The 144,179-nt window shown below is 32.8% G+C and overlaps 8 protein-coding genes and 3 long non-coding RNA genes across 19 annotated transcripts; 4 read left to right on the top strand and 7 right to left on the bottom strand.

Annotated features, from left to right (window-relative positions):
• Positions 1–16,342: 16,342 nt before the first annotated feature.
• Positions 16,343–17,743, bottom strand: LOC122611351 (protein JINGUBANG-like). The gene has a single exon (XM_043784371.1). The coding sequence runs from the start codon at positions 17,684–17,686 to the stop codon at positions 16,445–16,447; it is 1,242 nt and encodes a 413-aa protein (XP_043640306.1). The 5' UTR covers positions 17,687–17,743; the 3' UTR covers positions 16,343–16,444.
• Positions 17,744–27,216: 9,473 nt separating this feature from the next.
• LOC122580375 lies at positions 27,217–28,947 on the top strand. The gene is made up of 3 exons (XR_006320781.1): positions 27,217–27,435; positions 28,054–28,126; positions 28,690–28,947. It is a non-coding gene; the product is annotated as an uncharacterized LOC122580375 (long non-coding RNA).
• Positions 28,948–40,788: 11,841 nt separating this feature from the next.
• Positions 40,789–46,328, bottom strand: LOC122579910. Its single transcript, XR_006320713.1, has 2 exons — positions 46,132–46,328; positions 40,789–41,324 (listed from the first exon to the last, which is right to left on the bottom strand). It is a non-coding gene; the product is annotated as an uncharacterized LOC122579910 (long non-coding RNA).
• LOC122579909 (formin-like protein 8) lies at positions 42,753–45,694 on the top strand. Its single transcript, XM_043752169.1, has 2 exons — positions 42,753–43,801; positions 44,242–45,694. The coding sequence occupies exons 1-2, from the start codon at positions 42,753–42,755 to the stop codon at positions 45,533–45,535; spliced, it is 2,343 nt and encodes a 780-aa protein (XP_043608104.1). The 3' UTR covers positions 45,536–45,694.
• Positions 46,329–53,265: 6,937 nt separating the features above from the next.
• LOC122578261 (probable galacturonosyltransferase-like 9) lies at positions 53,266–54,795 on the bottom strand. Its single transcript, XM_043750177.1, has one exon. The coding sequence runs from the start codon at positions 54,609–54,611 to the stop codon at positions 53,511–53,513; it is 1,101 nt and encodes a 366-aa protein (XP_043606112.1). The 5' UTR covers positions 54,612–54,795; the 3' UTR covers positions 53,266–53,510.
• A 14,498-nt stretch (positions 54,796–69,293) lies between these two features.
• On the bottom strand, positions 69,294–75,327 carry LOC122578224 (pyruvate dehydrogenase E1 component subunit alpha, mitochondrial-like). The gene is made up of 8 exons (XM_043750134.1): positions 74,508–75,327; positions 72,720–72,799; positions 71,437–71,514; positions 71,260–71,355; positions 71,114–71,185; positions 70,965–71,018; positions 70,680–70,745; positions 69,294–69,680 (listed from the first exon to the last, which is right to left on the bottom strand). The coding sequence occupies exons 1-8, from the start codon at positions 75,199–75,201 to the stop codon at positions 69,636–69,638; spliced, it is 1,185 nt and encodes a 394-aa protein (XP_043606069.1). The 5' UTR covers positions 75,202–75,327; the 3' UTR covers positions 69,294–69,635.
• Positions 75,328–80,944: 5,617 nt separating this feature from the next.
• Positions 80,945–81,649, top strand: LOC122610841. The gene has a single exon (XM_043783798.1). It carries the CDS (start codon positions 80,945–80,947, stop codon positions 81,647–81,649), a length of 705 nt encoding a protein of 234 aa, XP_043639733.1.
• Positions 81,650–84,077: 2,428 nt separating this feature from the next.
• On the bottom strand, positions 84,078–93,558 carry LOC122578176 (DExH-box ATP-dependent RNA helicase DExH15 chloroplastic). Its single transcript, XM_043750080.1, has 18 exons — positions 93,029–93,558; positions 91,834–92,009; positions 91,610–91,723; positions 91,395–91,503; positions 91,227–91,313; positions 90,474–90,592; positions 90,125–90,272; positions 89,454–90,053; positions 88,770–89,042; positions 88,451–88,657; positions 87,977–88,339; positions 87,229–87,465; positions 86,358–86,578; positions 86,157–86,256; positions 85,848–85,994; positions 85,671–85,774; positions 85,341–85,493; positions 84,078–84,317 (listed from the first exon to the last, which is right to left on the bottom strand). Exons 1-16 carry the CDS (start codon positions 93,536–93,538, stop codon positions 85,676–85,678), a joined length of 3,510 nt encoding a protein of 1,169 aa, XP_043606015.1. The 5' UTR covers positions 93,539–93,558; the 3' UTR covers positions 84,078–84,317; positions 85,341–85,493; positions 85,671–85,675.
• A 4,846-nt stretch (positions 93,559–98,404) lies between these two features.
• LOC122610086 (paired amphipathic helix protein Sin3-like 3) lies at positions 98,405–109,269 on the bottom strand. Of its 2 annotated transcripts, XM_043783075.1 has the most exons (21): positions 109,054–109,232; positions 108,865–108,940; positions 107,866–108,021; positions 107,594–107,780; positions 107,409–107,507; positions 107,174–107,299; positions 106,686–106,932; positions 106,472–106,608; positions 106,064–106,139; positions 105,641–105,762; positions 105,402–105,556; positions 105,085–105,209; positions 104,009–104,263; positions 102,980–103,920; positions 102,798–102,892; positions 102,545–102,683; positions 102,293–102,445; positions 101,736–101,911; positions 100,435–100,546; positions 99,717–99,900; positions 98,405–98,786 (listed from the first exon to the last, which is right to left on the bottom strand). In XM_043783075.1, exons 2-20 carry the CDS (start codon positions 108,936–108,938, stop codon positions 99,721–99,723), a joined length of 3,555 nt encoding a protein of 1,184 aa, XP_043639010.1. In that variant the 5' UTR covers positions 108,939–108,940; positions 109,054–109,232; the 3' UTR covers positions 98,405–98,786; positions 99,717–99,720. The 2 variants fall into 2 exon arrangements, with proteins under 2 accessions (XP_043639010.1, XP_043639011.1); XM_043783076.1 differs by lacking the exons at positions 98,405–98,786; positions 99,717–99,900; positions 101,736–101,911 and having other exon boundaries at positions 100,457–100,546; positions 109,054–109,269.
• Positions 109,270–123,298: 14,029 nt separating this feature from the next.
• Positions 123,299–125,783, top strand: LOC122580434 (glycosyltransferase family 92 protein RCOM_0530710-like). The gene is made up of 2 exons (XM_043752706.1): positions 123,299–123,469; positions 123,776–125,783. Exons 1-2 carry the CDS (start codon positions 123,401–123,403, stop codon positions 125,222–125,224), a joined length of 1,518 nt encoding a protein of 505 aa, XP_043608641.1. The 5' UTR covers positions 123,299–123,400; the 3' UTR covers positions 125,225–125,783.
• Positions 125,784–128,048: 2,265 nt separating this feature from the next.
• LOC122579755 lies at positions 128,049–138,675 on the bottom strand. 8 transcript variants are annotated; one of them, XR_006320695.1, is made up of 6 exons: positions 134,697–134,781; positions 132,984–133,093; positions 129,895–130,069; positions 129,653–129,782; positions 128,562–128,688; positions 128,049–128,432 (listed from the first exon to the last, which is right to left on the bottom strand). It is a non-coding gene; the product is annotated as an uncharacterized LOC122579755 (long non-coding RNA). The 8 variants fall into 8 exon arrangements; XR_006320694.1 differs by having other exon boundaries at positions 132,984–133,145; positions 134,697–134,770; XR_006320693.1 differs by having other exon boundaries at positions 132,984–133,298; positions 134,697–134,717.
• Positions 138,676–144,179: the final 5,504 nt, after the last annotated feature.

The following is a 144,179-nucleotide window of genomic DNA, read 5'->3' as shown; positions in this document are numbered from 1 at the left end:
TTAAACTGTGGTTTATCAGAATCTTTCATGTTCTTCCTTAACCAGAAATCTTTTCTGAGATTCTTACCAACAACATCAGCTAAGCCATCATCGCTTGGATTGATAATCCAGTTATTTCCAAGCTCATGTAAATCTTCTTCACATAAACTTCTGAAATGTCTCTCACACCACGCTAAGTACTGACAACCTTCTGGTCTTTTAAGCACAAACAGCTTCAATTCATCATCATAAAACCAACTCCAGATGATTGTCTTGTACTTTGCAGCATCTTTATCCGAGATATGAGTCCAATACAGATTTGGTTTCCACGTTTCCCTATGTACTATCCAATCATTCACTCTTTTCTCGGGAACACGTCGATCAACAATATGTAATGAATCATCATCTCTGAGAGGAACTGGAAAATCATTTGAATTGAATGGCCTTGTCACATTAACCTCATAGTCAGATGGAATCGATACATCACCATTCTTAGCATACACAACAAAATGTAAAACTTGAGTTAGGCTGCTGAATGGGACTTGAAGCATTCTTTCCCTAACATCTGATCTCTTCTGATCCAACACTCTATTCCCTTCAATCAACGGATCTTCAGGAATTGAGTCCCATACTTCATCAAACCCATAAGGCTTCTTGAATATATCTAGATTTGGTTCAGGGACAAATTCGCCTTCCTCGAGCTCATCACCATCAAAGAATAAATCTGTATAATCTGGATCATCTATTTAAATTTACACAAAATGAACACCAGAATAGAAAGAATAATCATGACAATTATAATAAAAATGAAATGTACTTGTATTGAAATAAGATAGATTACATTTTCATTACACAAAATGTCATAACTTATTACACATAATCAATTATACATTCTATCTAAAAATCTTTATCATAATCAAAATTAGAAACCTGAATCACGAGGAGCACCAGAAGGACCAGCACCAGAACCAGAAGCACCTTGCTGAGAAGTATCACCTCCTGTCTCCCCCTCGATCGCTGCACCCCTTCCTCTATCTTCAACTGGGCGAGAAACATTCCTTTCACCAGCATTATCAGCATCATCATCGTCATTCTGACGTCTTGGTTGAACTGCTGACAATCTGCAGACCTCTTCAGGAACTTCTCCCCCTTGATTCTTGACCCAGTTGATCAAAAAGGTTAAGGCAGCGCGAGTATCAGTGAGATCAGACTCCAAAGTGCGAACTCTGGTCTCCAAAAGATCAACACGACGACCAAGAACATGAGCAACAGCAGCAGTCGGTCTTGGAGGATCAGGCATTGCCACAGAAGAAGCTTCAACAACACGTCGACACTTAATTCTGGTATATTGAAGATCAATACTCCGTGCCTCTTCGCCGGACTAACCGAACTTGCTCTGTTTACAGGATCTTCCATATCCTCAAAAATCTCACATAATTCAGAATCATGCTGAGCTGCAACATCAGGATCAATCTCAGCAGCAGCAGCAGGAGTGGAGTTAGCTGAATCTGAAAGAGCAGGAATAGCATGACAAGTCTTGCTTCTACGTTCTCTATGGAACGCAACACCCTCTTGATCAAACGACTGATGCGAATGATCACTTGTAGAAGCAGCCGCGACGTCATGAATCATCTTAGTTCGACGTTCAGCAGCAGCAGAATCATCTGTGTCTGTCGCATTTGTAGCCGCAGAACCGTCGGAACTATCAACATCATCTCCATCATGTCCATCATCCGAACCAGCAGACTCATCCCCTGAATCATCATCAAAACCATCAACAGAACTCTCAGAAGAACCAGAATCAGAATCGGCATCAACATCATCCACAAACATATCATTCTCAAGACGAGATTGATAGTTTGGATTAATCAGGTGACCAAAAAGTGGTGGATCATGGAGACCAGCCACATTACTCGTATTGGCTTCAAGATCAGCAAAAAGACTCGAAGGCCAAGCATGAAGAACGTAGCGAGGACCTTGGTCATATTCTAAGTCCGGACAAAAATGTCTAACTATAGCCATCACAAAGCGAGGATACAAAAGAAATCGCTTTCTCCAAACTCTTGATAAAAATATTGGGAGAAAGGATAAGGTCGATTATATACCAAAGCAACCATCTGCGATGCAATCTGAGCAGACAGTTGATCAAATCCAGCCTTGCGATTGCTCAAACAGACGAGCAATGCATATGCTAGATAACGCCATCGTCCTTGAAACCCACTTTTGTCGAAAGGAAGCTTGACCTGTCCAACAAATCCCATCCTTTGAAAGCAACGAAGAAGAAGTGCGAACTCGTATGTCATCTCAACGTCTTCCTCTTCTTCGACGTCTGGTTCTACTCCTAGATGTAAAATAGTGCGGAGCGATTCAGCATTGAAATCAAAAGTTGTGCCTGCGACAGTAGCACGTACAAAACTCTGTCCTTCAACCATGACTTCATGAGCAGTGGACCAGAAGGAATCAATATACTGCCTAACCAGTCTTGGCGAATCACAAAAAGCAAAAGATAATCGCGAGCGAGCAATATAGTTGAACATGTCATGAAAATGCTCGCAATTGTGCTGATCGGGATCGAGATTCAGTGCAAGATTATACTTTTTCACAAACTGACGTGGAGCGAGAACCATATCTGCAAAACCAAGCACAATATCGAAACAAAGATAAATAATCACGATAGATGGATTGCAGAATTGAAAAACCCTAATTTGAAAACCCTAATCCTTAATTTCGCAAAATAAGACTGAACGAAGATAAACAATAAGTTCGTTAAGTATACAGAACGAAGATAGAAGTTAAATTCGTAAGCAATGTCCAAACGAAAATAGATCTTAAGTTCGTAAGAATTAAATCTAAATTTACACCTAACGAAGTTTAAGTTCGTAAAGTCTAAACTGTACAGGCAAGTTCGTAAGTTATAACTTATCTTCTAAGTTCGTAACTTATAAACGAAGTCTAAGTTCGTTTGAACAAACCGAAGGGTGTTAAACTTTGCTAAGTTTGTTCCTTATCAACTTAGGTCTAAGTTCGTAAGGCATCATCTAAAGTTAACTTCATTTCTACCCAAGTTAAATTCGTTCAATTCAAAATCTAAGTCCATGTGTACACATCTAAATTCGTTTTGAACTAAAGTCTAAATTCGTTCACACAAGTCTAAATTCGTTTGAGTAAACCAGGTGAATGATTACAAGAATTTATAAACATAATCAAAACAAATCAAATCGAAGATACATGGAAAACCTAAATCGTTTTCGTGAATGAAAAGAACATCAAACACTTACTTAGATCACAGTTGGCACAACGAATCAAGAAAACGAATTAAAGTGAGAGAAAAGAAAAGAGTTTGGGTTTTAGGGTTTTGCTTGAAAATAAAAGTAATTTTCGTTTGATGAAGTAACATCGAAGAAAAACCCGTTTATATAGTGAAATAACAATGGGCCAACAATGGGTCGGGCTTAACTTCACAAACGAAGTTAGCCAAACGAAGATATTCTTCGTTTGAACAAAATTGTTTCGAACGAAGATAGCAGTTATCTTCGTAAGAACAAATCTGAAAATATTCCAGATTTCAGCAAGTTTCTGAAAAATTTTCAGATTTTCATCCAAGCAATCTTCCAAAACACAACCCTTTATCACAATCTGTACATAGCAAAAAACTCGTTAGAAAGCAACCTGTTCATGCCTTGTACTAAAAACGTGCTTAGCACCCAAATTTATAATCATAATGTAAGTAGATAACCGAACATTATAATCTTGAATGAAAACCCATGGTTTAAACGCTATCCATAAACAAACCTGAAAATAATCAATTTAAATATGAACCTCATTACCAATTTGATTATGACACCGAGAACTTCCTTGGATCATAGATATGCATGACAGCAAACCATCTTGAAACACTTAAGTCCCATACTAGATGCCGTCTACAAAACTAACAATGAACAATCCAACACAAATTCACTGAAGAACTTAGGAAAATATCCAAAAGGTTGTCATAAATCACAACATGAAATTCAAAAGAAACTAATGTCAAAGTTGATTATTTTCATTAAATACATGAATCATAAATAAATAACTATTCCAAAAACAAAAACAAGTTCATGTATTCATCCTTCACATGCTCAAATCTGCATCACAAATATTATCACTACACACCAAGGATCTTATCGTAATGATATCATCTGTGTAAATAACAATGTAGTAACAGAAATCAGCATTCCAACGTTATCTTCTTAACATGAACACTGCACACTTACCACAGAACTCATCAACGCATTGAGAACAAACAGTATAATGCAGAAAATTCAAGTTACAATCACACTCAATCAGGGTTAACAAATATGAAATAACTAAAAAATCTAATAAAAGATCAAGGGAGGTCATTTCTTGTCAAACCCTAAAATGTCACCACATAAATTTAAACAAACCCGATTAATAATTTGGTGACAAGTGAAAATCATGAGATTTCAAATGACTTTGACATTTCACATTACACTTGAAAAGATCATTTTCTAAACTTTAAACAAATTAATGTCCATATTAGAAAATCTTCTTTGTAAACAATCTACACAACCTCATTAAAAATTCACATGAAGGAATTCAGCAAAACATACACTCAGAATTTGAATAGGATCTCTCGTGCAATAAGAACTTATAAAAATACTATTTTGACTCAATTAAAAAGAAAAATAACACAGAATAAAAATTGCAGAATAATAAACTAATCTAAGTTCTAATTAACTAGACTTTATACATTATTCACATTAAGCGTGATTACTGCTGATTAGATCAGGTTAGCATGTTACATAAGCCTGCGGGTGAGAAATAATTCTCTTATTATACGTTATGAACCGTGACCCAACAGCGATTACCGGTATGTTTGTCCTCTTAAACACTCGGTACGTCCAGTTTCCTTTGAGTTATGACACTTTCGACATACCCTGGCCAATGACAGTCACCATGTAACCCGAGTAGCCTAATATGTCACTTGAATAGTTTGCGAACTTATGTAACTCACATTCAGATATACTTTCGTAATCGATACAAGCACTAAAATAAAAAGTATTCAATATATTCAATAACATCCTTAACCAATCATGAAACACTTGTGGATTTTTGTATTGAATTACTTTGTGATGTCACATATTTGCTTCTGCATTTCATGATTTATAAGGAACCCGTGATTTTCTATGAGATCCATGTAGCGAACTTTCCGACAACCTATCCCAAGTTGGAAGCTTTAGGTAGGCTAGGTATACAAAGATACCCCGAGGACATACTTGTCCGAATCTCAAAGACCACATTAGCCCCTTAATTTGCATTTAATTGATTTGCATAACAATATCACATTTACTTTTATGCTCATGATTGGTAGAGGTTCGTGCCTATTCATTGAACAAATCTTATAGTAATGCTAGATCTTTCACAAAATTTAAGGACTAGATCAATTCATTACTGAAAAGCAAGCAATCTCAGCCATATATCTGAATATGTTTCCCACAAGAACATTATATAATTTAAGTTCAGATTGAAGGAAACCTTGGTATTTTGTGTCTACCGATATATCCCAAATTGTAATCACTGAACTAATCAGTTATATTACGATTAAGCAGGCTTAAAAGCTAAAGTATTGTCACTTCTCATCATTTAGCGCAGTAACCTTACTGTATTCATATTTTTGGATTTTCTATTTTTCAATGTTTTTGTATTTTTCTGACACTAGATATATACAAACTTATACTAAGACAACTCTTTTTGTATTTTTTATGACTCTATCTATGTACGACTTACACTACAAAGACACACAAAAATAATTTTAAGTTCTTTGAGAGAAACTACTCGGCATTCTTCATACCATTGAGTTGAAATAACAACTCAAGACGAGGTCCATCAAAAGCTTTAGTGTATAGATCAGCAAGATTATCATCAGTAATAACCTTTTCTAAATGAATAAGCTTTTTCTCAAAACAGTCACGTATGAAATGATACTTTATATCTATGTGCTTGGTGACTTTAAAGTTTTTCGGATTCTTGGTAATATCTATGGCAGATTTATTATCAATACAAATGGGAGTATTGGAGATATTCATACCATAATCGCGCAGTTGTTGCTGTATCCAAAGCACCTAAGAACAGCAATATCCAGCAGCAATGTACTCTGCTTCACAGGATGACTGTGCAACAGATGTCTGCTTTTTGCACTGCCACGATACAATTCTCCCCCCTAAAAGCTGACATCCACCTGACGTTGATTTCCTATCCGAGTTGTCACCACCATAATCCGAATCAGTATAAGCTACGAAGTCAAAAGAACCATACATGGGATACCAAAGACCTAGACGAGGCTTGGCTTTCACATTACGAAGGATTCTTTTTGCAGCTTTCAAGTGAGACTCTTTCGGATTAGCCTGATATCTAGCACACATAGAAACAGCAAAGGTAATATCTGGACGTGAGGCTGTCAGATACATCAAGGATCCAATGATAGCTCGATATTGAGTGGCATCGACGGATGGATCATTAGGCTTATCAGGACACAACCCATGATTAGTCTTAATGGGAGTAACAACATCCTTAGCATCAGACATGCGAAACCGAGTAAGCAGATCTTTGACGTACTTGGTCTGATGTATAAAGAAGCCATCCTGCAGTTGATCCACCTGTAGTCCAAGGAAGAAGGTTAATTCCCCCATAGCACTCATCTCAAACTTAGCCTTCATGCTCTGTTCAAATTCCTTGCACATTTTGTCATCAGATGAACCAAAAATGATGTCATCGACATAAACCTGTACAAGCAAGTAGTCCTTCCCTTTCCATTTAATAAACAACGTGCTGTCTATAGAACCTCTGGTAAAACCACTTTCCTTCAAATGTGTTGACAATTTTTCATACCACGATCAAGGAGCCTGATGTAAACCATATAAAGCCTTATCGAGACGATATACTTTATTAGGAAAGTCTGGATCCTCAAACCCGGCAGGTTTTTCTACATACACTTCTTCTTTAATATCTCCATACAAGAAGGCACTCTTTACATCAAGCTGATACACCTTAATACCTTTATAACTAGCATATGCCAGAAATAATCGAATAGCTTCAAGTCTAGCTACAGGTGCAAATGTCTCATCGTAATCAAAACCTTCTTGTTGCTCAAATCCTCTAACCACCAATCGAGCCTTATTTCGAGTGACTACACCTCTGTCATCTCGTTTACAATGAAAAACCCAACGCGTTGTTAAAGGAGATTCGCCCGGAGGTAAGTCAACTAACTTCTATACCTCAAGCTTTCGAAACTGAGCCAATTCTTCTTGCATCGCCTCAACCCATGACGGTTCCTTAAGAGCCATTCCAACATTCTTAGGCTCAACCTGAGAAATAAAGCAGTAATACAAGTACCAAGTAATTGCCCAAGTATCCTTAACTTCAGCAAACATACACGACGGTTTCTTAGATTGGTTCCTCGTGCAAACAGAGGCAGAAGCATCACCAATGGTTTGCTTGACTGGATGATCCTTGTTGACTCTGATACCACTTGTGAGTCCCTCGATAGCTACAGATCGCTCTCGAGATCGTCTATGATTATGTCGTGAGTGCGGAATCCTCACGAGATAACTAGTTTGATTAGTAAACGGGTATATCGCTAACTATCAAGTAAATAATCAGCCGTATGATGCTATATTCGTTTCTATAAGCTATAGAACGAACTTAGGTGTCTGGAGTACGTGTCTGTCGAATGTGATACCTTATTTTAGGGTATTCATTCGTATATATATGTTTCAGGTCGAACTGGGCTTGCTGGGCTTTGTTCTTACGAACTTAGCTGCCCAGCCCATATAACGAAGTTAATCTTCGTTTGTACCAAACGAAGTTTATCTTTGTTTGCCTCTAACGAAGATATACCTTATCTTCGTTAGATATAAGACTTAGTTATATTCCTAAGTGTTTCATATTAAGGAATCCTAACACATATTATGTTTGTACTTGTATATCACACAACAAACATCATACATAACACATATATATAACACCAAAACATGTAATCGATCATTACCAAAACATAAAGTCCATAATCTATCAATTACATATATAGATACGACATAAATTAACATAATGTCTCAATCTAAACGACATGTCAAATCTAAGTTGTTGTTGTCACATCAACGTGCATCAACAGCAACTCCATTTCGAAGACAATAAAAAAGCTTCTATTTCTTTATTTAATTCTCATTTGAGAGGAAAAAAAAACAAATTCAAAACAATAAAGAATTCAATACGCCTAAACATCCAGTGCGGTGGCCACCACTTCGGAGGAAAATGCCGACCAATACGCTGGCGGCTTTAACCCGCCACACCGGAATCTCGGCGTTTTGCACTGAATACACCGGGAACACTTCGAGCGTTAAAGATGGTCTAATTGTTATCTAATTATCATAGGACATGTGATTGAAAATAAAACTATGCGTGTTATGGGTCCGCATCATAATCAAATATATATACTTGAATATCAAGTATATTATCACAATTTAATTCTTAATTATCTTTCCTAATAATATCACATTATGATTACAGATGGTTTAAAAAAAAATTAGAATAGAGAAATTATTATAGCATATGCCTTGTAGAATGACTACGACAAACAACTACATCAATATGTCTCAGTAATAGTGACAGTGACGAACCTATGATTATTGTACTACAACTTGCAAAGTATAACACTTAGAACCGTATATCTTTAAAATTAAAAGTTTTTATGACTTAAATGTGTGAAGATCAAATATTGATAATATCGTAAAATCAATGTCTAGTGTTGGATACGGATCTAAAATCTAGTAAAAATACAAAAACTCTAATTAAAATCCTAAATATAGCTAAAAAAAACAATAAAAATTGCTTAAAAACCATAACAATTTAGCCGTTAATGTTATTTTGCATAAATATGAAAGTTGTTGTCAAAAGGTTTGTGCTACAAGTTACTCGCAATCTTGGTTCAGCTACTGATTTTGAAACAATGATGTTAATCATAGACGGCTATGATTAGAAATTTTTTTCTAAAAAGATGTTCACATATTGATATTAGAGTAGGAACTAGTTATGTTACCCGGGCTTCGCCCTGGGAGACATAACGTTGTTTTCGAAAACCTTATACACACGGAAGATAGACTCATTTGTTTTTTTGTTTAAACGCATGTCCGAAAATGTATGATAGCGTACAAATGTAAAATATATATGTTTAATTGAAAAAAAATGTGGCAAAACGGGAAAAAAAAAAGAGAATGAAAACATACTAAAACTATACTATTATATGTGAAATATGAAAAAAAAAATGGAATATATCATATAAATCAATGTAGAAATTGTACAAAATAGAAAAACAAATAAACGCGGATACCATATTAACTTTGTACAATATATTGTAAAAGGCCAAAAACAACTTAAAGAACGACAACTTTAGTTAAAAGTATAAAGCAAAAGTAAAAACGTAAAACAAATAAACAAACTCATTTGAGTAAAATGGGCATGATTTGCATTAACTTTTTGTAACTCTCATCTTACACTTAAATACCATCTAACGATCGTTAACACCCATTTGAGAAAAAAAGACTTAACTCATAGTTAGAAAAAAGGACCTAATTTTCATCCGTTATTGTTACCCGTTAGAAACTCAAACAGAAATTAATGGTCGTTAAAAAAGAGGACTACTATTGCAATATATTAAACAACAGAGACTAATAATGCTGAAAATTTTGTTAAAAACTCAAACAGAAGGTAACGATCGTTAAAAAAGAGGACTGTTATTGCAAACTATTAAACAACAGGAACTGATGTTGCTGAAAAACATGGATGCACGGATTTCAAGTAACGCTATTTTCTCCTCGGGAGACATTACGTAACATGTAAACATGTGCAAAATTATATAAAATGAAATTTTCGTGGCAAAAGTTAAAAAGTGAAAAGTTATGTGATAAAAAGTAAAGAAAATAAAACGTTGGTGGCTGAAGTTGAAAAAATAAAAGTATAAAAAGTAATATAAAACAAAACTTTTTTGTAGAAAGTAGAAGAAATAAAAGTGATGTGGCAAAAAGTAAAATGACCAAAAAGTAAAAGGACAAAACTTCGTAAATTTATGTGATAATAAGTAAAGAGAATGAAACTTTTGTGACAAAAGTTAGAAAAACGAAAGTTTAAAAAGTAAATAACACAAAAATTTCGTGCAAGAAATAAAAAAAATAAAAGTTATGTGACAAAAAGTAAAAGTTTAAAAGTTTCTGTGATAAAAAGTAAAAACAATGAATTTTCGTGACAGAAATTAGAAAAACAAAAGTTTAAAAACTAAATAAAACAAAACTTTCGTGCCAAAAGTAAAAGAAATTAAATTTATGTGACAAAAAAGTTAAAAGTTAAAAATTTCCATCATAAAAAGTTAAAAAAAGGAAACTTTCGTGTCAAAAGTTAGAAAAGCATATCTTTAAAAACTAAATAAAACAAAATTTTTGTGCTAAAAGTAAAAGAAACTAAAGTTATGTGACAAAAGTTGAAAGGTTAAAGTTATGTGGCAAAGATTAAGAAAGCTAAAATTAACCTTAATTTTAGCTGATAGGGACCATTGTTGTAACAAATGTAACGACAGGGACTATAATTGCAGGAAAAACTTAACATCCATTAGCTGATGAGGACCATTGCTGCAACAAATTTAACAACAGGGACTAAAAGTGTTGAAAATGTGTGGCGCACGCAAAAAGATGCATGGTTTTTAGTATATATAGTAACTAGGGGTGGTTTCCCGCGCGTTGCTGCGGGGTGAGGTGCTACTGCAGGATCGGTTTCGTGGAAAGCAGGACTCTAGTGTTGTATGGACAATTTCGAGATTGGTACAGAACCATATACATAATTCTTACTGTATTACTTAGCGTTATGCATACAAAGTGGTTTTGCTGTTTCAAAGGTCTACTATATTACAAAAGACAGTAAAACTGTAAAAGATGGTTATGTAAAGCTCAAATTCCACGATGTTTAGAAGTGGCTGTTTTTCTTGAGTCTTTATTGAGTCGTGGTTTACACATGTGAGACAACTGAAATACTAACAATAAAGCTGTTGTTCTTCCTTGCCCAAAAAAAATGCAAGAATGCTCTAACTCTATGATCCGTCAATCATCATGATCCTCGTGATGTCCATCTCTTAAGCTTGAGCAATCCAAACTTGTGCCTCCCTAATTCGTCTTTGTACAACATCGTTTCTTGAGCAAGTCTATGCTGAAAGAGATGACACAAGTTGTAACATCACTTCACAATTTATAATGTAGAATTCAACCATAGGCTAACAAATTCGACCATAAGACGTTCTCATGAGCAGCCATTAGACTGCTTTGTGAATTACTTATAATTGCATAAACATAAAGTAGTTGTTCCTTCTGTTTACAGAGCGAAAACATGAAGTAAAAGCAAGCTATTTTGTTATTAGGAAGACGTTGGAACTATAATAGTCTTCATGGAACGCTAGACAAGTGTACAATAATGAGCATTCGCATCAGTAGCAACCACAACCGATGAGAAAAGCCGTCAAGTAATTTTAGCACTTTTGGACTCAAGTCATACTTTTTGATGTTCATTCACTTTATTCTTCAAACTTTAATGCCATAATTCAGCTAGGGAAGTGAATAACAGTTGACATACTTGAAAATACCCATGCATTTCTCTAATTCGTCATATTGTCGGACCCAGGGTCAATCATTACTGCGATGATCTGCCATGAACTCGGCTGCCAAAATAGAATATTAGAGTTGTAAAACCAAGTAATAAGTATTTACGTTGGCCAAGTAATGAAGACTAATCTTTTCCATTAGATTTAACTTGGTTCAAAAACAATCTACGTGGAGCCTAACTTCTCGAAGTCGGTCCATGAAACACAAAAGTGACCGAAACCCTTACCAGCCAGTTCTTTGTTCTTTAAGACACCGATAGAACATTAAGCATAACTCGTGAATGAGTTGGAATTTGTCGTCAAATATAACATTTTATAGCTTTACTTCACCGAGTTAACCCACGATTGGTTAAACATGAAGCAGATAAAACAAATGAATACCTTAAACTGGGAAACGTGTTACATGGCTTAAGGGGTCAAACCTCCCACAGGGTAATTTCATTTCTAAAAAACTAGTAAATCATTGGCTTTTTTCGTTCATTACAATCCCATAATGTACCACAAACTAATGCTAAACAACACTTCCATATGAATTACGAAAAACATAATTACCCTACATATGCGTCTGCACTAATTAACTATATAGCGTTAATAACTAATATGGGTCTTCTTTTTTATGCAAAAAGAAAGGGGTAAACAGAGTATATAGGTGAAATGGGCAAATATTATGTTCCACCAAAAGGCACCTGTTGTTAAGTTGATATTGCTAACATTACCTTCTTCTTGGAAGTCTTTAAGCTTATTACCAGTCACTTTGGCTTGCAATTTCATTCCAAAACACACGATGTTAACTACAAAACATGAATATAAAACTTCACGCAATTACGCCATAAAAAATACATGGTAATGAAAAGTCAAATAAAGAGAAAAACCTTACATTGACATACGAGTACTATTTCCCCAAAGTTACAATTCAACTATGAATTTCCATTTATAATCTTATTTGCTCCATTCAACGACAACAAAGTTGTTGTCTTCGATGTTGAATTTGGTGATGGCTGGCAGGCTGAGGATCATTGTTAAAAAAAAAAAGGGTTTGGGACCTTGTAATAATCGGAATAAATGAGAAGATATCAGGAAAAAAATTTGATAGTGTTAAAAGATTGAGATTAAGTTATAAAGAGTAAAAAAAAAAGGGTAAATTAATTGTTACCTCTTAAGAGCTGCTCGAGTTTTGCCTGCAAATTATATTTTGGGAGAGATGAAGTAGTAAGTTGTTTGATGATGTATGTATAAGAAGAAAGAAGTTAGAGTCATTTGTATAACCACTTAAAATTAGACAGAAAAAAAAAATTACACGTGTGATATATGGAAAGGAGACAGATGTTGATAGGTTCCAGTCAAATTAAAATACACTTATAAAGCAACCAAACTGGTTAAAACCAAGCTGGTTAAAAGTCAATGAAGCCGGCCAATTATAAAGCTAACAAAGCCAATTAAATACACTTATAAAGCAACCAAGCTCGTTAGAAGCCAATGAAGCCAGCACTGTAGTAGTTAAAATTAGGATTGTTATATATATATATATATATATATATATATATATATATAATTCCTTCAAACCCGTCAAAGGGTATGGATTTAAAAATCATTTCCCTCTTGGGTCATTATATTGTATGCGTAAGGTTACTATTACTGCCCTTTCATGTTCTCTTACCACCAACATCGTTTTTTTGTCACCTCCAATTAATTTATAATTTCTTTCTTTCTTACATTAATCAGACGAAAAATGATCAATCCTCTTAAATATCATCCTAAAAATCTTCTTAAAACTTTCAAATTATGACATGTGTTATCCACTAATTCTTTTTCCTAATCTTGCCCCTTGATTTTCTCACATGTCATCATCCCGTGATTAGGAGGATCTTTAGGCTATTTAATTAGAAGGATTAATAATCTCCCTAATCAGACTTGATCTCGTTTTTTTATTAATTTGGACGATATAATAATTTATGATTCCTTCCAGTCAACTTGGAGTAGACAATGTCAACATCTTAGGCACCTCCATTCACAACCTAGCCCCCACCATGCCCCACAAGCCAAAACACCTAATTAAAGTTAAAAATGTCGCCTTAATCAAAGCTTTTATCGATCTAGTTAAGTATCAGGCTAGGCGGCTAGCTTCCCTACCGTAACTATAAATAAACGTAAGTTAATATTATTATTGTATCTAATATATATTTAGGGAAAATAACAAATCAACCAAACAAATAAATTACAAGATATAGTTATTGTGCATACAAAAAACATATCTTGGATGTTCAACAACTCTTTTACGTGAGACTATGGAATTAAGAATTAGTAGTCGAAGTGGTTGACCGATACCTATTCAATGACAGCTAGTCAGGACCCTTTTTCTTTTTAATTTTTGGGTCAATACTGTTAAAATAACTCCTATCGTATTAAGATTTGTCGGCTACTCGGCATGGGCAACACTTACTTTTTTTTTTTCTTTTTTTTCCCCGATATTAGAAGTACATTTTTATCTGAAAAATCTAGTGCGCCAATGGCAATACCTTTTTAAGATATCATTTTTATTATTTCTATTTTTAAGATATCATTTTTCTTAATAGGGTTTAGCTCTATTAGGCTAAACGGAGTGAGGCGTTTTCCCTCTCTTTTTCGCCCACACCTCACCCACAACACCACCCCGCCCAGGCGATTGGGCCAAAAAAAAACTCCAGGCGGAAAATTTCTATCGCCTCCGCCTTCTTACTTTTTCTTTGCTTTTTCTTTGATGTTCCAGCCACGTGTATATTTATATAATTTATGTATAGTATTTGTTGATTAAAAAAAAAAAGTTACCTGCTTTTTCTTTAAATTATTTATTTGTCTTTTCCCTGTTTTTTTGTTGCAGGTTGTAAGACTAGGAGGAGTAGCCCTTAAGGGAATGCCCCTCCTCCATGCATACGCTGACACGTGGCACTCTCCAATCATTTGGGGCATTTCCCTATTCCCTTGGGGTGGAGGAATGCCTTTTGAGGCATTCCCTATTTATTTTTTATTTTTATTTTTTTGGATTTAAAACTAAATTATATAAAACATACTACTTTTTATTAAAAAAAAAAACATCACACTAAAAAACATTACATAAAAAAATATAAAAACTAATCAGAGTCGTCATCGTCGGAGCTAACATAATCTCGAAGATCGGCGAAAGGATCGGCTGCAGGCTCGAAGTCATGTGGTGTGTTCGCCCAAAGAACGCGCATGTGCTTCAATGCGATTACGGTCAACTGGTACCTTTGGTGAATGATAAGGGCAGGTTGGTTAGCAAGCCGCCTTTGAACTAGTTCGGCAGCTCGAAAAATCACATTATGGACACGATCTTCGTAATCGTCGTGACCGTTAGAAGATCCAGATGAATCATCGGAATCCATATGGTGATTTTATAAGAGAATATGTGTATGTATTTTTTTGAAAGAAAAGTTGAAGAAGGAATGAAGATAGATAGATAGATAGAATTTGTTTAGTTATGTGAGAATATATGAACGTATACATATATATAAAGTGAAATGTAAAAAAAAAAAAAAATTAATTTTTTGTTTACTTCAAAGCTCCAACGGCCAAATCTCACTACAAAACAAACATTCCGGACGCGTTAGAAAAGGGAAGGGGCACGCATTTTCATCGAGTGGAACGCCCCCCGGGGCCAAAGTGAGGCGTTCCGGGGCGTTCCTCACGAAAATTAAGAGTGGGAACGGGCTACTCCCTTCAGTCTAAGAAGATGAGGGGAAGGGATGAAGTGGTAGGTGAGATATAATATTTTTTTACTTTGCCCCCTATACTATTATTATATATACATATTAGTTTATTAGTTTGGAAAAAAAAGACTTATATTAAATTTCAATTCACCCTCTTTAACTATTGTATTATGTTTAAGTTGTTAAGTTTTTATAGTTATTTGTATTTGTTAGTCAAATTTTGTATAATGTTTTTTGTTATTTAAAATGTATTACAGAAAGATTTTTTTTTTTTTTAAATAAATGGAGGTAAAAAAAATAAATAATAATCATTGAAATGTGACAAGTGTCACAAGTCTCCACCTCTGAATATGTCTCACTCCCTCATTTTCAACCAAAATTCTCTTACTTACATGGCGTCACATGACGAATATCCCCTCACCCTTAAATATGCCTCACTCCTTTTAGCCTTAATCGTAAAACATTCGTACGGATTAGTAAAGGGTTTTCTTACCATCGGGTATTTGAAATAAACATTTCTACTTCGAGGGAGCTCTTTAATGCGAACCTGGTTAAAACAACGTATGCTAGACCTCTCGTTGTCGAATCACAACACAAAATTTTCAGCGAAATTCACCTAAAAAAACAAAGCTATCTAAAATGGAAAAATATGTTTATCTAAAATGTCATAACTGTTCTTTTTAAGTCAGCAAATTGTAAAGCGATACATATGCCTCCTAGGTCCTAGCTTAATAAAGTAAAAAGCGATGGGGATATATTTTTAGAATTATACGTTGATGATCATTGACAATCAATTGTTGTTCCAAAAAAAAAAAAAAAATCGTGATTATCGCATACTATAAAAATCCTAGTGTTTTATTTCTTTTAATTACATCTCAAACAATTGGGCAATTGGCTAATCAATTATATATATAACTATTCTTTTAAACAATGACCAACAATTAAAACTAAAATCTCTCAAAAATAACCAAAAAAATATCTTTTTTTTTTCACTAATTCACATTTACATTTACAAAAAGACAACTTTCCAAATCGAAACAAATTCTTCACACTTGATTAGAAAATATCAAAGAAATGGCACCCATACTTTCCATACTTTCACGTCACAATCCAAACTCCCACTATAAATCATATAATTAGTACCACTAGCATCAGCATCCGTACAACTATCCACTGCAGCCGCCAAACATTTAATTGGACCATTATGCCCTTCCAATACACCTACTCGAATATATCTTTTTCCATCAATACCCTTTCTCCAAATTCTAACTGTTTTATCCGCTGACCCACTAACCATCAAGTCCCCCACAACCGCAATACACAATATAGCCATACTATGTCCTCTCAAAGCACCGGACACCACCATGTGCCGCCCATCTCCGCCATCATCACCACCACTTTCTTTTTCCCAAACAATTATCGACCTATCACAAGCACCCGAATACAAAACAGACCCATCCACGGTTAACGCCAGTGCATTAACCGCGGACTTATGTTTTTCCAAAGTATCTACCAAAAAATGTTTTTTCTCCCCTTCATTATTTTTCCACACTTTAATTTTGCGGTCAGCGGACCCGGTGTACACGAATCCGTCACGGGACACCACGATGGCGTTTATCGCGTCATCGTGCGCGTTCCAGACGGATTCCAAACACTTGAAATCCGATGCCCGCCACACCTTAAATGTCCGGTCCCACGAACCCGAATAAATAAAATTACCATCATGTGACATAGCCAATGCCGAAACAGCATCCACATGATTCACCCATGTACATGTTTTATGTCTACGTATTTTCACATAATTTTTCGCTAACAACATTTTCGTCACACGATCATTCAACGTTGGCAAAGTCGCCACACGTGTGGCGCCCACACAATTATTATTATTATAATTATTATTATTATCATGATCTAATTTCCACACCGATATTTTATTATCTTGGTGACCGGTAAATAATTTATCACCACAAACTATCATTGACTTAACCGGACTTTCTCCATAGCTTATTAAGTTATTTGGTGATGTTATAGATAACGGGTCACGAGGCCAGACCCGGATTTGGTTATCGGAGGATCCGGATAAGAGGTGTTTTCCTGAAAGTGTAACTGATGAGATTGAAGATGTGTGCGCTCTAAAAGTAGTGATGAGTTGGTGGTTTGTGGGGGCCGGTGGTGTTGTTGGTTGTAGTTGTTTTGATGTTAAAGATGACACTGAAGCTAAGCTTGTTTGTGAAGAAAGATGGTTGGAATTTTCCGGTTGGATTTCTTGATCTTTTGACCACCGGCGGTGACATTTTATAAGACCCATATTAATTGTTTGGATTTGAATTTAATAAAGTGTATGTGTGTGAGGAACAGAAGTTTGTGAATTCTTTTATATACAAAGTGAAGGTGGATGATGGACCCCGTTAATTAGTATTTAGATATGTAATGATGTATATATGGGGATGAGATTATTAGGTACTTAAACTTAGATGTTAGACACTTATATATTTATTTTTTAAACTATAAAAATTATGAGGTTCCACATCTAAACTTAGATGTCGGAGAGCATTATATCGGAAAAGTGAATATAAGGCTGTGCGACACCTAAACTTAGGTGTAGAACAATTCACATAATAATTCTTTAATATTTGTTGAATTTTAATTAAATCACATGGCTCCATAATTTTAATAGATTAAAAAAAATAATATGTGAGTGTTCTACATCTAAACTTAGGTACCTAACAACCTATATTCCCATCCCCCTATATATATAGATATCCATACATATATTGATATATATGTATAGAGTTTTTTATTTTGAGAACCTTTTTTTAAACTATGAGAATTCTTAAATAATATATATGTTCACATGTTTTATTTTTGTTCATTCACATGTGAAATAATATAAAAATGTATGTTGTATGATAAACTTTTTGAAAAAACCTTCAACCTTTTGGGAACTTGTGAATAAATTTGTTTACGTTTTCTGTTCTCATATGACAAACGGCTATATATAAGGTTTTGAAAAAAAATTTCTTCTGCAACATATATTTTTATAATGTTTCACGTGTGAATGAATAAAAAAAAACATGTGCTCCAAAATAAAATTTAGAATTTCTTACTATTTTTACAAAAAAAATTGTTTCTTAAATGTATATGTATATGTGTGAATGTATATCTAAGAATTTAAACGAGGGAAGTGAAGAGGGGGATGGATAGGGGTTGGCAATTTGGCATATGCAAGTTGTATATATAGCGCGTGGTCCGGGTTGGGTCCGGGTCCGGTTGCTGTTCCGGTGCGTTCGTAATTTAGTGTCTCCTTCTTTATATACAAACAAAAATGTCGTCATGGGTCAAGTGGGCATTTAATTATAAAAGTAGTAGTAGATTATACGGGAAGGCTTTCGTTTAGAATAATAAGGTAAGTAAAATTGTCTAGTACTCGTAACACGGACTACGGAGTATATAATTATTGGATGGATGAGCAATATTTAACTTAATTGTGAGATAATATAACCTAATAAAATGTTAAATCGGACCCAATGACTCTAAAGTAATACAACTAGATAGTTCAAGTTTTTTAGAGAATCACCATCCATAATTACGATACTTAATAGTTACTATAGTTGGTGACTTACTTCACAACATAGACCTATGGTTATATACATGAATTTATAGACGTATTCAAGTAATTTTGTGTAAGAACGTCGATTGCAAGTCAGAATCAGAAGTTAGTAAGTTACATAGATAATTAGAAGACATTTTGGTTAGCATACAATAACTTCGTAGAAAAAAAACTACATAGTATAAAATTTGAAAGTAATTTTATCAGTTACGGTCTAAAAATTAAAAATTGGCCGTCCATAAAATATATATTTCCACGTTGATATAATAACTTTGATTAGAAAATTCAATATCTATTATCAACTGTTTGTATATTCTATACGTCTTTAATAAGCTAGATATGATTGCAAGTTGCCAATTGGAAGTCTTTATTTAATATTGGATTTAGATGTGCCTATCAGCCAATGAACTTCGGTACCACTTTCTTCCTTACCCTCACTATGCCACTTGTACATCTATATATATATATATATATATATATATATAAAAGGTTTTTTACCCGGTTGTTAATTTAAATTTTATTAAAGTTTTAATATTATCAATTAAGTTTTGTAATTAAGTTTTGTATAGTTAGCATATTATTATATTGAGTAATATTTATGTTTATTTTTCTAAAAGTACATGAATACAAAGTAAAATACTTATTGCATAATTAACATATAATGATACGAAATTTTAGTGAGAATATGTTAGGTTACAAAATTCTTAAAATTCAGTTGAACAACCCAATTTATAAAGATCAACTATTAGTTCACGATAAACATATAATTAACATGGTAGTTTCGATCAATATTTGTTTGGCACGGTCAAAAACCAAAATAAACGTATATACCAACATGGTTGTTTTTTATCACTTTGCCTTTTGATTGACACAGTGAAAAGCCAAAGACATGTCGAGCTAAAATGAAGAGATGACAATGAAGCATTATTTAGTCTTTGATTTTAGATGACAATGACTAAATAGTTAGTTAATTATATTCGAGATTTGATTTAAATTTTATTTTATTTTATTTATGAATATCATACTTAATTTTTTTTATCTAATTATATATCCAATAGATTAAACCTTTCAAATAACAAATGATATGAAAGATTTAGATATTATATCTTATGCACTATTGATAGATATAAAATTAGTTAAGGTGTAATGAAAGTTAAGACTATAACATCTCATTGTTTTTGTAAATCAATATGTATCACCGCACTCATTCAAATAAAATATATATTAGTAAAAAATACATCATTTGACAACAAAATTTGTAGAATAACATTTAAGAAGTAAGCAAAATCACTTTTCAAAAACTTTTAAAAGCAACAATCACCTACGAAGGCACTTATATAACTATGGTAACACTATTAGAAGATAATAATATATGAAACAAAATTTGTAGAGTAACATTTAAGAAGTAAGTAAAATCACTTTTCAAAAACTTTTAAAAGCAACAATTACCTACGAAGGCACTTATATAACTATGGTAACACTATTAGAAAATAATAATATATTGAAAACAACAGCAAATAAAATATTATTATTATTATTATTATTTTATTATTATTTATAAACATATTATGGGAAACAAATATGGGGATGCCATTTAGGAAAAATCCTATTATTATTATTATTATTATTAATATTATTATTATTATTATTTTATTATTATTTATAAACATATTGTGGGAAACAAATATGGGGATGCCATGTAAGATAATCCTACGTGTCAATGTTTAAAAATAGGTTTAAGTTGAAGTGGATGCCTTTAAAATGTGAGGATAACTATTGTTTTATAATATATATATATATATATATATATATATGCACATACAAACATATTATGTAAAAGGTCTAAAATCAATAAGTTGGTTAGAAGCATTTTATCTTTAGGACAAGATAATTAAGATTGTTAATTGAAGTGAGCATTTATGATCGGTTTATAAGCAAATGATAAATCATCTTGATTCATCTTATCTAATGATGATTAATGATCTTCAGTTCCGGCCTCCTAATCAGGTTAAAATATTTTAACTGCATACATGAGACAAATTAACGACTATCCCTTTTGTATTCGTGGTTTTTGTTAATGATATGTGGAAACCGTACGTAAAACCCATATTTATGCATGAACTATGTTTGTGTGTTTAACCACACGAATCCTGGAGTGAATGATCGATATCTTGCGACATGGAAAAACATGGTGCATGTAGTTATGCATTAAAAGTCATAGCTAGGCTATATCTTGTCGGCTACTAATTAAATAGAAATTCAAAAACTTAACCATCAATGCTTGTCTATTCTTTTTGAAATTGTAAGTAAGGTTTCATTCACATTCGCTTAGTAAGTCGTCGGCGATGTTTATATGCAAAATTTACAACAAATTATATCCCAACTTAAATAATTACACCAATCTTGCCATGAAATACATGTATGCTTCGATCTATGCCTATACTATAAAAATCCGACCGATTTGATGCCTTGAATAATCCTCGTTACATTGATCTAAGCGATGGCAAACTTGATTTCGTCCCTGGCTTTCATAAATTAATGCACCCACAAGTTTGCAAGGAAAGGTGCACACTTGCACTAAACTTGTATATATAGCATGCCAGATGCATGCTCGCAACTACTCCGCATTCACAAAACGGATGCTCAATAGAATTTGTTTCTTCGCCACATAACACACATGACAACTCCCCGAATGAACAGTTTTGAGCCTGTATAGTAGTGCCTGCATCGTTGGGATGCGGTCCATATATTGCCGTACTCCAAATGAATAAATGGCACTTCCGAGGTATCCATTTGCACCAAACAAATTAAGATAAACCTATCACTGATCAATCATTCTAGCTAGCTTGCTTAATAGAAGTTCCTTAATTTACATTCCTTCCCACTAGTCTACACCCATTCGTTTTGTTCGTTTTTGCAAACAGCCCCCCATTAATTAAGCATCAACGCTTGTCTATTCGTTAACGATTGTTAATTATTATTGTTTATCCACTAAAAATAAATTATTTTTCAACATTAAATTCTACACTTCTCTAAGAAACACCATTACCGAGTTTAACCTTTCTCCCTACGAAGCAAAAAGCATCCTTATTAATCTTGCATTGACGAATAAAAATATAAAGAAATATATATTAAACTATGTCATATTAAAATATTATAATCCATTGAATGAGTGAAAATAAGTTTTAAGGGACACTTATCTAAAGTTGGTCCCTGAATATGCATGTGATCAACATTAGTCAGTTAACCAAGACTTTTTTGTTTCGTTGTATTAAATATGAATGAAAATGATCGGTAGTAGCGATGGACGACACCGACACTTTTCATGAGCGGAAATTAACCTTTTCAAGTTACCAAATATATGTACATATATATATTGCAATTCAAATATTCAATCATTCTTTAACTATAATGTACACTACTTTGGTACACAAGATGATTGTATATTAATGCATCTAGAAATGGTTTTGATCACATTGGGGCATTGGGCTAACTTAACTAAGCTTCTAGTTAGAACGTACTTAAAGGAGAAGTCTAAAATTGGTGCATAGAATTAATGAGAAGAAACAGTTACCAACGTGAGATAGATCATGTTACGGAGTATGATTTATTATTAAATGAACTAATCAAGACACGATTATAGTAAGATATACAAGTTTGGCCTTTATTTTTTATGACTGCTTTGAAAGGCTACACAAGCAATAATGGAGAGAAGCAAAAAAAAAAGGCAATATATGACGACAAAGCATTTTCCAATTCTGATGTCAAGGACCAGACTACTAGCTAAGCAAATTGCCATATATTGCGCTTACAATTAATAATACTTGAGATGTCGTTTCAAGAAGCAACAACGATCACCAACTTTAGGCTTTTAGCTATTGTCTACTCGATGATACACGTTGGTTCGAAATAAACCTTAAGAAAATAAAGTTTCCAGAATATAATACGGTGGAGGATATTTTCCTTTTACAAATAAGAAAAAGAAATGTACAATAAGACTACACATACATTTGTACATATATTGCAATTGTTGGTTGACAATGACCGTACATTACAAGAAGTCAAATTAACCAACTTCAATTCAAAAGGTTAATAAAACACATAGATAAGGTGAAGTATGGGAGTCTTAAAAGAAGTGCCCTATGACAATATATGGCTTTGTGAAAAGGTTAAAGTGTCATATGCATGACCTACGAAATTTATGAATGTAATGATCAGGTTCGAGATAGAATTATATATATCCACTTTAGTTCTTTGTGGTTAGCCATATGCCCATATCTATCCTTCTTTTATATATGGCTTGTAGTTGAGAGTTTGAGACCATTAAATATGAAGAAATTAAGCATCTTATAGTCACAGAATGGTGCTTAATATAATCCGTCAAATTCACATCAAATTATTGTTACTTAGTTGGGAATGGATTGCTAATTAATGTGAGGTTTGATCACTTGATAGAGATGTGAAAATTAATGATGTATTTTGTTTTTATATAATATATCCACATCATTTTGTTTTTTAATACTAGATATGAATATTTTATATTTTAGAGTGATAGATTAAAAGAAAGATTATGTGGATCCCAAAAGGGGTTACATAATTTAATTATAAGAGGTGGTCGATTTGTATTCAAGTAATGGTCTAAATGGATCCAAAAAAAAAAAAACATTTCTATGTGGAGCATGTCCATGGATCGGCGGCCTAGCTACTATGTTGGCTCTCCAATCCAGGAGCTGTAACTTCGAAAATACTGTTTGTGGCTTGTGTGAAACGCACGATGAATTTGTTGAGCACTTGTTTTGCTCGTGTGACATTGCTATGTCATTTGGTTTCGTACTAAATTTTAGACCCGTGTCAAATACACGGGTTTTAAAGTAAATAAGTATAAGAATGAATATATGGAAAAAAAAATATACTTATCTGTTAAATGTAAAAATATACTTATAAAAAATTGAGATATTCAAATATAAATACTGAATGGTAAATCTGGATGTTCTAGCAGAGTTCCTTTTATACAAATTTTTCCAAAGAAACAATATCTTAACTTTGATTATACAATTGACCAAGTTTTCATTGATATCTTGCAAAAAAGTAATTATATTATTGTTAGTCATGGTTGTTAAGAACTATAAAATTAGCAGCTGGTTCGTGGATTTTCAATTATTTTGTGTTTGTAAATTTACATTTAAGGTTCAGTTTATACACGAAAAATTTGTATCTTATATATAGTTTGACTCCAATCACATCTTTCAATATCTCATACTAATAATGTGTAAAACTCGTGTATTTGATACGGGTCTAAAATATAATACCGTGATATTTATAGTTTGATTCCAATCACAACTTTCAATATCTTATACTAATAATGTGTAAAACCCGTGTATTTGATACGGATCTAAAATATAATACCGTGATATTAATACCTAGATAAATAGTAATTGAATGGGAACAAAAATCAAATTGAATATATTAATCTAATAAATTACATTAGTCAAATCACATTATTTGTTCATGAGCTGTTTTTACGGCGATGGTGACAATGATAATATATATATATATATATATATAGGAAGTGTTATTTGAGAACTCACAAATAAAAAAGAACGCGAGAACAATTCTGGACCACTCATTTTCTTATATTTTCTCTCTCTTCCATTAAATAAGAAAATTCACCCAAATCATTTAAAATGCTTTATCTCACAAACCGTAAATCGTTAGACGAAACAAAAAGCATGGGTAGTCTTAAAATTTCGTCCTCTTTCATTAGAGATCCAATTCGATATAATTTTGACGACTTTTTAATTTTCGTTTTTTTTTCCATCGCGTTTATCCTACACATGTGTAGGTTCATCCTACACATGTGTAAGATCATTGTTTTCACATGTAAATTAGTAAATGAACATATGTACACAACAATGAAGGTCAAGGGTGGAGCTCGTCAATCCATGACAGAGCCATGGTAGCCAAGGACGGAGCCCGTCAGTCCATGGCAGAGGAATAGCGGCTAATCGTGTATAAATCTAATTGTGATTGATTTTTATAAATAATAAATTTAGTCACATGTTTAATAACTTAATTTGTAGAAATCGAAAGTTTTGATTGGTTAATTGAAGTTAGGTCAGTTGTCTTTTAGTATATATTAAGATTAAGATTAGCATGTGGTGCAACATCAACCCTTTATTTTTCTTTTCAACTAAAGACATCTTCAAGATTGACAAACACGTGGGACTGGGAAGGAATGCTAGAAAGGTGTTCAAAGGGATCATTTTGTCTTGTGTTGGTGTTTATGGAAAGCTAGCTAGAAACGAGAACCTATTTGAAGGCGTGAAAATTATTTGCATTGAGAAGGTTTTCCATGACATCAAGATCGATGATTAGTTACTTGTGGTTCAAATTTGCAAATTGAAGATTCGATTTCGTTCAAAGTTGTATAATGTATATACATAGTTTGTAGAAAATAGGATAATAGCTTACTAAACCTCTTGTAAGAGATAGTAGTAGCTGAGGCGCTTCTGTTCACGTTATGGAGTTCAAAATATCATTAGATGGGTTAAATTGATAATTAGGCTTGAAGTTGGGTATGTTTTTGTTGCACTTGAGACGATTTTGGTTAATACTGTTGAGATGCGTTTGGGCTAGCCATTTGTAAATGTTAATGGGCCGATGGGTTCTTTGATCAGGATTCAGGAAAAGCCTGTATGCATTACTAATAAAAAAAACACGACTACTAGACTAAGTGCATCCCGTAAAAAAAAAAAAAAAAAAAACAAAAACCTAGACTAAGTACACAATATGATAGGTAGGTCACTAAGGTCGATTTGTGGAATATAGGATGATTAATATTATTGATTATTGATGGGAATTGCTGGGGATTTATCGATCACACTGCAAACTAACAATTTACACTTTGACTGATGTTCTTTGATCCGAAACATAGTTTTCATACGAATAATAGGAAAATAAAGACGTACTTGTGTAAGTAATGACTAATGAAAACTACCAAAATGTCAAAACCTATTAAAAATCTGTAAAAATAGCTAAAAATCCCTGAAAATTGTTAAGATCGTAACAATTTAATCGATATTATTATTTTACATCAATATAAGAACAATAATAGAAAAAAAATTATGATACCCGTCCCTTTCAATCATGATTTCGCCACTGCATATGAGACACAGGTCAGCCAACAACTGTTTGAAAATTGTGAGAAGCTATCCCAGGTTTTTAATAAGTCTATTCGACTTTCTAGAGTGACAAGTTTATGAGGGTTTTTCATTGAATATTTTGCAATCAACATTCTACTCGGATTGCTTGTGATCCGACAAATTTAAATGTTTATATATATATATATATATATATATAAATAAATAAATGGTTGAGAACCCATTTTTTTTAAGAACCTTGAGAACTCTTAAATTATGTATTGGATCACATTTTTTTTTGTTTATTCGCATGTGAAATGTTATAAAAATATATGTTGCAAAAAAAGTGTTTTTCAAAACCTTATATATACCCATTTGATCGCATGTAAACGAAAACGTAAACATATTCATTCAGAAGTTCACAAAAGGCTATTTTGAAAGTTTTGAAAAAAAAACTTTTTTCTGCAACATATATATTTATAGGGGATAACTAATATGCTGTTAACAACATTTAGCTAGATGATGTTGCCCTCACATTCATGGGAGGGTGGGATGATTATTGAATTTATCATGTGATAAACAGGAGGATGTTTGTGAGATGAAGATGATTGCTATTAACAGCATGGTATATAAAATGTGACAACTCGTAATTAATTAACATCGGATTAGTCTTAATCTCGTTTAAGCTTAGTATTATCGTAATCTCGTCTAATTTAGACGGTCTTTGACGTGGAAATTGTTAGAATTTTGACTTAATCAAATTAGACGTATCTTGATGACGTGGACTATTAGCTATCTAGACGAATGCTGAGTCTTAAAAATAACTTTAAATGAATATTTAAAGGTTATATCTTGTATGAAATAAATAGACTGTCTAGACTTAGTATTATAAAGTTCACTTTGATGAAACTTTAGTGACTTGTCTTAATTTAAATAACATGAGGAAAAATACCTTTACTTTAAATTATAACTTTTTAGTCATACGGTATTTAATCGTAAGCATTTTACCAAAATAGAGGTATTAAAATATCAAATAGGCCACATGGGCCGAATTACTTGACTGTGTGGAAGAAAATAAGCCACCAAAACAACCCCCCTTTTTTGTTCTTGTTCTGTACGAAGTAACACACACAAATCACCACACTCAAAGCCTCCTATCCTTTTTCCTATTCCAATCGGTTTCAACAACAGATTTCAAAGGAAAACACTTGTAATTTTTGTAATAATAATCATTTAGCAAGGATATTCAAGCATCATCATCGTCATCTTTATCTTCTTGCTTTCATTTCAAGAACACCAAAAGAATTTGTAAGTAAACCATTTTCTTTAGGCTTTGACTTTTATAAATTCAATCATATGATTTAATTTCATTTATTATTGAATAGTTTAGTTAGTATTGAAGATCAAATGAATTTTTAATATATGTTGTCTAGATGGATTTTTATTAGACATAAGTATTTGAGATCAAAAATGGTGGAATTGTTTTTAGTAAGTGAAATGGATAGATTTCAGTTCCTTAGACATGTTTATACTAGTTATAATGAAAGGGTTTGATTTAGAAACGATTTGGTTTACGAAAAATGGTCTAAAAATGAGTTTTTGCTCGATTAGGTCAAACTCGCGTCGCGATGTGTGTATTTTACGAATAGAAATCTGCATTTTGAACTAAGACTCGTGCCGTGAGCCCTCGAGGTCGCGTTGCGAACTTCTGTACAGTTTGACATTTTCTTATTTTGATAACTTTAACACTTGAACTTTGTTTATATGGATTAGTACTTTAGGCTACCTTATAATGACAATGTCAACAACGCTAAAAACTAAAGTCAAGTAAAATGGACGTTTAAATCACACTCTTAGTCGTGACATTCTAGGGTCGATAGCTAGGGTCGTGAGATTTGATCCTCGTCATTTGTACTATTATCTTAGGTTTGGATAGACGTGGAGACTAGATTAATCATTGTCAAGTTTGCTCATCCATTTTAGCTCTTTGATCGCTAAGGTGAGTTTATGACACCCTTTTTCCTTTTTACTTTGGGCTTGAAAAGCATGTATTGTTGTATACACGACTACTTTATAAATGATTTGTCTTTGTCTTTGTCATGTGATTTGGCTACTTAAATCATTTGCCTTATGTTTGCCATGTTGACGGCTGTCTGAAAATGTGTATACATGTCTTATGAAATTTTGTTCTATGTGACTTAGACTTGCCATGTTGTCGGTTGACTAAATGTTTATGTGTTTGACAGACTAAAATGTTCCCCTTATGTAGTTATTACCATTATGAGATCCTAATGGTTGTCTTGTCAGATTTTGTTCCTGACTGTCATGGTTCTTGTCCGCACCCCACTTTAGACGGGAAATCTTGTGCGAGGCATATTAGTCATATTGTCGGACTTAGGTCTGGACTGTCATTATATATTGTCGGATTTTGTTCCTGGCTGTCTTGTCTTAAATAACTACATGTCATTGTGTATTCTCAATGACGACTAAACTTTGGTCAAACACACTGTAAACTCATCAACTATTTCGATAGTTGATCCTCTCAAATTTCATGTTTTTCAGGTAACCAACAGTAAGTCTTGGATCAGCTTGGCATTTTAGGGCCATTCTTTTGACTTTGGACGTACAATTAGCGTCAGACATATGAGAACTATCATCTTATTAGTTCTAATCGTACTAGACTGTCCAAATATTTATCTTGTATTCAGTGGGCAAAATTCCATATATGGATGACTTGTATCCGTATTTTGGGGTTCACATTTGAACGATTGTACTTGTATTAGACTTGTATTTGGTATTAAATGGATGTAATTTCTATTAGCCTTTGGTTAGTACGCAGTTATTTGCTAACCCTATATTTCCGCTACAACCGGGTGTGACAAAAATTGGTATCAAGAGTCAAGGTTATAGTTAATACAGAGTTTTTTCGGAGGAAAAACTCAATCTATAGCCATTGTCGTTTCAAAAGGAAATCTAAGTCTATTAAGGTTTAGGATACTTATTTCAAGAGTTATATTATTTGTCTATAATTAGACCTAACCTGATCAACTACGTCCCGATTATGTAAATTAATATAAGGCTCGAAATAAATATCCTAAATTTTGTATATACGTGATAATTTGGACTATATTAATAACATACTGTAGATGTGGTGGGAAGGCTGCGGGTGACCCTATATATAAACATGTTAGAAATAGAAACCCAAATCGTATGTGTATACATTTAGACGAAGATCTCTTTAAGAACTCATGTATTGCGTACTGTTTCAGTCATTTGACTCGTATTGTCTCATCCATTAGACTTATACGGATATGTTGTCTACCTTTTAGACTTATCATGTCGGACGGAGCTAGCTCTTATGCTGTTGTTCCTGGTACTCCTCGAGTTCCTGTGGTACTAACTCTATTCCCCGTGTTCCCAACTCTTCTGAAGAGGAACCAATGGAGGCTTCGGGCAATGAATCTCGCTCTATTAATCTGGTATCATCGTCCAGTGAATCTGGAAATGAGCATGTGTCTATCCATGTTCAACCACCTCTGTCACCGGTAGCTCCATATCAGAGGAGAACTACCGAGGGAGCTCGTCTGGCTTATGCTCCTCGAGATCCTAATGCTCCTGGTCCTTCTGCATCAGTCCAGGACAACCTTGGGTTTGGTCCTTCATTCTTCCTGGGCGATCCGTATGCCGCGGGTCCCTCCAGAGTGCCTGTTTACAACCCCAACCTTGTTATGCCTGTTGCAACTGAAGCTGATAGGTCGGAATATGCTCTCCGACAAATGTCAAGGATGAACAACTCTCTCATCCGTACTAGATAGGCTATTGAGAATCAAGCTCATGGATTGACTGGAGCTTATCAGCATGCTTCTGATGCTATGACTGTTGCTAGGGAGGGGAAGGAGAGTGCTTCTGATGCTATGACTGTTGCTAGGGAGGGGAAGGAGAGTGCTTCTGATGCTATGACTGTTGCTAGGGAGGGGAAGGAAACTATCTGGACTGCGATATGGATACTATCAATCTTGGTGGTTTTGGTCATGGCTTTGCTGATCGTCGTTCTTATCAAGATGTAATCTATAGTAGTTATGTATTGTAAGCCTAGAACATATAACAACTCATATTTTGTACCTAAGTTGCAGTCTATCATTGTGGATGTAGTTCCCACATGTCTTTTGAATCGTACTGGTCTGTCTATGTAAATTATCATTGTGGATGTAGTTCCCACATGTCTTTTGAGTCGTGCTGGTCCGACTATGTAAATTATCATTGTGGATGTAGTACCTACATGTCTTTGAACCATATCGATCTGACTATGTAAATTTTGGGCATCAATGAAATACGATCATCTTTTGACTTACATACTTGTTCAAACTACGTCACTTGTTCATTTTAACTCTAGAATTATGATGTTTCATATTTCTTGTCTTGTTTAGTACATGAGTTCATACAAGTCAACAGATTTTAACTTGTATTTGTACTATCATCTATATTTCAAAGCAGCTTTCTATATAACTTCTCATGGAAATCTCTAAATGACATTTTTGTTCATGTCATAGACTTATGGCTCCTAAGAAGAGAAGCAAGACCCAGAAAAAGACTCCAGCTAAGAAGATTGCTCCAAAGAGAGTTACTCGATCAACTCCTAGACCTAATGATATTCAACAGGAAGAACCTATGATCCAACAAGAACCAGAAACTGCTGCTGCTGCAAATGTGAACACTGGTCTTGGATCTACCCCACCTGCTGGCGGGGAAAATAATATGGCGGCATTTGTGACACAACAACTATTGGCCGCCATGCCTACTCTAGTCGCTCAGATCACAGCGAGTATGAACGCCAATAATAATCATCATGCTGACAATAGTAACAATGTGGAACCTACTGCTGAACAACTTATTCCTCGAGTTCATCTGCACGGGAGTGACTTTAAGACCTTCACTTATTGCAAGCCAAAGGAGTTCCATGGCACCGAAGGTCCTGTCGGCCTAATCAATTGGCTAGAGAGCATAGAGGCGGTGCTTCATATTAGCCGTTGTGCCGAAGAGCACAAAGTGGAATATGCTGCCTCTCAATTTCAAAAGCACGCTTTGTCATGGTGGAACGAGCAGATAAGGACTCGTGGTCGAGAGCCAGCTAATAGCATACCTTGGTTGAACTTTAAAAGGATGTTGATGGAAAAGTACTGTCCTCGGGAGGAAGTACAGAAAATGGAAGGTGAATTCTGGAATCATAGTATGGTCGGATTAGACAACGAGAAATACACAACTCGTTTTCATGAATTGGCAAGGCTAGTTCCTCGTATGGTAGATACGGAGGAGAAATTGATCGAAAGATACTGTTATGGCTTGTCACCTGATGTCCGAAGGTTGGTAGCCGCTTTTAATCCTTTGACTCTTCAAGCGGCAGTTAGTGCCACCAACCGGATAGACTTGAAAAGAACCACTGGTTCTTCTGTTGGAACTGATATGAACAAGAAAAGGAATGATTATGCCTCTGGTAGTGGTTTTGGCAACGATGGAAATGGCAAGAGGTTTAGGACTGCTAGAAACTTTGTTGTGGTTGCTCAAGATGTCAAGAGGTACACCGGCTTAGACCCAAAGTGTAATAGGTGTGGCCTCCATCACAAGGGAAACTGTCCTACTTGTCACCGTTGTAAAAAGACGGGACATCTGGCAAAGTTCTGTAGGGACAAGACACCCGGTCAATGCTACAAATGTGGGAGCAAAACCCATATGCGACCTACGTGTCCACGACTCAATCAAGCCCCGAACAACAATGTTATAGTTCCAATCAGGAACAATGCAGGGAACAATCAAGCTGGGAATCAGGGAAGGAATCAAGGAGGACAAGGAAGAGGCCGAGTGTTTGCTTTGGATGCTGCTGATGCACGACGTGACCCCAACGTTGTGATAGGTACATTCATACTCAATAATCATTATGTCTTTGTGTTATTCGACTCTGGTGTTGATAAAAGTTTTATATCCTTAGAATTTAAGTCTCGAATTAATGTAGCAGCTATCCCCATGAAAGAAACTTATATTGTCGAATATGCAAACGGTCAAAAGTATGTTGCTAGAGATCATTTGGTAGATTGTGGTTTAACATTGTCTGGTAAAACCTTTAAGATAGATCTGATTCCCATAGAACTAGAAAGTTTTGATGTGATAGTTGGTATGGACTGGCTGTCTAGAGTTCGTGCTGATATTGGGTGTTACGAGAAAGTTGTGAGAATACCTCTGCCAAATGACTAAACATTGATAGTGCAAGGAGACAAGTCAGGGAAGGAATTGATTTTGGTGTCGGCGATAAAAGCGAATAGGTATTTACAAAAAGAATACCCTGCTTTCTTGGCACTAGTGGTCGAAAGGAAGCCAGAGGGTAAAGACATTCAAGATATTCCAATAGTTAAAGATTTTCCGGAGGTGTTTCCCGAAGATTTGACTGGACTTCCACCTCACAGACCAGTCGAGTTTGGAATAGACTTAGTCCCTGGAGCTGCACCCGTGGCCAAGGCACCCTATCGCCTTGCGCCGTCAGGAATGCAAGAATTGTCCGAACAACTTCAAGAGTTGTTAGCAAAAGGACTAATTCATCCAAGTTCATCACCCTGGGGAGCTCCGATCCTATTTGTGAAAAAGAAAGACAGCTCTATGCGCATGTGTATTGACTATAGAGAATTGAACAAGTTGACCGTCAAGAACAGGTACCCATTACCTCGTATTGACGACTTGTTCGACCAACTGGAAGGTGCATCACACTTTTCCAAGATCGATCTCAGATCTGGGTATCATCAACTCAGAGTCAGAGAGACGGACATTCCAAAAACAGCCTTCAGAACTCGTTATGGACATTATGAATTTTTGGTTATGCCATTTGGTTTAACCAATGCACCTGCTGTGTTCATGGACTTAATGAATAGAGTATGTCGACCATATCTAGACAAGTTTGTCATCGTGTTCATTGATGACATACTGATCTACTCGAGAACTAAGGACGAGCATGAAGGTCATCTGAGGACCATTCTGCAACTGCTCAAGGATCAAGAACTGTACGCAAAGTTCTCAAAATGTGAATTCTGGATTAGGGAAGTACACTTCTTGGGTCATGTAGTGAATGCAGATGGAATCCACGTGGATCCATCTAAGGTCGAGGCAATAAAGAAGTGGGAAGCCCCTAAGACTCCGACAGAAATTTGTCAATTTCTTGGACTGGCGGGCTATTACAGGAGATTTATTGAGAATTTCTCAAAAGTTGCTCAACCTTTGACCATGTTAACTCAGAAGACTAAAGAATTTATTTGGCAGGATGCCCAAGAAAAGGCATTTCAGACATTAAAGGACAGGCTATGTAATGCTCCTATTCTAGCATTACCAAATGGCATTGAAAATTTCGTGGTATACTGTGACGCCTCACATCAGGGCATGGGATGTGTACTTATGCAGGAAGGTAAGGTCATTGCTTACGCTTCTAGACAGCTCAAAATCGACGAAAAGAACTATACAACCCACAATCTTAAACTTGGAGCGGTTGTTTTTGCCTTAAAGATTTGGAGGCATTACCTGTATGGTACCAAGTGTACTGTATTCACGGATCACAAAAGTCTTCAGCATATCTTCGATCAGAAAATGTTGAATATGAGACAACGGCGATGGGTAGAATTACTCAGTGACTACGACTGTGAACTCAAATATCATCCCGGCAAAGCAAATGTTGTTGCTGATGCGCTAAGTCGAAAGGATAGAGTTTCACTATCTGTCATAAAAAGAGCAAGTTCTTATCTTGGCTCGTCTTTAAGGGATAGAGTCTTGGACGATCAAAACGAGGCCCTACAGCCAGGGCGTATCGAGAAAGAAGCATTGTGGAATGCTGAACGTTTGTTTGAAATGGATGGCGATGGAATCCGACATGTTAAGGGCAGAGTGTGGATTCCTAAGTATAATGGACTTAGAGAACTTTTAATGAACGAGAGTCATCGATCTAAGTATTCGATCCATCCTGGAGTTGACAAAATGTACCATGGACTAAAGGACTTTTATTGGTGGCCTGGCATGAAAAGAGATATCACCACTTATGTCTCAAATTGTCTAAATTGTTCAATGGTCAAGGCGGAGCACCAAAAGCCTTCTGGGCTGCTCCAACAACCCCTAATTCCTAACTGGAAATGGGAAGAGATTACTATGGACTTTATTACTAAGCTGCCTCAAACCCTGAAAGGATATGATACTATCTGGGTCATCGTCGATCGATTGACGAAGTCTGCTCATTTCATTCCAATTCGAGAGAGTTGGTAGATAAGGAAATTGTCTCAATTATACATTGAAAAGATTGTGTCTCTTCATGGCGTTCCTTTGTCTATAATCTCTAACCGCGATGGTCGTTTCACTTCACAATCATGGAGATATTTTCAAGACGCCCTAGGCACTCTATTGCATTTGAGTACGGCTTACCATCCACAAACTGACGGACAAAGTGAACGTACCATCCAGACGTTGGAAGACATGCTTCGGGCATGTGTCATTGACTTCAAGGGTAGCTGGGATACCTTTTTGCCATTGGCTGAATTTTCGTATAATAACAGCTATCACACTAGCATCAAATGTGCACCTTATGAGGCTTTGTATGGACGAAAATGTAGATCTCCTGTTTGTTGGCTTGATGCTGGTGAACGTCGATTGTACAAATATGGACTAGTTCAGAAGACTACTGATCAAATTGTTGAAATTAGAGCATGACTGAAGGCGGCTTAAAATCGCCAAAAGAGCTACGCAGACCGAAGAAGGAAACCACTTGAGTTTCAAGTGGGAGACAAAGTCATGTTGAAAGTGTCACCTTGGAAAGGCACCACACGTTTTGGCGTGCGAGGCAAACTTAGTCCTCGTTATATCGGACCATTCGAAATAGTCCAAAGAATTGGTTTCGTGGCTTTTAAGCTCGATTTACCCAAAGAGCTAGAACATGTTCACCGCACGTTGCATATATCCAATCTTAAGAAGTGTCTCACTGATGAAACATTAGTCGTCCCTGTCGAAGAGCTACAAGTGAATGACTCTCTTCAATTCGTTGAGGAACCTGTTGAAATTGTAGATCAACAGCTCAAACAACTTAGACGTAGTCGTATCAAGTTGGTCAAAGTTCGTTGGAACTCAAAACACGGACCCGACTCAACTTGGGAACGTGAAGACTATATGATGGAGCATTATCCTCATCTTTTTACTGAGCAACAATTAATTTCGGGACGAAATCCTAAGAAGTCGGGGATATTGTGACAACTCGTAATTAATTAACATCGGGTTAGTCTTAATCTCGTTTAAGCTTAGTATTATTGTAATCTCGTCTAATTTAGACGGTCTTTGACGTGAAAATTGTTAGACTTTTGGACTTTTGACTTAATCAAATTAGACGTATCCTGATGACGTAGACTATTAACTATTCAGACGAATGCCGAGTCTTAAAAATAACTTTAAATGAATATTTAAAGGTTATGTCTTGTACGAAATAAATAGACTGTCTAGACTTAGTATTATAAAGTTCACTTTGATGAAACTTTAGTGACTTGTCTTAATTTAAATAACATGAGGGAAAATACCTTTACTTTAAATTATAACCTTTTAGTCATACGGTATTTAATCGTAAGCATTTTACCAAAATAGAGGTATTAAAATATCAAATAGGCCACATGGGCCGAATTACTTGACTGTGTGGAAGAAAATAATCCACCAAAACAACCCCCCTTTTTTGTTCTTGTTCTGTACGAAGTAACACACACAAATCACCACACTCAAAACCTCTCATCCTTTTTCCTATTCCAATCGGTTTCAACAACAGATTTCAAAGGAAAACACTTGTAATTTTTGTAATAATAATCATTTAGCAAGGATATTCAAGCATCATCATCGTCATCTTTATCTTCTTGCTTTCTTTTCAAAAACACCAAAAGAATTTGTAAGTAAACCATTTTCTTTAGGCTTTGACTTTTATAAATTCAATCATATGATTTAATTTCATTTATTATTGAATAATTTAGTTAGTATTGAAGATCAAATGAATTTTTAATATATGTTGTCTAGATGGATTTTTATTAGACATAAGTATTTGAGATCAAAAATGGTGGAATTGTTTTTAGTAAGTGAAATGGATAGATTTCAGATCCTTAGACATGTTTATACTAGTTATAATGAAAGGGTTTGATTTAGAAACGATTTGGTTTACGGAAAATGGTCTAAAAATGAGTTTTTGCTCGATTAGGTCAAACTCGCGCCGTGAGGTGTGTATTTTACGAACAGAAATCTGCATTTTGAACTAAGACTCGCGCCGTGAGCCCTCGAGGTCGCGCCACGAACTTCTGTACAGTTTGACATTTTCTTATTTTGATAACTTTAACACTTGAACTTTGTTTATATGGATTAGTACTTTAGGCTACCTTATAATGACAATGTCAACAACGCTAAAAACTAAAGTCAAGTAAAATGGACGTTTAAATCACACTCTTAGTCGTGGCATTCTAGGGTCGATAGCTAAGTAGTTGTACGTAGGATATTTGAAGTCGTGAGATTTGATCCTCGTCATTTGTACTATTATCTTAGGTTTGGATAGACGTGGAGACTAGATTAATCATTGTCAAGTTTTCTCATCCATTTTAGCTCTTTGATCGCTAAGGTGAGTTTATGGCGCCCTTTTTCCTTTTTACTTTGGGCCTGAAAAGCATGTACTGTTGTATACACGACTACTTTATAAATGATTTGTCTTTGTCTATGTCATGTGATTTGGCTACTTAAATCATTTGCCTTATGTTTGCCATGTTGACGGCTGTCTGAAAATGTGTATACATGTCTTATGAAATTTTGTTCTATGTGACTTAGACTTGCCATGTTGTCGGCTGACTAAATGTTTATGTGTTTGACAGACTAAAATGTTCCCCTTATGTAGTTATTACCATTATGAGATCCTAATGGTTGTCTTGTCAGATTTTGTTCCTGATTGTCATGGTTCTTGTCCGCACCCCACTTTAGACGGGAAATCCTGTGCGAGGCATATTAGTCATATTGTCGGACTTAGGTCTGGATTGTCATTATATATTGTCGGATTTTGTTCCCGGCTGTCTTGTCTTAAATAACTACATGTCATTGTGTATTCTCAATGACGACTAAACTTTGGTCAAACACACTGTAAACTCACCAACTATTTCGATAGTTGATCCTCTCAAATTTCATGTTTTTCAGGTAACCAACAGTAAGTCTTAGATCATCTTGGCATTTTAGGGCCATTCTTTTGACTTTGGACGTACAATTAGCGTCAGACATATGAGAACTATAATCTTATTAGTTCTAATCGTACTAGACTGTCCAAATATTTATCTTGTATTCAATGGGCTAAATTCCATATATAGATGACTTGTATCCGTATTCTGGGGTTCACATTTGAACGATTGTACTTGTATTAGACTTGTATGTGGTATTAAATGGATGTAATTTTTATTAGCCTTTGGTTAGTACTCACTTATTTGTTAACCCTGTATTTCCGCTACAACTGGGTGTGACATCAAATACCATAAATAATTAAATACAAAGTTAAGAATTCATATAAAGGTTTTATAGATTAATCTTTTTGTCGGCCCATCTATCTACCTCGTCACCTTGTTCATTCACATCGTATCTCAAAACAACGACAATTTTTCGATCATTCAATTCACCTTTAATTCCTCGATCCTCTTAGATCTTGATCGTAGTCAATAAATATATACAATTATAAAATATATTAATAATGGATACATCCGACAACGTTAATCCATGGGGAAAACCATCAAAGAAAAATAGTTCAAAATCATCATCATCATCATCATCAGGCGGTAGAATATCAAAGAAGTGGAGTCAGAAATTCGAGAAGACAAAGGTGGCTGCCACAACCGGGGCTAAGAAAGTTAAAGCTACTGCTTCTGCCGGCGTCAATTGGTTCAAAATCAAGTTACATGTTCACAAGCTACTGCCCAAAAAGAAATAAATTATTATTATTATTTTATAATACTCGTATATCACAGTTTAATGATCCAATTTAGCCTTAATTTAGTTATTTTTATTCTTGTATTGTAGAAATAATGTATGTACTCCGTATTAGTTATTTCAATATATATTTGATAAACGAATTAGCTGCTAGGTTTGTTTAATTATGTTATTTTGATATGGTATATTAATATCAATTGGATTGCATAAATCATTAATTAAACAATAGGGGAATTATTGATATAAATCTTTATTAAATTGATATAATTTATCCTTGTATCATCGACTCCTTTGAATTTCAATTTTTCATGTTATAACTGTTTTTATATCAATGATTTTGTTTTGTTTTTTTTTTTTTTTTTTTTCAATATGGTATATACTGTATCTTCATGATATAAATGTTTTTATATACTATGTTATTAGAAACTAGGTGTTTATCGATCGATTCATGGTAAGAACCTGATCTTATATATTTGTTTCTCGGAAGATGATTGGTTTTCCTTATATTGGTGAATTTCCTTGTTGTTTATATGTTCGACATCTGTATATATTGCCAAAAAGTTTGAACGAAGCTTTTCATCATGGCAATTTTTTAATACATGTTAAAAATCGTCAACGGAGGAGATCTAAAATTAATCTCCAATGATTATTATTAAGGGGTATCTATGTATGATGTTTGTATTTGAGGAAGCTTTTCTTGCATATTGGTTAATTGTTGTGTATAACATATATGATCAGGCATCCTCATTGTAATGTCATGAAATGTGGATTTAATTTGTTTGTGCTTGGGTAATGTGTGAAGTACGTTCACTTTAATCGAAAGATTTTCACAAAAACTTTTCCCCAATCCTTAGTATAGGTACGGCAGAACCAAGTTAGTTAATTAGTACAGATGTAACTTCCGTCTTTTAAGACTTTTCAACACTAATTTTAGGGCTTCAACCATAATTTAAAACACTCCAGAATCATTTTTGGGTCCCCCCCCCCCCCCCCCCTTTTTTTGGTTTTATTTGGTTTATAAAAAATAGATGTGCAAAATATTTATCATGCAAAAATAGGGGAACAGATGATTGACAAATATGATTCGGTTAATTATCTTTTTCCGAGAAAATCAAGGGCAAATGATCACCATAATCATGGTTCATAACTTCATAATTGTTAGAAATTGTGGATATTATACACGTAAAATAAATAGCGATTGACTAGTATCATCAAAAGTAAAAAGAAATTACACGTAATAAAGTTGCATGAGGTGCAAAGACGGCTCCGTTTGACAGACTATCAACGAGAATAAAATAACCAAAATAGGCCCATAAAATACTCTATGTTGGGGAGCCGGGCTTGTTGGAACAGTTAAGACCATGGACCCATTATTCACCTTAAGTTTGTAACTTTGTACTCATGTAGTAATGTACCATCAGCCGAAAATGTATGATTTTATGTTAATATTAAAACATAATTTGATCAAATGGGCTACTCGACATACATGAAAAGATGAAATACTGATGAAGATTGCGGGAAATTTTGGTTGGCCTAAGTCTTACTATTGTCTTTTAGTATAATGCTATTATTTCGAATATGAAATGATGTAGGGAATTAAAATGAATCGGACATCTAATACAAGAAAAAAAAAGCATTTGCCCTTTAGATTATAGCATAAATTGTTGGACCCTTTACTAACTAAATTATATCCATTTTAACCCAAAAGAATGATCAACTGACATTGTATAGCTTACAACAAAGTTAATAGCTTCAAGAATCATAAGGCATAACTTTTGTGATATTGGATGGAAATATGTTTAACTAGTATTCTGAAACCATTTCCAGCACAGGGAGAGTTGGGAGAAGGGTACAGAAACAAGGTCATCTATTTACTATGCCCAATGCATCCGATGTGGCTTTACTGTTGCATTCATCTTACGTAGAATGGCTTAAGGTGGTATTTACAATCAAGAGTTGCATTTCGAACAGATATCAAGAAGTAGATGATCCCACACGCGGTATATTAAGTTCATCTTCTTACAAAAGTACATACTACTTGATCACAAGAAAAAGAAAAGTTCATCTTCCTTCTCCCTATAAATCTGTCATTGCTTTTGTTCCTTTTCTATATAAATACAAGACGACTATGCTTGAAACCAAAGAATAAAAAATGTCGGAGATTAAGTGAATTTCCATCCCGGAGCACAAATCTACCCAAAATGATTATAATCGGCTCCTCTCACTCGAGCAAGCAACCATAAAACTATATATTAATGGCAATAACTAACAATCAAACATCATTTTAAAATCATGATAGATCCCAACGACTATAATCAAGTGTTGTTTAATCCACAATGTCTTGTCATCTGTGTAATCTACAATGACCTTAATAAGTTTAACTAGTAAGGAAATCCCCTCCCTTACTTATTTTTCTGGATTTGAATTAAAATATGAACTTGGCCCCCTTAGCACTAAATTTTGACTTTGCTTAAAGATGTCACTAATTTTAGATTGATTGGTTGGACACCTACGACCACTTAACCATAATCTTGACTAACATTTATTTCATTCCATTTTGAATAAAGAGTACACTTTTGCTTTGAAACACGCATATAGTCTTATAATCACATGTAATTGAAATATTGAATATGTAATACTCTGGTACTTTCTATGGAGTACGGACAGTAATTGAAACTAGCACAGCCATAACAAGATGCATATATCAAAAGTGAAGTGATGATGCGTTATGTCTCATAACAGTTGGTAGTAGTACAAATTATAGTTAAGAATAGTACGGATTACTTCGCATTATTTCCATCTATCCCAATATTAGTCAAAACTTTTGACCAAACTCAACACATACTGATTTCAAAGGTGAATGGCCCATATAACTATGTAAGTCTACTTGGCGAGGAAGTCAACAACTTTATGTAGTGTGGTGAAGTTGGTCAATCTGGGTCATCAAAATTTGCATTTTAGGTGAACCACTTTGTGTGCATTTTTCACCATGCCCTTTCCATCTTGATGGTTTGCTACCGAGAACCACCTTGAATATGTTCTAGATATTCGAATACTTACATGTGAATATCACCATATAAACAGTTGCATCATTCGCAAATCTTTCTAACATCGTCTGTAAAATAACAATGTAACGCTCTAGATAAAACTCTGTTTCAATCTGCAGCAACTCACACAAAGTTTGGTTTCAGAAATCCGCTAGCATCCTGTAACACAAAAAGCACAAATAGTTACATGATACATCTTTTTTTTGAAAAGTATAAGTCATTCGTATATATTCACACTAATCCGCAATTACGGAGTAGCAAATATTACAATTGGTTAAGATGCAGGGAGTAAACAATGTTTGGATGATTGATTAAATCTTTATATACACGAAGAAATCTCTTAGCCCGTATGTAAACTACAAAAAAACTTCTGTCAATTTTCATAAACTATAAATTAGAAATCAAAATGTTAATATGTCCAAATAAAAACAAAGATTATGTCACAGCTTCAATATATATGACCCGTTTGGATGTATAAAAGTTATTTATTACAAATAATTACTACAATTTCAGATCCTATACTTAACGTTACGTAACAAATTACTATATATGTAGCAATCAATAATGTTTGACTGCATTTCTTGAGATTTTACGCTTGTATTTTCTAGACAATCAGAAAAAACAATGTAATAAATTAGAAAAACTATAGAAATTGATGTGGGCTATAAGATGAGGTACATCTAATTTTGACTATGTCTTCTACCTTCTGACTTTTTAAAATTGTACAGAGAATCCGAGGGAGACATTTATCATAGTTTATTCTTGCTAACAACAAAACACTAATTTAATAATTTAATGATCCTTACATGGTAGTTTTATAGATATACCAGTTCAAACATCTCTATCTATAATTTATTTAACGTTTGCATTAGCCAAAAGTACTAAAATGCCCTTTTTAGGATTTTCCAATATAAAAAACTCGGAACAAGTAAAAAGAAGACGCTGCCAACCTTAAAAGCCACATATATTATGGACTTATGGTTGTTTAATACTCGGTTCGACTTAACTAATTTACACCTATTTGTGATCATGGTAGCCACAAAAAATTTTTAAAAAAAATACAAAGATAGTTTGGCCATTTTGACAAGAAAACCTTTTCCACCTTGCTTTTGATCTCAAAGGCTGCGACTGAACTCCAAGAGGCCAAAAATTGAAAATACAGAGGAATAATTGAGGCGTCTTAACAAAAGCAGAAATGTAAGTCAGTTTATTTACAACCTACTCTCAGTCTCCCAACTAGAGAGAAAAGTTGAAAACACGAAAGGTTTTTTCAGGCATTTTGACAAAAGACGCGGTAAGAAGTCACATAACCAAATTGAGACATAACAAGTGGAAAACCTAGAAGGGTATTTCAGTCATTGTGAAAATTATAAATAAGCCCGGGAAGAAGTCCACCCAACCAATCTACGTACAAAATGAGAAGAAATGGAAAGAACTCAACTACTCTTTGAAAGTGTCAGCAAATAAGCAAAAATACCAAATCCAAATTACTTTAATACAAAAAAACAGTAATGAGCAATCCTACAGAAACAATCTACATTTTTTCTCTATAATCTTTCTCCTAAAGTTTCCCTCTCTGCAAACTTAATGGCTGCCACGATCAAATTCCCAACATTGTTATTGTTATTATACATATTTTCATCTTCATTTGTATTACAATCATCTTCTCAATTCACCCCTCAAAACATTCAAGTTTTTTATCCATTTCCCCTTCCTCCTCCTCCACCACCACCACTTCCACCACCGCCACCTCCAATACTGCCGCCACCACCAACAGATGATACAACAGGTACACCCACACCTCCTCCTATGCCCATCACCACCCCTGGCCCATCAAAGTCATCTAACAAAACAGTTGCTACAGCAGTTGCTGCAACTGCAGCAAGTACTTTAGTTTTATCAGGGTTGTTCTTCTTAGTGCTCGTGAGATATAAACGCTACAGGAAGGATAAGGAGAAACCAGATTTACAGGGTGGAAGTGTCGAAGGAAATAGCCGTGACCCAGTTTTGATGATGAATAGCCGTGATCAGTTTACAAGATTTGAAGGGGTCAAGGGGGTGATCGTCGATGAAGAGGGATTGGATGTTCTTTATTGGAAAAACCTTGATGATGATGGGAACAAAAAAGCAATCTTTAAGAAAGAAGTCCCAAGAATGCGTGAGAAAGAGGAAGAAAAGAAAGTAATGAGGGTCACCCATAGCGGAAGAAAGTCAAAGAAATTTGATGTTCAAAATCAGGAAGTTCCTTTACTTAGAGGAAAATCTTCAGGGTCTCATGTTTGGCCACAGGGAGATGAAATTGAAAGTCAAAATGTTTCTCCTCCAGTCGTAAATCAAGAAATCTTAATGACGAGTCAGCTATCATCACGGTCTCCACCACCAACACCGCCACCTCCCCCAACACCACCTTCAACACCACCACCACCACCACCTCCACCACCAGCGCCTCCAGTTGCATTGGAAAGAAAAAGTCATGTGCCCCCACCAATTTTACTACCTAAAACAGGTGTTCTGACTTCATCATCCATACCAGCACCGCCGCCGCAGGTCAAACTCAAACCACTGCATTGGGACAAAGTCAATGCTGATGTGGGACATCCCACGGCATGGGACACATTGGATAAGGGTTCTTTCAGGTAATATTACAACCTTTTTGCAGGCTCGTACTTGATTACATCATAGCTTGTAGTCCCATAGGCATGTATACTTGCACACAAAAGTTTAAAAAATGGTACATTTTATTCAGTCCCATTCAACGCGTTTTTATCAGTTTAATCAACTAACATCTTCCTGTCTCTAATTCGCTTTCTAAGTTGCATATAGAGTAAATAGATGCACATACACTCGTCCCTTAACAACTCTTAGTTGGCCCTGAAATTTCTGAAGTCATTTAAAACCCATCAATCTGCTAGCATCTATTCATTCAGTTCTATCAAACGATTCCTTGTCTTTTCAAGCAATAATAATCTACATTCAGGGTTTCAGACGCTATCATTGAAACATGGTTTTCAGATCTTAACATTCAGCACCTAGACAAAAAAATTTACCTAAAATTTTCTTTTAATGTATAATACAGATTTAATGGTGATCTCATGGAAGCACTTTTTGGAGCCGTGGCTGTAAACAAAAAATCACCGCGGGAGAACAACAGCTCGCCATCTCCAAGAACTGAATTGAAATCAGGTCCACCCTCTCAAAGATTCATCCTTGATACCCGGAAATCACAAAATATAGCGATAATTCTTCGATCGTTAGTTGTTTCTAGACAAGAAATCATTGATTGCCTCCTTGATGGTAAAGGACTAGACATAGATACCCTTGAAAAACTCACTCGAATCAGTCCAACAATGGAAGAAGAACAACTCATTCTCTACTATGATCAGGACATTACGAGGCTAGCGGATGCTGAATCCTTCCTTTACCACATCTTAAGAGCTGTTCCCTCAGCTTTCACTCGATTCAATGCTATGTTTTTTAAGTTAAACTACACCTCAGAAGTATCCCAGATCAAGAACACTTTACAGACACTTGAAACAGCTTGTAAAGAGCTTAAAAATCGAGGGCTTTTCGTGAAACTACTAGAAGCAATACTAAAAGCCGGAAACCGAATGAATGCAGGAACTTCGAGGGGAAATGCTCAAGCTTTTAATCTGAATTCACTCCTAAAGCTATCTGATGTTAAAAGCAGTGATGGGAAGACAACTTTGCTTCACTTTGTTGTTGAAGAGGTCGTTCGTTTAGAAGGAAAACGTTGTATGATCAATAGAAATCACAGCTTAAGAAATAGTACTGCTGGCTTAACCAGTGATGCATCTAGAGGCAAGGATTACATCATGCTTGGATTGCCTATTGTAGGGGGGGTAAGTTCTGAGTATTCGAATGTCAAGAAAGCTGCCGGAATTGACTATGACACCTTCTCGAAATCATGCTCAGGGTTAAGTGATCGTTTGACTGAAATCATGAATATTGTGGAAGAATGCCGCAGTGATGGTGGTGGAAGAGGTTTTGTCAGGGAAATGGAGAAGTTTGTCGAGAGGGCACAACAGGAAATTAAAGTTTTGAAGGAAGACAGAGAACGGGTTATAGAACTTGTGAAGAAAACAAACGAGTATTACCAATCAGGGGCTTCAAAAGATAAAGGAAAGAAGCAGTTTCAACTGTTTGTGATAGTGAAGGCGTTTCTTGAAATGGTTGATAAGGCTTGTGTTGAGATTGCTGTAAAACTGCAAAAGAAGAGAAATGGCCGCGAAGAGGAGACGGAAAAGGTATTGCCGATGCCCACGTCACCAAACCGACCGTCGGTGAAGTTTCCAGTATTGCCCCCAAATTTCATTAGTAGCAGTTCGAGTGATTCGGATGAAGACTTATAACTTTGTAAGTAAGAAAAGGAAAAAAGTACAGAAACTATTATTTGTTGTGTGCATTTGTAATGAGGAAATCAAATGTATTGATGTTGAGTTCATTCTTTTCAAATTCTTATGTAATCATTACTTTTCATGGTTCAAATGCGTTAAGTTTAAACACAAAAATGGTTATGAACCCATTCGAACCCAGATGACTAATCTAAACCATATAAAAATGAAAAACAATGAGACATAATCAGTTAAGAAAGATTCAAGCTTTAGTTGGAAAAGATAAAATCAATGAGACCTGATCAGTTCAGAAAGATTCAAGCTTTAGTTAGAAAAGATAAAAAAAACAACTCTCGAATTACGGGCAGTTAAACCTATATAAAATCATATCTATTCATACAAATCACAAACTGGATATATGAACCATTGAACCAATATAAACTGTAGCAAATCTAACCCAGACAAGAACCCTAACCCATTATCAAAATATGGATTAAACTTGTGAGATCATTAATAACATACACGCACACAAAATCAAAATCCTAATTGTATAAGTTTTAAATTGAGATAAGTAATGAAAAGAGGTAAAAAAAAAAAAAAGGAAAAAGATGTACCTTGTTCTTCATGTTACTGACTTTCACAGTAAGAAAATAGTTTGCAGAAAGATGGCAGACTATATTTTGCCAAATCAAACTAGTGTTTTATCTGCATGCTGCATTTGTAGTGTTTTCTCTACTAAACTTTTTTGTGCAGTATTTTTTCTACTCATTTTTGTTAATCCAACATTTTATGGGTGGCTGGTTTTTGGGAAGCTTCTATAAATGATGGAAGCACCAAATCATGATTTTATTGAACTTTCAATACCTAATAAAGTAATGTGCCGGTAATGATTTATCATCTAATTATTGGTGTTAAACATTGATGTTTTTGGTTTTAAGAATCATTAGCAAAAGGTACTTATCTGTATTTTACAAGGATTAAGCTATATCTTTAAGCAAATAGACACTGCTTATTTTTATCGCTTAAAAAGTTAAAAACAAACGCTTTAAAATAAGCAATCCAATCACCCCTCAAAACATGGTAATAAAATGTTGCGATTGGCGTATAACAAATGCTTATTATTTTGTTTTTGAAGTGATAAGTATAATAGAGTAATAAACACTTTTCAATTTTTTTTTATTTTTTTTTAACAACACATTCCGACTGAATGTTAATAAGAAAAAAAAACAAATCCCGAAACTCCACAAGGTTGACTCACAACAAATAGCACCGATCCAGTCAAAACCTCGGACTCAATAATCAAGTTTCGTCATCTATAAAAAACCTCATAAGATCTAAATCAAGGTTTAAACTTACTAGATCATGAGTCATTAGCTCTTTTTAAAAACTTTTATTTACTTATTTTATGTTCTTTCTTATGTTCTTTATTTGAAGTAGATGGGTTAATAACTTAGTTATTAATAGATAAATATTTATAAATAAACAATCTCAAACATTTAAAAGCATGGGCATAATTAAGAATAAAAATTTAATAATCAGATATTCTTTTTATTTTAAAATTTGTTAATTATGAAATTTGATTTGTGTGTGATGGACTAACTCACAAATGTGATACTATCGTTATATTTAAAGTTACACATCTTCTTACAAGCACCAGTTAATGAATACGAATTGAACTTGCTTTCGTTTAAATACATATAATTCTTTTGGTTTTTGTTCCATTTCCCCCCTTAGATGATGATATCGGGAAGAATGGACTGAAGAAAGTGTTTGGAATTTGGTGTCCACCAAATCGATCCTCGGGTATTCACACTTCAAACAGGTCGGCAAATTAAGGCTTTATGTCGAAAGAGGGCTAGGCAATTATAAGCACTCAGTTGCAATTTTGGTCTTTTGGCGCCTCGATCAATTAGGTTTGTATATCTATATCTATACTATATTATAAAGCAGATTCTTTGTCTAACATTTTAAGTTTTAACATTTACTTCCTTAAAATGCTCCTTCTATTAATTCTATATTACCAAACACCCTTTTTGTCTCCTCAAATCTCAAACAATCATCTTTTTTCCCTCTCCTTCATAAATCATTTATTCCTCCAATTCATTCAAAAAACTTTATCTCACAAACCGTACATCGATAAATTATACAAATTAGGGAAAATCTCATATATCCCCTTCTTAATCTTCAAAATAACATATATACTCATGTAAACTACATAATATCATATATCCCCATACTAAATATTAAAACTCACATATTTATCCATTTCATTGAAAAATGTAATAAAAACACAATTAGATAGATTAATTTTCCATTTTACCACACATATTTGATAGATTAAATAAGGAAAAAAACATTTGAATCTCCCTTTTCTTGCTTCGTTGTTTGAGACATATAAACAACCCTAGATGGCAACTAAAACAACTATTGATCATAGCAAAATGTAATTTAATGAAATATAATTCACACCCCAAAAATTCTTATTTGGGTTATCGATATCTATTTTTTGTATTGGTTTAATACTTGTATATCCAAAGAAGAAGGATTGTTAGCAGATGTAATTAGACTATTTCCAATGGGGATGTTTTTGGACGCCCTTAGGTGCCCTTAGATATCCTTTGCGGTTGAAGCTTGTCCAAAACTAAAGATTTTTTATGCATGCCCTTAGGTGCCCTTACTTATATTTTTTTGTTTTTAGTGGAGTTAAAGGATATGTAAGGATATTTGTATGGTTGGAGATAAAATTATAGGATTTGTAAGGATATGATGTGGCAGCTCAAGGACGCTCTTAAGCGTCCTTGAGCTATTACATCATATCCTTACAAATCCTTATACATCATTATAAATCCTTTAAATCTTATAATTTTATCTCTAACCATACAAACATCCTTACATATCCTTTTACCTCCATTAAAAAACAAAAATATATTAGTTAAGGACAAAGTAAGGGCATGTCCTTAGATAAGGGCATCCTTAAAAATATGTTTAGTTTTGGACCAGCTTCAACGGCAAAGGATATCCAAGGACACTTAAGATTGACCCATTGAAGATAGCCTTAGGAAGTTTTTCTTGGCGATCGAGAAGGAATTTATTTCGCGTGTGAGAGATTAATGGCGTACATGCTCACATATTGCATTGTTTTCACATGTTGTTTGGTAGGATTTCTACATTGCAAATGTTGATCTTTATGTATGTATCTGGGACTACGAGCAAACTATACGAACCTGTATATATATTGTGATTGGAATGAGATTTATTTATTCAATCTTATCTAATATGTGTGATAAAAATAAAAATGGTAAAATAATTTAGTGTATTGGGTTTTAATTATTTCAATAAAATGGTTAAATAAGAGATTTTTAGTATTTAGTATGGGGATATATGATATTATGTAGTTTAGATGGATATATTCATATATATGTTATTTTTAAGGTTAAGAAGGAGAAATATGAGATTATCCCTAAAAATTATATGGGTGTTCTTAAAGTTTCATGCTCTTTCATTAGAGATGTCATTCGATATACTTTCGATGAATTTTTAAATCCAAGGGAGGAACCCGTACGTTTAAGGCATTTTGCTATCACACTTTATGATCTATCACCCCACCATCTCACCGTCGTAACACGTGAATACTTCCTCTCGTTTGTATTAAACTCGGATATGTATAAACGTGATTAGAGTCAATTGTAGTATATTATGGCTTTTACATTGTACATAATGTAAAATGAACGCCTATGATTCCATTGGGATGGGATGGGATGACCTTATACATAACTTTAAAAAAATATATATATATTTGATGGAATGATTTTAATATTAACAACTTGACTTTCATTCTTTCAGTAAATTAAACAATGCATATCTTATAAAATAGTAATGGGTCAGTTTGATTATCTTACAGATAGAGTATGAATGAATTGTACATGAATCACTTTTATTATTCGAAATATTGTATATGACATTAGGTAAGTATCCAATGTAGTCTTTTGCCCACATCAGCCAGACTATTACTCTATTTGTTAACCCAACAAGAAGCATTTTTTCATCAATTCATAGGTATTCTGATTTAGGTGGAATAATTCACTGATCATAACTAGAAATAATGAGGCTCGATTCATTCCAACTCGGTTAAGTTGTCATGTTCATATTATATAACTAGGTGAGTTAGGCTACTTTCTTTGTTTGGAAATTGGAAGTACTTGGAGATGAACACAATCAGATTTTTCGTCTCACCAAGAAAATATGCAACCTTCTCGACTCAAAGATTATGCAATGCAATACAATACGTATACCATATAATCGGCCTATGGAACTATATCTGATCTTTAATGCATATTGACCTTAACATATATTGAACCCCATAGAATGATAGAAGGCTAATTGTAATTTTTAAACCTCATCTAGTAGTATATATAGTCTATTCTATATCTATTATACAATTACCGACATGTATACTTTACATACAACTTGCTAAGGATTTGTTTCGGTGTTACTCCTACTAATGGTCAAGATTTTTTATTGACCGATTATTATGATTCATATTGGACTAGTTGCCATATGTCGAGAAGATGAACTACTAGGTTAAAATGTATATTGCTTGGAGATTCTCCTAATATTTTTCGAGATCTAAGAAATAATCGGTTGTATTTAGATCATCCATGGATTTAGATATGCTGTCATAGCTCTAACTTGTTGTGAAGCCTCTTGGCTCTATGTGTAGTTAAAGATCTTGGCATGAAAGACTTTGTCATCAATTGATCTTACTACGATAATAAAGTTTCATCAGCTATATCATATTAAAAAGGACTATAAGGAAACAGAGATAAGAAATTTACTGCCCAATTAAGTTTCATCAATTTTTCACTCTCATTTTTTTAGAAAGAGTGTGAAAGTGTAGAGACATCTATGAGAGTACAAGACTCTGAGTCAATTTTTGGGCTCAAATATATGAAATAAGAGAAAATGGGCCAAATAATTGGTACTCCGCATATTTGGATTAATTTTTTTTATTAATCCCAAATAGTTTGTTGTTAATAGTTAGTTTTTTTTTTCTAAAATAATAATTATACCTTTAGACTATAAGGAGCAAGGCGCTCATTTTCTACTTTTCACCTCTGGAAAGCCCTCAAAAGCCTGGAACATTGCCCCAAAAGGCTTCTAGGATAACGAAATGATGGAAAGCTTCCCTTTTTAGACGTTTCTTCTACTATATTTTTTGTGATCCCCACCTGACACTCTTCCACTTTCTTTTATTTTTTCTCATTTATTTAATTAATAGTATATAAATAATTAAATTGTGGGTTCCTATGAGAAGTCTAAAGGGAAGCCTTGCTCCCACAAAAACTAAGGAAAACCCTTTGCTGATTGTATTGCCATGTGTCGTGAGATGTCCCAAAATTTTAAAGGGAAGCTTTGCTCCTCATAGTCTTATGTTATTTAAACTCAGAACCTTAAATAGGCGCCTCCCGTCTCTCACAAACCACTTGAACAAAAACTCGTTGACCTCTATAGAAATAGATTTGTTGGTATCAATTTTGTTACTATTATTATTGTTCTTATTGAGGAAGAAAAACATGTAAACAAAGCCAACTAAATTCGCAAGTATTATTAAATATGTTGAACTTTTAGTAGTATATTCAAGCATTGATGAGTTAATTTAAAACTAGGTGGATTAGATTCATAAAGAGGGCAGTAGCTTCTAGTTGAAGGCTTCAAATTTAATGGTGATGCTTCTTGAAGTTAATGTACATTAATTAAAAAGATTCAATTTTCGAAAGCACAAGTTTAGCATCACAACAATGCAAGTACGTTAAAGCAAAACCCCTTTATTCATGCCTTTGCTTTTATTGTATCCACCTTCATTGCTATCTTATAAAATGATAAGTATATAAGTATTCTTTTGTCCGATGATTCGATGAACAAAAGCAAATTTTAAAGATGTGAACACTTTGATTTGATGTGAGTTTCAAAACTTAATGAATAAGAAACCGTTCAAACATAGCTTTAAACTTTGATTCGCTAAATCGATTATAAAGATGTTAACTGCATTTCATTTTACATAGGATTCAAAATTAATCAAAAGCGTACACTTTTGAAACCAGACTATGATGACGAACGTATCACTTGTGTTTACCATGTTGTCCTTTTTATTTGATAATGTATACAAGTATACAACAACAATACCAAATGTTGTCGAAGACATATAAAGTGGTGGAATTTCGATCTCCATACGAGGATAAAAAAGTTGATTAAAAAAAACATACAAAAATGCATGTGTGACAAATTACAACTATCTATTTATGTTTGTGGATATAAGAATGCCAAGGGCCAATCAAATGAGTATATTTTTTAGTTGAAAATATTTAAAAACTTTATTTTGATGTAATAAAAGTTCATAAAACGAATATAATTTATAACTAATTATAGTAATATAAGTGTTTAACAATACATTGATCTTTCAAAATCGAGAAAATCATGTTTTTTTTTCTTTTTTGCATTCATCTTAGATGCATATTAATCAAAATGGATGCACAAAACAAAAAACATGATTTTTTCAATTTTGATTGATCAATATGTTGTTTAAACACTTAAATAATGATAATTTATTATACATTATGTTAATTTTATGAACTATTAATGCTTCAAAATGATGTTTTGAAGTGTTTCTCACCGTGTTCTCATTTTTAAGGTATTCTCACTTAAAAACCATTATAAAAATATTTATGGCATATTGTACGATGATAAGAAAAATAAAAACAATATGTGTATATAGACATACAAAATCTATAAACAGAAAAGCAAATAGACTTATAGACATACACATACAACATGTTTATCCAATAGACTTGGAATAAAAGATTTTTCTAAAACTTTAAGAACTCTTTAATTAAGACATTTCGCTTTGAAGATGATCCTCATAGTACAAACTTAAATTTGAAATCCTAAAGGTATCTATATATAGCAGAAGACGACCCTCTTGAAATCCTAAAGACATTTTAATGTTTTGCTTCTCAGGTGATGACCGCGATAAAGCATTATAATATCACGAGTATTAACAGACCACATTATTATATTGAGTCACTGATGATGATGGGTATCTCCAAAGCCAATGAATACGGAATTAATGGGTAATTAGTAACATAAACTTTTGCCCTTAAATTGCCATTAAGCTTTCAATTATTGTGTATAAGTTAACCAACTAAAGAGTTCATCTGTTAACCAACTAAAGAGTTCATCTGTTATTTAATCAGTCAATTTATCAATAGGAGATAATTTGTGCTATCGTGTATAACAACAATTAGCTTGCATATAAAAACAAATCATTTTCAGACAAATTTAGTAATCATTATCTTAAGTACCTCTTTTTGAGTTTTTGTATTTTATTGTCATGTAAGTCTAAATTTGTTAAAGCAAATTTCTTTGTAATTAACAAATTAATTATTGTTCTATGCAAGTCACCTCTCACATCTAATCAATCCAAACCTTAAGAACATTGAATATTGAAATTAACCACATTATCCACAACAAAATTAAAAGTTGTACTATCCAATTAAAATTTGATCATTTCATTATCTACTGTTATCTATCCAAAACTTATAATTAAAGTCTTTTGATTTATAACTACTCTATATTTTTCTCTATAACTAACTCATGATAATCAATCATCTATAAGTAAGGTATCAACAACCCAAAACTTAATTAAAATTAACCATAACAAAAAATAAATACTAAATTAATAGACAATGAAATGATGATGTAAATGCCCTTGTACTCATCCAACCAATGACCAATTAAAATCAAAACTACAAATTTCTTTCTGTACACAGCTGTCATAAAGTATCTCTGAATCAAACAATGCCCCTAGAAACCATAACCATACAACCCCCCAAAAAAACAAAACTTTTACAATTCTTTTTTTTTTTCTTTTTCTTAAATTTATTACTCAATAACACTAAAAAGTAATACTAATAGAAACAAAAAAAACTAAATATAATCAAATAAAATAAGTCCCATATCCATCAACGGTTGACATTCGTCCTTTGTACAAATCATAAGGCTCCCATAAATGATCCAACGGACAAGGCCTCTTCTCATCAAGTCTAACCCATGGTTTCCCTTTCCCACTCCAATGCAATAAACTGACCCGACCCGAATGCAAACTCCTACAACTTCCTTTCACATTATCTCCACCTAAGCCATGTTGGTTCCATTTATGATCAATCGGTTCAATCTCCCCACCAAATACCAACAAAAAAGGTGGCAATGACCCCAGCTCATAGATCCGTTTCTTCCTTTGGAGCTCCATCCATTTCTCTATCTTGACCCGGTAATTTCCTTTTCTCCATAACACCATATCCATTACCATTACACCCGTATTGAAATAACACGGTTTCTTTTGTGACACCTGGTACGACATAACCTTGTCCGACCAAAAAACATCTGTGAAATAATTTGTGAAATTTGTGTGACAATATTCCGGAGCTCCGATTACCCGGTTTTTCTTCAATGTTATGTTCCACAAGTTTTGTATATCATCAACAAGTATAACATCTGAATCCAGGTATATGACCCGATCCACATTGGGGTCAAGTATATCACCCAGATAGTTTCTAGCATAATTTAACGGGTTTTCCAATGCGACCCGAATTGAAGACGATATTAAATTAATAACAGTATCTTCACGGAAAATATATACTTTAAAATTTAAAGAAGTGAAAGTGGATCTCACTAATCGGGTCAAGTCACGTGGACTAGCCGGGTCGAACTCAGCGGCTATAAAGTGAAAAAACACATTCTCAGGACAAGAAGCGTGACGGAGGACTGAATGTACTGCTGCGATTGAGCCACGTAGATATTCTAAATCAATCGTCATTGCCACGTGGATGGTGTTACGTGTGCAGCCTACCCCGTTACGGTATTCCGGCGCTTCAGTATATCTGTATAGAAGAATATCACCAGAAGAAGATCCTGATCTTGAATTTATCTCATTATTATTATTTGGGAAATATCGAATACCCAATGATAATAATGGGAATGACAAAAGTAACAAAACTAGAATCGAAACGGTGTCGTTTAATGCCCTGAAACGAAACATTGTATATATATATATATATATAGATAGATAGATAGATAGATAGATAATGCTTTTGGTTGCTAATAAACCATTGTATGTATTTGAGCTAGCTGGGGAGTGATTTGGGGTTTAGTAAAAGTAGTATACAATACAAATATATATGAATGACAAAAACATATATGATAAGGATTTTAGGATTATATGAATGAATGTGCGAGTGTTTTAATTGTTGTGAATGGAGATGAGAGTGTAAAATCGCTTTACAGTCTCCCTGTCCTTATCAATCTCTTTCTCTTGTATAAATAATACTCCAGTACAAAAAAACAGCGTTGGATGAGATGGCAACAATATATTTTTGTATTTATTCTTATTTATTATTTATTGCAACAAATTTATTAACTTATTTATTATAATTATGATATCTATATTATCTTATAAATCATTTTGTCCTTTTTTAAAAACTCAAAAGATGATTTGAACTACCTAAATTACCATTTTTTTTTATTCATTAATTTAAACATCTCTACCTAACATACCTATAATACTCTTAAATCTCAACCACTCATTTTTTTCCTCTTTTATCAAAGCTCAACCACTCATTTTTTTTCTCTCTCCTTCATAAATCAGTTTATTCATCTAATTTATTCAAAATCTTTTATCTCAAAGCTCTTTCATTATATATGTCATTCGATATACTTTCGACGAATATTTAAATCCGGGTACAGAACCCGTACAGCTAAAGCATTTGGCTATCACACTCTATCACTTATCACCTCTTATGACTTATCACTTCCACTATCTTACCGCCGCATTGCGCGAATACTATTGCTCGTATTATTTTAAGGGATATAATATCATATTATTTCATATTTTAGAATTTAGATATTTTGTATCCATATGGATTATAAACTATTAAACTATTTTTGTGTAATGATATTTTAGACATATATATAATCTTAAATTTACAAGCTTTCCATTTTCTATTGGATACGATATATTTGTTCGATAGTTAAATAAAACTAACTTATTTCATATCAATATTATATATATTCAATTTCTTTTTAGTTATTGTTAGATTTTTTTAGTATTTTCATCACATGATAGCCTGAATTTGTACTAGATTGAGCTTATATTAAATTTAATATATTGAGAAAAGGACCTAATTTTTTTACTAATTGATTAAATAAAATTTTAATAAATTATAAAGTGTTTATATATGTATATATATATATATATATATGGTAAGGTTCAATTAAGAACCATTTAAATTAGAAGAACCATGAGAACTACTATATTATAACTTGTTGTTCATATGTGATAGGTATATGTGAACATATTCGTTCACGTAGATTCATTTGAGAACCATTCGTATATGAACATAGGTAATATTAGTTATATCTTGACATGTTCATATGTGCATGAATTTGTTCACATAGACGATTCAGATATGAACAACAAGTTATAATTAAAAGGTTCTCATGGTTCTTCCAATTCAAATGGTTCTCATTTGAACCTTTTTATAAATTCGATTATTAAATACATTACCATGAGCCATTACAAGTATTCAAACTGAAAACCCCAAGGTTTTGTCATCCCTAAGGATCGAACTCAAGACCTTGGGTAAAATCGGGAGTGCCTCTAACCAGTTAGACTAAACTTAATATAATACTTTTATAATTCATAAAAAAAGCGCAACTATAGGATTGTTTTCTATAATGTAACTAGCGAATTTATCCGGGTTTAACCCATGCGTTTTAATAAATTATAAAACTATAAAATATGCATGTAATTTTGTTATTAGTTATAAATCTATATGGAGATGATGAATTGAATGACATAATAATTATTAAAAAAATTTCTTTGTTTGTAATAAAAGATTAGTAACTTTAAATAAGTATTTAGTGAGTTATTTTTAATTAAAAATATTGTAAATTATTTATGACATTATAATTAAAATAAAGAGCTTTTAAGAAAAAATGTAGACTGCACATCACAATTTTTCTAAAAATACTTTTGAAAAATAATTATCTTTTATTTAGTATAAAGATTAATTATTAATTATATGTTTATATAACTCTACTTATGCTAAAAGTTTTGTTTAGATACAACCAACTTTAGTTTTTATTTTAAAGAAAAAACACCAAAATGAAACGACATTTGAAGTAATGGTAAAGAAGTTTTTTGTTTAGATGAAGTGTTTAATTATTAAAACCACATATAAACCTCTTAAAGTTGCAGCTAAAACTATCGTACCAAAGACCTCTAAAAAATAAAGTTTATAGCTAACAACTTTGCTTAAAAGCTACAACTTAAAGCTAAAATAAAAATCATAAATACAAGCTACAACTATTTTTGTCAAACATACCTTAGATATATAATTTTTATTCATATATTAACAAATAAACAATACATTAGCATTATACTACTAAATTAAAGAAAAACAAGATAACCAATACATTAGCATTATACTAATAAATCTATAAAAAAAAAACAAATAAAAAAAACAAATAATTAATCATGATTGACGTCTACATTGTAAGCTTTACCAATATCGAATTCAATTATATTTTTTAATAGTCGCACATCGTGCGGGTAAAAGACTTAATATATATATATATACTAGGTTTTTGACCCGCGCGATGCGCGAGCTGTATAAAAAACTATATAATACACTTTATATATGAAGAAACGAAAGCGAACATAGTATTTCATTAGAATTACGTGATGTGAACTATATAAATAGTTTAGTAACATATAAACATATGGTTGAACAGAAATAGATTCAGCCAAAAGCTTGACAAAATATGAACTTAAAGAGATAGAAGGACTTAAGCTATTAAGCTATATTTTAAATTATCATTAAGAATTTAGTAATATGTTTTTCTTCGAGTAATTCTAGTAATTTGCCTTTTGTTGCCACTAAATGATCTACATTTAAAACATGTATCATGTAGTCGTCTTGTTACAACAGAACTCAAAGACATACAATTTGATCCTTAATGTAGAGTGATAATTCCATGACATTTCTCTCCAAAAAAGTTAAAAGTCACATGGAAAATTACAATTGGCTGAATATATAATTCAAAGAGGATAATTTGACTATGTCTTATGTGTTGAATGTTCTTCTTAACATCCAAAAAGTAAAACAGTTATATTCATTTGAAGGTGTTGCTGTGATTTTTAGAAATGGATTATCAACACCATGGTAGTTTTAATTTTTGTTTAATCTAATTGACTAATCCAGAAGAGGTAGAATGTGTCGTTCCAAAAGAGAAAGAAAAAGAAAATTAGGATGTAGAAATTGGTTTAAGGGTGGGATAGGTCTCGGACTCCGGGTGATTTACAATTACTTGAATTTATATGACTCAATTTTTTTTTGGGTTTTGTTAAACGAAACCCTAAGGGTTTTTATTAAAGTGTATTAATTAGTTGGACATTTACCATAAAACCCATCTTATTTGTACTTACCGGCTATTGGCAAAGAAGAACGTATACACCAAGGTAGTTTTTATACTTAGAAGAGGATATTGTTTATTAAAACAAAAAGTTTAAATTTGGAACATATATTCAAGATGTAGTTAATATAATGTTAAGATTTATGAGTTTCGATATTATCTTTTAACTAATTAAATCTATTTTTTACACTTAATTTGTTTTATTTTTGTATATTCATATAGTTTTGAAAATTTCCATATAATCATCATAAGAAAAAAATGAAAAGAACTTTATGTAATGTTGAATAAAAAAAAATAATGAAATATCATTAGGTATAGACGTGATTTTTTAGTTAAAGAAAAGATATCAATTTATCTAATGAAAAGATTTTAGATTTCTACAATATATTTATTTATTTTTTAATTAATTAATATATATATAAGTTCATTTTTTTCTGAATATATAGTTTATTTTTGAAAAAAAATATGGAGTTGACACATAGGATAAAATCCTATGTGACATTTTTTCAATATAGTTTTAGATTGCAAGAGGGTTTTAAAAAGTTTGGTTAACTACTTTTTTATAAGAGTTATAGATATATATAAAGGTATATTTTTAAGCAAGCTAAAGTTCTACAGAGTATTTTTATATAAAAAGGTATGTTAAAAGGCTTTTTTTACCTTAGTATTTTTAGGAAAATATTTAATAATAATCAATGTACTTTTTAAATAAGTAGGACTAATTATTTTATTATTTGTAGTTTGTCGGTTAAATTGGTATAATATAGACGTACTTCTAAAGTTCTAATAATGGGTTGGGCTCGCACGATGCGGCGGCGATTTGGTAGTGATGATGATTGGTGGTGGTGACGGTGGCTGTTGTGGTGTTGTTCATGGTGGGTGCAACTCTGTAAGTAATTTGTGTAAATGTAATTGATGTAAAGTGATAGTAGATATAATTTAGAATATAAATGATTAATGATGTAAATTAATTTATAAAGGGTAAAATGGTAATTTTCCATCTAACACTTTTATGAGAGAGAAAGTAATAATTATTATAAGATAATATAGATAATGGGTTGGGGAAAATCAGATTGATATGCTGTAAATATAAGGCAATAAAATCAAATTATATAACCTTTTTACATAATTGTATGATTGGATCTACCTTAGCTGTATTTTTATAGAAATTTTGTATTAAGTGAAAGATCTTTTCTTTTTGTATCTATACTACCTAATAAAAAAAATTCCCTCCTATTAATTATTTTTCTTTGAAATACCTTATTTACCCTTAGACATTTTTATTCCCATAACACCCTCTCCACCCTAAAATCAGGCATGTTCTAACCACTGTCTCTCTTTTATAACCTGTAATTTTGTTAACGCTGATATGCAAATTACTGCAATCAACCGCTGTCACTTCCGCTCACCGCCGCAGTATATTGTCGCTGCATCGCGCGGGTATCCATCTTGTTTAAGATAAAACTAATATGTCAAAAGCGATTTCGATTGCTTTACTTACCTAAAATACACATTTTGATCTGATATGTTATAGATTTTACTAGATGTTTGACTATATCAAGTGATCTTTTATTCGGAACTCACTCACATGTACGTGGAGAAGTTCAAGGATTTCTATACATGACAACAGAAATCTTGCATTTAATTTAGGAGTTTAGAGAAAGTTATTATTATTATTTATTTAAACAACAAATCTTAGTTTTACGGCAAACTCAACCCAGCTATTTGTACAAAATTCTTAGGCCCCAATTAGTACACTATTTTTTACTTTTATATTATTTTCCACTTTATATTTTCTATTTTCTATATTTCAAAAAACTCAAATTATTTCAGCTTTTCTCCTATGCCCTCGCCTTGCCCTCAGTCACCCGCCCCCACTTCACCCAACCTCACACTTAACCAAGTATAGTAGAACATGTTTTTTAATAGAGAATTTGATAATATCATTTTCTAATTTTGAACACGTTTCAAATTTTCATTTGTCTTTTAAAGTTTAAAACTCCTTCCATTTTCTAAAAAGAAAAAAAAAAACTAAAAAACATTTTCAACGACTAAACGCATCCTTATACTCTTTACTAGCATCCAAACCGAGTTATGTTGCGCGTTCAAATTTTTATCTTATTAAAATATATTTATGCAATGTAGTTGCCCCAAATATGTCGTGAAAGATTCCATTAACTATTTTATTAATCATGTTGTTAAAATATGTAAGTATATATTGTGGAAGACCAGTTAGTTTATCTTGATGTTTTTCAATGTTCAATAATTAATTCTTACCATGACTATGCTTTTTTAAATGAAACTTCTTATTTATACATATCATAACATTCACAACTGTATATGTATATAAATAAAACAAAGATAAATAATGCATGCAATGTGTTTGATTAAATGTCCGAATTATAAAAAAAAATGACAATATAGATGAAAATTGTAAAAACAACAAACTATATGGATGATTTTGAAGAATTGTTAAAAGAAGTTGAGTGAAGTGACGTTAATGCTTATGAGGTCACTCAATATTGAAAAGACCTTTTTTCTAAAGATAATAATCACAATGTGAATTCAAAAATGTCCATAAAACATTGATACTTCTCGATAGTATACATGAAAGATACATCATTTTATTTGAAGTTGGCTAGGACTAACTTTTGAAGTAATTTGATATAGTTAATGAGATTCATGATGTGGAGAAAGTAATATTTTAGGAATTTGTTCGATCAAATAGTTCATTCTATAAATATACTAACATCTTTTTGCATTATATTTTTGTCTCATTGAGTTTTATTTAGTAAATTTTAACAAGACATAATACCTTCAAATGATGGATATCTAAGAGGAAGTGTTATAGATAATTACGCAATGTATGTCTAAATAATCTTTTATTCAAGATTTATTACTGGGAAATGATTTCAATATTGTATAAGTTTGAATAATCGACTTTTCCATTATCTATATCTATATTTGTCTTCTTTATTTATTCTTTTTTTTGCTATTAGTTTCACAACAATTGTTATCAATTTGTAATTTCCCTATCCATAATTCATATTTAACGAGAAGAGTACTCGCGCAATATGGCAGTAGAAAGACGACGACAGGTGATGGTGACATTACAGTGTGATTATTAATTCTGGGGAAGGGATGTTGGCTTGGAGACCAGAGATCGAATCTCAATTCTCCATGGTTTCAGACATTTACCTCTTCAGATGCGTGCAGGCTGTGTTATGTGCATTCGGGTTCCAACCGCTAGCACACGGTCCGCTTGGATGTCACTGCTAGGGTTCGAACCACTAACCAATTAATGCCGTTCTAAAAAAAATAATAAAATAAAAAATAAATATGTAAAGGTAGTTGACATAAAAGGATAACATAGTTAATGAAAAGGGCACTTGTGAAATATGAGATATGTGTAAAAAATGTGTGTGAAAAATGTTTGGTTTTTGTAAGGGTATTTCAGGGTTTAGGATACAGGTGTTAAAAAGTTAGAGGTAAAAAAGATAATTTAAAAGCTATATTGTTTAAAGGAAGAAAATGGTTTTTCTCTCTATTAGATAGTATATATGTTCGACACAATTTTTCTATTGTATTTTCCTCCAAAGACTATAATATGTTTATCATACAATATTATAATAGTAATAATTAAATAACAATTGTAAAGATGTTATGGGACTTACAACAACACTTTAAAGGGGTATTAAGTGCTTTGTAAACATGTTTTGTCCCATCTTATGCCACGGGTCAAGAATCTCACCTCTTAACTCGTTTTAAGTCGCCCAATTAAGAACATGTAGATAGTCCACCGCTGTCTCACAACGAGCGGTAATCTACCTTGAAGAGATACAATTCGCCTACGGACTCACGCAGAGCGAAAAGCACTGGCAAGTGTTCTAATCAAAGTGGGTGGCAATGACTTAACTTTAAATGGGTAATGCATTTGATGTGAATCAAATGTTTATGTATGAAGACTCATGCATAATCTTCATAACATAATATTTAATAAAATCATTTGTATAGTCTTAACAACACAAGAGAGCTCGGTAGCTCCATTTGAACGCACAAAGAAGCGCAAGGGCAAAGGTTTGCGATGAACGCAATTAAAAACCCGCCCTTTTAGAAGACTAACACACTCCGGCTTATAACTCTCTTAGAGTTTGTTCAAATGGGTGAGCTGGTGTATCTCAAGGTTGTAAGACTCCAATTTTATTAATGAAATCTCTATTTCGATAGTTCTTAGTTAAGTTTTTATATTTTTCCAAGAAAACAATTTTTGCATCACCTTTATACAACTTATAAACAATACAAAAATTAATAAACTTACTAATTACCGAACTACTTTAATCAAGCAACAAGTTAAGGTAGGCCACCTAAACATGGTTACTATGGTTCATGCATATGTTTAAATTTCGGCTCCCCCTTCAGAAGAAAAGGACCACATACATCAAGTTACCTTGATTGCGTAATCCTTTAAACAATTTAATTTACAAAGTAATATCACATAAACTTGCTGACTGGAAAATTTCAGCAGCTTGACGACCAGTTTAAGCCTGTTTCTGGTCCGAATCAGCTTTCTATTAAAACTACAAAGTTTTAGCCCTATGTGTTGAGCATCTACTGTCCAAAGTACAACTTCTAACTCATTACCGATTAAAAGATACGAATTTTTTAGTGAACTATCGCAAATCAGAAAAATCACACGAAAAATTCACATAGTCACACAATTATTGTTAGGTCCAGATTTACTGGACTCGCTCCAGACGAAGATCCTGGAGCCCTCTGAAGATTTGTCCAGAAATTATGTGAAGACCAGTGAACAACTTACTCGTACAGGAATCTGGATTCCACCAGATTTGTTCACTGGACTTCTCTCCAGTCAAAGATCATTCTACTGAAGAACATTCTCACTGAAGTCAAAGATTGAAGTCTGACAAATAGCGGAGCTCACTGGCAGACTTACCAGATCCCCTGACTGGAGTCCTTGACAGTGTTCTAGACCTTACAAGTCTGAACACTGATTACGATGAATTGACTTTATGCCTTTACATGCCTTTACCCGGACAATCCATTTGTCCTTTGTTAAAAGCCTTACACGCATGTAAAGGTGATTGGTTAATTAGAAGACAAGTCACTATCAAGTGACTTTATTCTTGTACTTTAACCAATGCATTTAATGAATTAAAGTAATTTCCTTAAATGCATGTTACCATATTTGTACGGCAAAAAGAATATTATATTTATTTTTTTGCCTATAAATACCAAGTCACTTCCCTCGTCCAAATTACACACTTTTGCAATTTGGTGCCTTTGCTCAAATACTCTCGATCTAAACAGTTATACTTCACAACTTTAAGTATTTCGATCAAAAGAGTTTATTTAGCAAATATTAGATCACTTGTAATTCATAAGGTTGTTTAGATACTTACTTTGTAATATCTTAGTTCTGCAACAACCTTGTATTTTATTTAACATCAATAAATAAAATACACTTGAAAATTACATTGTGTCTCACCATTTACTTTACTTGCTTATCTTTATATTGCTTAAGTTACGTATTACTTTATATATATTCTTGCGTTTATATTTATTGTAATACTAGTTAATCTAGTGCTTACTTGACTTGTCGCATTTATATTAATTGTAATACTAGTCTAATCTAGTGCTTACTTGACTTGTTGTATTCTACACTTGTGGGTTAAACCATCAGGTGAGGGACTTCACAATTATCTAATAATTAACCCTAATTATTAGATCATCATGCTTTGCAATATATATATATCTCTATATATTCAGTAAAATCACAATTAATTTTGCATGAATTCCTTGTGATTTTACTATTATTTAACAACTTTAAATAATTAAGAAACACGTAACATACAATTTATAACACATAAATCATGTAAATTCAAAATTCAAAACTTGCCATGAGGGTTTCAATCCATCATTAAATTAGGTCAAATTAATTAAACAAAACCCTAGATTTTATTTAATTAAATCGATTTAATTAATTAAAAAAAATAAGAAAACGCTTTTAATTATTTAACAATTAATTAAATATAAACCAACCCTTAACCCCCCTTAAGTTTTAATCTTTGTAACTAATAGATCACATATGTGGCTCTGATACCACTGTTAGAATATAAGCACATAAACAAATAATAATTCACGAGTACGCAGCGGAAAGAAACGTATATGCAATCATATTAATTAACAAAGAATAGAATCGAAACGTGTACCTTTTCGCAAAGCTTCCAATAATATTAGTTAATATTATTATTATGATGAATTAGGGTTTAAAGTAAAACCCCTCTACAATCGCACACTAGACACCCCTATACCATATGCTAGTACCCGAATCACGATCCAAACAACCCTTTATTCGAAAAATCCCATGATTTCAAAAACCATAGAAGTTGACTAAAACCAAAGTATAATTAATATACTAAGCATTTAATATTGTAGTGTTCATATGGATTTCAAGAAGTTTAAAACCGACTAACTCTTTAGAAGAGTTTTCGGCCGAACCATAAAGGGAGAAAAGAGGAGAATTTGTTTACTTGTGTAATTGTGTGTAAAACTTTTAGAATTAGCCTTCTATTTATAGGCTAATTAGTTAGGGCTGACAAGTAATCTTCAAGGCTTTCAAGCCTTGAAATCTTCGGCCCTTAAGTGGAAATTAGAAAGTTTCCATAATTCTTAACTTTCACTTAAATCATCCTCTTTTAATTAATTAAACATTATTAACCCTTTAATATAGTTTGATTATTTATTTCGTGATTACATTAATTAATATATTATTTTAATATACTAATTAATAGTATAGAGTTTCCGTGTCATTTTGTATGACCCCGTAGGCTTAAATTATTTCCGGACATACGTTTATATTTAACATAATTACACTCCAACAGCTCCCACTTGAGCATGTTATTTATAAAAGCAATAACATTGGTTAGCGTCTAGCAACACGCCAATGCTCCCGGAAATATTTAAGAATAATTTCTTAAAATGCCAATTTGAAATGATTTAGTCTTTAATATCCCTTTGTTCAGATACCCTTTATTATTATGAATATGGATCAATGTCATTTCATAAATTAACGATTATATTTCTCATTTCTACAACTAATAAAGATTACCAAATTAGTCAAGACTTCCTCTTGAGTTCACTTGGGTATGGCCATACAAACATCTTAATTAATTAATGAGGGACCCAAATGGTATCATACTTTGCAAATTGAAGGAACAAATCCTATATTGATCACAAGTGTCTGGTCATGTCGTTTCTTAACATTTCTAAAAATAGCCCTTTATTACTACCTTGTTCAGGACAGTTAGGAACTATATCTAAAAATGCAATCCACACATGCATAACTCACTTGTATCTTAAATCAAAGGATAAATAAAGTAACCATTTCACGAATTTAACTTAATGACGCTGATCCATAAAATGATAATTCGTTATGTGGGGTAAGTCCAATATATATTCCTTTTGAATATCATGTGAGTTTGGTACGAAATCCACCATTTTCAAAATAATCCTTTAAATATTTTCACCAATATCTAACAATTGTCTTACTTTAATTATATTCCCATATAATTAATGGACAATGGACATTTAGAATATTTTAAACATTCATGGATCTAAACATGCAAATATAGGATACAATTGTTATAGAGAAAATTTTATTAAATCACCCTGAGGTTTGTTGTTTAATCAGTTTCTTCCCCTGTTGTTTTTTATTATTATTACTTCACCATGTGGTGACTTTTTGTATCATTAAAAACCCCTCCATCTAACGTCTGTTTATTGTCATCCGTTAACCTCCTCATGTACAGCGCACATGATGGTATTTTAGTCCTTTTCACCTCTAAAATACTTTCTCCTCCTTTCTCATTCACTTTTTCAGATCAAAACTCTTTTTTTTTTTTTCTAAATCTAAACACACAATAACAATAACAAATAACAATATCTAAAAAAATTCATAAACAAAACCCAAATTAACAACCCAAACATCAACAAGATCTTCTCACAACCTCAAATCTAATCACAAGAATTATTTGCCTTCACTTACAAAATATATATAAATCCACCGATATTTCAAATTCCACCAAAAACAAACACCTCCAACACCTCACTACTCCGCCTGCTATGTTCTTCGTCTTCATCTTCTGAACCAACAACTTTCAGTCACTGAAAAAATGGCATCAATTAATTTTAACCCATTTGGTGAAAACTGGTTCAAGAAACCCCCAAACCCAAACCCATTACAACCCATAAATTTCCAATTAGTGGGTGTCAGAAAAAACATAAAAAAAAAATAATCAAATGATAATAATAATAATAATAATATTGTCATCTCTTTTTCAATTAGTGGATTTAAAATGTAAGTGACGGCTAGGTTGACTAAATGGAAACTAATTTCACAAAATGGAAATTAAATGGGAGGCTTGCTGTGTATGGGATAGAGGAAGCGGTGGTCAGGGATTTTGGGGGATTTTTTAGGGTTAGGTTTTGTGAGATCAAGAATAAATGTATGTATATATAGAGGGAGTGAGATAGCTTGAAACTTTGAATCTTTGATGGAGATGGCTTCTTAAAACCGACCATCAGATCCGAAAAACAACTGTTGATGAAATGAAGATGGGTTTACTTGTTTTTTGAAATGAAGATGGGTGTTTTCTGAAAAGGATTCTTTTTGTTAATTTAGTTTTGGCTTTTATTGTAATATATGGATATTTGGTTTCGATAATGAAAAGAAGTGGAGTTGGATGTTGAAAAAAGATGAGTTTTGATATGAAAAAGAGAATGGGGAAGGAGAAGAGGGTGTTTTAGAGGTGAAAAGGACTAAAATACCCTCATGTGCGCTGCACATGAGGGGATTAACGGATGGCATTAAACGGACGTTAAAAGGAGAGGTTTTCAATGATACAAAAAGTCACTACAGGGTGAATTACTAATAAAAAAAACGACAGGGACGAAAATTGATAAAACAGCAAACCTCAAGGTGATCTAATGAAATTTTCTCATTATTATAAAATGAAATTACTTATACCGCGTATAAAAATTTATTTATTAAAATAACAATTGTTTAACATCTCATTATCCAAATACCAACAACAGATTTACATGATATAACTAGCTATAACCTATGCCCACGACATATTTATTGAGCTTTCCTTTTGACAATTTCATTTGTAAAAGGACTGTCTGAACTTTGAGTAATTTTGATTTCACGCAATTCGTTTTGCTTACGAACGTAGTGATATCTTCTTAGGTAATGTCTGACACCTTTTTGAACCCCAGGTTCATTGGCAATGATAATTGCTCCTAAATTATCACAGTACAGTTCCATAGGTGTGTTATTTGATGATTATCATGTTAAAATCCAAAAATAAACTTTCTAATCCAGACAACCTTCATGTCGTCTTCTTTGAGACGACAATATACTCAGACTCTGTCACATACATAGCAACTGTGGTTTGCTTTTAGCTTGAAGCATTCCACCGTGTCTTCATTTAAAATGAAGACGTATCCCGATTGATATTATTGAAACATCTTCATCAGTCATGAAATCCAACATCACAAATTCTATTACCATTTGAATTTTGATCGGGATTTCAACCATACACCAAGAATAATTCTTTAGTAGCCCACATGTACTTAAGAATATTCTTCACAACAGTTCACTGATCCACTCTGGGATTTTGCTGATATTGGCTAACAAATATTTGAGCGAACACAACTCCAGGTCTAGTGCATCTTACCGCATACATGATAGATCCCACAGCCGAAGCATAAGGAATTCTTTTCATATGCTCCACCTCTTCAGGCATAGAAGCACCATTCTTGCTAGATAAATTAAGTCTTTCTTGTATCAGCAAATTCTCGTGCTTAAAATTTTCCATCTTGAATTTTTGTGCGTAGAAGCACCATTCTTGCTAAGGAATCTTGAATTCCTTCATATGATGGAATTTAAAGGATTCCAATTCCAATTCCTTACGAACCAAACAAGTCATGGAATGAAATCTGATTTTCATTCTGTGAACCAAACAGGATATGGAATGAAATTCAGATTCCAATTCTATCGAATTCCAATGAATTATGCGAATCAAACACCCCCTTAGTTACTCTTTATAAAACTTATTACCCATTAATAAAAGGATAATTAATATAAAAATACCTTCACCGCGAATCCTTTATACGGTAGACATATATATTGGTGAAGAGTTCAGGTTCAGATGGCATTGGGCTTTCCTATATTCCGAAGAAATTTTTTTTGTCAGAATGATGATCCATTATCGATTAAATGTAGATCAAAGAAGAAGGAAGTAACAATAAATAACTGTGGTGGTTGGCATGGTACTTCTTTGCATTAATATCCCTCAATAACCACTCACTTGTAACACAAAAGATGACGTAATAATAAAGTACGAGTAATTAATATAGTACTCTAGCTTTTAATTAATTATTATTGTATTGTTCTCGTCGTCCCATTTTAAAGGTCATATTTTGACTGGTCAAGTGTTTTTCTTTCGATTTTGATCGTAAATATCTTTGTTTGTGTTATACGTTAGTTGATGAAAGTTATATTAATAGAAAGTACATTTAAAACCCAATCAATTCATATATATATATTATAGCAAGTGTTATAACACAAACAAATTTGTTTACGGTCAAAGTTGAAAGAAAAAGACTCAAAAAGTCAAAATAAGACAATTAATATGGGACGGAGAGAGTATATGTTTATTATAGTTTTTATTTAAATATAAAGAAATATGTTATGACTGCATAGAGCCTTTTTCTCCATACAACTCATTGGTGAAAATATTAACTTACTATTGATGATTAATATAACAATTTTTACTTATAGTTGATTTTTGTTTCGGATTTACTTATATTTTTTATACTTTTAATAAGAGACCTCTTTATTTCAAGTTTGGACTTCCGGAAAGGAAACCACACTTGAACAACCTCATTTCAAACTTAAATTTCAAAAAGTGAAACAAGTTACAAATCTCATATCCATTATTCTACCGTTAAAAATAAATTATGTTCCTCATTCATAAAAATTAACACAGTTTTTGATATTAATACAAGTTAAATCTAAGATTATATTTCCACAACTGTCAGAAATCTTGATTTTTGGAAACCTTTCTTTTTAAAAAACTATTGATCACTTGGATCATAAAGCTAAAATAAAATAGGTCAAGATTATCAAAGTTCGGCATCTATCAGCTTTTGACTGATCAGATCATTAAAAAAAAATCCAAATATATTTGCGGGCAACCCATGGAAGGATCATGAACCACAGCCAAAAACAGAGTTAGCAGGCTTCACACAAACATTGCATTTTACAAGTCGAAGTATATGAAGCTCCAATAGCACAAAGGAAGCAGCATCTTAATACTTGCCAAAAAAGAATCATGTCACCGATGCTGCCAAAACTATTTTTGCCATGAACATGACCACAAAATACATGTAAAGCAAAGCAGGACAGCAATTAAATTTGTTATTTTGTTTCTCTGTTCTCATTATTCTTGTTTGTCATCTGAGCACAGCAGAAGTGAACATGAAATGTTGTTGATTCATATTGCAATCAAGGAAGTGTAGCTCTGAATTCTTTCCTGTCTGCTCCAAATGACTGCAAGTCACGATTAAAAAGTTATACTAAAAAGCTGCAGTTACAAAAAGATCTACTTTATAGTAACTAGCCTATAGTTAGACCCACACCCAACAAAACAAGGTCTAAATATTGTTCCGTCATAGGTTATTTATTGACCAAAAGGAAAAGTAATCAGAGTATATAAAACACAGGCCGAATATGATAAATAGGCAACAAAGTCTCGGTGTTTCAGTTTTTTACAACACACTTTATTAGTCAAGTCAACATGGTCAAAGCTACTGGCATGTCAACTTTGTCAAAGCATTACACCGAGCAACCAGGTCAAAGTATTCAAAATTTCAGAAGCTCAAGGATTTTTTTAACTGATATTTGAAAGTTTATCTTTGTATGAAAACAAAAATGGTTACCCAAAACCTAGGTTTAACAAGACGCCGCCTGAGCGCTAGAGGAATCACCAAGGCACTACTCGGGTGCTGGTTACTTGAGGCGGTGCTAAGCACTTCTAGGCGCTACTGAGCAGTGACTAGGTGCAGCCCAGGCACTAATCTATCCCCTTTAACATACTTCTACAGTATTTTTTATTTATTTTTGCCTTTCTTTAAATTATATTTTATTGTTTACTTGATTAAATTAGAGATACATGACTTTTAAGGATTATAATATAATATGAATAAAAATTATATGTTATATATAAAATTCAAATACAACATACTAGTAAAAGATCAAGTTGTACTTAATATTACCTATACTCACCTTAGAGATTGATGCTCTAGTCACTACACTTTCGTAAGTGAAAACGTGAAGTGTCTTGTGTTCTTTTGTTATGTAGAAGTGACTTTTAAGCATGTTTAAAGTATTTGTTTTGTAGAAAATGAATGTAGGGTTGATACAAGTATTTAGCAAAAAAGAAAAAGGGAGTCTTCTTTTTAAACAAAGACCAAAACAGAAACTAGACCAACATTTAGTTACTCTTTAATGAAACTTTCCCACTAATACAAGGATAAATATAGAAAATACCTCCACCCCGAATCCTTTACGGTAAACGTTGGTGAAGAGTTCAGGTTCAGATGGCATTGGACTTTCCTGTAGTTCCAGAGAAAAAAAATTGTAAGAATGATGGTCCATTATTGATCGTATTTTTAATCAAGGTCGATCACCAATTGTACATTAAATCAAGAATTGAAAGGAATATAGCAGAAAATGCTTGAATATCTATTAATTGTGCCTGCTATACAAGTCAATATCTGCAAAGGTTGGTAAACTTTACTGGGTAGAAAAAGATAAGTTTGCAGAGCTTGTTACCTTGGCCTTGGCAATTGCTTCATCAACTTCTTTTCTAGCCAGTTTCTCTATATCCTGTAGATAGACATAAAAGATATTACATGGTTTCCATTTAGTATATACATGGTGTGATGACAAACAAAGATCTGGTTCATGAATCTAAGTATCACCTTGAGTTCTTTCTCAGTAGCTAGATCATGAGCCAGTACTAACTTCCTAATCCTTTCAATAGGATCACGCTCCTGAAAGTAGCAAAATACATGTGACAGGCGGTAAATATATAATGATTTGAAAGATATGTTGGATATGAACTAACCTGTCTGACGCCGCTAATCTCATCACGTGTACGGTAGGTGCTACCAGGATCAGACATAGAGTGACCATGGTACCTGTAGGTGTCCATTTCCAGAATCTGAACATTTAAGTTAACCAATTAGTTCCAACTTATGGATCCTAATCTGACATGTATACCAAACAAACTTTGACTGCTCACAATGGGTCCATTCTTTAAAGCATGCTCCTTTGCAAATTTGCAAGCTTGCTTGACTGCAAAAGCATCCATACCATCAACCTGCACAAGGATATGAGTTATAAACATCAGTAGCAAGGACATAAACAACCAAATATCACGAAGACTTGGTGCACCGATAAAACAAAACAAATAACACAAAGATGGATACCACATGTAAATAACACATTAATAATCACTTGAAAAGTTAAAGATGAGGTAAGAAAGCAAAGGTAATGGCATCAATATGATCACAGATTATGAAGCTTTGGTGCATTAAGTACTTGTAGATTCAAAAGGGATAAATAACTAAAGAAGGAAATGGGGGATCACCTAAAAAGGGTAGCATGTAAGAAATTTCTGACAATAGCCACTAAAAGGACCTGGTTACATGATGTGTGACCAGTCTTTGATATATTGGTTCTCGGCAGTCCACCACCACGATATTTCACATATTGTTCAAATATATCGGTATTGGTCACTATCAGCCCTTGGTGGTCACTATCTGCATTTGGCGGTCAGGTCAATATTGGTCACAAAGAAATTTGACCTTTTTTTATGTACTTTTTGATCAGTTTGATATAGCTAATAGCTTGTTTGTCATTGAAGTTCACAAGTTGTGCTCAATTTTGCTCAGATCTATACTTGTTTGGCATCGTGCTCACTAGTTGGTTACTTAAGACTAGTTTGCTACTTTGTGATATTTGTTTTACACATGAGTTTGCTACCAATGTTCATCAATCATCATAAAAGGTATTCAGGTAGAAATATCAGGTAAAAATATATTGCTAATAATTATTATTTTTATGACAATTCCTTTATGATTTATGGTCCCCGCCAAGAACCGATATATCGCCGCCAAAACCTATTATCGCTTGATGGTGGTCAACCACCGAGATACCGCCGAAAGATATTTACAACCTTGTGTCGGACAATATAAAGTTTCGTATTACACACCAAAAAAAAAGAAACAAGAACATAGGATTCGTTGTAAAGAGAACCAAGTTTTCCCATTTGAATATAAATATAGTCCCTTTGTATAAATTAACAACTCAGTAAAAGAAAGTGACTACTAAGAAGAACAAAGTGTACTTTGGTAACAACAAAACAATCCTAAGGTCATATTTGAAAAATATACCTTTTTGGGCTACTAATACTTGTCTGTTCAGTTATTTAGGAGACAGATACAAGTGATATTTAGCAACAAAGATAGCACAAGCAGCAATAACAGATATTTAATTCCCATCACAACAGAAAGACCAACTCACCTTCAGTCCAGGAACATAATCACCTCTCTTGTAATAAGCAGGACTCTTAGCAGCTCTCCATTCAGCAGTACCCATACCATCTGCATGTCAATACAATAAAACTCAATTGCATACAATATGTGTTCATGTGCGGCCAATATTTCAAAATCGATCAAAATACAAAGACTATTTAACTTTCTAACAACAAACTTTCTTATAGTTTATAAGCATATCTCCTTGTATTTTTGAAATGATTTTCATTCTTAAATTGAGCAGTTTCACATCCAAATCCCAAATAAATAAAACTTCTCTAATCCAGGCCAACGAACTGATCATCTTCGTGGAAGTACAATACCACATATACTAGCTACACTACAAGGACCACCAAACTAAATTTCTATATAATGTTTGTAAGTGCTAAAATTAGTTCTAAATTCAAACCTTCAATACTAAAACCAGCATACACGGTACACTCAATTCACCAAGCATATCCTATAACCAAACATTAAACACAATCAATAATTATTTTCTTTTTAGCAGATAAAAGGTGAGCCCTTCCATCGACTATTTTCACAAACCAGAATATGGAAATATAAGCTTTGCAAACATCATTTGCATGTCATAGAAAGCTAGAGTCCTGAACTACACGTACACATTTCACTACTCTATCTTATTTTAGAAATAAATCCCCAGGTAATCAAAATCGTTTATACTCCAAACCAGCTAACTAATCCACAAAACATCTCAAGTCTCAGGGAACCCATATTTCCACCAGAATTACAAATAATATAATCAAACACACACAAAAAAATGATTTTGCAATAACACACACCCAAAATAATCACACACTTTGCTACTCCAAAATCTACTAGCTAATCCTACAATACATCTCAATTCTCACAACACCGCAATCAATAAACAGAAACAAATAAATAAAAAATCCTTACAGTGGTTATGAACCGCACACACTTTCCCTAGTTTCTAGTATTCATTAAATCGCAAATACTTAAAACTAATATACTTCCAACCATCAAAATTGATCCAATAAAATATCACACGTGAAGTACATAACCACATAACAAGGACCCTTTTTAAGCCTCTATATGATGTTTACGAGTGCTTAAAGTACTTCCAATTCCAAACAACCATACACTAATCAAACAGTAAAAACAGAAATCAATATCCAATCATTCTTTTTTTCAATAAACTTTTTTAATAAAAGGCAAGCATTAGAATCTCAATGCTCCAAACCAACCAAACTAGCTACATCACAAGGACCACTTTAATTGATGCTTATAAGTACTATAAATTTATTCCAATTCGAAGACTCAATTAACCAAACAACCATACATTGATCAATCAGAAACACACAATTGATCATCCATTTTCACAAACAATAATAGCAGCCACATAATCCAATAATACAGCTCATTTCTCACAAAAGCCACATTTCGACCATTATTACAACTAGTAATTAAAAACACACACACACACACACACATATTAAGTGATTATGCAATCCCAAACACCCCATAAATCCCCAAATAGTATAAGAGACACGATCATCAGGCAATTGAGCATGCTTTATTAAATGCTTTCCTGCCTATTGCTTATCTTTCTCGCACATAAACAGCAACAAACACTCTCTCCAAAAACTACTTACTTAAGCATTTCATACAACAAAAAGCACTTTAAAACAAACACCTTATTCCTAAATAGATAAACACTTTAAAATAAACAATCTCAAACACCCAATATACAAAACAACAACAAAAAACTAAAAAAAAGAGGTTTGTCCAAAGTCCTTACAGTGATTATTTTCACAAACGAGAATAGCAGGCAAGTCCCAAAGCGCAGCCATATTCAAAGCCTCAAACAACTGGCCTTGATTAGCAGCACCATCACCATACATAGCAAAAGTAACATGATCTTCTTTCCGATATTTCTGCGCGAAAGCCAAACCGCAACCTAACGGCACTTGAGCCCCAACAATCCCATGCCCACCAAAAAAGCAAGCATCTTTTTTATAAAAATGCATAGACCCACCTTTCCCTTTACTACATCCATCAATTCTCCCCATCAATTCCGCAAAACATTCAAGCAAAGTCCCCCCACGCCCCAGATATATACAATGATCTCTATAAGCAGTTATTATACAATCTTTTTTTGTTATAGCTGCTTCCATACCTATAGATACAGCTTCTTGTCCGTCGTATAAGTGACAGAAACCGCGGATAAGTTTTGATTTGTATAACGAATCGGCTGCGATTTCCATGCGGCGCATTAACGCCATGTCTGTGAAGAATTTCATTAGCTCAGACGGCGTCGTTTCGACGGATCGTGATGGCGGTTCGCAGTTGTGGCCGGTGAAGGGGACGGATGTTTCGACGGTGATTGTGGTGGTGTCGTCCGTGGAATAGTGACGGCGGAGGGTGGTGGATTTCATGGCGGTGGTGGTTAGGGGTTTCAGGAGATCGGAGCTCCGTCGAACGAGTGACGTCATCGTCGGAGATTGGTGGATCGAGAAGAAGAATATTGGTTTGGCTTTTTTAGGGTTGGTGGAATGAGAGGAACAAAATGATGAAATGGAAAGGCGCAAAATGAATTTTTATATGATGATGATGATGATGAAGTGGATGGAGTATCACCCCTATGAATATGTACACAAAATGAGAATGAGAATATTATGAGTTTAGTCCTTTGTGTTATACACTACTAATGATTTAGGTCTATTGATTGAAAATGATAAATCTTCTTAAAAATAAACCTAATAAATTTTTTTAATAACTTTAAAGTATGATATTTGTTATCCATTTATTATCCCCCTTAATTTTATCTACTGATTAATAAACATGCCATGATCAAATTTTTAGGAAGATAATTAGGTTATTATTTTAACAAGAAAAATATAGTTTTTGGTTTAGGTTTTTTTAAAAAAAATTCTTTTTCGGTTTACTTATTAAGTGATTTTTTTTTTTTGAGATGGTGTTTGTTGGACAATCTTTAATATAAATTGATAACAATTAAAAGGAGTATTAATTTCCCTTTCATTATAATACAATATGGTTTATATGAAAGACATATATCAAAAAGATAACAAAAAATTTAGAGATATTAATTTTGATATAGTTGGCATCAACTTTACTTGTTGTAGGTTTCATGTTCGAGACATGGGAAAGATATTTAAAGAAATTTCACAAATAAAGTCCTTTAGTGAAACAAGTTTGAGTTCTACAAGGGGCAGGGTTTTAACTCAATTACATGTCGTGCTTTCGGCCGTTTTAATTGGGGGGTTTCTCCTCCTATTATGTATTAAGGGTGAAGGAACTATCTAGTGCAGACCCGGTTAAGACAACGTAAGTTAGATCCCCTGTTGCGAACAAATGATCCACACCTTTTAAAAAAATTTTAATATGGTTAGATAAATAGAATATTAATATTAATTAATATATGTATTGTTGAAATATTTTATATATAGTTGAAAGACTAAAATGGTACTTGACTGAAAGTTGAAGTCAAAGATGATGTCATGATGTTGATTTAAGGGTGGATAGAAGTTAAGAAAACTCAATAAAAGGTTTAGATTACTTCATTTTTGGATTAAAGTTTCTGTTTTAATATTTATATAAGAGAATGGATGAAATAAGAAAAAAACTAGTATCTTTTATCGAATAAAAGTTCATTTTTAGTGATAATGAAATTTATTGTCAAATGGAGTTTTCTATTGCATATACGAAAACAAATAACTTGTGAAACTATTTATTGCACTCCTCGTGATTCTTATAAATCAAAAATGTTGTAAAACTTGCAAAAGATTGGGCTGACATGTAATCTTAACATGTAGTATTGGAACAAAATGTGTTATTTTTACATAAATTTTTTAAAAAAATGTATTGAATGATAACCTTAAACTCGAATATTAAAGTCTAATATGACTCGACCTTGCTGGCTAACATAAGCTTGAATTCCTGATGTTTTCTGAAAAAAATCAATCTGCATCCCACAAAATTTTTGCATTGAAAAGTTAAAATTATTTTGATTGTTTAGGGTACAATTGGAATATCCTAAAATTTTGGGATGCGTTTATGAATAACACAAAAAGAATTTGTCACTTACTTTTTGAGGACCCACTTACTAGTTTCTACTAGTCAATTGCGGCCCAAGTATTTGATTTTTCAATGGTATTTTGCTGGCTCAAGTATATAAATGTATAATTACATCCAAAATATACAATACAACTGGTCTTTAAAGTGAAAGAGACACACCTAAGTAGTAAGTACCTAACCAGAAACAAAGTGTATTTATCCAGTTAGTAAAAGTGTTTGTACGATATTTCATTCTCTTATTATAACAAAGTTTTGTAAAATCAATTGTTAATATAAAAATTTGATAAATCATACGGGAGAATTTACTAGCCTTATTACTATTAACTTTTTTTTTTAACAGTTAATTGGTATTCGACATCAATGAACACCTTACAGTATAATGGTGAAGCCTTACACGTACTTTAGACTACGAGATGTAGACCATAAGCCGTGATTTTTCGGAAAAAACCTACAGGTTTGTCACTCCTAAAAGTCGAACCCAAAACCTGTAAAAAAAAACTCTACAGAAATGCATCTACTAGTATTAACTGTTAATTGGCCATAAAAGTATATCCAGGAATTTACATTTATTAAGGCACACCATTGATGTCTGATACAATTGACCCCCTTAACTATTTATATGAGCAAAATGTCATTTTTGTATTTTAACTTTTTATGTAATTTTGTTTTTCAAAATGTAAGTAAATCCAAGGCACCATTGATGTCTTATACTATTAACTGTTTGACGTTTGTTGTTGTTACTAAAGGTCAATGAAAGTATTATAAATCTACAGTATACCCAACGAATATATATGACACACTTGTAATGGGACATGCATGTAACATTAATTCTCAATCAACTTTTTAGTTTATTTATATTTCCAATGAGATACTTAAATAAATTTTATATCAAATATTAACATTAAACATATCAAATTAATTATGTTTAAACATTGCATTTAATGCATCAAATAAGCTAAATTTTTTATTTAAATACTAAGTTTAATTTATTATTAAAAAATATAAATTATTATTATTTGAATTTCTTGTTTTACTTTTTAAAATAACTGTTGTAGATATTCACGTCACTTATAGATTTGATAAATTGGGTACAAACAACGGCTCACTCTCTTGGTTATGTCATTGTCACTAAAGATCTAAAGCAAGTGCAAGCGGTTTTATGTATAAAGTTGCACTTAGATGTGATCTTGATAGTAAATACAAAGCTAAAGGAGCGACAAGCATAACTTGTTTCTCAAAAAAATGTGTATAAACAACATTTAGATTTATATGATCAACTTTGTCAACATAAAAGAATTTTTGTCGATATAAATGATTAGATATTTTAATGTCATTATATTTGCAAATGTTTTTGAAATATTTCTCTTTTATTTTTGTTATTTTTGGACTTTTTATAAAAAAAACATAAGTTTTTATTATTAACAATATCACTAACACAACTATATATAAATTATTTAAAAAATTAATTAAGATTAAATATATTTTTTTTGAGATAAAATAAAATTAAAAGAATATATATATAAGTTATGTAATGATTAAGAAAGAGAAAAAGATAATAAATGTTATAATTGAAAGTTAATAATTATGATGAATAAAGAGATATTTAATGAGGTATTTAATTAAAATAATGATTGTATAGGTGTGTAATTAGTATATGGGAGGGGTATATTTAGATACTCTTCTTGTAATATGTTTACATATTAAACACACCATTCTTTCTTTAATTATATATCTATGTAGATTTGTCTCCGGGTCTACGTTGAAAGTTTCTATAGTAGAACTCATTGTAATCACTGAAAATTAAAATTAATTAAAATTGATAATATTTCTCATTACCCCCTCATTGTATGGAAGGCCAAGAAAACTAATAGGAAAATTTTTTATTTGGAAACAAAGCAATACTCATATACTCTCATAGATATCAAAAGACATGTTACGTGTCTTTTGGGAAAGCTCAAAGTTACTTGAAAATTGAACATATAAAGTCAACGTTTTTATAGTAAATTATCACTTAGTTTGCTAATACTAACTAAATGTTGGATATCATAAGGTAATCATGTGCATGATTAAATAAATAGATTATCAAGTGATGAATAATACGAGTATTGAGATAATATTTAATTTAATAATATGTATATAATATCTCATGTGTAGATGATATACTAGATTTTAGCACGTGTATAATACACGGAGCTTACAGCATTATCAATATTAGATATTAATTTATTATTGTTTAAAATTTAATATACTATTTTGAGTTATCAAGTAGTGGTAAACAAGCAGCATTATCAAGCAGCATGGTTGGATCAGTGGTAAGCACCCCTGCCTCTGGAGACAGAGGTCATGGGTTCGATCCTCATCCCATGCAAAGGTTGGAGGGCCTTTTCTACCATTTAGGTAGAAACTGGAAGCAGCTTTTCTACTTAGGTAGAAGTAAGGTCTGCTTACATCTTAACCTCCCCCATACACCGTCGAGGTATTGGGGCTCAAAACCCGTGGAAGGCGGCACTGAGCAGTTACTTACTATACTATTTTGAGTTATAAGAAATTGATCTATATATCAACACTTTGAGTTTTATATTTATATATTTTTTTAAAAATATGTTCATCGAAGTTGTTTGCTGTGACATGCTTAACGATATTTGAATATTACAAAATATGACATGTCCATAAAAGATATAAACTGTGACATACTTTGCGATATTTGAACATTAACAAGTCATAATAGGTCACTCTCATTTTATTCGTTTTATTGTCACATATGATGTATTATATTCTTATTTTATAAATAATTTATTATCATTAGATGAAATAATTTTAAATATTTCAATTAAAATATGACAATGTTATATGTTTTTTCCTGGAATGAATTATATTTTTACATGTTTCATTTTTTTTATATGCGTCATGACAATTACTAAGAAACACTTCAATAAAAAAAATAGTACAATTATTCTTAAAATCTTAATATATTTACATTAAATTTTATTTATTTTTAATTAATTATATGTTTATATGATAAAACATACTATAGGATATATATTAGTTTTTATTTTGTTAGATAAATATTAACTATTATTCTATTAAATATATATTAGCTATTATTATTATTATTATTATTTATTATATTAAATTTATAGGGTAAAAAGTGTAAATTTGTGATGGAAAACAAAAAAGTATAAATTAAAGTCAAAGTTGAAAACAAAAGTCAACTTTAAGAAATCAAAAGTTATGATTGGTCGATAAGTTATTAAAGCAAGTATGCTTTAATATAATAAAAGATTTAAAATAATTTTGTTATCATTAAATTGGATACAAAACTTTTTACTAAAATGAAAATAAAAGTACAAACTTGATATGAGATATTATTTGCATTTAGATGATATTTATCTCTTTTTATGTAAAAATATTTAAGTAATTATTTTTCCTTAAATAATTGTATATTTTTGAGTATTTGTTTATACTGTATGTATGATCATCTATGAATTTTATTTTTATAGTGGACATTTTAAAAACACGTAAAACAAAAAAATCTTGTAGAAATGTTTAGTTGTCTTTCAAAAACTTTTGAGTTCTAGTATTTGATGGTTGTTACCATCAATAAATGTACTTATTAGTGTACTACTACAAAAATACATCATGAAAATATATGAAATGTATGTAAAACATAAAAAGTGGCATATGCACACAACTATACAAGTAACATGTGTTTTCCACTTAAATATTCTCGTTTTTGTTTTTGTTTTTGTTTTTTTTCTTTTAACATTTTGATATTGGTTTACATTATATTGAGTGTTTGATTAAAGTCTATATAATAAATGTTGATTGTTTAGATGTCATCATTAAATATTTAGTGATAAAATCTAAACCATGTTCGAAGTCAGACTACAAAATAGCCCATCTAATGTGTATGTCTTTATAAGAACATGCTTATTTGTGACCTTCGTTGATAAAAAAAAAAAATTTCTTGTCATATTGCCTATTTTGAGAAATAACCATTAACAACATGGTGTTTTGCCTCTCACAAAACTAACTCCGGTTCAATCTTACGACATATTGTAACAGCCAAACTGCTAAAGAATTGTTCTGGAGATATTCGTGGCCGGCGTTAAGGTTGGCAACCTCTCCGTTTCCCATCTTATGTATGCTGATGATGTTATTTTTCTAGCAGATTGGTCGGAAGAAAATCTAATTAATGTCAAAACCATCTTCACCTGCTTCTACCTTTCTTCTGGTTTGAGAATCAATTTTCAGAAATCTAAGTTGTATGGGATTGGTGTAAATGGTGTGCAAGCCGATTATTTTGCTAGAATTATGGGATGTGGCCGAGGTGTTTTTCCATTCACGTATCAATTGGTGTCCCGATTGGTGCTAATATATATGAGAAGAATGGAGTCTTGGCTTCCGGTTATTGATAAATTTAATAAGAGATTATCAAGATGGAAAGCTAATCTACTCTCTATTGGTGGGCGTTCTACGTTGATAACTTCAGTTCTTGGCGCCGTTGGAACTTATTTTATGTCCTTATTTCGCCTTCCAGTTACCGTTACAAAGAAACTTGAAGGTTTGCGTGCTAATTTTTTCTGGAAAATGCATTGGATTAGCTGGAACATTGTTATGGCTAGCAAGGTGCACGGTGGCCTTAATATTGGTTCTTTGCATGCCCTCAATCGTGGTTTACTTCTCAAATGGAGATGGAGGTACGTGACTAACCCTAATGCTCTTTGGGTCTCCGTTGTGAACAATATACATAGCCCAGACTCTTTTTCGGATTGGGTGAAACCGGGTTTCACTAATCTGGTACGTGGCACGTCATCAATGAGGCTTGCTTCTGAACTAGCTTGATCGTTCTAGTATTATTCCCTTACATGGCATCTCCAAAAAAATTGGCAAACGTGACAACACCCTATTTTGACTTGATGTGTGGAATGGTAATGCTACTTTGGCTTTGAGATTTCCGCGTCTTTATAGTTTAGAGCTTAATAAAAAAAAGTTTTTATTATGGAGCGTTGGAAGGATAATATTTTTGTGCCACAATGGAGAAGAGATGTAAGGGGTGGGGTGGAATCGGTTGAGCTGAATATGCTTTGTGATTGTTTGCAAAACCTGGATCTTAACAACGAATCTGATTCTTGGGTGTTCTCGACTTCAACTATGAATGACTTCACAGTGAAAGGTGTGCGTAAGACGATAGATAATGCCATACTTCCTAATATGCTTGTCGCTACTAGATGGAATAGATTTGTCCCTCGGAAGGTTAACATCCACGTTTGGAGAGTTCTTTTAAATAGACTTCCGACTCGAATGAACTTGGCTAATAAAGGTGTTGATGTCCCGTCAACATTATGTCCATTGTGTTTTAATCAGGTAGAAGATGGGGACCATATCTTTGGGACATGTAGTATTACTTCTAGAATTTGGAATCTGACTTCCAAATGGCTTCAAATTTCCCCTTTTATTATGCAAGACCCTGCTGCTATTCCAACTTCTTTTGACAGCATGCGTATTTCAGTGGAAAAGAAACGGATCATCAAGACCATTGTTTATTGTGTTTGATGGTTTATTTGGAAGTATCGTAACGAGACAAATTTCTCTTCTGGGAACAATCGTAAGGAATATCTTTTCGACTCTATCATTGCTCATTCCTATAATTGGTATTCAAGTTGGTGTAAAAAGAATCGTATTTCATGGTCGGATTGGCTAAAGAATCCAATTCTTGTTACTTAGTGTTTTGCATTCCCGTGTTGTAGTTGTATCTCTTATTGTACTCTTTGGCCTTTAGTACTTTGTTGGAGGCCTTAAATTTTAATATTATATTATCGTTTAAAAAAAAGTAAAATCCGTAACTAATAAAAAACCTTTTTTATTAATTTTTGTTTATAGAAATGTTTAATATATAACGAGCATAATACAAACATATTGAAGATTATTGAGTGCACATAAAATAATTTTTATTAACCGAAAGATATTGTCACAAGTCATAACCCATAAGATGATCCCAAACTAAGAAGGGATAATGACCTGTGAATGTAGTGAACTATGACAAAATGTCTATGTTATGTATTGATCTAATCGGGGGGTCTTTGTTATGTAACGAACTTACCAAAACTGTCTAAGTGATGCATGTTAGAGGCTAAAGCCGGTCATCAATTTTTTCTCTTTATTTTTTAATCTTAATAATTAATTTATTTATTTAACATATATAAATAAATATAAGTTATGGAAACATATATGTATATAAGTTATGTAATTATATAAAAACTGTAAACACCTTCGGTTCTTCCGGCCGTCACCTACCTCCCTATTTTTCCGATCAACCCTAACACAATCATATACCAAAAAATCAAAGATCTCAAAAATTAAAATCGCATTTGAAGATTACGATCCCTTATAGGTCAAGAGCCTGAAACGAATCATTACATATATTCTCAAACATATACACATTGACACACACAAATCGGGTACATATATACAACCCACACAAACAAACAATGAGAGACTAGAGAACGTATTCTTACATGGCTTCTTGAGGCATAACTTAGAATTTAAATGAGAAAGAATAACTAATTGCTAGATTTTAGTTAAAACAACAAAACAGCAAACTTAGAAGAATGCATTACAAGAGTAAAGCTGAAAAGATCAAATCTCCTTGACCTCATAATTCATCATTTCTCTTTTCGGAATATTAATAAATAACTAAATGGAAACAAGAAAATATATACCAGTTCTCAAATACTCAGGAGGAATTGGAAACAATAAATAACATGCATCACTTATACAGTTTTGGTAAGTTCGTTACATAACATAAACCCCCGATTAAATCAATACATAACATAGACATTTTGTCATAGTTCACTACATTCACAAGTCATTATCCCAAGTTTTAAAAAATGGATGGTAACCGGCTACCTATAGATTACTCGGTAACATGCATCACTTAGACAGTTTTGGTAAGTTCGTTACATTACATAGACCCCCGATTAGACCAATACATAACATAGACATTTTATCATAGTTCACTACATCCACATGTCATTATCCCAACTAAGAATCCACACACGTGATTTTAAATTGATTATTACCCCGTAGCATTCATCCACAACTTTGACGAGATACAGAGAATCATTACGTATGGTCAATCTATATTTCATTTTGTTGTCACATTTTATTTATGTGATAAAAAAAATAAGTGTAAAACCTGCACCAAAGATGGACACCGATGCAAGAGTAAAGCAAAATCTTGAGACCTAAACATGGATATGAATTCAGAATATGAAACCGGAAAAAACTGAGCTTTGTATAAAACAAAATATAGATCAACGAATTTATTTGAGAAGCGCAAGGTTTAATGAATTTCATTTCATAATGCAATGGATTACGGACCACGATAAGTCTATATGATACACATTTAATTACAGATGCTACAATCACCTGCCATTTTTGTCTCAAAGCTCCTCTTCGAAGTTTTGGTTTATCCTTCTCTCACTCTGAAGCTTCTTTCTTGTGCTTCCTCCTGGAACAGATTTGTAGCCAACAGAAAATATGTCTCATAGATTAGCCACATCAACAAGGGTATTTTGGAATGTATAATTGAATAGAATTGTCAAGATAGTACGAGACTACAAGACGGAATAAATAATTGTAAGCTCAAGTAATCATAAATCAGAGAGATAATGAAAGATATTAAAAAAGTGACTTTCAGATAAGCGAACTATATCAAATGATTAGGAAGGCCGTTGGGAATGGAAGAAAGAAATTGGTACCCAAGCCTGTATCACGTCGTAATCAGCCGTAACATAGACTAATAATTACAGTAATACTTTGGGATGTGGGATTAGTTGCAATGGCTAGAAGCGAACTTCTGGATCGTAAGATATAATATGCATGAATAGGGGGCCTAAATCTGCCGCTCTAACTAAAACACTAATAGTAACGATAGGAGGCCTTTTTCAGTGTGGTATACACCAAGCCCGGTTTCAGCATGGTGCCTATTTCCAGACTGGAGGGTGACAGGCATAGAAGGCTTCAGCTTGGTATATGCCGCGGCAAGTGTTTGGGTGCAAAGCTTTTCTTTTCAGTTAGTAAATATCAGTAATTATTTTGGCTTAAAAGTGGTTCAAAGTGATTAGCTGAAGCAACTTTTTTTGGTGCAAGTGTTACAAGCACTCTTAGAAGTGCATTTTGGAGATTGTAAAAGATGGCATTACTACATATGACCACAAACTAAGGACAGCTCAGGAATTTGGGCCAGTAAAAGTTCTTAGTTATAGAGCCATGTCAATAAAAGAAGAGGCCCTACTTCAACATCCAAAGTCATATGCGGAGATTAGTAAAGACGTGATCCCAACAACTCGCCACCATGATTATTTGTAAGAAAGCATAGTGTTAGGTATAAACTATTCAATAAAAACAAAATAAAAAATATTTACTTTGAACTTCAAAAACAATCTGTTTGACACAAACATCAGATTGAAATGGAGGGTTAATATAATGTATGGCTTAGAAACACTTTATATGAAAAAAAGAAGCACATTACCTGTAATTAATTCAGCAGCTCCGGATTCAAGTACTTCAGTTTATCGCCGGAGGCCCAGAGCATCCACTAACCACTGATTCCATGTGGTAATATATATTTAGATCCATCACATACGCTTACTAATACGATGATTCCGAACTGAGTTAAAAGCATCTACATTTTGTAAATTAAACATAGAGATTATATAAATGGATGGTAATTAGATACACACTATTGATATTTCAACTGATCATCATATTCACTTCATGAACTTAATGCTAACTCTTCCAGATAATGTATTATCAGAATGAAACAGAAAAAAAAAACTGAAGTTATCATTGACAGACTTACAAATTTCATCCTGCAAGTTCACTTATCGGTGGACGATCCATCACATTGAATGCAGCTGTTGCGTTTCTTTGTAATTGAGGGTCAATATCAGGCAACTTAGGAATCTAAATTTCCCACAAAAAACATGTTAGAAAAGGTAGAGAAACTAGGAAGAGAGACATAAATAGAAACATGTACCTGTGCTAAAATATCTAACGTTCTTCGTAACAGGCGTGCTAAATCTCCTTCATCCATTGCACAATCCATCATTATTTCCCGCCATGTCAAACCAGAAGCCCAGGCTTCCACCATGCCAGAAAACTGGCTATCCAAACAGCAAGGTATCTGATATAGCATAAACATGCAACGTCATACACTTGACAAGTTATTCACATGGTCTATTAATGTCAGTAACAGCAGAAATAACTCTCACACTCTACTCTCTATATAACCATAATAAGTAGGTGCTCCTGTACAGGTTATATATAGCTCATCTAATGGACTAACCTTCACATCATGCTTTTCTTGAAGTTGTAAAAGAGATCTTCTTTGGTCATCCAAAAAGTTGATGACTTCTAAGACAGTGGTAGAAGGTTCATATATATAACTGCAAGAAGAAAATTACAAGCAACAGAAAACATTTTACAGGCTTGCACACTTAAAATCAAATAAACCACTGAACCAGAGTGTAAAATAGATAGGTCATACCTGTTATTTTTGGAAGGTCTGACCTTGATTCCTTCAGAAACAATGCTTCCACAAACAGCAGCTAACTGTGGAGGTTTAAGATCTAGTAAAACTTTATTTCGAAGAACCATTGCAATCCACAGCTCGTTCTCCCCTCGAAGAGCAGCAGCGGTTTCACCAAGAGGAAATATCACATGTGTATTGATATCCAATGCCCTTATTTCATGTATCACACTGCTCACCTGGCATGCGTAAACAGGTTGGGTTATGTGTCAAAATAGGTTTCAGATCAGCTGGTAATTTCGAAATATGGGTACAACGGGTCGAATGACCAAGTTAACCTGTCAGTTCTCATCTCCCTCACGTTTATTAAAGTTTCATGAGCAATCAGATATTATAAACATAAATAAAAAATATTCTTATTTATTCTAAACATTCAACATTTGAGTTTATGGTCAAATGATAATAACTATAATATGAACTTTATGTATTGATTTAGCAATTTATTTCTAAAGAAAACCACCGTTTAACCAACCTCTGAACCTAGTTCATGCCACACAGCCCGTTGGGTAATATTTCGTTGCCCAATTTAAACCCCTCGATAAGAAACCTAAGTAGAGATCTGGAGGGGAAAACTCACCCAGGCCCACCATAGGTGGAAATTATATACCTGTGGCCACCCAAAATATCCCTAGGGTAGGACTCAAACCCCTAACCTCTTGTGAGAAAAGAGACCTCCTTGCCACTAAACCATTTAGAGACCTTGCCCAAAGTTACCCAATACTTGCACCGAACAGGTTGAATATGTAACTTTTAATGATTTTGGGCAGAGAGTGCTCGGGCTAATTACAATAATAACAGTAACAACAAGAAATCATCAAGTTAAGATTACCTGCAGAAACTCCTTCCAGCCAGATGGTTCAATCTGCTCTAAACGAGTCATCAAACGACTTGACCTAGCTTTCAGGCGCCGGATCTTTTCTTCAGTGAACCTAGCCACATCCACTATCTTTTTATATTCTTTGAAGCCTTCTGTCCTGGCTATTTTTTTCTTCAAATGAGAAACTTTATTCCGTTGATTCTTGTAAGATTCTACTGCATCATAGTACGCCTGTGAATATTGCACAACCTAGGCAACAAGGAAAATAGAAGATTCACACGCGGACCAATAATTCTTGCATAGTTGCATGATGCTATGACTTACATTATTTACCCATTTTTTTAACCAATCTTAAAAACTTTCAATCTCATTTCCTTTTTTCTATTCATCTATATAATGGTAAGTATTGGCCAAACATTCAAACATCTTTTTTCTTAATTATTACAACTTCAAGCAATAAACACGCAATTCAAACACTATCTATAAGTTAAATAACAATAAGCATTTGTCAACCATTCAAACATCTTATTATCTCATCATCACAACTTTAAACAATAACAGCACATTCAAACACTACCTTTTATGGCTCATTAAAATAGAGTTGATCATCTGATTATGAGCATTTAATATCGCATACTCTCTTTCACATTGCGAATCCAAATTCTAATCACGCCCTATCTCTTAATGCAGCGTTTTATCAATACTTATGTAGCATCATACTGTTTAACATACTAACACAAACAAAAACCAGGCTGATTACCTCATTATCCTCAGGAAGACTACTTAAAACTGGCACATTCAAACTCCAGGACCATGTTTCTAGAGACCCTTCCATGGACCATATACCTCCAAGTTCAGATTGACTAAGCTTCTGCCACTGCATTTCCTCCTTTTCAAGAAGAACAGTCATTATTTCTCGAGGTAAAGCGTCACCCTTAGTCAAAGCAACATTAGGAAAACCTGTTCTGTACACTGTCTTGATACACCTCTCAGTGAAAAGATACCAAGTGTTATCTGAACCAAGAGCCACGTAGTAACATGGTTTTGTATAAAGTTGGCTTGCTAGGTTGCTGTCATCACCTTCCAAAGTTACTTTAAGAGCAAAAGAATCATTTTCAGTAACCTGCATGTAGCAAACCAATGACATTCAGAATGTGGTAATGAAATAAAAACCTTAACATATGGATTAAAATAAATTCTGATGCATAAAAAAGGCAGATGCAAGAACACCTACCATATTTTTTAATTTGGAACCATTCATGGAATCAACATCACTCATATATACAGCAGGGACTAAATGTTTAACTCCAGCACTATCATGATACTGCAAGCACATAAAAGGTAAATGCCCATCTTCCAAGTTTTGCAACAATGGTCTCAAGGAAGACATCCTCTCCATTTCCATTCTTCTACGCAGCTCTGTTCGAATACGTTTTTCTGCCTAAAAAAGAAACCAATTGTCCACAACGATTAATGAAGAAATATTCAAAAAAAAAACTCTATACTCTTTAATAGTAATAAACCAGAATTTAATGACAATAAGAGAACATTACTCTTAGTTCTTCCTGCAAATCTGCCATTTCTTTGTATGCCGATTTTGATAATATATTTTTGCTCTTTATGTCAATCGCTTCATCACTAATTTCAAAAGTCAAAACTTTAATCTCATTTTGTATATTGTTAAGCTCCTCTTGTGCAGCAATCATCACATTACTCCCTACATAATTGCCAAAACTTTGTTCAACCAATTTCCTTGCTTCTTCTAGGGTACGTCCAGCTCGAGATACTTCCATACTATCTCCTTCATTAAGTCTAACTTTTGCACCCTGTGTAGCACAAATTTTGACAAGTGATTCAGTCACTAGAGATAGCAAAATGAGCCGCTCAGTGGGTTGCACAACGAATCAAATTGGGTTCACTTTGGAACAGTCTGGGTTTAATTGACCCTCAAACTCTTTTTTTTCCCAATCTCTTTGTAAAGTCAATGAGTTAATTGCGATTCAAAACACTTTTGTTACAGTCAAAAGTAGTCTAAAGCTTAAAATAAACTGTAAGCATTAAAAGTAGATATTGGATTACTTCCACCCATATGTCCCTTTAACCTATTCTAAACTCTATGAACCATTTCACAAGGTCGGGATAGAACATAACCCATCAATTCATAAGTAAATGGATTGAAATTGCCAAATCTGGTTTTGCCTGTCATCAAAATACAATATACACTTTCACATACATACCGCAAGAAGATTCAGAACCATCCCATATGATGCAGTAAATTGTGAAACTAGGGGTTGTAACCCAGAAAAAAGAATTTTGCAACATTCTTCAGCACCTTCATAAGGATTTTGAACAACAACAGCATGACCCTTTTTATCTATGCCTCTACGTCCAGCCCGGCCAGCCATTTGAAGCAGCTCATTTGTAGTTAAGTTAATGCGTCCACTTTCACTCCTCTTGCTAAGTGACGAAATCACAGCTGTCCGTGCAGGCATGTTGATTCCAGCAGCAAGTGTTTCAGTAGCAAAAACAACTTTAACAAGTCCTCTTTGAAACAACTCTTCTATGAAAGATTTCCAAAGCGGTAAACAACCAGCATGGTGAGCTGCAACCCCTCGGAGTATCCCTTTTACAGCTGATTCCCTAACAGCATCAGGATACTTAATTCGAAACCTTTTCAATGCCAGATCAATTTCACTCATCTCACACTCATCTAATAGTTTGCAGTCTTCGATATATTGAACTGCCACATCACATCCTTTTCTACTAAAAATGAACCAAACTGCGGGCAGCATGTCCCTTGTCTTGAGTTGCCATACAGTATCTATAACTTGAGGAACCTGAAATTTTATAAAACTATTAACTCAAAAAATATAACAAAGTCCATAACCCATGAGAAGTGAATTTGTACTTGTGATCGTTTAATGTTGTTTCTGTCATTCTTTGATGGAGACAATGTATCACTCTCAAGCTTTCTTGAGTTTCTTCTTCTAGGCCTCTCGTCCTCATATGACTTGGCTCCCATAGAATTAAGTTGCAGATAGTTGGTTGATAGCTTCCTGTTCCAGATGATCAAAAATCATCCAATCGTCAGATATAAAATAATAAATTTAAGAGAGCATAAGTAATCTTCTTTTTCATTGCTTTCTAAACGCCAAAAAAAGACTGTTTTTCTTTTTCTATACATGTGTACATGCATTGAAAGTAGAGCATGCATTGTTGAGGAAACGTTTGATAACTAAATGGGTTGCAGTGTTAACCTATTCATGCTGGTTCCTGTCTCATTGAGAAGGGGAAGCAAAGCTGTTCTGGTAGAAAGATGCCATGTCAAAGGAACTGGACGTTTTGTCGATGTTACCAGCTCTGTTTTGCCATGAATCTATAATACACAATTGTAATGTTTAATAGGCTAGTTGCAAAGTTACCGAGTCAAATAAAGTAAAAAAAATGTGTCTTATGTTTGTGTGAAAGTTGTTCTTATGTGCAGAAGGATGTGACCAAACAACTTAGGGCTGCAACAAATAAACACTAATACCATCATAAACAACAATGAACCACCCAGTAGGGGATTTTAATATCCAGTTCTCAATGCCCATATAAACAAATTATGCTTCTGATAATCCGATTAATTAGTGGTCAAATAATCAGTTTCGATTACTAGTTAGTTTCATAACAGGTGCAACAAAAATTGCATATCTATTAGCAATATAGAGCTACTTACCTATTTATTGTAGCCTAATTTGTAAGAGTTCTAGTCAGATTTCCCAAGACATCTATCGTTTATCCCAATAACCAAAAATTGTCAAACACTCAAACATCTGATTGTTAAAACTTCAAATAGCAAAATCACATCCAAATTCCAAACATTATCTCCAACACTCAATTAGCTAGCAGCTAATTATCTGATACTGTTCTACTAAACTACATAATCACTTTGAAAACACACATCTAAACACCCCCAGGGATATAAATAGTACATGTTCAGTTATGTTAACATTAGAAAAGCAATATACCTGATTGATCCAACCACATAACTCATCTGGGTTTGCTACTGTTGCTGACAAGCATATTAGTTGAACTTCTTTTGGACAATAAATGACCTGTAAAAAATGTGCACATACAGTTAAACCACATCTAATAATTGCTACCTGTTACACAATTAGGACAAGAAAAGCACGCACAATCTCTTCCCAGACAGTACCCCGAGATATGTCACTAAGATAATGTACTTCATCTAAAACAATCACATCAACATGGAAAAGTCCACTTTCTGATGACATTGTTCCAACACTGCGTCCAAAAAGCAAAGATCATATCGGTAACTTGCAGACCTGGTTGGGCCCTTGATTCCAAGACATAACAATAGACATGTATGAAGAACTTACACCATACACACCTCTGATATAACATGTTTCGGAGAATCTCAGTGGTCATGATTAGAACCTGAGCATCTCTATTGACGGCAGAATCTCCGGTGAGAAGACCAACATTGTCTTCTCCAAAAGCATCACTGTAAAAGCAAGGTGAAGATATCAAATAGCTAACAAAAATGACATTAAGAAAACTTTTTCCTTCATATATAAGTTGTATCATTTACTTAGATGTAGGAATGGTTAATACCAAAACTCTCGGAATTTCTGATTAGACAATGCCTTAAGAGGAGTGGTATAGAACAGTCTCCTTCCTCTAGCTACAGTAGCAACAGCTGCAGCTTCAGCAATCAAAGTTTTACCTGCACTTGTAGGCGCAGAAACTACTACAGAAGAACCTCTCAGAAAAGCTTGAATTGCTGACCGCTGCACAAAATCAGTCTTATTAGATAAAACCGCAAGCAAGATCACATGATTTATTTTTACTCTAGGAGGTCTAAAACATATGAGTTGGCATAAACAGACTATGGATGAAAGTCTTCCCCTTTGATTAATCCAGAAAAAAAAAATTTAAGAAACAAGTTGATCACAGAAGATAGTAAGTTACAAGTGAATTATATATTTACTTGCTGATTCATTAGCTAAACTTTTTATCTCTCTGAGATTTGTACAAGTGATCTTGTATGAAATAACTGGTAAAAATTTCATATAACTGCCTATATAACAAGCACATAACAAGCATAATAGATCATCACTAACAAGTGTGTAATGTATTTGGATGTGATGCAACCTGCAATGGAGGCTGAGCAGGTTCAGTTATGGGCTAAAACTGTCACTTGGTTAATTTGTAGACCTTAACCAATCGGTTGAACCCGTTATCATTAATCAGTTATTATGTTATCAGTTAACCATTGGCTAAACTTGAAAAATAAAATGAGGGAAAACCGTAAAAAAAAATAGGCAAATTATAGCTTTATAAATGGGAATCACTCAATTCAACACCACCCTTTGAAACGCCAAAAGCTTTTACATACCTTCACCCTTGCTAATTATTTGTAAACATCCAATACATTTTAAATTTTCTTGCCGAAAGCTATTTGGATCTATTCAGTTAACAAGGTCCGCTTTTGTAGGCCTCTTCACAACCAAACCGACAACCATGTCGTTCAAAATACCATAACTTAGACGTTGCTTCATTGTTTGTTTGCTCTCACCCCTAATATTATATCCTAATTACATCATTTCTATTATTTTTCATACCAAAACATTGACGAAACAGATATACATTGATAAACTTATGATCCTCAAACTACTTAATACTACATCTATTCTAAATCACTATTCAATGTACTAGTGAACTACTTAATACTCTCATCATCATTTAATTAAAACTAACCTACAAACAATATATATATATATAAGTGTGTGTATTATAATCAAAGTACCTGAAATTTATCGATTCGAAAGTTATAAACAGAAGAAAGTTCATCAACATCAATAATCCCATCACCAAACTCTCTGACATCTTTCCTTATCCTCTCTATCCTTTGCCACTTAAACTCTTCGAATTTCGACTTACTTTCTTCACCCAATACCACATTTCCATCATTATAATCTTCTTCTTCTTCTTCATCAATTCCGTCGCTAAATTCACCACCATCAACAGAAACTGTTTCATACTCCTCCGCCACTTCTTCTTCATCATCTTCATCCTCATCTTCGTCTTCGTAATCAGTATCCGACGATACCTGAGACGACGACGTATTGCCAGCTCCCGAATCTGACTTGTTTAGCTTGTAGCTGATTTGAAATTGGCGGTTCCGATTATTTAGGAAATGTAAAGGTTTTAAATTTGTGAATTTGAAATAGAAAGTGTTATTATTAGTATTATAATTAGGGTTTTGAAAATGAAGGACGATTTGGGAGGGGATAAAGAGAGAAGAGAGTGTATTCATGGCGGGAGATAGAGACACAGAAAAATATCAGATTGGGTTTTGTGGTTTATGGTTATGGTCATTAAACGATGTCGTTTTGGAATTTTGTTGGTGTAAGAAGAAAATGAGTCAAAAACTTTAAAATGAGCCGGGTACGGAATGTGCTTTTAGGCCCGAAATTGGAAGTGGGACGTTGTAGCTTATCGTTTCCTTTAGATTTTTTTAAGTCAAATCGTCAAAATGCTATTTTTAACATGAAAAATCAGTTCCTTTTGTTCAAAAAAATGTTACATTATTGTAATTTTTATTTTTGGTCTGATAAATTGGTATACTTCACTAGTCAAATATGAGTATACTACTACGTGATTTATATGTTTTTTCATCTTTTATTTTTCATTTTATTTAACTTTTTCATTTATAAACTAAATGAGGTCTTTAAATTTTGTTGTATACACATACCAATATTTGTAAATATATATGACTATCTTATAATTTTATGTTGTAGTTCATATAATATTTACAAGGAATTGATGCTAACGTACTTACAGTTGCTTTCAAGAGGTTTTTTTGTTTTTAATTTTATCTTAAACAATATCCAATTCTTATCCCATTAAACATCTAGTCATGTTTTCATTAACTAATGGGTGATGTTGCCACATATAAGGTTATTAAATTTGAAGGTTAAAAATGTGAGAAGGTGATGCTAATGTGATAGGAAAAAATATAGATGAAAGGGATGAACAATTACAAATGATCAAGGTGTTTGATACAATGAAATGTAAATGAGACAAAGAAAATATGAAAAACTCCTCTTATTTTGTACTATGCGAAAATAAAATTAAGAATTAAAAAGTTATAATAATTTTCATTTTTTTTATTATCTACCAATTGTTAAGAATGAATGAATATGTCTTAATTTTAGTTATTAATTATATATTTGCAATTATCTTATATTCATTATCTATCTATACTCCATTATAAATAAAACTGACTCCCCCTCCTTAAACTTTTAAGAACTCAATATGTCTAATTTACCCTCCATCTTAATACATCCGTATTTGCATTTTATAAACTGTGACTAAAATACCCCTACAAAAGTTTCAGACTTTATTAAAATTTTCTTTGTTCGTTAAATATTTTTTTGTTACTATCAAAAAGTATCATACAAATAAAAGTTCCGATTAAGTATTTGATTTGAAATTAACATTGTCACAACACTTTAAGCATTGTCTATTTTTGTCGCTGCAATGCTGTAACACCCCAATATTTTAAGGTAATAGAAAATTAACCATTTTCATAGTTTTGACATTAAATTAATTTCCTAGTATTTTGTTTTGAGATAAGGGGTTAATTTAGTTGGAACTTTAGTGGCTAGCGGGGTATTTTACCCACAAAAATTAGAATGGGACGTGGCTATCAGGAAATAAGCCAGCCAATTCATCCTTATGACTCATAATTCCCACTTCAAAATTATACTTTTCACCTATCTTATTTTCTCAAATTCTTCCAAAGTACATGCAATTGAATCTTCAAATTATAAATTAAAGAACCTTAATCATTGAACAATAACAACTATCACCACCAATTGAATAAGAAATTGAAATTTGAGGGTTGTGTAGAGGTGGTGGTGGCCGAAATTCTTAAGAAGAAAAGGGGGAAGAATTGTGATTGAAAGCCCTAATCTTTTGTCTCTTACTTTGAGGTATTGATTTTCATAACCCTAGTTTTATTTGTTATTAAAAATTTAGGGTTCTTAGCCTTAGAATTGAAGGTTTTTGCTATTGGAGATTTTCAAGTAAAACCCTAACTAAATTTGATTGATAAATGGATAATTGATTGAAAGAATTGTTGTTAATGAAAATCCCCCTTGGTAAGAATCTCATATTTTATGGTGTTTGGCTAGTGATTATGAAATAAAGCTTTATTTTGAGAAGTTGGAATTTGTTGGAAAAGTGTTTAGTAGTCAAACACCATAATCTTAAAGTTGTTGAATGCAAGTAGATGTTTGTAAGAAGTTGAGTCATGGAACTCATAGATGATATGTGATTATTCTTGTATAGGTGTTGAAGAATAAATTGTTGAACTTGTAGCCTTATAATGTCAAGTAGCCAAATTGAGGTGAATGTATATACATATAATCATGTTCTTGTTATTAGAGGTCATAGGTGGGTAAATTCCTATGACCCATTAGTTGATTTATTTTGAGTACTAGTATGTGGGTAAATTCCTACTAGTCATATTGTATGCAAGAGCTAGTAGGTAGGTAAATTTCTACTAGCCAAATTGTCCATGGCCATGTTGAAAGTTGAATGTATGTTGTTTGATTTGTATGAAAAGGCTAGTTTGCTAGGCTTATATGGTGCTTGATGCACAAAGTTGAAACGACATGATTATGATTATATGTGTATGCATCCACTAAGCGTAACTTACGTTTTAGTTGTTTAACTCTTTTATAGGAATTAGTAGTAGCAAGAGTAAAGAAGCGTTAGAGTGAAGATCAAGTTGAAGGTTTTTGTCATCTCAAAGGTTGGCATATGAGTAACTTGGGTAGAATATCCCTTTTGTACTTAATGGCTCTTGATACAAGTTCTTTTGGTTAATGTGTTTTGGTACATTTCTGGAAATTTGAGGTTAAGGTGGAATTGTAAGTTTTTGGAAGAAACATGTACATGATTAGATGATTATCCAAGATGGGTGATGACCCACTTGTGAAACAATGTTGTTGTTGATAGTTCATGGATGGCAAATCTTTTTGTAAAGATGTTTTTGTATGTCTCAAAATGTTTAGTTTAGCTTTTGAAAAGTTTAGATGTGAAATGGTGTTTTGAAGTTTGATGTTAAAAATCTTTGTGCAGGAAAAATGGATTTTTCTCAAAAAAGTTCCTGTTCAGTAAGTCCCACTGCGCCGCAGTGGGCTTTTGGTCAGTTTAAGCTATGGGTTTCCACTGCGCCGCAGTGGGTGTGTTTTACCTCACTGCGCCGTAGTGGGGTCCCATATAAAAAATTTTAAAAAATAAAAAATTTCAATCGATTTTTATAAAAAAAGGTTTGGGTTCTTAGAAATGCGCGGACACCCATTGAATTTATATTTATACATAATGACATAATCTAGACTTCTTCTTTTTTTTTAAATATCCAATCTCTTTCCTTAAAGACTTAGGGGTGTTTGGTTCGCGGAATTCCTTGGAATTCATAGGAATTGGAATTTGAATTCCATTCCTAATCACGTTTGGTTAAGAAAAATGATGGAATTGGAATTTATAACTTTCCACCAAATTCCTTAAAACACTGAATTTGTAATTCCTTTAATATAGTGATGGAATGTTTGCAATTCCAATGGAATTCAACTATTTGATAAAAAAAAAACTCTCTCTATAATGAAACCTTTAATCAATTATCCAGTCTGACTCCCTTCTTTTCTTTTGATGGAATGAAGTAATAGTAGCTTACCGTAATAACAATGACCACCACGTATCGCTGCTATAACCATAGCCACCACCGTTGTCACTTACCGGAGAAACAGTAGCCGTCACCGCTGCTTACCGGAAAAACAATAGCCACAACCGTTGTCGCTTACAAGAGAAACAGAAACCACCGCCGATGGTTACCAGAGTAACAACCACCATTGTTAGATGCTTACCGAAATAACAACCGCCCCACCAATGACGACTGTTTTTGTGTGAGTAAGTTAGATTGTGATGAATAAAGTCGCTAGAGAGATTAATAAGGGGGTTTCGAATATAGTGGTATGTGTGGCGTGTAGTGTTGAACAAAGTCAAAGAAGCCGTCGGAGAAGATGCATCGTGATGGGTTTTATTCTTTGGCAAATATGGTGTTGTGAATATGGGTAGTCTGTGCATAATTATCATCGGTGGGTATATATGTTATCTATATTTACTATTTATATTTATATTTATTATTATTATTATTTAGATGAGATGTATACAATAATATCTAATGAAAAAAAAACATAATAAAAATCAAAGGGTAACTTTGTCAATCAAACATTAGATTAATATTAAAATTTTCAGATTCCAATTTCCTTCAAATTCCAATTTTTTTTAGAGATTTCAATGATTTCAATTCATTCAAAAAAACATTTTATGAACCAAACTGTCCCTTAAGAAATGGTCTCTACTATCAAATATTCAATCTCTTCCCTTAGAAGACTTTCAAATATACAAAATGACACCCCATTAAATTTTATCCACCATTCCTAACTTAACGCTCTAATTTGACGTTCTAGGTACCGTTTTAGTTTGTCTTATCTATGCTATATTATAAAACAAATCCACTTTTGAACTTTCTAACTTTTCAACATTAACATTCATATAATATCATTAAAAGAAATCTCAACCATTCATTTTCTCTCTCTTAAAATTTCATCCACTTATTTTTATACTATCATCCATAAATCATTTTATTCTTCTAATTTATTCAAAATCTTCTATTTCAAAAACTATACATCAATAAATTATAAAAATTATATATGTGTTCTTAAAATTTCATGTTCTTTCATTAGATATGTCATTCGATATACTTTAGACAAACAGCTAAGACATTTGGCTATCACACTTTATAACCTATCACCTCCTATTATCTATCATACTTTATGACCTATCACCCCCACCATCTCACCGCCGCAATGCGTGGATACTTTGTCTCGTTTTTTAAAAGAAAAAACAAACTTATGGTAACCGCAAATTACTTTTGGATTTAACACTACATTAATTATTTAATTTTTATTTACTTGATATCGTTATAATTTTGAGTCGGCGTATTCTACTCCTGGCATGGATCTGCAACAGCTTCAAAGATGCAGCAAATCTGTTAAAGAGTGACTGGTACAGAGGGGCACAATTTCATTACTCCAGATTACAGAAGAAGAAAAAAAAAGGCAGAATATAGTAATAATCTCTTCAATGTAGTTGAAACAACAATTTCATTTCATTACTCTATACTTTAGAAAAAAGAAAACAGGATTGTAGTAATAATCTCTGCCATAGGTTCCCTATTGTCTTTCTAACTTATAGCCAAGTTTCATATTTTTGAAAATGTCTCGGAAACTGAATTATGAAGAAACTAATGTATTGATTAATTGTTGGAAATAACTGTGATCCATTCATAGGAAGAGGCTTAAAATTGCCGCATGATACCTCAAAGTCTTTTCCAGACTCGTAAAAACTAAATGGCCAATAGAACCACGAAGCACTTTGATTAGAAAGATGTTACTTTGTCATACACTTCCTTTGTAACATGTTTGCAGCACCTGTGCCAATTAAAGAAAAGGATGATGAAGAAGAAGATAACGATTTCTGAATGTAATTTATAATAACTTTAAGATAAACTCGGTAGTTTTAGGAGGACTAAAAGTCAACTCCAACAAGTTAGGGAATGTCTGGGCCAATTCAGGAAAAGGTAAAAGAAGATGTATAAAAACTCAGTACATTTAAAAGTGGAATAAATGAATAATCGAAACAATATTCACCCTGTTAGTACTTTATAACGTTTTTATTCATTACTTTAACAATGGTTCAGCTAAAAGCTAGGAGCACAAGATAACAGTTTTCCATTACTAGAATTTTTTTTACCCCAAGTTTGTGTAGCATACAAAGGTGAAAATGAGATAACATTTACAGTGATTACAGATATGGTGAAATTTAAAATAAAAGAACTATAAAAAAAAACCCAAAATAATATGTGGTGCTAATTACTCATCAAAGCATACTAGTTTAGTTTCCAAATGTAGGCGTCATGGTTTTGTTATTTTCTGTATGATTGACCTTACTTTTATTATTAAATTAGTAGTTTAAGAAAAACTCAGTCAATGTTTATTTATTCACTTGTATTGATTGATAATCTTCTGAACACAATATTTCAGTTTTCGTATGTTCCCAGTATCAAGATTAAAGCCAATTATTATCCTGAAACAAAGATAACTTACTCCTAACTAATAAATATATGATAAATATACATATACTACTGTAACTTGGAAGGTGAAACCAACCTATACTGTACTAATCACATTTTAGAATCAGTGATAAAAACCTTATAAGAGCCAACAATTGGGAACATATGAAAGAAAGATATAAATATTGACTTTTTTGTGTTAAGTTAATCATGTAGGGAGTTTTTATGAAAATTAGTAAACTGGGCAACTACTTTTCTGCAACTCATATATTCGTAATAATGAAATTACCTCATCAAACTGCATGTCTTATTTCCATGGATTGAATCCTAGAGACCAACAGGTTACGGAATTTCATCGCTCTAAGAGAGAGGCCATTTGAAGAATTAGCACGTTCATGAGACAGCATGCGCGTCTTGAATCTTTTTCTGCCAATTCGCACCAACGAATCTGATGTGCCCATAAGATAGTATATCTGTCAAACAAACAGAGAGGACAGTTTGAATGAGTTAGGTAACAGATCAAAGCAGGTTTGTGCAGGTAGACACTGGTCAGGTTGGTTTGACAACTTGACATGAAACACTTTAAGTTCAAATCTTTTTATATCTCATGGACAATCAGTATGTTTAATATGATTACAACAAATACATCATCTCAATGTTCATCCAATTGCTGAATATCTAGCAGGTTTAATGCATTAAAGATACATTTTGGGATGCATTCTACCAACCTGACATGGTTCCTTTATGCTAACTTTTTACTTTCTGACTAGAGATAAAACATACCCCAAATCAACCAAGTCATAAGTAAATGAGTCGAAATTACTCTCTCTCAGATGACTTGAAGAATATTGTAGACCAAACTGATTTATAGCGATGAAATGGGTAATAACTAAATAAGTGATCCTTACTTTGGATCTTTTTCAGAAAATGGAAGTTTGAAATTACCATGGACTTCTGAATAGAAAGAAAGTATTGCAATTCCCACGACCCAAGGGAGTAAGATTTACCTTGTGCGTAAAGGCAGCTATCTTAAACTCTAACCCGTTTAAGATATGAAATCCTTCCATGGCCTTAGTCATTTCCAAGTCCTCATCATCGCAAGTATATTTCCCCTTATTCCTGTGCATGTGAGAGCTTAGAACATGTTTTCCTCCATAATAACTAATTAGCATTCACAGCAGACATGAACGATAGAAATTGGGTTATGAATATGCTGCTCCGTCAGTTCTAAAACTCGAGTTAGGGTATATAACTTTTTTGGTCAAAGGATCACTTATAGGACATACTTATTGTATTTAATATTTGAAAAATAACATTCATTGTGCATAAACTTGACACCAACAACTTTTTAAACAGTCAGCATATATTAACCGACACTTGTATTTGCAATATTGATATGATTCCACATCAGCCAAGTATGGGATTGGTTGTTGGTTTATAAGTCAAGGTGTTCCCTCCTAAGTTTTTATGGATTCCTTCTTTGTTCTCCTTTGAGCTAGCTTTTGGGAGTGAGTTCTGCACCGAGCTTATGGCATGGTGCGAGCCTATTATGGGATGGGTTCGTATGAGGTTCCAAACACTCAGAGTGGTGACCTATGGAGTGGTGGCTTGGACCCAAGGAGAAGGGTGCAAACCGTGACCAACGAGGACGTTGGCTCTTCAAAGGGTGGGGTATTGATATGATTCGGCCAAGTATGGGATTGGTAGTGGTTTATAAGTCATGGTGTCCCCTCCTTCTTTGAGCTAGCTTTTGGAGTGAGTTCTACACCGAGCTTATGGCTTGGTGCGAGCCTATTATGGGATGGGTTCGTATCAAATATCTATTTATGAGTTAGATGAAGTTAAAAATTTTCTTGAATAAGCATGACATGTATCAGTTTTGAAGATGAGAGTGTCTGGTCGATTTCAACGTCCAACTGCATACAAGTACAGTGGCATGAATCAAATGTTCATTGCTCATTTTTTGAAAGAATACAATGTGCAATAGGTTTTTTGTTGTGGGTCTAACTTTGGGTTATATGGGTTACACGGATTTATTTATACGAGGACATAACCCAAATTGAATTACAATATTTTAAACTCAAATTCGCCCAGGTACAAACCAGCCCTAAATTGCGCCCATGTCAATAAGAAAGTAAAGCTTGCTTGCTTAAATTAGTTTGAAGCATATCATATCAGAGGCTAAGTAGTTGACATGAAGTTAATTGAGTGTAACGAACAAAAACAAACATCTTATGGATGGTTTATTAGCAGGTTTAAGACAAGGTTGATGCATAAAACTCCCAATGACAACCATGTAGGCATGTACCTCTTCAAGAAGATCCTGTGCCTCTTTTTCAAAGAATCAACTGAAAGAAGTTGAGTTCTTAGATATGCTGCAAAATTTGGGTCCATCATAGAAGCTGATGGTTCAGACTTCTCATATCCGAAGTTTAGTATCTGTATAGTTAATTGGGTTTGTCGACATGTTTCTGGGATTGATGACTGCAGCAAAACAATACTTGTGAATGGATCGATTTGGACTACGTTTTATCTCTAACAGTACAACCGGATTCTAAAGAAATAAGGATATGGGTCAAATGATCAAACTCGCCCAAAGGATATATTCAATGCATAGAGCCTCCCAAACCATTCTATTCAAAAATCTGAATGATATATTATGTAATTCTAAACCATACTTGACACACAAGCGACCCATATAGCTTTTTACAACTTTTGAACAAGAGTGTTTTGCGTCAACTCGGTTCAAGTCCCCAAAGCCATGAAAAAAACCCCATTTTTAGTGGTTAGCTGACGGGCCCATGTTTCCACCTCTAATATAAGGTACTAAACTAGAAAACAAGTGAGATCTACAGAACAACTTACACACTCAAACCGGAAGATCTTCGAGTCATTAACAATCACGCTCGCGTTTGCATTATAGAGTTCGTCTACAAATCTCTCCGTCTTTCTTAAACATTCATATGCAAAGAGATCGAGAAGCTTGTTATTAACATCATCCATTGTGATGGATAGTAGCTGTGGAAGGCATTGTGAATGAAAAACTCGATGTCAAATTTGAGAACACGGGTGCATATTAAATAAAAAACACTAGAGACAGAGAAATGAGCATATCACCAGTTTAGTTAGTTTGTCTATTAACTTGTCCAATGTGAAGACAGGGAATGACCAAGTGCCAAGAACAGTCCGACATTCATCCTCATATTTTGCGCTATCAATAGCACCATCAAGAAAACTATAGAGTAGATCTAAGAATCTGCATTACATAAGGAGATAAAAAAAAAAAAAAAAAAAAAAGGTTTACAAAATGGCCTCTTAAAAATTTGGGGAAACAGACAAAGAAATGTATTATTATATATAGGTAAAACACCTAGCATATGAATCGGTAGGTGTTGTATCATTTGAACCCCTCCATCTTTCGACCAAGGACTTTTCCTTTGCCTCCTCCAGACGTGAGTACAATATCTGTTAATTAATAACATAAGCAATGAAAAACAAAAACAAAATAACTAATTATCGCAACAAGCTGGGGTGCAAGATTGTAGAATTTACTTGATGAAGCCTGAAGAAAACATAAAAGTCATCATTTCCATAGAAGACCCGAGATTTATTCGCTTTACTGTGCAATGTTGCGGGAACATGAAGCATAAGTGGTTTCATTCTTTTTAGAAAATGTTCGGAAACTGGACAGGTGTCGTCACCCATCCCATCCACTACGCCTTCACTCTCACCATTGTTATCATGTTCTTCGGGAGAGAAATCCTCCACATCATCGGATTCACTTCCCGAATCATCACCGTTCTCAAAAGTATTCACACCTGCTTTGTTTTCTAAGCCACCTTGCTGATGATTGTTTTGATACATAATTTTGGTCATGATAATTTCTTTCGACTTATGGGATGACTCCGAACCATGATCACTATACGCTGCACAATTATCCTTTTTAGAATCTCTGTTTGGCAATAACTCTCCTGTTGTCTCTCTTTCTATCTTAACGTGAGTGTCGCTAGCAATTGAAACGCTTGGAATCAAATTATGTTCATTGGTGTTGGATAAACCATTCTCTTTAACACCATTGTTAACATATAACAGGCTAGTTCTAGAAGAGCCTAACTTTTCAGTATAAACTTCATCTCCATTCTTGGCAAGTTTTCCGTCACTTCGCCTAACAGCTGTACTGCCGCTTATAGAAGCACGGCTGCTCCTTTTTGTGGCATCTTGGTCAGATACACATGAAACCCTAGGAGGAACACCAAGCATAGGTTCAACAAAAGTAATCCAAATCCTCATGGCTTTATCGATTTGGTCAGGAGAACCACTTTGTGATACCACATAACTCATGAGCTGATACAAGTCTTCATGAATATCCAAATCCGAGTACTTATATTCCTGATGTGGAATGGCGTTTTGTTTTTTTCCAGGAGCAATACACTGACGAATGTTATCCTCTACAGACTTATTTTCACTGATTTCCTTTATTTCGGCCAACAAAGCTGCAATATGTTAACATTGCTAAATAAATACTTTGAGAAAGATCACGGCTTTAACGCATATAAAAGATCACACATTCACACACAATACCTTTAGCACTCAAGCTCTTTGAATCCTGCTGCTTGAAATAGAAGCTACGGTGATCAAGTGACTTGTGATAATTTTTCGCATAAATTTCTGCCCAAGCCTTTTTAGTATCAGCACGACACCTCAGCCACTCTTCTTGTTTCTGTTTAAGACGGGTTAGTATTACTGGCAACGCAAGAGATGCGTTCTTCCTTAATACATCCATCACATCAAGCCCATGATCACCATATAAACGTCCAATGCATTTCAAATTTATAGCTGAGCCATAGAGGTAATCAGTGAGCAAGGCTATAAATAAGATGTACTGGGAGTCGATTTTAGTCAATTTGGAGGTGGCAATGTCAGCTCATTTACTTACGAATGGATCATTTCGCCTATAATCAATATCTCATGGGTCAAACGGGTAAGAAAAATGAATCAAATGGGTCAACTGGACCAAGCAGCTTAAATGGTTAATATGTAGCCCAAAGTGTTAATTTGTTATTTTTTTTATCTTTTGAAAGGCAACTAATAGATCCACACATACTTACAAACCTCATAATTCATTCTATTTAAAAAGTTAAATCATTTACCATGATAATATAAGTGGTGTTTGTCGTAGCACTATAAATTCACTGTCATATTAAATAATCAGGTAATGAGATGCAACAAAAAGGCTCCAATAGATAGTGTCTGAATGTGCTTCTGCTGCTTAAAGTTGATATCAGATGATCAGTTGACAGTTGTTAAGTGTTCAGCAAACTTTGATTAGTCACAAACTTACATATTAAATGGCCCTTTTCGTTGCAGCTACTCCAAAACTGATTATTTGACCGCTAAATAGTCATCAGAGCCCGTTTCACTATACCCAACACTATAAACTGATTATCTACGACTTGAAACCGCAATAACCAAATAAACAATTATCGAAACACAATGCTGGGCATCCACCTAGTGTTTGTAATCATATTTGACACACCAACTATTTATAACAAACTAGAACTTTCGACTAAAAGTACCAAAATTTCCGTCGTGATCAGTTAACCAACCTGCCCCCTTGCCAATTTTGCCACCTCTAAAGGTCAGTAATCCGTTCTCACCTGTGAAGTCTTCAATATGAACCACATTGTCTGTCTTGGTGGAGTTATCGTTGATCCTGTCCAGCAATTCTTCCACACGTTTGGCTGTTACATTCACGGTTTCTATTAACATGTCCAATTCAAATCTGAAATAAAATAAACATCAACCAATCAACCTTCTAAAAAAAATATATCTCTTGTAAAGGTTATAGCAACTAATAATGAAGTCTAGAAATCCTTGGTAGTGTAAAGGAGTTATTCTTAATCTGTCAACATGCCATATGGAAACATGACAAAGTTCAGATTTAGTAACTTTATATTTCAAAGAAAATCCCAACCTGTCATCTTCACATCGAAATAAACTCTCTTCATACTGGTTCTTACGCATGTGTTTGAAAGAATAATCCTCGCTTCCAGAAGTAACAGAAACCCAGTGATCATTCAAAACCTCAAATCCAATCTTTGTTTTTTGACTTGCTGACTGAATTGGATACTGTATCAAAAAAAAGCCGATTTTAGATAAAAAGAACCCAATTAAAGTGCAAAAACGAAACACGGTTAATGTAAAAATTTCTACATTTTTTGGCAGAAGCCGGTAACTTGGAGTGCAGCTTTCACAGTCAGAAAGGTCAAGTTCTTGAATCGATTTAGAAAGATACTTTTCCCTGATGGAAAGTGAAGATGGTTTAGGTCCAGATCCTGTAACAAGCAACACAACATATAGTACCATTACATCTCTGTGAATATATAAAAATTTTGTGAAGTCAAAATCATGCTAGGGAGACATGAGAAAATGAACAAAAACCCTATTGCTTAGGAATGAACCTCTTAAATGATATTAGAGGACATTCATATAAAATAAGCATTGAGCATGAGTTTACATGTACATTTACTCATAGAGATAGAGTCATCACACATTAATAGATTTTAAATGTTGTATATCACAGAGGAAAAGTGAATCTTATTAGGCAGGTAAATAAAAACATCTAGCAGCAATTACTTGTCATTTCACTGCGATCTATAAACTCATTGACTTCTTCCACAAGATCCGCATATGCTCCAAGCAAATCATTTACCTAACAAAAATAGAAGTTTCTTTAATTTACCAAACTTGTCCAGAAAATCTACTTATGCCACACAAAGAGGTCACGCAGTAGAAGTAATCTACTGTCAATTTAAGCATATATATAGTCAAATACTGCATATCACTCTGAATGAATGATATTAACATTTATCTCTATATACTTATCAAGAGTCATTTACACAAATAAATCCTAATATATGGACCTTATTTAAGTAAAGACAAGTTGCAGCATGTATAAGGAACAAAAGTGGCCAGTTTTAGGATAAACTCACTGAATGGCAATAGGGGCAATGTACAGATTAAATTTTGTCTACAGAAGTTTACCTGCGATTGCAGTTGTGATCTGGTTATATTTTCTGTGCAGTACTGAGCAATGCACTTCAAAAAGGTCTGGTAATCTTCTGAGTTACTCAATCTTTCCTTGACCTTCTCACGTAGACAAAGCATTTGGCCATGCACATCTTCCGAACATGAAAATTTATAATTAAGGGCGGGAAATAATTGCATGGTTTCATTCTTTAATTGAATTAGAAGATACCTTGATGAAATAGTTCAGCTAGAGAATCCTCAAGAGTATGAACATGTTCATGCTGGGTAAAACGATTAATTCCATCAGAATCTTTATCATCTAGATGATTTTCTCTGAGTTCTGTCTCTTCCGATGTGTCTGTTTCTTTCTCATCATTCCTCCTATGCTCTTTATCAACCACAATACATCCTTTCTCATGATCTGAATCAGGCCGATCAACACTGACCTTGCCTTCAGTATGAGAACCAATAGCAATCTGGCAATGAATACCAAAAGTATTTCTTTACTTATGATGAACAGATCAGTGATCAAATGAAAAATTCACTCACAAAACAGAGCTGGGATAGGGAAAATCCCAATTATGAGTATCGGCGATGAATAGTTTTGCGAATGTGAACATATGCAAGTAAATGAATCATTACTTCACTAGGATAACCAATATCAGATTGATCGGGAATATTTGCATCTATGTTCAACTAACAATTTGGATTAGTTACCTTTTCAGAGTTATGGTTGCTACTGGAGTGACCAGAATTATTAGATCCTGCTACCGAAGAAGAATCAGGAAAAAAATTGATGAACTCCTTGAGCAGGTCTTGCTGATCATTAAGAAGAGCACCAATCTAAAGGAGGATAGCAATGATAAGTACAAATTAAGTACCAACACAATACATAAGAAAGATATCACTATAGCATGTACATGGCATATATTTAACAGTCTTAATGACAAACCTCTTGATGAACTTCCTTGATGGATTTATTTTCTTTGCTATACTTACTCAAAGTATCAAGAAAATATTTGTACACATGGTCTTGTCCTTGAAATCTCATCTGCATGTAATAATCTTGTTAGAAGATACTTTTAAAAAATGGAATTTAAGGTTACCATTTCTAACCACATTTGATGTTGTTATAACCTTTATTTTGTTTACAAATAGAACAGCTTCTTTATATTCCAAAGGCTTCTTTATTTGATCTTGATCATCCACTCGCGGGAGGGTGATCTCAAATCCCTTTGGCAGAAAGGGATTGAAACCCAAAATTAGTTCCGGATGCCCTTCAAACAAATCCTTCACCCTTGCTATGACACCTGTGGTCTTTATTCTAAAGAATATAGTAACTACAATCAGGAACATGTTTCCAAACCAATAAAGCACAAAAACTGAATGAAGCAACACCTCAGCCAAACCTTTGCGCCTTGAAATCTTTCATGACTTTAAGAAACTCATCATATTTGTCCTTTTCGTCGCGAAATATATCTTTAACTTTATCAAGGTATTTAAGGGCATCCTTAGTTGTCAACTTTCGAGAGCTACCTTTGTCCATCTTCTGACAATGCCCGGAGCTTCATTGTAAAAGAAAAATTGAACAAATCAAAACATTCAACAACCAAAAAAACAGAAGCTACTACAACATCGAAATATCCCAACTCACCTCTAGTGTTTAACCCTAGACTAGAAAAAAATATATCATAAAAGTCCTGATTTTACTTGTTACTGACATGTTACAATCACCATTATGTATCATCACTTCTGTTATATCTAAGTCATCAGTTACCTTAAATGTAAAAACTTGACGAATAAACCAATGGCTAATCCAAAGACTTACCACTGCAAATTTCAAACTGTGTCTAAAATCAACTTTAGGGTTAAGAGTGTTTAAACAACAACATGTTTTTACCTAAATAACCATTATAGTAGACGCATTTATTGTTCATACAGAATTTTATTAAAGTTCAAACTTTGACAATCGGTGACCGATACCGCGATACCGCCGCTAAAACATGCCATGCGGGCTTGCTGTATGAACGCCAAATCATCAAAAATGCCAGTTAACATGCCACATCAACCTTCTAAGTTATCTAATTAGGTTATCAAGTTACCCGATAAGCATAATAGCGGGTAATCTATTCTAAACCAAAAGGCATGTGGCCTAGCCCACGAACTTGCGAGTACGTTCAAGTCCAGGTGTAGACAAACATGTAACTAAGCCCCGTTTAATCACCTTTTATAACTAACTTTAAACAGTATTGGGGAAAGTACCACTGTAAGCCTAAATTTCTATAGATTCTATCAATTAAATTTGACCACTGACAAGGATGCTACATTTATGATTTATCTACTAACAGCTTATATCAAAAATTCACTTTAATAAAACATACAAAAAATATACATATATAAATACATACAGTTCAGAAACCACTGGCCGCTTGAGTTGAGGACTACTATAAGCATCATCATCATCATCTCTGCACCGCTTCATACCTTTAAAAATCAAAACTTCAATTAATAACCAATACAAAATTACACACTCACACACACATATATATTAAATTTTATAAATTTATTACAATTATATTATAAAAATAAATAAAGACCTAGTAACAGATGACTGTGAATATAAATATATCTAGCAATGCAACCAACACTTGATCTTCACGTTCTTAGAATTTGCTTCAAATTCATTAAAATTCACCATCCAATTCTTAATATACAAAATACATACACATACATAGCTGTATATATGTGTACATCAAATGATAATAATAATAATAATAGTATTTGAGAATTAATGCACACGGTGTATTTATTAATGCGGAAATACAAATTAAAGACTAGATAGATATAAGAGGTATAGATACAGATACAGATACAAGAGTTGTGTACGCATAGGCTCTATATGTGTGTATAATTAATTAATTAATATTATATAATGGTAATATTATTATTATTATTATTATTATTATTATTATTATTATTATTATATATAAGTAATATAAAATAAAAGACTGTATGTATACAACACACAGAGTGTGTGTAAGAATGAAGAAAGAGCGTAGACCGAGGGCAATGGTGATGACTTTGGTGTCTTTATTTTTAGTAGTACTCGTAGTAATTTAACTGGGCGACTGGAAACCGGTGTAGCCGGTAACCTTTTCTGTAAGTTTGGTAAAAATATAGGAGGTGAGAATAAAATTGTCCAGTGAAAAATGTAATGGATAGTTATGATATATGATGATATTTGTATAATTTGTTAAAAAATTTATAAAATGTGATAAATTCATTAAATACTAGTCTCATTCTTGGACAATGCGGGGTGATGATGGTAGCAGGGAGTTGTGATGACGGAAATGGATATTCCAGGTCATTGAAGTAACAATAATTAATTTATAAAAGATAATTTTATTTTAAAAGTTAAAGTATGTATCTTACTCGTATAAATTAGTTCATTTAAGAGTATTTTTGATAAATCAGATATGTTGGGTGATAATCGTTTGATCCGTAAAAGGTATTATAGATAGATCAAACTTGTAATTTGAAAAAACAAAATGGGATTGATATTTTATGTAGTGATATAAATAAGAGTATAGATTCTTTTATTGTTATCATTTGATTAGAAGCTACTTGTATAATCATGTTTATGGTATGAATAAAAATAAACAATAATGACATTGTTATGAATAGGATTAGGGTTGATTAGATATAGTGATATACCATATAGAGGGGTATTTTTTTATGTCTGTTTTAAAAATTGATCTCAATATTAATTTTTAAAAATTTATAAATTTACATATTCACAATTTCACACGACTAATTCGTGTGACATAACTATGCACACGAGGTTTTCTTATTACAAATGTACCAAATAATTGGTAAAAAAAAATATTAAATAAAATATTAGATCTAAAATGCAATTAGAAAAAAGTTTAAAAGGAGCAAACTACAAAAACTATATAGAAAAAATGGACACAAGCCAAAACCAACTAAATACATGACTCTGTAACACATATGGTCAAATATACACAAGTACACAATTCTCACAAGCACACACATACATGTTAATGAAAACAAAAGGCAGGAAAAACAAAAAAGACGCACCAAAATGAAACAAGCTACGAACATACACCGTATAAACTTCACAATTTGCACTATTTACCATTATATATATAACAATTCAAATTTCAAATGCTATAGTAAAATTTAGTTGGCTTAGTTACGTTTCTGGTTAGCTTAGTTTCTCATAGTTAAGCTTCTATAGCTTACACGTGTCAGCAGCCAAATTTTGGACTTTTAATTTGTCACCTCAAACTTTTATTTGGTTTATACATCTTGCCCCATACATACTTTTGTGTTGCATGTACAACTTCTAATGCACACACAGATACATACATAAATAACGACAAACTAATCTTCGTTTGTAACACCGACGGCAAAAGATAAATATGAAAATGCTATGAAACAAAAATAATATATGACATGTAAATTTAATTAGCAGTAATGACCAAACAACTCCATCCCCTATACTATGTTGCTGGTAAGTATTATGTAATGCTGTATACTTTAGTTTCGACATTTCAGCGGACACAAAGCTCACGAAAAACACACAAAAACTACATCCCCGAGCAACGCCGGGGTATCTTAACTAGTTTTAATGATAAAACTAAAGAAAGAAGTCTAAATTCACTAAACTACTTTGAAGTACTTAAATGGTTCCCAAAATTCCGTAAGGGTAGACGAAATGACATAAATGGGCTTCATGTTACAAAATGTGCCTAATTAAAGTCTAGTTCCGTCTAGTCATCAGAACATTGGGCTTTAAACCACCCATGGGCTCTTCAGTCACGAATATAATAGTTTTACAAATCGATAACCCATTTCTTTTAGTCGGCCTAATGTACATCTATATCTATATCTATAATCTATAATACCTATATAAACAAACTACTCTCTCCCCCATTTAACTTTCTATCTTTGAATTACCTAATATACCATCTACATTTTAACTATTTCCACACACCTTATCCCTAAATAGCCAAAATTACCCTTAATAAAAAAACCCACAATTACCTAAAACCCATATTGTTATAAAATCCCCATTTATACTCCTTATTAAAGATTATACACCCCCCTCAAAATGGAAAGTGTTACCAAAATGTCACATGCGAAATTAGCAAAATGTCCTTAATAAACACCCCACAATGGAAGGGTTTTTATAGATTACCAAATTTGCCCTTAATGAATTAATTTACATCATAAACCCTTATCTTGCTGATTTACATTTTAAGTCCTTATCTTATAAAATAATTTTATTATCTTAACATCAACTTACACCACTCGACACCAGTTGTCGATGTCATCACCACGCATCACCAACCCCACTATACCGTCGTCGCCGTTACCGCCGCCATTGCGCGGGTACCATGCTCGTTAACTCTAAAAATATTACTGGAGGTATTGTTACGGATAAGAAAAAACATCTTAATTGTCATAAATTATATTACAAAATATTTAAACAATAATTACCTTTTTTATAACTCACGAAATTACAAACTAATTATGTTTTTTATATATTCATATTAAATTTTAATCTTTGACAAAAAAAATTTTAGTTCCTTGGTCTCCTCCCTTACAATTGTAAGTGGTTATTTTTCATGGTTAGTGTTTGCACTTCATTATTTTTTGCACCTAATACGCGACTTATTTTTAGAATGATATATATGGTTAGATCCTGCATTGACGCATCGCATGAAAGTAAATTGAACGCGATAAACCGCTACGGTATCTAAAGCGTTATAAACCGTCGCCGTTGCAACGCGCGGGCACCACTCTAGTCTTCAAAAACGACAAATGGGACGAGTAACGTTGACACTTCAAGATAAGATATAGGGAAATTATAATAGTAACATATATTTTAAGAAAAAAAATGATTAATTCTTTAAGTTTAAAATCCTCCTAAAAGTGGATTTTATTAATTAAATCTCTTTCTTTTTACTTCTTGATTTTCTACACAAATCATGTATTCTTTTTATATATAAGCACCTTTAATTGTATGAAGTTTAAACATCTTGTTATACATAATTACGGAGTTACATGAAGACACATATAAGTACTCGTCATAATTAAGGGACTTCGAGTAAGATAGTTTTTTTTTAGGTACGGATCAAATATCACAACGGATGGTATAGAGTATGTTGTTTTAACTAGGTTCACGCTTTAGATCCCTCTCACCCAATATCTAATAGGAGAAAAAATTATTAATAGTCCGTACAAAGACGTGACAACATACTGGAATAAAAATTTGTCTAACCAGCTACTTTTACTTTAACTCATAAAATAACTAATATACCCGAAAACAAAAACAAAAATCCCATTACTTTACTATATTTACTGTATATTATTTGGAGGCGAGGTTTTTTTATGGTAATACTAGCCTTTCGCTAGTGCTTTTCTAATAATAAAATACCTTTGAATGTTTAAAAAAAAAAAAGGTAAGTTCTTGATTCTTACATGGGGAAGGGAATATAAGACTGTTAAGCATTTAAGTTGGGTGAAAAACCCTCACATACTATTAATTCAAAATATTAAAATATTGGTATATAAGGGGTTTTTTACCCAAATTAAATGCATAACAATTCCATACTCACTTTTCTCTTGTTATATATTTGTTAACAAAGAAATGAAAAGTCATATCCCTCGTACTGTAAAACATCTCGTAGCATTTAATTTGTCTTCGTCACTATAAAGCATCCAAATGTCATAAGTTTTAATCCCACGGCACTGTTTTAAAATTAATTGAAATTGAATAAACAATTAGGCAATAGGAGGACTTTGTTCAATAAAACAAAGGGAAGACAAAGAATTAATTTTATTAGCAACAAAAGTAAAATAACTCGAAATATTCTTCGACATAAGAGCACATGCCAAAGAGTCTAGACACCACACCACACGCATTGATAAGAAAAAGTGATGAAATATAGGTTGTCCTCAATTTGAAATAAAAATTAGCTTCTCTATTTGATGTACTCCATGATATATGCCGTATCTATACGACTATACAACAATTACCAAAAAAAAAAGTTAAAGAAATTCATCCCGTTTTAACTTTTAATATATCTATTTTTTGGATAAGGAAAATTGGTACATAAGAAACATACTAGTATCAGTTTTCGCGTATGATGTATATAACTAAGATAACGATAAATCAAATTATATTTTATATCATATTATATCTTATCTTTAAGTATAATACTAGACAAGAAAAAAATTAATTAACTCGTCCTTTGTTGCGGTTCTGACTTGCTTAATATTTGTCATTAACAAACATAAGACTATCCGGAGCAAGACATGTTTTTTTTCACTTTTTTTGCTCCGGAACGCCTGTAACATTGCCCCAAGGGGTGTTTTATGTAAAAAAAATGTGGAGGGCGTGTAAAAATGGACGCTCCATTTGAAGAAGAAAAAGAGTCGTTGGCTCACTACCCCATACCCCCCAAAAAAAGTCAAACATAAAAGACAAAATGAAAATTAATTAAAAAAAAATAAAGGAGGGGCTTCTATTTTTTAAGGCCTTGCTCCAAATAGATAAGAGGAAAAGCTTCATGACGATTAAGATGTCACATGACATGAGATGCCGTCATAAAGGGAAAATATGAGAAGTTTTGCTTCTCATAGTCTAACTGATTACTTACAAAAACGCCACCATGTTAAACAAATAGTGTACAAGAAACATAATAAAATACGGAGTAAAAATGTATAAAACTATATGCTATTATTTAATACGTGATATTAAATTAAAATAACCATATAATAAATTGATTAAAGTGCCATGAATGAATAGTGACAAATGAATTATGTCAAGGCAACCACCTCAAAATAACGAATAAAAGTTCCGCAATAATGAATTATGTCAAAGCATCGAAAGTTCGAAACGACTGTCATTCATTTGCCAATAGAGAAACATAGAATGAGTAAAGAAAAATGTAGTATTTTACTCATAGTTGCTTGTAAAAGATAAGGTTGTGTACATTATGTCTATTGCCCAGTGCTAATATTAAGTTTAGTTGTTAGTATACAGTGAATGAAAGAAACGAATACTAAAAACTAAAAAGCTTCTTATTGACCAGTAGACAATATGATCAATGTCTAACTTTGAGTTGGAAAAAAAAATATATCATAATTTACCTATTTCTGTCTTTCATCAACAGTTTATATTTTTCAAATTTATTTTAAAATAATCTCACTAGATGTTTGATCTAAATAAATGTATTACACTAGTATATAGCATTTATAAGCCGTATGGTTAGATCAATGATAAATATCATGCCCTTTGAAAACAGAAGTCATGAGTTTAATATTCGTCTCATGCAAAGGTTTGAGAGTCTTTTTTACTATTTAATTAGGTAGAAAATTGAAGTGGCCTTTTTACCTAAGTAGAGGTAAGATCTGCCTACATCTTAATCTCCTCATACACTGTCGAGGTATTAAGACTCAAAACCCGACAACACTGAAAAATTCCTTTCTTTCTTTACTTAATCTGTGGCATTTAACTTAAGAAAAAAACTCATTAGTAAAAGTTTTCTAATTAAAAACTCTCTTTTTCTTTCATGAAACATAATAAAACTAAATTTCATTTTATAAGAAAGGCATATATATCTTTTATATATATTAAAAGAGAAACTTTTAATTCAAATTGAATAAATTAAAACCCTCTATTGTAACACCCTAAGCTAGGCTCAGAATATTACTGAAAATATATAACGTATGCGGTATGCATGAAATTATCGTAGAACATGAACTATATGAATAAAAGGGATTCGGTGAATCCAACATCAAACATACAAGGTACAATATACATAAAGAACATGAAACCATAAAAGGGCAAATGAATCACGGATCCACGTAAGTCTAAGCCCGAGTAAAAACAATAATCAACCAACACGTCTTTGATTCACTTGATTACCTGAAAAATGTACTAAATAAAGTCAACACTAGGTTGGTGAGTTCGTAGTAATGGTTCACAAGAAACCATCATCAATAATCACAATATGTATAAGGAAAAGTAAGTAATGTCTTACAGGTAGCCTTTATAAGGCACAAAGTCAACCAAGATAGGTAAACCGAGAGTAAACCTCGTTACATAACAAGCCATAATGTATCAACAATGACGAGAGACGCGGGTCACATGTATGTATAAGTAATGTTAACATCAATGAGTATGCGAAACAATAAGGATGCATAAAGTATAAGTGCGTAAGACATAACCAAGCAATGTATGAATGTATATCATGTATGTGTCTCAACAATCATCAAATGCAAGTATGTGTGACTACATACTTGGGGTCTGTGTGTGTCCTGCACAAATAGAGTCCACGTGTCATCCCAATGACGTGTCATACCAATGACCGTTGTGGCATGTCAAATCGTTGATGTATATACGTCTATATACTCAGAGTCTGTGTGCATCCGACACAAATAGCGTGTCCACGTGTCATCCCAATGACATGTCATACCAATGACCGTTGTGGCATTCCAATCCCATCACAGCCCACCAACCGAATCCCATAAATCGATCTCCCCAATTCCAACCACGAATCAAACATTCAACCAACAACCAAAACAAAATGTACATACACTTCGGAGGGTTCTACTTTCAACGAGTCATAGATGCTTATATATAGGGTCACCTGCAACCTTCCCACCACATCTAAAACCCTTTGAAGGCATAAGCGACTTCCTTGTATGTACGACTATCCTAAATAATCACAATATCACAATCATATGCGTAAACCATTAAACAATCAATCAAAACCATCCATCAATCCAACAATCAATCAAAACTATTCATCAATCAACAATCAATCAAACAATCAATTAATAAGCCGTCAATCAAATCGACCAAACAATCAAACAAGCACGTATGTGTACACTTTTCAACCCGAATCTCAATTGAGTGGAGAGTTACGAAACTCACCTTGGTTTAGAAACAACAAGTTAGTATCAAGCTAGGTAGGTCCAATGATCATCACACGTCCACAACCTATCAATATATATCACAAATACAAGCCAACGTCAACACTTAGAACCCTAGGAATGACCTCAACCCTTGAACAACTCTAGAGACTCATATATGACACTAATGGACCCAAATGAAGGTGTACAAGAAGGCACGACTCGACCCAACGACCATGGAAGATCAACAAGCTCAAACGAAGACAAAACAAGAAAACCCACTTTAGAGAGCACCATAAGTTACGGTGGTTGCCACCATACCTTACGGTAGCCTAATTTGGCCTACTGTAAATTACGCCCAAGAACACCGTAAGTTACGGTGGCTTGGAAACAAGCCGTTTCTGCACGTTTTTGGCGTAAACAAGGAGTTGGGGCGTAAAGGAGGGTTTTTCACTTTCCAGAGGGGGGTAAATTACGGCCCAATTGGCGTAACTTACGCTGGTTACTGAACAAATTCGACCAATTATGCCCAAAATCAAGAAATACGAACCCAAACACCCCCAAGCACCTCCAAATCGACCCCAAACTCTTTTTTGACCAATTTGGGACCATTTTGAAGCTACAAAACATGTTACTAACATAATTTGAACAAAACCCATCATCAAAACTCTTCCATTTCATCAATCTAATATTAAATCACCAAAATCCAACCCAAAACCCTAAAAACCCAAAATTCGTTTTTGACAACCAACAAGACCAAAGATGTTTAGACTCGACCAAGGAACATAATAAGCAACATATAATGATGATTTTGAGCTAAGAATCACTTACCAAAACAACCCGGAACTTCAAATTCGGATTTGAAGCTTTAAAGGTGAATAACACTTGATTTAACCCAAAGTACTTGAAGTTTGAAGATAAGAAAATGATATTTAACAAATTTCTAAAACTTTGATGTTTACTAGAGCCTTAGATCCGAAATTTATGAGGAGAAATGATTAGTGTGTGTTTTGTGTGTGTTCTTGAGATTGAGAAAGAAAGGTGTGTGTGTATGTGTGTGTGTGTGTGTATAAGAATAAGAGATAAGGAAATGAATGAGAGGTGGGAAGGGTTTACACCCACACCCACAACTCTTGCACCACTAAACACTAGCTAGTTATCAAAAGATACCCCGTCCAAACACGTAAATGCTAAAGTATCGTCAAATGTCAATTACAATATAGATCACAAAAGCAACTCGACTTTCATTAATAACATAAGTTTCCAAGTACCGATATTCCAATTAGATTTACAAATAATTTACATATTCAACAAAAGTCAATTAAGGTCAATATAATCAAATGTCACGGGTGTTACATATATTGATATTCGACATATTTAATATCTACCCTTGGATCAACATTGATGACATCATCGTTGACTAAACATTTAGTTTTATATATTTTCAGTCCCCCAACTTAAATAAGTATGAAACTTTCAACTAAATAAATATTTCTTTATGTATTTCTCCTGCGTTTTACACGGGTTATAATCTAGTTACTTAACAGAATTAAAACTCAAAACACAACGTACATTCATGACAAACTTTGGGTTTTCCTTTAAAGTTTAAAATTGAAGTCAAAATTAACTTAACGTATACATGATTTTATAAAATATATATGTATTTTTTTCATAAATTATAATAAACCAATCTTATTCGTTTCGCGTTTGCATCCTTTTTAAGTTAAAAGGTTTTAAGCATATTGTAAATGTAACATGTGGTAAAGTTCATCTAATCTATATAAAGTTCAAAATAATATTTATAACAATTTTAAAAGTAATGTCTTCTATTTATTGAAATGCATACACAAGTTGAGTTTCTTGGTATAAAGTTGTTGGACCAGTGAAAACCAACGAATAATTTCAAATCAGAATTGCCAACACGAATGAGTTTGTTATTAGGTGATGGTTTGCAAGTCATTATAGACCAACTTTGACACCATGTCATTACATGTCCCTTGTTATTTTGTTTGTCCCCTGTTATTTTTTTCTTTTTAGCTAATATCAAAATGATCTAAATTTTTATGATTGTAGTTTTTCTATAAAACAAGTAAATATTTACAAACATAATTTATTAATTCATGTAAACCAATTAAAACCAATATTTTTTTTCCTTTTATTTCTTTTTATTTGATTGATCCACACGAGTTTCATAAATTTGTTTGTAAACATTTGTTGTTATTCTAAAAATCTTCATTTTTAAATATCAACTACACAGATGCTTGCACATTTTCGTCGTGATGGTGGTAACGGCGAAGGGTGGTAGAGGTGGCTACTGGTAGTGGTTTGTGATTGGGGAGAAAACTAATGTTCAAGCTTTGGCATAGGTAGAATAGATTTGGTGTAAATGTAGTACTTGACTCTTAAAAAAAGACTTAGGACTTGTTTCTTTTTTACTTAATAAATTTAATAGTTAAGAACTTAACTATTCATTCAAATTTTATGTTTTTTTTAGACTTAATAAACAAAGATAACCGTAAATTACTTATATTTTACTTAATACATATAGACATTCTTAACGCATTCTTCATTTAATATACTTAGTACCTAATGATTAAAAAAAAAAACGGGTCCTTACATAGTTATTTTAGTGGTTGAGAAGTGAATATCGTAATTTAATTTTATTAAAAGTATTTTGTGGAATCCAATGTGGTAAAGCAAAGATAAAAGGACAAATTTGACATATTTAGTTATTCTTAGGAAAGGAAAATTTTACTTTATATAATAGTATAAATATAGATATAGATTATGTTTTTTTTTACTTGGTCTGATTTGAAAATCAATAATTCTTAAATGAGAAAATGTCACAAATAGTCCATGTGGTTGTCGGTATTCACATTTTGTCACCTATGCTTTTTTATTTATTTATTAAAATCAGTCCTTTAGGTTTTCATTACCAACAACCCCTCCCACTAACTTTTATTAATTTTAACAGTTAAACCCTTCATGTGCAATGCACATGGGGATATTTCAGTCCTTTCACATCATAATGAGCCTCTCACTACTTCTCTCTCTAACCCATCTTCTTCTTCATCATGTTTTCTTCTTCTCTGTTCAAGAACATCTAACACAAAATATTCTGAATCCATGTTTAACAAATTCATTACAGTCATACTTTTTATTTATCTAGAAAATTATAATCTCAATAAGTAATTAAAATTCCATTTCATATCAAAGATACATACATACTGATAAATATAAATTATACAAATAATTATACAAATACATATACATATACATATTTAAATAAAAAAAATGCGACAATGATCATATTTTCTGTCATCACCAATAATTTATTCTCATTAATAATACTTTATAGTAAAAAATCATCGTCAAATGAACAAATATTGCAACTTCAGATTATGCAGGGGGAAACATTATTAATTTTAAAATAGTATTCAATTTCAAGAACTAGTGATGAAAATAGATAAAATAAAATATAACAAATAAAATAAAAGATGCACATTAGATCTATGACAATACACATCAATGTTTTATTTATTTAAATAAAAAGCTTATAACTTTAGCTCATATATATCAGAGGGTCCTTTAGTTTCTATCATTCTTGAACTACCCACAATTTATTATTATTATCATTATTTATTTAGAAAATAAAACACAACAGAAATTCTATATTAAACAATCCACCAAAAATTGATTACTATGTGGGATATATAAAGGCTTTTTGGATCATGCATACAATCGTTGATGTTGTTAATCTTTAACTTTTTATAATTAATGGATTAAGAATACAACATATGAAAAAAAACAAATGGCATTGGAAAAATTGGATCGGAAGAAAAAAAGGAAAGAAATCAATTGAATAAAGTGAGTAATAAAAAAAAACCTACCTTTGAGATGACCAACAAACAAACAGTTAGAAAATCTGCTCTTGATCCTCACCTCCTTAATCAATCTTTTCAAAACTATTAATTTGTTTTTTTTTTTTTTTTTTTATAACTTTTTCATTAATATTTCCCCTCACAGATACACAATGAATGTGTTATCCTTAAAGGCTTTTTAGATCAGAACTCAAAAAGTATAGATTATGATACATATATAAACTTATACTATAGATACAGATGCATATAACTCCTTATATATATCATCATTCATCATTAATTAATTGAAAAATGCTATGTGTTTATCACAAATAGTCAATGTGATTATGAAATGGACCAAAATGCTCCTCACGTGGTATGCACATGAGGGGTTTAACGGCTAAAACTAACAGAAGTTAGTACGAGAGACTGTTGACAATGAAAATGAAAAACCAAGGGACTGTTTGTAACGGAAAAAAAACACAAGGGGCAAAATACGAATACCAACAACCACATGGACCATTTGTGACATTTTCTCTTCTTAAATCAAACAATATACTAAATTGTAGAAAATCGGTTTGACCAATCATAAAAAATAAAAAGCAAATTAATTTAAAAATCTACTTTTAATTTCAATTTTGATTATTTAAATTGAAATTTAAAAGCAAATTGACAATTATTATATATATTAAAGATATAAAAGGTAGGAAAAATGAAAACACAGGATAATGGGTGAGAGAATAAGAAGGTTCGAAGTTAAATATAGATTTTGGGTTCAACCGGGGCGGTCTTGTATAATTCAGACTTGGCATGCGATTTTCATTTTTGTATCATTTATGTATGTGTAATGCTGATAATAAAATGGCCGCGTATAGTAAAATTGATTTATTTATGTAAATAATGCTGCTTAAAATTGATTGATGTGGTTTTAGAGATAATGACAAACAATAATGTATCGGGCCGTCAGACACCACCATCTTTGTAACGAAGTTAATAATATTGTGTTTTTGTATTTTTTTATGTGAGTATTTTTATTAATTAAACAAATAAAATAAAGCATAATCATTAATCAATCATCAAATGCCCGCAAATGTCACTATTAGAATAATTTAGTGTGGAAAACAGCTATGTTCCTTCAGCATGAGTACAAATTGTCAAAACATGATACAAAAACATAGTGAAACAGCATATTTGATCGACGTTTCTTGTTTACTAATTGATTTTGTATATACTATAAGAAAAGAAAATAAATCATGAATATGGTTTTTTAATAATAGCTATAGTTATATTTGAACTATCATCGTAATTTAGACACATACAGTATAAATATGGTCAAGACTCAAGAGTCAAGACCCAAGAGTTTTAAATTTCATCTCAATAATTTAATGGTATTAATATTTCGGTAAAAAATGATAATATAACAGTAATAACGGAAAAGATAACGACATTTAGTAAAGTATTTTCTTTTAAACGGGAGAGATTTAATAATGTCCTCGTTTCATTTGAGAGTAGTTTTAGTTTTGGATTTTGATACGTCGATACTGGCAATTTGACCCGAAACTAGAGGAGGCATGTTTGCAAAGTGGGCACGATGTCACCCATCATCTCATTACACATTTTTCTCCTTTTTCTTTTAATTGGTCATCATTGAAGTTATTCAATTTTATATTTTTGTACTTCTCTTCACGCGTCTTCTTATTCAATAAGCAATCATCAACGTCTATATCCATAGTACACGTATATAATAATAAGGGACATAAACCTATAGATATAAACATAGATAAATAATAAATGTTACACCATATGTTATAACAAAAAATATTTTATAACAATGATAGTAATGTAAGGACCTGAAAAGATTTATGTAAAAGTTATCTGAATGGGAAATCATATGAATCTTTATATTATTAGTTAGATAGTTTAATATGTTCGTATGTAAATGGTATATATGAACAAATCTGTTCATATATAAACAAATCAAGTTATACGTAATTTTATATGTTTTTAATAAGAAAATTTCTTATATAAACCTTTTATTATGTTTTTACATGTAAAATAATATCATTTACATATAATTTAACGAAAGAAAATACCCATTTTTATAAGTGTAAAAATACGAAATTCTTTAAGTGCTTTATAACGTAACAAAGATGTACAATTTTATAAGTGTAAAAATGCAAAAATCTTTAAATATATACGACATATGACATCTGATTTGGTCTATGTACGATTCAAAGACGTATATGATATGTTTTAGTTTTATGTGTTTTGATTTATTTTTGTTTTGTTAATATTAATATGAATAATGATGTGTTAATAAATTTAGATTTTAATATAAGTGTTAACAATAAGGATAAGCTCAAATTAGCCGATGAGGTTTTTATAAAGGTTGGTTAAGAAGAATAGATCAAATATAATAACTAAAAGAGTGATGCTAGAGTTACGTACAAATAAATTACAAATAAAACTTTACAAATCTAGGTGTCACCAATAAAATTCAAAGGAAGAGGAGAGTATGAAAGAGAAAATAGACATTATTTTAATTGGTACACAATATTTGACAACTCAGTTTATAATTGATGTTTGTGATTTGTTTGTATGTTTAGCATTTCCCTAACTAAAAATGTAATGCTAACATGATACCAATAAACTAAATTTTAATGTAACAGGTTAAGTTTAAGAAGAAAAGATATATACTGATGACTTCTTGATTTTAAATAATACCCATCTTCATTTAATCAAAACAATTTAGCTTCTATATGTCGGTCGTTTTATTCGGTGTAAGACGGAAATAACCCAATTAGTATATATTGTTAAATGTATGATAAAACGTCTTTGAAATATTTTCATTGTCATTAATATCTTTATTAATAATACACCACATTTGAGGTAAACAAACACTTTAATTATAATAAAATTTATACTTAACAAAGAAATAAAAGGTATATATTCCGTAAAAGTAAAGTCACACAAATTTCTCAAAACATTCTTCTTTCTTTACAAAATTCCGTTAAACCCCCACCCCCCCCACCCATCCATTCACCACCACCACCACCACCACCACCGCCGTATACTTTTTTTTCCGACCAGATCTAAACTAACCCTCACTTAACTATTCCGTTAAAGTTTAGTCAACATGGACTCGCCGGAGCATCAACGCCGTAAACGGAAACGGTTTTCAAAACCAAGTAATCATTTTCCGCAAGTAAGATCTCTTCTTTACTTCTTCACTTTCTTCCTTTTCTTTTTCCTCATTTTCCGTCATCATACAACGTCGCTTCATCACCTCTTATCCGTTTCCACTTCCACTTATCATCAGCGTCTTTATAGTAATATTCAAAATATTGCAAATATTACAAATAATGTTAAAATTAATAACAATAATATTAATAATAATAATATTTCCATTAGCGGGTTTTTAAAAATTGAATCCAAAGTTTCATTTCCTGATCACATCCTTTTATTATTAATCTCAAAAAACACTTCAAAAAATGTTATAAATTCGTTTCAGTGTATTTACAAGACTAATGTTTCGGACCCGGGTCATGACTCGGATCCGAACCGGGTCCAGAACCCGGGTGTGGTTGAGGGAATGGACGTGTTGTCAGTGGAGGAATATGGTGAAAATAGGTTGCTGGTTAGGTGTCCGTTGCCTCGGGTTAATGTGTCGTCGTTAATCGGGCTGTCACGACCTGGTCTCGGGCCTGGTTTGATGAGTGTGGAGGGTAAATTGATGAATACGTGGGATAATTTGGCTTACGAGGCGGTTTTGGATAGGGAAACGAATACGGTTCTTGTGTTTGTGAAAGGGATTAGTCATAGGCAGGATAAAGAATCCGACCCGAATCAGTTTACTTGTCTTTTCGGGCCGGGTGATTGGGAGGGTGGAAATAGGAAGTATGTGTTGAGTTCTAGAGCTGTGACTGCAGCTCAAGAAGTGGTTAGGTGTGTGTTGCCAAGGAGTATGGTGATGAATCCTGGATTGGCCCGTGGGGTTCGGGCTGGTGTGAGTTTTAGAATGCCTAGGTATCGTGGGCGGGTTAATAGGGTTGTTGTTCCGTCTGTAGCTAAGATATCTAGTTTGGGATTAAGTGGGGATGGTGAAAAACACGAGCTTTGTGTCTGCACGATGTTGTGGAACCAAGCCCATTCGATAAGAGAGTGGATAACTTACCATTCATGGTTGGGTGTCGAGAAATGGTTCATTTATGATAACAATAGTGATGATGAGATTCAAGATGTGATAAAGGATCTTGATTTCGAAGGGTATAATGTTAGTAGACATGTTTGGCCATGGATCAAGACTCAAGAGGCCGGGTTCTCACATTGTGCTATGCGGGCTAGAAGTGAATGCAATTGGGTTTCGTTCATGGATGTTGACGAGTTTTATTACTTCCCGTATAATGCTGTTTCTGGATTTTCGGGTCAGGGTTCATTACGTACGCTGGTTTCAAATTTCACCTCATCGTCATCAATTGGAGAGATCAGAACGTCTTGTCATAGTTTTGGGCCTTCTGGTTTAACTTCACCGCCTATAAGAGGAGTCACAGTTGGGTACACTTGCAGGTTACAAAGCCCGGAAAGGCACAAGTCGATCATTAGACCGGATGCACTTGACACGACTCTAATGAATGTGGTGCACCATTTTCATTTGCAGAAAGGGTTCACATACACGGATTTGCCTCAAAGTACTGCAGTGATTAATCATTACAAGTATCAAGTGTGGGAAGTTTTTAGGGCAAAGTTTTACAGACGAGTGGCTACTTATGTTGCTGATTGGACGGATAGTCAGAACGAAGGGTCAAGAGACAGAGCACCTGGATTGGGGACGGAGCCCATCGAACCACCTGATTGGAGACTGCAGTTTTGTGAGGTATGGGATACTGGTTTAAGGGACTTTATTTTGACTAATTTGGCTGATGTTTCTACTGGGATTTTGCCATGGGATAGATCTATGTGACATGATATGGGGTATATTGATATTGATGATGTTGATAGATAGATTGATTGATTCTTTGAAACAAGCTAACTATGATTTAAGCGAAAAGTGTGAGACTTTTTGACACATTGTAGTTAGTTTTCCATGTTAAAACGATAGACATTGTTCTTGTAAGTACCAAAAAGTTACAAAATATACGCTGTTTTGGATGAAATACACAAATGCCCTTTTGAGCTAGATCGTTTGTTCTTTAAAAAGATGGTGGTGTTATTTTTGCTTTTTCGTAAGAACACCAGTTTAAGAGAAACCAAGTATAACTACTCTTTGAGAACATGGCTTGAAGAGATGTTCATTGCGACGGAAATAGACAGAAATACAGTGATGTGATTTCTTGCACATAAGTCTTTCTTTAAAACATTCATTCCCTGTTGGGGGAAATTGGTTTTGTTATTGGAAAAGGGTATATGAATAGATTAGATGTTTGTTTGTAATTTGGTAACAGATGTAATATAGTGTTTTTGTTTTCTTTTGTATTATTGGAGAATATGTTTGTATATTGACTATTGATTGGTTTTATCCATAATACCATACGATTCTTGTAGAAATGTAGAAAGAGACACAGCTTTTTGTAGGTTTGAGAAATTCTGGACGAATAAGATGTTAGGACTTATATATCTTGAGTCGTTGTTTACAAAGTAAAATGTGGCGCGATTGTTTAAAAGTTCTTTGATTTATATATGGCATCACTTATTTTCTCATGTTGAAGGACATTATAGTAAAGGGCGATTTACTATTGTGACTTAATTTCAAAGGTTTGTTAGCTAATGAACATCTTTACATGGGAGAGTGGCATTACATCTTTACATGTCATTTGACCAAAATCATGAAATAGTAGTCAAACCTGAAATTGGTTCTTTTATTTTGAACGGCCGTCTATTTTACTACTAAATTACACTACTAAATTACACGTAGCCTGGAAACAACAAATCTTTCGAAAAATCTTATATTAATCCACCCCTACAAATGTGGGAAATGAAACTCGAACCTAAGGATTCTTCTAAGGTCAAAGATCTTATCAATGAACTTTAATCATTAGAAAAGGTTTGGGTTTTTTTTTTAATGTCATTTTCCAGATTAGAAAAGAAGTCTCTAAGTCATTATCTTCTTTAGATTGTTACCAGTACAACGCACAAGATTGAGTTACGAATGTTTTAGCCACTCAGCATTTAAAAAAAATTATAAAATTAATGCACCGTACCTAGCAAGGGAATGCATCTTATATAAGGAGGTCTTTGGATTGTTGCACGTTTTTTTTTTTTTTAACCACAGATTTATATTAAATTAATTTTACTAGCAAGAGGTTAGAAATAAAAATGTACAATTACACATTTAGAATTAAAAAAAATACATACATATTCTAGACTCTTTTCGAAGCTTTGACTGCGAAACTACAAAATGAATGAAAAAAACTCGTGTCAATTACAACAAACCAAGACAAGAGAAAAATCCTCATTTTATGGAGGCCATGTCACTGGTTTTTACTATGTATTGGTTTTGACGTAGTTACATAAATTTGCACGTAGTTTACTAACTTTTCTATGTTAATGACCAATTGGGTTCTATAGAAATTCTTATTTCATATTTGTATAAACTTTGTGGTGTAAGACAATCGATTTCATATACTTCTAAATTATATCAGTAGGCAGTAATAACAAATGGGAGATGAGATGCGGGGTCACCATGCCGACGAGGGAAGCTTTTGTGTGGTACCGGGGGTGGTTTTTTCCGTGCGGTACCACCCCCCATCTTTCAGGGTTCGAGTCGCTTCCCATGGCCTAACATGTTTGACTAAAGAAAAATACCTAAATGTGGCTAAAATGTAGGCCTAAAGATTTGGCTAATAAAGAATGATCAATACATGTCAAAATCCATGGTAAATATTAAGAGAGAATGTAAAATATGCTAACAATTGAATGGATTAAGCATATTTTAGGCACATTTTGTAGGTATATCTATTATTACTACCGAATAAAAACACCAAGGGCCTTGGAATCAAGGAAATCAGGTCACTTTTAAGGGATCATTGTATAAGCTAATTGAGCATCTAAGAAAACATGTCTTAAATAACAAGGTTAATAGCTAACAACACCAAGCTAACCAGTCTAAAAGGTTTGGTAATGGTTCATTTTCCATCAAACAACATAAAACAATGCATAGCTAAGGTACTAGAAGTTGCAAAAAAATAAAAAAAAAGAGAACTTTTATTGGTACATTACTTTTACTTGATTCACATGCATAATTAGACTCTGGTACTTATATTTTAACGAATTTACAAAAAAAACAAAATATTCGGCCCCAATTAATTTTTCCTTGTAACATGTCCGTAAGTACCTGCAAAGATCATGAGAAAATGATATATTGTATCTTCTAACAAACTATATTGAACTTAGCAAACCAAATGTTCTCTAAAAATTTCATGTGATGATTCAATTTTCTTGAAAGATATTATCTCCGCACTTACATGAAAATTGATACATAATTGGACACTTTTTCAAAGATCACAACATTGAAACCGGTCAAAACTTTAGATAGTGGACCTTTTAATCTAATACCATACTACCTAGTATGTTTTATTGTAAGTTTTTAACCCATCGATGCAAGTCCCGACTTACATACACACACACATTTACTCAGATACCAACATATAATATTCTTGACATCCAATATTTCACAGGGGCGGCAAGCGACCATCATCATCTCTTATTGTAAGAGACGCTAATAAACATGTGTCGTATTATAGCTGAAAACTTTCAACAAAAAGTCAAAGGAATAAGACCATTTCTCGTAATAAAACTGATTTCATTACTTCAGCCAAAAACATCTGTCATGAATAATCCAATACAGCAATTCCAACTATTCAAATATTATACATCCAAAAGGTCAAGAATATGCTCACATAATGTGAAGACAGACCATCATGATCTCGCAAAGACATTCCAACCTCAAGTTCTCAAAAAAAGAACTTTGACACAACTACCACCATCATTGATTTGACAAGATATGGTAAATCAATGATTCGATTTCCAGCTCATATTGTAACAAGTAGGTCATTACAACGTGGTGAGAACTGAACTTCCGCATAACATCTCTTTCTGCTAAAGATGAACCAAACTGCAGGCAGATGGTCCCTTGTCTTAAGGTGCCATACTGTATCTATAACTTGAGGAACCTGAAATTTTCTGAAATTATTGATAGAAAATTTGTACTAAAAGACTTTTTGTGTGTGTGTGTACTGTGTACATACATTGAAAGTAGAGCATGCATTGTTGAAAAAATGTTGCTTGGGTTGCAGTGTAACCTATTTAAGCTGGTTCCTGTCTCATTGAGTAGGGGAAGCAAAGTTGTTGTGGACTTGTGGTAGAAAGATGCTATGTCAAACGAACTGGACGTTTTGTCAATGTTACCGGCTCTGTTTTACTATGAATCTAGAGCACACAGATACAACATTTAAGAGGCTTTACGTAGTTACCGAGTCGAAAGAAGTTAAAAAATGTGCCAAAGTAGTTCTAATATGCAAAGTGAGGCAACCACAATACCACATAACTTAGGGCTGCAACAAATAAACACTAATACCAACATAAACAACAACGTTTGAATTCACACTTTAAAGCTCATTATCTGCTGGTTGTGAATCAAAATTTCATAGCTAGCTCTTCATGCCTATATAAACACTTGAACAGATTGTGCTTATGATAATCCAATTAACTAGTGGTCAAATCAGATTATACCCCAATATTTCTAGTCAAATTGCTTATATCTAAGAGCAATATAAAGTTAGATAATTACCTATTCATTATAGCCCAATTTGTAATATTTCTAGTCAAATTTCACAAGACATCTATCATTTATCGCAAATATGTGCTTTTGGTCATTTAAATATTTGGCATTCATACTTCTACAAATCGTCAAACACTCAAACATCAGAATACATCCAAATCCAACCATTATCCCCCGCACTCAGTTAGCTTTCAGCTGATTACCTAATTCTGTTCTACTAACAACAGGAAAGTAATATAACTGATTGATCCAACTACATAACTCATCTGGGTTTGCTACTGTCGCTGACAATCCATATTAATTGAACATCTTTTGGACAATAAATGACCTATAAAAATGTTTACATACAGTTAAACCACATCTAACAGTTACTCGTATTTCCTGTTATGAAGTTAGGACACAAAGAGCACAGTATCTCTTCCTAGATAGTACCCTGAATATGTCACTTGGATAGTGTACTTCATCGAAACAATCACATCAACATGGAAAAGTCACTTTCTGGTGACATAGTTCCCACACAACATCCAAAAAGGAAACGTAACATTGGTACTTGCAGACAAGGTTGGGCCTTTGATTTCAGTACATAACAATAGAAAGATATGAAGAACTTACTCCGTACACAGCTCTGATATAACATGTTTCATAGAATCTCAGTGGTCATAATTAGAACCTGAGCATCTCTGTGGACAGCAGAATCTCGGGTGAGACCAACATTGTCTTCTCCAAAAGCATCAGTGCATCACTGTAAAAGCAAGAGGCGAACATATCGAATAGCCATAAAAAATGACGTTAAGTAAACTTTTTCCTTCATATATAACTTGCATTATTTGCTTAGATGCAGAAATGGTTAATACCAAAACTCTCAGAATTTTTGAATAGCCAATGCATTGAGAAGATTGGTATGGAACAATCTCCTTCCTCTAGAAACAGTAGCAACAGTTGCAGCTTCAGTATACAAAGTTTTACCTACACTTGTAGGAGTAGAAACTACTTCAGAAGGATCTCTCAGAAAACATGAATTGCTGACAGCTGCAAAAAATCTGTCTTATTAAGTAAAACTGCAAGCAAGATCATATGATTTATTTTTACTCTAGGAGGTCTAAATTCTATGCGTTGAAATGAACAGACAAATAGACAATGGCTAAAAGTATTACGCTATATAGAATTTTGACACAGATACCAAACCATCGATTGAACAATATGAGGAAAATCATTAATGTGATTGCCGAACAGTGTGTAAAGACCATCCAAAATTCTCGAAAGTATACAGATGGAAAGGACCATAAAAATACTTTGAGAACCATGATAACAGGTACTGTAGATTACATCGGAAAGCATACTGACATAAATGGTCCAAATATTACATCGAAAGCATACTAATATAGAGGGCATTTAGATTACATCGGAAAGGTCATGTAAAGGGTCCTTAGATTAAATAGGAAAGCATACTATCTCTGTCAGGGTCCTTATATTTCATCATAAAGCATACTGACATGTAGGGTCCTTATAGATTTTCAGCAAAAACCATACTGACAACATAAAGGGTCCTTAGATTAAATTGGAAAGCAACTGACATAAAGGGTCCTGAGATACAAATCAACTACATGATAATGTATTCTAAAAGTCCACTTCAAGATAGAGGTCTTTTCCAAAAACAATCAACAAAAGCTATTGACACAAGGCAAATATCACGGAGATTGTGTTTTGTTGATGATCATTCTTTGAAATAAATGGTACCAAGAAGACTAAATGCATACAAAAAACACCAAATAAAACAATCTGTACAAAATCATAGCAATAATCAATGCCCTTGCGAGCAAATAAACTGAAAGCAATACAAAATTTAATTAAACAATTTCAGGGGAAACCTGAAACAGATAATCACATGAAAAACATGCCTCCAAGATCACCGTTTTATATCAAAAAACCAATCAACTACTGAAAGGCATCGAGATTTGAATTCAGCGACTGTATTGCACATCAGGTGGTGGTTGATGGTTTTTCGATATGAATCGCAATGGTTAAAGAAGTAAATAGAAATCAAATTATTTAAAGAAAAATGACAGTAATATAATCTATAAGCAAATACAACTGTTTTTAGGATACCACTAGCCAATTAACCGCGCGTTGCCGCGGAACACGTATTTTTACAGTAAAGTTTTAGATACACATAATATATAGTAGTATTAGTGTAATAGAAATACATATATTTCAAATCTTCAAACCTAAATTTTAAAAAAGACAACAAAATATGTAGCTATATGAAACATAACGTGCTAAAACAATAAGAATAATAAGATGCATAAAAACATTAATAGCACTCTAACGACAATGATGTGATATAAAGTTTTACTTTGGATGTTACATGAACATAAGACATAACAATGATGAAAAATATTATATATTAAAAAACGTTATATAAACTGAACTGGAAGAAATAATAAAAACCAAATGCTTAAAGATAAAAACATAAGAATGCAAAAGCTTGGTGTCAAAAACTGAAAACGAAAAGTTTGATGGTGGCAAAAGATAAAAGTAGAAACTTTAAGAGGCAGAATTGCATAAAAGAAAAGTAAAGGTAGTATAATGAAAAGCTAACAAACTTAAGGGGTAAAAGTGATTGAAAAAAAAGTGTTGTACTTTATGTATGAGAACTTGTAAATTAGAAGTTGGTTTCCGTATATGATATAATATGGGAATATTAGATACAGTGAAAATGGGTCTTGTAACTTATTCATGAATATTAGTATGTAGTACTTTGTGCATTAATACTTGTAAAAAATAGGTTGGTTTTTAGTATATAGGGTAAATTTACTCTATTTCATTAAACCGATTGACTATCCAAAAACTATCGATATTTCATCCACTAACCACTGATTCCATGTGGTAATATATATTTAGATCCATCACATACGCTGTACTAACACAATGATTTTTGGATTAGAGGTAGCAGTATTACTGTTAAAAGCACCTACATTTTGTAAATTTAACATAGAAATTATATAAATGCATGGTAATTAGATTACACAATATTGATAATTTAACTGACCATCATATTCACTTCAAAAACTCAATGCTAACTCTTCCAGATAATGCATTATTGGAATGACAAAGAAAAAAGACTGGAGTTGTCAACTTATCATTGACAAAGTTCACGTATCGGTGGACGATCCATCACCTTAAATGCAGGTGTTGCGTTTCTTTGTAATTAGGGGTCAATACCAGGCAATTTAGGAACCTAAATCTACCCCAAAAAGGTAAGATGTACCTGTCCTAAAGCTTTCTCTCTCTAAGATTTGGTGTAATTTACAATATCAGAACTTTGCTCAAATACCAAACCATCGATTGAACAATATATGGTAAATCAATGTGATTACCAAACAGCGAAAGACCATCCAAAATTCTTGAAAGTATAATGACGAAAAGGGTCCATAGAATACGTCGGGAAGCATACTAACACTAGATTACATCGGAAAGCATACTGACATAAACGTTCCAAAGATTAGATATAAAGAACACTGACATAGAGGGTCCTTAAATCATATCGGTAAGCATACTGTCATGTAAAGGGTCCTTAGAATTTCATCGGAAAACATACTGACAAGGAGGGTCCTATAGAATTTCATAGGAAAACATACTGACATGAAGGGTCCTTAGATTTTCATAGGAAAGCATACTGACACGAAGGGTCCAAAGATTAAATTGGTTGGCATACTGTCATACTGATATGGTCCTGAGACACAAATGAACTACATGCTAATGTATTTAAATGGGTAAACTTCTAGTTACCAATTTTTTTCAAAAAAATAAAAATAAAAATAACCAGCAAAAGCTATCAACATATAGACAAATATGGTGAGATTGTGTTTTGTCAATGGTCATTATGAAACAAATGGTATCAAGAAAACCAAATGCATAAGCAATAAAAGCTGCAAAGTTTCACCTGTACTTGTAGGCGCAGAAAATACTACAAAAGAACCTCTCGGAACGACTGAAAGTCTTCCACTTTCAAGCATACAGCAAAGAGGGACAACGAGTTACATCCTAGCATTGCTGAAAGAGCTTATCATTTTCAGGTGGAAATGTGGAATTTTCTATAGCAGAGCTTTGACAAAGATATTAAACCATCAATCGAACAATATAAGGTAGATCATCAATGTGATTACTGAATAGTGTGTAAAGACCATCCATAATTCTTGAAAGTATACTGACGGAACGGGTCCATATAAGAATTCGGGAGCATACTAACAGGAAGGGTCTGTAGATTATATCGGAAAGCAAACTGACATAAATGGTCCAAAGTTTACATCGAAAGTATACTGACATAGAGGGTCCCCTTAGATTACATCGGAAAGGTCTTGTAAATCAAGCATACTGTCATGTAAAGGGTCCTTAAAATTTCATCGGGAAACATACTCACATAGAGGGCCTTAATAGAATTTCATCACAAACCATACTTACATGAAAGGTCATTAGATTTTCATCTATGAGTATACTGACATAAAGGTTCCATACATTAGATTGGAAAGCATACTCACATAAAAGTGTCCTAAGATACAAATGCACCACATGATAATGTATTCAAAAAGTACACTTCAAGAGAGTTAATACCCAAAATGGTGTGTTTGGAAAAAGTAATTACCAAAATGGTGTACTTTAAAAAATATTTGCTAAAATGGTGTTTTTCTAAAAGTTATTTACCAGAATGGTGTTTTTATAAATTTTTGATTATTTTGCCTAAAAAACTAGATTTTACTAATTTACCATCTTTAAGAGACCATTTAAACTAAAAAGCTTGACACCAAACTAATATTTTAACCAATATATTTAAGAACTTATCATAAAAATAAATTTTAATATTTCGTGATGTAACGATAATCGATCAACGTAAAAAAATAAAATCTAAAATATGATACATATTAATGTATCATTCTCTTCTTAGTTCTATAGATAAGTAGTAATCTCAAATTACAACATTCTACCAAAAAATGTTAAGCTAAATATATAATAAAGAGAAAAATCCATAAAAATCAATATTTTTACCAAAAGTTCCTAATAGGTTCCACTTAATAGATGAAAATTAAATAAGTTCCTTTTAATAAAATTTAATGTAAAAAGGTTATCTTTTATGAATTTTTCCATATAATAAAAAACAACAAATTAAAGAACGCAACGTAACTTCTGTTTAATTTGTAAATAAAATTTGAATAAAAAAAAAAGTAAGTTAGCTTTTATTTAATAGAAGAAAAGTTCCTAACATATGTTTTTGCAAGGACAATAACTACTTTAAAAATTTGGTTTCTAACTTTTAAGTTTTAATGGTCTAGTAAAGATGGTAAAATAAATAGAATTTAACTTCTAAGTAAAATAATACAAAACTTACAAAAACACCATTATGGTAAATAATTTTGAAGAAAACACCCTTTTAGCAAATATTTTTAAAAGTACACCATTTTGGTAATTATTTTTTCCAAACACACCATTTTGGGTATTAACTCCACTTCAAGATACCAACTTTCAAAAAAAAAAACAGCAAAAGCTATCAACATATAGGCAACTATGGTGCAGATTGGGTTTTGTTGATTGTCATTATTTGGAAAAAAAAAAGGTATCAAGAATACTAAATGAATAAGAAAAATCAGATACAAAGTTTTACCGGTACTTGTGGGCGCAGAAGCTACTATAGAAGAACCTCTCGGAACTACTGAAAGTCTTCCGCTTTAAAGCACACACAAAGAGGGGCAAGTTTTTACATCCTAGCATTGCTGAAGGAGCTCATCATTTTCATTGGAATTTTCTATAGCAGAGCGTTGACAAAGATACCAAACGATCGATTGAACAATATGAGGTAGATGATCTACCATAAATCATCAATGTGATTACCAAACAGTGTGTAAAGACCATCCAAAATTCTTGAAGACGGAAAGGGTCCACGGAATACTTCAGGAAGCATACTAACAGGAAGGGTCTATAGATTAAATCGAAAGCATACTGACATAAAGGTTCGTTAAATTACATCAGAAAGGTCTGAGTTATTTGATTAATTCGGAAAGCATACTGTCATGAACAGGGTCCTTCGATTTTCATTGTAAAGCATACTGCGATGTAGGGTCCTTACAGATCTTCATCATAAAGCATACTGACATGTAGGTTCCTTATAAAATGGCATAAAAGGTCCTAAGATTTTCATCGAATATCATACTGACATAAAAGGTCGTTAGATTAAATTGGAAAGTATATTGACATAAAGGGTCGTTAGATTAAATTGGAAAGCATATTGTCATAAAGGGTCCCGAGATACTATTCAACTGTATGATATTGTATTTAAAAGGTACACTTCAATATACCGCTTTTTTCCAAAGAAAATAACCAGCAAAAGCTATCGACACATAGGCAACTATGGTGCAGATTGTGTTTTGTCGATGGTCATTATTTGAAAGAAATGGTATCAAGAAAACTAAATGCATAAGAAAAAACAGATACAAAGTTTTACCTGTACTTATGGGTGCAGATACTACTACAGAAGAACCTCTTGGAAGTACTGAAAAAATCTTCCACTTTAAAGCACACAGCAAAGAGGGACAATGGTTCACATCCTAGCATTGCTGAAAGAGCTCATCATTTTCTGGTGGAATTTTCTATAGCAGAGCTTTGACAAAGATACCAAACGCTTGATTGAATAATATAAGGTAGATGATCTACCGTATATTATCAATGTGATTACCGAAGTGTGTAAAGACCATCCATAATTATTGGAAGTATATTGACGGAAAGGGTCCATATAAAACTTTGGAAGGCAAACTGGCATAACTGGTCCAAAGATTACATCGAAAGTATACATAGAGGGCCCTTAGATTACATCTGAAAGGTCTTGTAATTGGTCCTTAGATTAAATCGAAAAGTATTCTGTCATGTAAAAGGTCCTCAAAATTTCATCGGAAAACATACATCGAGGTCCTTAATAAAATTTCATCAGAAAGCATACTTACATGAAGGGTCCTTAGATTTTCATCGAAGAGCATACAGACATAAGGGGTCCATACATTATATTGGAAAGCATACACTTCAAGATACCAATATTTTACAAAAAAGAAAAAAAAAACAGCAAAAGCTATCAACATATAGGCAACTATGATGCAGATTGTGTTTTGTTGATTGTCCTTATTTGAAAAATATGATGCAGATTGTGTTTTGTTGATTGTCCTTATTTGAAAAATATGATGCAGATTGTGTTTTGTTGATTGTCCTTATTTGAAAAAAATGGCATCAAGAAAACTAAATGCATAAGAAAAACAGATAAAGTTTTACCTGTACTTGTGGGCACAGAAACTACTACAGAAGAACCTCTCGGAACTACTGAAAGTCTTCCACTTTAAAGCACACACAAAAAGGGACTGGTTTACATCCTCGCATTGCTGAAAGAGCTCATCATTTTTCAATGGAATTTTCTATACCAGAGCTTTGGCGAAGATACCAAACGATCGATTGAACAATATAAGGTAGATGATCTACCGCCGGTCGTCAATACGATTACCAAACAGTGTGCAAAGACCATCCAAAAGACTTGAAAGTATACTGAAGGAAAGGGTCCATAGAATACTCCAAGAAGCATACTAACAGGAAGGGTCTGTAGATTGCATCGAAAGTATACTGACATAAAGGGTCCTTAAAGTAAATCAGAAAGGTTTGGGTCCTTTGATTAAATTGGAAAGCATACTGTCATAGTGTCATGTAAAGGAATCTTTGTTTTTCATCGTAAAGCATACTGAGATGTAGAGTCCTTACAGATTTTCATTGTAAAGCATACTGACATGTAGGGTCACTATAAAATCGCATTGGAAAGCATACTGACATGAAAGGTCCTTAGATTTTCATCGAATATCATACTGACATAAAGGGTCGTTAGATTAAATTGGAAAGCATATTGACATAAAAGGTCGTTAGATTAAATTGGAAAGCATATTGACATAAAGGGTCCTGAGATACAAATCAACTGCATGATATTGTATTTAAAAGGTACACTTCAATATACCGATTTTTTCCAAAGAAAATAACCAGCAAAAGCTATCAACATATAGGCAACTACAGTGCAGATTGTATTTTGCAGAAAGAGCTCGTCATTTAGGAGGAATTTTCTAGAACAACATAAGGTAGATCATCAATGTGATCACCAAACAATGTGAAAAGACCATCCAAAATTCTTGAAAGTATAATGACGGAAAGAGTCCATAGAATACTACGGGAAAGCATTCTAACAGGAAGGGCCTGTAAATTACATCGGAAAGCATCCTGACATAAATGGTCCAAAGATATATCGAAAGCATACTGACATAAAAGGGTCCACAGATTACATCGGAAGGTCATGTAAAGGGTCCTTAGATCGGAAAGCATACCCGTCATGTAAAGGGTCCTTTTATTTTCATCGTAAAGCATACTGACATATAAGGGTCCTTAGATTACATCAGAAATGTCAATGTAAAGGGTCCTTAGATCAAATCGGAAAGCAGACTGTCATGTAAAGGGTCCTTAGATTAAATCCAAAAGCATACCGTCATGTAAAGGGTCCTTAGATTGAATCCGAAAGCATACCGTCATGTAAAGGGTCCTTAGATAAAATCCGAAATCATACCGTCATGTAAAGGGTCCTTTGATTTTCATAGTAAAGCATACTGACATGTAGGGTCCTTATAGATTTTCATCGTAAAGCATAGGGTCCTTATAAATTCTCATCAGCAAGCATACCGACATGAAGGGTCTATATTCAAAAAGTCTCACTTCAAGATACTGATTTTTCCAAAAAAACAACCAACAAAAGCTATTGACTTAGGCAACCATGGTGCAGATTCTGATTTGTTGATGGTCATTCTTTGAAATAAATGGTATCAAGAAAGCTAAATGAATACAAAAAAGAAAACAGCCAATAAAACAAACTGAATCAGTACAAATTTTAATTTAAGAAATACTGGGAAAACTCAAAAAAGATCATCACATGAAAAACATGTCTCCAAGATCACCGCTTTATATCAAAAAACCAATCAACTATCTCAAGGCATCAAGATTTGAAGGCAGCTAGCGACTGTATTGCACATCACGTGGTTGTTGTTGATGGTTTTCGATATAAATGGCAATCATTGAAGAAAAATAATAAGTTCTTTAACAAAATTTACCCAAAAAAAACAATAAAAAATACATAACCAAATACAACTGTTTTCGAGATACCATTTAGAGTATATTTCATTAAACCAAACAACTATTGGAAAGCTATCCAGATTTATAGGCAACAATGCTGACTGCACATTATGGGTTCTGTAGATAATAGTTGTTATTATTTAATGATATATATACATATAAATGGTATCATGAAAACAAACCTAAAATCATGTAACCTTTATAATAATAAATCGATAATAAAAACAAATTTATAAAATACAATATCAAGAAACCAATTTGCACAATGCAAACCCTAATTGCAACGATAAAAGCAACAAGAAGACTTTAAAACCCTAAATTCAATAAAACCCTAAATGCAAATTGAAAACAGAAATTATTATCGAAATAGAAAGAAAACTTCGAAAGTAGTAAAATTTAACAAAAATACCGTGGACTCGTGCAGAGATACAGAAGAATTTGATCTGTATCTGCATACCTGATGCAGGGTAATTATATATATATATATATGTAGCGGTTAATTTTTACGCGGTTATGATTTACTGCGTCTATGTAAAGCTATGTCTTATTTTTACGCGGTTATGATAGCGTATATCTAAAGCTACGTCTATTTTATTTTTCCTTTTATAAGTTTTATTTATCGTGTTATATATATAAAAAATATTTACAAGGTTTGTTTTATTGACACTAATCTGTAAATATATTTATAAAAAAAATACTAAATTTGAAAATAAAAAAAAAGTTTGGATCATAAAATTTAAGTAAAATTAGTGCTATTAGACATCATGATGATTTCATATATTTTTTTAACTATTTAAAATTTCAATTTAATTTAATAAATTTAAATATATTTGTTATTTACAAGGTTTGTTTTATTGACATCAATCAACCAATAAACTAAAACAGGATTGATATGTTTTTAAAACGACACGTGATGTAATCCTTGATCGACACGTGTTTTTTTAATTTATTTATTTTATTAAATTATCTTTTTTAATTGTATATAAATTCAATTTCTTTATTAGACTCAAATTTAAACTCTAACTCTTGGTTTATAGATAGGATTGAGATGTTCTTCAAACGACACTTGGCGTAATCCTTGATCGATACGTGTTAATTTATTTATTTTATTAAATTAGTTTTTTAATTGTATATACATTCAATTTTTTTATTAGACTTGGCTTAAAGATACAAACACATTATAACCATTTTTGATTGACCGATTTCTCATTAATAATATTGTCTCTTTTTTTTTTCAATTCTTCAACTCCTATTACTTATATTACTTATAATAAGTTATTAACATGATAACTTCAAAAAATTGAGTTTACAATTTGAAATCACAAAGTTATTTGTCGTCATCTACTATGTCTACAAGTTCCGATTTTGATGTGATTATAAAAAATTTAATGCGAATCCAAACTTTAACTAAACATATATTATATTTGTCATTTCTGTTTATTATAACTTAGATTCGATCATCGGTTTATTTTAACACAATTTATTTCATATTCACGAATCATCTTTATGATATAATTTATATAGCTACCGTACATCATACGAGTATTAGGATTGATATATAAATAAATAACAACTTTTCAGAAAAAAGATAATGGATGAACGAATTGTTGTGCATTAAATTATTAAAACTAAACTAATTTAAATAATTTTTTGAGTAAACGACATAAATCGTTCCTATGGTTTACTCAAATAGTCACGTTTCATCCATATGGTTCAAAAACGTGATGGATCATCCTTTACATAAGAAAATCTTCATGTTTCATCCTTTAACTATTTGACCGTCATCTCTCCCCCGTTAAAACCCTCACGTGTCTCCCACGTGAGGGTATTTTGGTACTTTATAGATGTAACACCCCAAGTTTTAAAAAGATAAATAAATAAATAAGTTTTTATAATTTTATCTTTTAAAATAAAAGTTTTATATAACAAAAGTGTATGTATTGATGTATGGTATTGTTGTTGTCAGAACTTTAGTGGCTAGCGAATATTATTATATATCATAAAAAGCATGAATCGTTTTGCATGTTGGTTTATTATTATTTTTTTAAACTTCTATTGTTTCACACTTTTACACCAAACTTTCATATCTTCTATTTCTAACACAAACTTAGTTATTTAGAATTTTAGGTTTTTTAATTTTTGTCACATAACTTTAACCTTTTAACTTTTTGTCACATAACTTTAATTTCTTTTACTTTTGGCACGAATGTTTTGTTTTATTTAATTTTTAAACTTTTCTTTTTGTAAGTTTTGCCACGAAAGTTCCAATCTCTTTACTTTTTATCACATACAATTTTAACCTTTTACTTTTCGTCACATAACTTTAATTTCTTTTACTATTAGCACAAAAGTTTTGTTTTTAAAATTTCGTTTTCCTAACTTTTGCCACAAAATTTTCATTCTTTTTACTTTTTATCACATCAACTTTTAAACTTTTAGTTTTTGTCACATAAATTTTATTTCTTTTACTTTTGGCACGAGATTTTTGTTATATTTACTTTTTAAACTTTTATTTTTCTAACTTTTGCCACGAAAGTTCCATTCTCTTTACTTTTTATCACATAAATTTACTAAAGTTTTCGCCCTTTTACTTTTTGCCACTTCACTTTTCGTTTCTTATACTTTCCGCACAAAAGTTTTGTATTATTTACTTTTTATACTTTAATTTTTTCAACTTTTACCACAAAAGTTTCATTCTCTTACTTTTAACCAAAGGTTTATTTTCTTTACTTTTTTTACCATATAACTTTGAGTTTCCGCTACATAACTTTCAACTTTGTAACTTTTTCATGAAAGTTTCATTTTCCTTACTTTTCACCACTTAACTTTTGGATATTTTCCTTTTGTCAACAAATTTTAATATTCTTAACCTTTTTACCACATAACTTTAAAAATTTTAACTTTAGCCACCAAAGTTTCATTTTCTTTACTTTTTACCACATAACTTTTCACTTTTTAACTTTTGCCACAAAAGTTTCATTTTATATTATTTTTTCCACATGTGTAGATATTACGAAATGTCTCCCGGGAGCAAAAACTAGTTATATCCCTAATTTTATTAAAGAAAACGTGAAAGTAGGGGATTAATTGAAACTCGATGATTCACGACTCTTCATTAGAAACACACACATGTATGTATACTAACGGCCATTCCTAAATCCAAATTTCTTTCTGTTTCATCTAATCTAGAAGGTATCCTTAATAGCAATGATAATAATAATAAATAATGATAATAAAATCTTCCAACTTAATTCTAGGAAAATGAGTATGTATGGGAGTGTGTTTCATGACCGAGACCAAGAAAAGGGAGAAAAGAAAAAGAGATTTTAAGATTTTTGGAATTAACTTAAATCAATCTTTCATTTAAGGATGTCTATGTGTGACGCGTCATCTAGAGAAGCTGAGTTGGTAAATTAAGATGGAGATTCTAATTGATAGCCAACCTTAATCCACGGATTATTACAAATGATAATAAAACATGTTCATAAAAGTATATTTGGTAGGATTCTAAAAGACAAAGCTCATTTTTGTATGTAAATTTGAAGTTATGATTTAGTACAATTTATAAATGATTTCACCCGTAATTAGTTGAAAGATTTTATCGTAATGATGATTAATTTGTTTTCCAGAATTACTTTAACCAATCACTCTAGTCAAACTAGCTAGAGTTTGACAAGAGAAAGATCATAGAAAATCAATATATTTAACATAGTGTTAAGACTAGTTAAACGCCATGATTGTATAAGTTGAAATGGAAAACTTTAAGCTCATGTGTATTGTTGACTTTTTAAGTAGTGAACATATTAATTCTCTTATATGATATATGTAACATGTTTTGTATGTGTTTTTACGTTTCCAGCTAATGAAGATAAAACCATATTCAAGTATTTGCTCGACGAACTTTTAAGGTGAGTAACGGATTGAATAAAATGGTAGGTATCCAGAATGCATCTAGATATGTATGAGGGTATGTACCTATCACATTATTAGAAGGCTACATCATACGGGATCGATCTAGATATCTCTCGTATGGGTATACGATATGTTATGTTTATTTGAATGCATAAATTACCAGAAATTATAGAATAGAAATAATGGGTAGTACTCGGAATGCATATAGACATGTATGAGGGTACGTACCTATTATATTCTAGAAGGTAACTCCATATGAGATTGATCTAGATATCTCTCTTATGGGGTAGACCACATGTTATATGTACGTTAGAGTACATTTATAGAATTATTAGAAAAGGAATTCCTTATATGTTAGAATATGTGTCTGAACATGTTTCAGACTATGCTCAGAATACATATCTGAATGTCATTCAGATTATGTACTAGAATACATATCAGAATGTGCATTCATTTTACGATATAGATCCCGTTTACTCACTAAGTAGTTGTACTTACCGTTTTATATTTTTATCTTTTTAGGTATATAAAGTGGCTCTAATACGGAGCATGAAAGAATATCTCATATGGCTAATGGTGTAGCTTGATGGATGGGTAATGGACATTCTTGAACCCTTCTTTGATATCTATATTCGTCCTTTTGCGCAAGTTATAAAGTTTCAAGTAAATATTACGTGTATATTGTCAAGTTTTTATTACATTATGTCGCAAAAAATGTGACATGGTCATCATAGTTTGAACTTTCTAAAAGTTGTTAAAAACTTAAACATTTTTACCAAATTCAGAAATAAAATGAGAAAAATTTACGGGCGTTTCAATAGAAGAAAAGCTTCACGTGTCGTCTTGTGTTATGATGATTTATCAAAAGGTACGTTCAATATTAAATAAACTCTTAAATTCATATTAAGACGATGTTCAAGTGCTTTATAAAAGAGTATACCTCTAGCCTACACGAATACCATCCTAGGTGATTGGTTATGTATTCTAGTACTATTTTTTTCGTTTTTCTTTATAGTGGGTGCAACAGGAATACCATCCTAGGTGATTGGTTACGTATTCTGATACTATTTTTTTTCGTTTTTCTTTATAGTGGGTGCATCAGGAATACCATCTTAGGCGATTAATTATGTATTCTAATACTATTTTTGGTTTTTCTTTAAAGTGGCTTGGTTATGTAGAAAAGCAAGTTCCATTCTCTAACAATGAAACATGGTTCATCAATATGTGAAATTTTAACATTCGATATCGATTTATTTAGTATTTAGGAAATGGTACTTAGTCAAAGTCTTATGAAGTATTGTTATAGAAACTTTACTTCAGTCCCATTGCTAATAGTTTGTCTAGATAATGATGTGTATGTATTTTAGTGGTTTTTTATTGTGTATCTTGCATTTTTCTTAAACGTGGAAAAGGAGCAGGTCAATAGGTATTGTATCATGTCAGCAACACCAAATTTTTTGTATGTACCGAATGGTATCGGCATATTGGGTTGGGTAATAATTTAATTTTGTACAGGTTTTTGATATTACGATGCATGTCTTGGATGGGTTATATTTGTTTTGCGTAATAGTTAAAGCAGCATGGTTGGATCAGTGGTAAACACCCTTGCCTCTGGAGACAGAGGTCATGGGTTTGATCCTCATCCCACGCAAAGGTTGGAGGGCCTTTTCTACCATTTAGGTAGAAACTTGAAGCAGTCTCTCTACTTAGGTAGAGGTAAGGTCTGCCTACATCTTAACCTCCCCCATACACCGTCAAGGTATTGGGACTCAAAACCCGCGGAAGGCGGCACTGAGCAGTTACTTACTTACTTTATTTTGCGTAATAGTTGTATTTAAAATGTATAATTTTGATTGTTAGTGTGTGTTTTAAAAATGATCTATAGTACAACGATGTTGAGCTAAGCGCCTACAAATCATGACACCAATCGGGCTAGAAGATTCGCTATGAAGTTGATCCAAATAAATAACATTCATTTCCTTGGGTTGTTTTGCAATAACATCATTACTTTTCCCCATTACGAAAACTAAATTCTTTT

The sequence above is a fragment of the Erigeron canadensis genome, chromosome 8 (assembly GCF_010389155.1).
Source record: "Erigeron canadensis isolate Cc75 chromosome 8, C_canadensis_v1, whole genome shotgun sequence".
NCBI classification, from domain to species: Eukaryota; Viridiplantae; Streptophyta; class Magnoliopsida; order Asterales; family Asteraceae; genus Erigeron; species Erigeron canadensis.
Note: the sequence above shows the minus strand (reverse complement) of the source record. Positions and strands in the feature narration are given on the sequence as shown.

Bases quoted from the DNA above. Each gene is read 5' to 3' on its own strand.
- LOC122611351 (XM_043784371.1), bottom strand. From the start codon at position 17,686: ATGGGTCTTATAAAATGTCACCGCCGGTGGTCAAAAGATCAAGAAATC.
- LOC122579909 (XM_043752169.1), top strand. From the start codon at position 42,753: ATGGCTGCCACGATCAAATTCCCAACATTGTTATTGTTATTATACATA. The intron at 43,802-44,241 runs GTAATATTACAA...TGTATAATACAG, and splicing joins TTGGATAAGGGTTCTTTCAG to ATTTAATGGTGATCTCATGG.
- LOC122578261 (XM_043750177.1), bottom strand. From the start codon at position 54,611: ATGTTTCGTTTCAGGGCATTAAACGACACCGTTTCGATTCTAGTTTTG.
- LOC122578224 (XM_043750134.1), bottom strand. From the start codon at position 75,201: ATGACGTCACTCGTTCGACGGAGCTCCGATCTCCTGAAACCCCTAACC. The intron at 72,800-74,507 runs GTAAGGACTTTG...ATTGACATGCAG, and splicing joins CGTTTGTGAAAATAATCACT to ATGGTATGGGTACTGCTGAA. The intron at 71,186-71,259 runs GTTAGTTCATAT...TGCTACTTTCAG, and splicing joins AGATTAGCGGCGTCAGACAG to GAGCGTGATCCTATTGAAAG.
- LOC122610841 (XM_043783798.1), top strand. From the start codon at position 80,945: ATGTATGCTGATGATGTTATTTTTCTAGCAGATTGGTCGGAAGAAAAT.
- LOC122578176 (XM_043750080.1), bottom strand. From the start codon at position 93,538: ATGAATACACTCTCTTCTCTCTTTATCCCCTCCCAAATCGTCCTTCAT. The intron at 91,314-91,394 runs GTGCGTGCTTTT...CATTTTTTACAG, and splicing joins GTACTGTCTGGGAAGAGATT to GTCATTTATTGTCCAAAAGA. The intron at 86,257-86,357 runs GTATGACCTATC...TTCTTCTTGCAG, and splicing joins AGACCTTCCAAAAATAACAG to TTATATATATGAACCTTCTA.
- LOC122610086 (XM_043783075.1), bottom strand. From the start codon at position 108,938: ATGAAGCGGTGCAGAGATGATGATGATGATGCTTATAGTAGTCCTCAA. The intron at 105,557-105,640 runs GTAGAAATTTTT...TTTTTGATACAG, and splicing joins ACCGGCTTCTGCCAAAAAAT to TATCCAATTCAGTCAGCAAG. The intron at 103,921-104,008 runs GTATTGTGTGTG...AACATATTGCAG, and splicing joins AAAGAGCTTGAGTGCTAAAG to CTTTGTTGGCCGAAATAAAG.
- LOC122580434 (XM_043752706.1), top strand. From the start codon at position 123,401: ATGGACTCGCCGGAGCATCAACGCCGTAAACGGAAACGGTTTTCAAAA. The intron at 123,470-123,775 runs GTAAGATCTCTT...AATTCGTTTCAG, and splicing joins CAAGTAATCATTTTCCGCAA to TGTATTTACAAGACTAATGT.